Below are 144,179 nucleotides of genomic sequence, written 5' to 3' on the forward strand. Positions count from 1 at the left end.
GCCCCTTTAAAGTTATCAATATAACACTGTTTGGATATTGTTTCTATCAGCACATTTTGAATTTTGATATTCAGTGATGAAAACTTTTGATCCGACATCTTTCTTTAATCTGTGAACTTTGGCATCGCTCAATGTGATGCTTTCTCAGATTGTTTAAAGTAAAGTATATTCGCTAAATCCGTTGGATGTGCCCTGATTGATACGTTAGTCTGGGAGAATATGAATTATATTTCTCGTTTGATTGCCGTTGAAATGGCTTTCAGTAACTGTAAGATATTTAGATGAATGCTTTGCGTCTTTGTTATAATGTTAGTGACATATTTTTTGGAAGCCAAAATAATAAATAAGGCCATTTCCATCTGATTTTTTTTTTACAGTAATATTTTTTAGTACTTCATGATGCTGTTACACCCCATTCAAGGATTATGTGAAGATTGACCGTTCACGAAACATATTTATCCTCGTCAGATTCTGTTTGTCCAAAGTCAGGAGCCCATAGTTCTGGGATTGTCTTTGAAGGCCGTCAGATGAAACTCTTGGTTTAATACATCCCTTGTCAAAAGCAACAATATATCAAGGAAATCATGCAACTGTGGGATTGTCTTTGAAGGCCGTCAGATGAAACTCTTGGTTTAATACATCCCTTGTCAAAAGCAACAATATATCAAGGAAATCATGCAACTGTGGAACAGTTTGCAAGAACCAGCGTTGTCTGAAGATACATATGGGAAAGATGAAATGCAAGCCATTTCAGAGCATAACACAACGCACAGGGCAGCCTGGTGAGACGGAGGAGGAGGTGGTTCAGGATACAAACCACAGCGACAACAGCGTCCATGTGTTATACAATGAGGATGATAGCATAGTAGAGAGGAATCGACAGGAACAGGAGGGTTTAGACAATAACCAGCCATAAGCGCCAAAAAGAACATCAGACACAAGCAACATAAGGAGAAAGAGAGTAAAATGGCCAAACAATAAAAGTAAAAGGGAATTGTAACAGTTTGAAGAAGGGAACGGGAAGAAAGGGTCAGTACAGTTGAAAGCTAGTAAAGAGGAAGTAGAGAAATGCACAGTGTTTCAAAAAGGGAAGAAGACCTACCGGAGATAGAACAACTAATACGCCGGGAAGATCCAGAGCAGGCTTTTGATGAATCACCACCAAAGTTGAGGGAGGAAGTAGATGTTATCAAGGAGGAAGGAAGAGCAGCATCAGCACCAGGTCCAAATGGAGTACCATATAAAGTATACAAGAACTGTTAGAGAATTACAAGACGTTTATGGAAACTGATTAGGATCATATGGAGAAGAGGTCGACTTGCAGAGAGTTGGCACAAGGCAGACGGGTGCTTTATACCAAAGGAGAGAGACATTGAAACAGTTTAGAACAATCTCACTGTTAAATGTGGATTGAAAGATATTTCTTGCTAATCTTGCCAAAAGGATGACAAACTATATGCTGAACAACAACAACATTGACATTGCAGTACAAAAAGGGGGGAGACCAGGTGTATCAAGCTGTATTGAACACACGAGCGTATTATCACAGATAATCCGAGAAGCGAAAGATTTAAAGGGAGAGCTCACAGTCGTCTGGTTGCATTTAGCGAATGCATATGGGACAGTACCATACACGTTAGTTGAGTTGATGCTGGAAAGATACCATGTACCTGACGGAATAAGAGAGCTGATGAAAGAATACTTCAACCATCTACCGCTGATATTCACCGTTGGTGATTATACAACATCATGGTAACGCTTAGAAGCGGGAATAGTGACAGGATGCACGATATCTGGCATCCTGTTCTCAGCAGCAATGCATATGATTGTGAATTCAGTAGATAAGAAGAGCAGTGGGCCATGGACGAAGTCAGGTGTACGGCAACCACCAGGAAGAGCATTCATGGATAATATGGCAATAAGCACAAAGACAGTGATTGAAGCCAGATGAACAATACAAGAGCTTGATAAGATGATCAGTTTGGCAAGAATGAAAGTGAAGGCTAGCAAATTCAGAAGTTTGGTGGTGAAGAATGGTAAAGCTAAGGAGAAAAGGTTTAAAATAGCAGACGAAATAATACCAACAGTCTAAGAGTAGCCAGTTAAGTGCCTCGAAAAATGGTTGAACAGCACCTTGTCAGATAAGTTGAATGTGGAAGATACATATAAACAGTTGGACGACTGATTAAATGCAGTAGATACGAGTGGATTAATAGGGAAATACAAGGCATGGATTAACCAGCATGGGATATTGCCTCGGCTGCTGTCGCTTTTTCTTGTGTATAACGTATCAATGAGCACGGTAGAGAAAATTGAAAGAATATCAAACAGTTACTTACGTAGATGGCTTCGAGTACCACGCAGTGTGGGCATGTACAATATAGGAAGCAAGTTACAGCTACCACTCAAGTCAATCACTGAGGAATTAATGGTGACCAAGGTTAGACAACATCTGATGTTCAAAAACAGCAGGGAAGAGAAAGTACGATCAGCAAAAGTAGAAATAAGAACTGGAAGCAAGTGGTCGACAAAGAAAACAATAGAAAATGCTGAGTCACGCTTAAAACACAGCAAGATAGTTGGTAGATTTGCCGTTGGAAGACAGGGGCTGGATGTAACACCTACAGAAAAATGGAGAACAGCAACAGGGGAAGAAAAATAGACACCTGGTACAGAAAGAGGTACGATCAATGGAAGAAGAAAGTAGAATGGTAAAGGCAGAGAGTATGAAGAAACAAGAAAGCTGGTTGAACTGGGAAGGAGCAAGGCAGCTGAAGTAAGGATGGAATGAGATTTGGAAAATGAGCCACATAGGTTGCAATTCATGCTGATGTCAGTATATGATGTATTGACAAGCCCAACAAATCTAGCAACATAGGGATTGATAGATGACCCAAAGTGTGTTCTTTGCAGTAAGCCAGAAAACTTGGAGCATATATTATCTTCATGCTCGAGTGCTTTGAAAGACGGGAAGTACACATGGCGACACGACAAGGTACACTATCAGACACCCTAGAGAGAAACACCAGGAAGCCAAGAAAGAACAAGGAAGGCCATACCTTTGTCAATTGTGTTACGGAAGGACAGAAAGGATAGAAGAAGAGTGTGAAAGGAAGTGGTTTACTGGGAACAGCAACTGATTGGCAAACGTTGGTGGATCTGAAGCGGAAGTAACAATTCCAACCACAGATTGCAGCAACAAACCAGAGACATGACATTGTCATTTTGTCAGCCTCAACAAAACAGGCAATCCTGCTGGAACTAAGAAAGAATAGAATATGCCAACGAAAGAAAGAGATTGAAGTATCAAGACCTTCTTGCAGAATGTAGAGACAATGGATGGAGGGCTTGGTTATTTCCAGTGGAAGTGGGAAGCAGAGGGTATATTGGAAAGTCTGTGGACGGCATTAAGAACACTTGGTATTGTTGGAGGGGAAAGAAGTAAGCTAATTGGTAACTTGTGCAAAGAGGCAGACACATCATCAATGTGGTTGTGGAGGAAAAGGACTGAGCAGTGGAAGCAGTAAAGTGTAGAGGCAGGGATAGATAGCCATGTGGTTTCGGTGTGGGACTTAAATCACCCCAGTCGGCGCACCTCTGGAGGTTGTAGTAGACAGTGCCGAAACAGCCGAGGCAGGAGGATTCACCTGAAGACGGAACCACGCATCTTTCCAACAGGGTATATTAAGGTAAAAATACTTTAAAATAGACAATGCAAGCACTGGAATATCATATCAGGTATAGGAGATATATCCTATTTGCAGGTGCAGCTGTAATGTTCCTACATAGAATTTGAAAGTTAATAATTGAGAAGCTGAACTAGTTTTTGTGGTTTTGTTCTCAACCAACCCTCATTGTCTGAGTGAAGGCAATTATTCCGGTATTTGCCCTGTTCTGTCATATGTGGTCAAATCAAATTAAATTATCTTCTTTTGATGTAAGTCCAAATATTGGATTGTTACCAAGACAAACATGCCAATATTAACAAACATGCAAAATTCAAAGTTAGCAAAAGTATATCATATACTAGTATTTAGAAATTTTAGAGTATGCATAGTCACCAAACTTTAAATTATTTAGTCAGATGACACCATCTATATATAGCGGAACGTGAAGTTAAAGGATGGTGATATATAGCTAGCTTCTTTTCGTCCCACCTAAGAAGCTCTTGTATGAAGTCAGCCTTATATGCAAATAAAGGAACACGGCGACAAGAAAAGGAGCACCAATGCTACGGTAAGTGGTGTCTCCGTTATAAGCTATGTCTGAAAGGTAACTTTAAATACGACGCCCAATGTAAAGAAATAAAATAAAACTGAGTCTATTCGTTACGACAACTCTTTGAAGGGTCCAAATGTCTATCCATATCATCAAACATTGTTTCCTCTCATTTACCAATGACTGTCAAAATTCCCACCTTTCAACTCCTTGTCCGGTTTTGTATTCACTTTCGGTCCTTCTTTATTATTCAATGTTTATATTTCAAAAGTACTAGACTTTCAAATATTAAAGCTGCAAGCACCAATGAAGAGACATTTATTGTCAAAATGTGCATCTTATGTAGAAAATTTGGTACCGTTAATGTTATTTGCAGAGCATACATTTTGAATAAACTTCAATTGTTCCTGCTTTAAAATGCATGAAACCGGGCGTAAAGCAAACATAACCAATTTATCCTGTGTTTCCCACATGTTAGAGAAACAGCAATATTTACACTTGGAAAAGTGCATGTAATGTAGTGTACGAGTAATTGGTACGATTAATGCTATTTTAAGAATCAATCCCCCGACGAGAAGAATCAGTAAGCGAACAACATAATATAATTGTAGATGTAGATGTGCTAAATAATAAATAAATAGGATGTTTGTCGAGGTGCACAATCAATCAATCAATCAATATATGAATCAATCAATCAATCAATCAATTCAATTCAATTCAATTCCGATTCAAATCAAATCAAATCAAATCAAATCAAATCAATCAATCAATCAATCAATCAATCAATCAAATCAAATCAATGTTCTGTTCTATAATATCTTGCTTGTATTGTTCCAATTATTTAAATTACCATCTGAATGAAAAATACTTTTTATCGATAGAACTTTGGTTTATAATATTCGTATCATCTAAAAGATAAATCCAGTCATGAACCAAATTTAAGCTTTTGTAAGCTGTCTGTATACGAGTTGTTGCAACCTCAAAGTATTTAGTCAAGCTGTAAATTGTAATCACAATGCAAGTCTGGAACTAAGCATAAAAGGCGTAGATGTTCACGTAAACAAAACAGCAACCATACAAATTATAGACCCTTTGATCGATCGATTGTTGGTTGCTTTACGCCCAATGGCAAATATTTCATGCATGAACAGGTTTGAAATAAATGCAATAATTAAGCCCTGTATTAGAGGCCGGTCGGAATGGAAATAGCATAGACGGATTCAGGGGTCCTGGGACCCCCCCTTTTATGGGAAAAATTATGTGATTATATCGGGAATCACTAAAGCATGACGGGATGGGGCCCCCCTTATGAAAAGTTCTGAATCCGCCACTGGATAGGAGAAATTGTGGACCACCACTAGAAAATGAGAATATATTGGACAGGTAATGAAAAAAAGACAATTTGAAAAAAAGGGGAAATTGTTCCTGCCTCGCATATGTTAGTCCAGGGGAGGGGCCAATGTTTTTGTAGATGAAAAATTACCAATTATACATAAATTTAATAGTTGGTAATCAAAGCACGTTTGCACCATACGTCAACGTAGAAAATATTCACGCGAAATTAATCCTGTCCCTCACTTTTTAGTCCACGTGTGTAGCCAACATTTTTTATGTGACAAAAATACCAATTATATGCGTTTAAAATGCATTTAATAGTAAGCAAATATCGCATGTTTACATAACTTCTATATATCGCTGACAAATATATGTCTGAACGTGATTACTAATATCCAACTTTCTCTCATTTCTACGTTCCTAAGTGAAATACAGGTATATTACCAAGTTCGTGTTTGTTTTGATACAAAACAAGATATATCAAAACAGATGCATTTACAAATAGAAAAACTAATCAAGTTAGTAAACCCATAGGATTCACGGCATGGTGTGTTTTTCTTATCTCTTACGTTGTAACATAGTAGAATCTTTATATAAAAGTATTTAACAACATATAGTACTGTAAGTTTATTGACCTGTGAAAAATCACCCTTCAAGGTAGAACGTCATAGTGTAAACATATAGGATAATTGGAGTGAAGTTTAAACCCAGGTAAAGATTAATTTATAAAATATCAATGGTGACGGAAGGGAGTCTTTAATAACAATATGTACACAAAGCTTGGATATGCGTTATTAGTAGTTTCTTTTCTGTTATGGAAATTGGATATAGGTATTCTGTGGTCTGGTTTGTGCTTTATTGGTGCTTGCATTCTATTGCTACCTGAAAAGGGAAGATATGTTTCATCCGCTAACAAGATAGTTATTATTACAGGTGAGTTGTCGATCTAATAGTTATTAAAATGCATTAATGATAGGATTTTTTTATCATTACAAATTGAAATAAAATCATTAGCAATTGTATTAACATCTTATAGAAGACGATTTTGAATGAAGTCATTCATACCAATTGTCATTACCTATACCAACTTTCAGAATGTTTAGAGTTTATAAAACCAACTATTTGCTGCGCACGTCTCAAAATCGACATTGCCAATTTACTTAAAGCAGAAACGATATAGAGATTATATTTTACGAAAAGTGAACAAATAACCCATCCGAACACTAGTCTTTGTCATTCATTAACTCAGTATCCAATCGGCTTTTAATTTTATCTAATAGCTTTCAGAACAGAAAGCGGAAATTTTGTTGCTTCGAGAATCGAGTTCCATTTTCACACCAGCAATACGCGTGTCAAGTTAATTAAAACTGCAAAAAAGTTTGATATATATGTTAAATTAGTTTTACTGTTAAAATTTAATTTGTCTAGACCCCTATAGACATATTATCAAGATGGAAGAGTTACCTATTAATTAACTTAGAAACCAAATTATTCGCCATGTAAACATGGTCAAATATCTCATCCTTCTCCTTTTGTATTGTTAATTTATCCTAAACATGAAACGTATAAAACTATGAAGAAAAATCTTGTAAACTGAAATGGAAAAGATAGGTTATTTTCTAACAGTATCTTATACACAAAACCAGGTTCAACCCACCATTTGTTCTTTAAAAATGCCCTGTACCAAGTCAGGAATATGGCCATTGTTATATTATAGTTCGTTTCTGTGTGTGTTAACATTGTGTTTCCGTTGTGTCGTTTGTTTTCTCTTATTTTTTTTAGTGTGAATTCACATTACTATAAGACGTGTCACGGTACTTATCTATCCCAAATTCCTGTATTTGGTTTTGATGTTATATTTGTTATTGTCAAAGGATTTGGTCTAATGCTTAGTCCGGTTCTGTGTTTGTGTGTGTGTGTGTGTGTTACATTTTAATGTTGTGTCGTTGTTCTCTTATATTTAATGCGTTTCCCTCGGTTTTAGTTTTTTACCCCGATTTTGTTTTTTGTCCATGGATTTATGAGTTTTGAACAGCGGTATACTACTGTTGCCTTTATTTATACTAGTATTGATTCGCCATTGTAAATTCCTTGCATGCACGAATAAGTAAGTTGCAGAAGAATATGGTACAGAAAAACAGTTATCTTCGGGTTCATCGGAAACCTTTGAACGCGTCGCTCGATTAAATAAGTCAACCTCTGCATCGCGTCGATCAGTTAGTCAGGATCCCAGGCTATAATTAATCTTTATTTCTGTACATGTAACAAAGTCGGTTAGTTTACACTTTATCATAATTATAGTCAAAATGTATACAGAGCAAAGTTGTTATGAACATAAAATTATGGTTTATCATACAAAAATAAACATTATTCAAAACTCCTTTAAAAAAAAATGAAAGTATATCTTTGCACCATTCTTCACACACAGAATTATACTAAAAGGTCGAGCTCATGACATAAAGCTCAAAATACTGACAATGAGCTCTGTCTTTATGTTGCTATACAGTTCAATATAGTTGCTTTAAAATACCTTTAAAACATTAATACATATGATGTATATCTAACCGATTTAAACAACACCAAAGTCTGTGACAATCACTTCCAAAAATATATTTAAAAAAAAACTATTTTCAATTCAACTCTATAATGTTTAGTTCAAAATTTTCAAAAAGAATACATTGAATTTGAAAACTCCGTTGGTATTTTTTTTATCTGATCATAGATTATCATATGTTTTTACGTAATTTAGGCCAATCTTAATTAAGTTTTATATGCTGTTGGCTAGCCTAATTTCCCGCTCCAGTATCTAATGCATTCTGGGTAATATTTTGAGAAATGGATGCTAACAAAGTCATAAACACTGGAAATTCAATCAATGAAGACGTTATTTTTGTTTTTTGGGTACGAACAATACATTTACCCATGGTTCGTTAAAGATTCTCAAACGATCAAATCTATCAAATGTATTTATAACATTTTTGGGCGTATTTTTAAACGCAGTGTAATTCATAACAAAAAAGAACTTAACACTTTTATATGACTTTGTGTTGTATCCAAGTTATTTTATTTTTAAACTGTTATTAGCCAGACGGTTTTAAACGCTGGAAGGAATAAACACAATTGTTCGGGTCAGCAGACATTTGGAGGTAAATTAGATTATGAAAACCAATTTCATTTGAGGGATCAAGGCACATTTTGGAGAGTTACATGCACGCATAGCTGCAATTAAAAATTTATACTAGCTGCGCTGTTTTGTTAATCGTGCGGTAAATATGATGGTTAATCAGCCGTTTAATTTATAATGTACTTTAATTAATTAGGTATAAATTTTCCACGAAATTAGTTTAATCATCTTTCGCTGTTCAATTAAAATATAATAACTTCCTGCTGGTTTCTTGTGGCAGACGTCAGAAATAAATGACACTGAAAGACCATTGACAAGTAAAATCCGTTAAAATTTGAAATATTTGTTTGGCGATAATATCTGACGATACACAGCTTCTGTTTATTAATTCGACAAGGATGTTTTTCCGCTATGTTTTAAGATCTTTTGTGGTATAACCAATAATGTGGTTTACTACTTTGTTATTAAAGTATTATATAAGTTCATTCATTAATTGCGTGAGGTAAACTTATAGCACGTAAGACCAATTAACTGCTTGATGCCCAACAGACTGTGAGAAAATGTTAATCATAGGATCGGTTACAGAGAGTAATCATAAGTATAACTAATTGAACCTTACAGATACAAGGATTAACTGATAATTTCTTAGTGTCATGACCAAGATGTAAATACTTGGTTGTGATTCTTTATGTATGCTATAGACTTCCTACAAAACATCTTAGGATATATCAAAAAAGAAGATGTGGTATGATTGCCAATGAGACAACTATCCACAAAAGACCAAAATGACACAGACATTAACAACATAGGTCACCGTACGGCCTTCAACAATGAGCAAAGCCCATACCGCATAGTCAGCTATTAAAGGTCCCGATAAGACAATGTAAAGCAATTCAAACGAGAAAACTAACGGCCTTATTTATGTAATAATAAAAAATAAAAAAAAGAAAATGAACGAAAAACAAATATTAAACACATAAACAAACGACAACCACTGAATTACAGGCTCCTGACTTGGAACAGGCACATACATAAATAATGTGGCGGGGTTAAACATGTTAGCGGGATCCCAACCCTCCCTCTAACCTGGGACAGTGGTATAACAGTACAACATAAGAACGAACTATAAAAATCAGTTGAAAAAGGCTTAACTCATCAGATGGACAAAAATACAAGTGGACGTGGCCCGGTTCTTATACATCCCGACACAAAAAGACATAATGAACAGATCTGAGAAAAATCATGCAACTAAGACTAAACTATCAATCCGTACACATCCAACATCCAATGGATTTAGTGTAAAGACGTCATAAATAGCAAGAGAAAAACATGACCTTGTGCAATGCCAAGTTACAGGTATCGACAGATTGTAGATCCATGAATATGTATATGCATATAACATACTAGTAATATTTAGTTAGCTTTTAATTTACTGATAACAAAATCAATATTTATACAAAAAAAAAAACAATATTCAATGATCTTAATACAGTGTTGAATAGGTAACCTTTTAGAATAAGTTTATTTAAAGGAGCGACAAGTTTACATGGATCATTTCTAAATTTCCGGGCACGGTTAACAACATTTCCGTAAAATTGAGGATGTGCTATCCCGTTTGAAATAAGTTTTCTACAGGTACAACCAAACTTCTAAACCAAATCTTTATATCTATGGAAAAAATTCGTAAAGGTTTTAAGTAATTTATGGTAACGATATTCCTGGTTTAATAATTTACCAGTAATACATAGGTTGCGTTCGTTAAAATCAAAAACGTCACAACACACACGGGCATAGCGAACAAGTTGTGAAATATAAACACCGTAAGATGGTGCCAAAGGAACACCACCATCTAAAAATGGAAAATTAACAATAGGGAATGAAAAATCGTCTCTTTTTTTTTTGTAAATTTTAGTGTCGAGTTTCCCGTTTAAAACCGAAATATCTAAATCCAGGAAAGGACAGTTATTAGGAATCCATATAGGTGACAAGCTACAGACAATTTCAAAACACTTTAACATTATACCTTCTTTTCTTATGACAGTCATTGCCTCAATGTTCTCGTGCTGGCGTGTTCGCCTCGAGTGAAAGAGGTCGTGGATTCGAACGCAGTTCGTCTAATCAAAGACTTTAAAATTTGTATTTGCTGCTTTTTCGTTAAGAACGCGGTATATAAAAGTAGTAATTGCAAAAAAATTGCGACTCAGCAAGGTTGATATGCATTTTACATTAACATGTTCTCGTCCTGAATATGCCTATTAATTTGCCACTGGACGTTGCCACAGCGATCCATCATCATCATCTAATGGCAGTCGTAATTGTCAGTCGACCATTGCTTTACAGATCATATACAGACTTCATTCATTGTTTGCTTTTCTCTCGTCTGAATTGTGTATGTAGTACATTTATTTGCATAGCAATCGGAAACAATCAATCATAACTGTTTATGAAGCTCGTTAATTGAGTAGAATTTTTGTTTTGTGCAATGACCTTCAATTTCATAATTGAATTGGTTTTAGAACTGGTTTTTTTTTCGAACACGACTGATGAGTCCTATGAAGCATTGTACGTACTTAGTAATAATTTTGTACTGGGTTGCAGACACCGTCAATTAATGTCAAAGGACGTCTACATTTTAAAAACACGTAAAAACAATTCTGGTTGGGTAGCTGCCTCACTATAAGGTCACATACGGTAAGGAACCAAGCAAACATGGTGTTGATCAATATCTTAATACCACATGTATTGTTTTCGTCATGCCATGGAATGAACGGCCTTATTCAGACCGGACGTGGTAGCATTGAATGACCCATAAACGACCATGAACAAAAATTCAAAGTAAGATTATTTCTGGAAAAAAACCCGGTATAAACAGTAAAACCCGGTATAAACAGTAAAACTTCATCGTCCTAAACCCGGTATAAACCACAGGCACTTGTTTCTGTCAATGTGGGGTTTACTATCCATACCAGTACAAAAAAAAAAAAAAAACACAAGGTAGCTAACGGAAATTTTCAATGTGTTCGCTTCAACCAATATTTTTTTAATTTCCCTTGATTTTTTCACAAATAAAAGTACACCAGTCTGTCGGTAATTGATTTGTCTTTACAATGAAACAACTTTCACGTACCTTGAGAATACCCCTCAAACAGAATAACACACTTCAGATGAGAATTATTGACCTTTTTCCAGACCATTGAATTTGTAAGGACTTAACTTCCGGTAAACTTAGGAAGTTAATATAACTGTGCAATCCCATTGGTTTAATTCATCTGGTTACCTGTTTATTTATACTAGTTACCAGTAACCAGAAAAATGTGACCAATGGGATTACACAGTTATATTAACTTCCTAAGTTAACCGGAAGTTAAGTCCTTACAAATTCAATGGTCTGGAAAAAGGTCAATAATTCTCATCTGAAGTGTGTTATTCTGTGCGAGGGGTATTCTCAAGGTACGTGAAAGTTGTTTCATTGTAAAGATAAATCAATATTACCGACAGACTGGTGTACTTTTATTTGTGAAAAAATCAAGGGAAATTAAAAAAATATTGGTTGAAGCGAACACATTGAAAATTTCCGTTAGCTACCTTGTGTTTTTTTTTGTACTGGTATGGATAGTAAACCCCACATTGACAGAAACAAGTGCCTGTGGTATAAACAGTAAAACTTCATCGTCCTAAACCCGGTATAAACAGTAAAACTTCATCGTCCTAAACCCGGTATAAACAGTAAAACTTCATCGTCCTAGTTTAAGTAGAAATTGTCCGAACGAACCCGGTATAAACAGTAAAACTTCATCGTCCTTGTTTAAGTAGAAATTGTCCGAACGGAAATAAAAGATTCGTTTTCATTCAAATATTTGAAAAGTATATCCACTTAACATTCTATATTCAGAAGATGACACGTTTCACCTTAAAACTTCAACTAATTGACTGAAATTTAACCGACTTCCTGAAATTTAAACTAGAAGACGATCATTTTAAATAACTATTTACAAGTGCTATCATTTATCAGTAAAATTTACAGGTTTTGGCAAAAAAAGTCATATTATAGATATGATCTAATGAGAAAGTAATCTTCCATGCTGTGAACATAGATCTAATATCAGATTAAATATTATTAAAAACTGTTAAGATTTCTTTTCTGAACAGTTGATCAAAACACGTTGATAGAAATCAAAACTACCTCTCAAAACTTTCTTTTGAGAATCAAAATTATATCACTGGAGACATCAGTCAAACGATTGTTCATTTCTGCTATGGAAATTGAATACATGTAGGTTCCTCATCTATCCTTTGACGACCACATGACTTTAGATATAGACGACCGAACAGTGGCGGATCCAGAACTTTTTACAAAGGGGGGCACTGGCTGTCCTAAAGGGGTGCCTTTCCAGTCATGCTTAATTGATTACCCCAGGCCCCCTTGATCCGGCTATGGAACCGAAGTATTCATTATTAACATTCAGTGAGAAATGCATATTGCACAATGGTTAAAGTAATATGTGCTTTTATTCTTCACATATAGCCACGTATTTTTTTCACTAGCAAACAGAGCTGTGTTGAACCATTGTTGGCATTCGGCTGTTTTCTGCTCTTTGGTCTGGTTGATGTCTCCAACACTTTCCTCATTTCTATTCCTAATTTTATGTACTTGCATTTTATCATTTATCAATTAACTGTTGAAATTTAACTCTCAGTGTCAAATATTTCATTCAAAGAATTTGCAAGAAAATTAAATAATAACATATGCGAGAATTTGCAATGTGTGTCGTTTCGGGTAAAACGGATAAAGAAATGGGTAACATATAGATAACAGAATTTTACTTCAATGTGAATGCTACTGTCACTATATACTGAAACATGAAAGACTTGTTAGATTTCCATTGTAAGGAACTGTTTTCTTTGATAGTCGGGACAGGGGTCGAAGAAAGCTAGACATTTATTTTCATGTTTGAGACGTGTTTGTTTAAAAAAAAACCTTGACATAGATTGTGTCATATCTACTATCCGAGATCTCAACCGTGAGAGAATTTATATATTCACTGTAGATAGAAGTAATAAGTTCTCATTTTAATGTTTGTTTCAGATTATGCAGTTATCAAATTCTTAAAACAGAAACAAACCAGATGTATTAATGCTTTTACCAACTATCTAGAAATGCAATTTTCAATGTTTACATTTTCCCTATCACAACTCATATCATATCACTTTTTACTAGATTTTTGACTTTGCTAAGTTAATATGTAAAAGTTTGTGATTATGCCACTTTATGGGGTAAGAGTATTGGTATTTTTCATGGAGATTATTTGGCCCTGTACCTTCAGTCATGGTACTTTGACTGAATATATAGCACGACTTGCATGTTAAAGTATTGCAACTTTAATATTATCATGTTTCCATCAATAACAAAATTCGACACATAACAATGTGTCAACAGTTTATTTTCATACTATAAAATTGAGAACGGAAATGGGGTATATGTCAAAGAGACAACAATCCGACGAAAGAACAGACAACAGCCAAAAGCCACCAATGAGTCTTTAATATAAATAAACTGATTAATGCTTTAACGTTTTCAGGTTGTGATAGTGGATTTGGAAATAAACTTGCCAGACGTCTAGATGCCAAAGGTTTCATTGTATTTGCTGGATGTCTGGCCCCAGACAGAGAAGGTGCCCGTGAACTGAAAGAGTCCTGCTCTGACAGATTAAACATCGTGCATCTAGATGTGACAGATGATTGGAAAGTTAGAGGAATGATAGCAGAAGTCAAAAAGAAGATGAACGGCAATGGTAAAACATGAAAAGGATAACAAAAATTACCAAGAATATTTGCCAGTTTTACAGACCACACCAACCACCGATCCCTACACCCCTCCATAGAGACCACACCAACCACCGATCCCTACACCCCCTCCATACAGACCACACCAACATCCGATCCCTACACCCCCTCCAAAAATAACGTAAACAAAACCCCAACACATAGCCAAGAAGCCTGACTTGATACAGGCAAAATGTTGAGGGGGGAAACATTTTCTTTGCACACAATTCCAAATCTTTGCTTATATAGAATTTATATCGTAAAACTTAAACAAACATTAAAAAACCTGCACAGGAAAGCTACCAATTCGATGACTACTAATTTGAACAAGGAAATGAGGCAATCTGTTTTAAGATCATGTTTTGAGTTGGCCAAGTTAACACACAAAATTGAACAGATTAATTCCAAAATGTTTTTTTTTCCAGTCTTTACCAAAAAATGACAGGTTCGGATAACTCTAGAAGTAACAGCGTATTTCTACTGCTGTTATTTACTAACAGTAGACGTATATAAACTATAAAGGAAATAGTAGTATAGCGTTGTTCTTAGTCTTAACTGAAACAAATCTTCGTTACAAACCAAAACTGAGTGTAACACATCAACTACACGCGGAAACCAAAGGAACAGCAGTAACGCTGAACTGCTTTAAATATAAACGCCAACATACATAGAAACGTTCTATTTGATAACAAGTGCCTGTTATTTCGATAAATTTTGCAGCGATAAGAAAAAAGATATTTATTTTTAACATACACTAATTGTTAAAAATAATACGACACCGATAAAATTGTAGTTACAATTTCCCCCCCCCCCCCCCCAAAAAAAAATTATAGTTTCTCACTGTTAATCACAATCGATAATTTGAATGCCAATAGGTATCATAATCGCGTATAGTCATGTCGATATAAATCTTAATCGATAGAATCTTAATCGACAATATGCTTGTCGATGTGAATTTAAATCGATAATATACATGTTAATAGAAATCACAATAGATGGTTAGAATGTCACTAGTGATCACAATCGATAATAAGAATGTTAAAAGTAATCACAATTAATAACAAGTATCTCGGTAGAAATCACAATCGATAATAAGCAATCCGATAGGTATCATAATTGATGATAAGAATGTCGATAGGATTCACAATCGTGAAAAAGAATTTCGATATATCTCTGTTTTCTTTACTCGAAAACAATGAAGTTGACATTATTTATGCTTACACACGTTTTATTTATAGACCCATTTATTTAAGTATTAATGCAGCTCTCTTGTATTTTTGCAGTTCTATGGGCAGTAGTAAATAACGCTGGCATTGCAGTTTTTCAAGAAATAGAATGGTGTGCTGTAGAACAGTTTCAACAACTACTTGATGTTAACGTTTTGGGCGTGGTTAGAGTAACTAAAGCAACTTTGCCTTTACTGAGACAGGGAGGGGGAAGAGTAATTAACGTGGCTAGTTTAGCAGGTAAGACTGAGACAGGGAGGGGGAAGAGTAATTAACGTTGCCAGTTTAGCAGGTAAGATATAATGCATACAAGAAAATTATTAAATTGTAAGCAAGGACACATGTTTTTTTTACGATAAATTAATATCAGTCAAGAAATTAAGTATTAGTGTTTTAGCTGTGGGAAATATAATTTATTTTCAAAGAACTTTTTTTTGCATGTATATGACTTTTTAACCGTTTATGTTTCGAAAATTTGTCCCCTGAGGTCCTCAAGAAAAACGATTTTAACATATAAAAAAAAAAGTTTTTAAATTTCATTTAATACCATTTGGTTGACACCACATCCAGTTTTCTCCTCTTCAACACTATTAGATTGACACCAAAGAATGTGCTCTGATATAGTTTTGTCTGCCCTGTATCACTGCTTCTCTGATTACTATTTAAAAAAAACTCATTTGATACTCTACACATATAAACTAAGGTTTTACATTTTTTGGTCACTTTTGAAGGTGAAATAAACGCTTACTCTCCTCGATTGTATTGAATGAAACGACCAATACCAGCGAACCCTTATTGTTTTTGAAAGTTGTTAAATTTCCATCGTTTTTAAAAGCCGAAAAGCCTGGAAGTATAACGAAGAATCGTCTTTTTTGCAATTAATTATTTAGCCAAAACATAATAAGATAAAAATGCCGAATCATTTCAAGCAGTGGTATATCAATAAACACTGAATTCGCTGGTCAATAATAATAAAAAAATAAAACGATATATGTTTTTGAGCGACTGTACTTACCTTTGTCGATTTAGTTAGACGTGACCTTGAATACGTTACTAGGCCTAAGGGTCAATCGAGTGCGATAAATGAGCTTGTCTTCCTATCATAATTCATTTATACCACAGATGAATATCAAGAACACATTCATAATTTGTACTTATTTGATGTTAAAGAAGATTGAATGGTTACCACTGCATATATTTAAACTACACTCTAATTCGTGACATATCAAGGATTTATAGAAATATTTATTGTACTTTATATGTTACAAATTGAAAATTGTCATTAGATAAATATATTTTGCTTAAATCATTTCACCAGCTGTCAAATTTTACAGTATTTAATAAATGATTATAAACATATTTGGTCTAAAGGTTTGTATTGCTTTCCTTTTAACGTGTTATCAGTTTTAACCTTTAGTCACTGACATGCGCAGTAAACTTAATAATACTGTGGATCCATTTATTGTTTTAAGCACCAATTTTCGTGGATTAAGGAACACCTGCATGTTCGTGGATGTTTAATTTCGTGGTTTTGTCGAGGTCATCATACAAGCCTTTAGAAAATTTGTTATTCCTTGAACATTTAATTTCATGGTTTACCTGTATCCACGAAATCAACGAAAATTGGTATCCAACAAATAATAATGAATCTACAGTACAATGTTTGTGCAGATTTAACATCGTTTTTCCTGATTTTTTTAAAAGTGTTTTAAGTGTTAATCCATGAACATCCCAGTCACCGAGATGCACAGTAAATTAAATGCATTATTTGTACATGTTTAGTCAAACATGTAGAAGTTATCAGAATTAAACTAGTTAATGAAAAACAAACAGACATTAGTCTGCTCATGAAGGTGTCATCGTTTTGTAGACATTTTTGAAAAATGAAAAAAATCTTTATGGTTTGGTTTTTGAGATTTTATGAATGTAGATAAATCTGAGAAAGTTTTTCACAATTTGAGGTGTTTTTTTTCTATAATTGTAAATCCAATTTGAAATAATTCATCAAACAATATTTGCAGAAATGTTTTTTTACAAAATCATTATTGTTTTCGATTTTAGACTAAAGTTTAACATGCCGTAGTATATATGCAATAATATATAGACAATCTGTGACATGACCCAAATTACTGTAACTTGACCTTAACCAGTACACTAAGTATCACTTCAAAATCGATAGGCATACAAAACATAGCAGGATATTAGTTCTACTGATAGTAAAATCACAAACATATTGTGACATGAGTGTTCATATCATGACCACGCATTTTTGTTGAATGTGAAAGATATACAGTGCAGTAGCACCCGAATTAGAAGAAAAAAACAAGGCATGACACGAGTCAATTAACAGCGACAAAAAAAAAAAAAAAAAAAAAAAAACCAGCGACAAAAAAACCAACAAAACAACAGCTGCAATTGCAAACAAATGGATTTAGAACCGAATGAGTTGATTTGTTTCTTACATATTAATAATGTCAACAAACTAATGTAAACATACGTTATATCTAGGAAAACTTTTAAAAATATAACATGGCCTTGTCTAAAAAAAAAAAAAAAAAAAAAAAAAATACCCAACGTAACTAAGATCGTGCTTAAAAATAGATTTTATTTAAATACATATGGCCCTAAAGACAATATCATTAGTAGTTAATGCTATATGTAGTAAGGTTTAAGATTTAGACCATTTAGAAGGTTTGTGACACCTCCCATTTGTTTTATATTGCTACAGGGATTTCGCTTAATTGTTTTTTCTCTCTAAAAGTTAACTTGTCTACATACATTCAAAATAAAAAGGTCGTAAGTGAAAGTCGCGTGGTACTTTTATTGCAATGTTTTAATAAATCTTACATGAGACAAACACGTCAACCCCAACGTAAGAAAATATCATTGTACCCGAAAATAAATTCTAAATGAAATAAACAGCAATTTCGGTAGCTGTATAAATACTAAAGTACATGCTATTTAAATACAATTCGCAGTTAAGAGGATTAAAAAAATATACATCTATAGTTAACAACTCATTGATATAGAAACCTTTTTTTCAATTTTCAAACAAATAATGATTTATAAAACACGTATCATCCCCTAAGTTCAAATTTATCTGTGATTTTCAAAGACTTTATGTTATAAACTTGTTGGGCGTCCGTTGGTTTGATAAGGAGGTACAAGTACACAGCCACGTCCAGTCAGAATGGGGACATTAAATCCGATACCTCGTGTTAAGAGAGTATCAGGACGACCTATATCTATTGTATGCATTGTAGATTTGCCCTCATCATAAACATACATGAAATATTTGTCACTGGACGTTTAGCAACCAACCAACAATCAATCATAAAAAACAATCGATAAAATAGACATAACCAAACCCCAATTTTGGCCTCACGTCTTCAGGAATTCATACCGCGAAACAAAGTGTTATAATATAAAAAATAAATTCCTATCCAATGATGTCAGTATATATATAAAAAAGAAGATGTGGTATGATTGCCAATGAAACAAATCTTCATAAGAGACCAAAATGACACAGAAATTAACACCTATTGGCCACCTTATGATCTTAATCAATGAGCAAAGCCTATACTGCATAGGTATGGTACAAAATGATTAAAAGGAGTTGAATTATCCAAAAACTTCGTCCATAGGGACAAAGGGCTTATATAGATTCTCCAAACGCTTCTTCCATCAAGAAACAAACTTTATATTGCAGGCCGATTCACTGTCCCTGCGTTTGCTGCATATTCTATGTCTAAAAAGGCTTGTATCGCATTCTCTGATGGTCTGAGACAGGAAATGGCAAAGTTTGGAGTACGGGTCATTACTGTAGAACCCGGATTATACAAGTGAGTCATTGGTTTTAAAATTTTACATGGTAAAGATGAGATGAAATTTCCAATTGCCGCGTTCAAATTCGCACCATTGGTTTTTATTTATATTGAATTTCCCACAATTTGTCCAAGTTTATCATATGGTATGCAGGTCTTTGTTCGTTATTAAATACTATATATGTCTTCCTTTCTGAAATAATTATAAAACAATGAATATGGATATTAACCCACGACACAAAATCAGTACAATTTCATGCACAACAAATAAAAAAAAAAAAATAAAACGCAAAAAGCAAAGGAATATTTCATTTGTGTTGTAGTGTCGCTGTCTCAGTAATGTTTACATTGCATCTACTTTTATTAAGTGGAAATGACAAGTATAATTATTTAAAACCACAACTTATTGAACCATAAAACTTCAGTGTAATCCTATTTAAAAAATACGGCAATACAATGAAGAAAGATTAGAATCATTTTTTATGACCAAACTGGAACAACAAATCAAACAAGAGAATAGCAGCAAAGAAACAAACAAACAAAAACAGTGACGTTGTAATGTGTACCTATACAATCTGCCTTTTTCAGAATCTAAAGGACTATGGATAATATCATTCTTCGTACACAAAAATTAAAATAACGTTAAATTACTTGTCGAATTTCTGTTGTTTAGAACGTTTTAAACCAATCACAACGTTTTGGTGTACCCTTTTGGAAATATTACTTAGAATGCATTAGATTCTGAAACGGTGAATAAAAAAAATATGTGTCATGTGAATTCTCATAATTGTTAATACTTATAACCTTATTTTAGAACTCCGATAGCATCAGAAGAATATCTTATCACGCAAAATAGGAAATCATGGGCAGAAACACCATCCGAGATAAAAGATGTGTATGGGGAAGAATATTTTGAATCGTTTTTAGATACAATATCTAAGCAGATGAAGCGTGCTAGGAGTAACGTTGAGGAGGTTATCGACCAGATGGTAGAAGCCGTGACTAGAGAGGATCCGAAGTGTAGATATGTACCTCACTGGCTTACATACATTCGAGCGACGATACTGATGTATTTACCGCAGAGCGTCACTGATGCTTTCTTTAGAAAGACTTACAAAGTTGTTGGACCTGTTCACGGAAAGACACAATGATTTGAAACAATTACTATCTAGTGTATATTCAGTATTGGTGAATGTAAACGTATGTAGTTGAGATACGGAATAGAAATGCTAAAAGTGGCATCTTCAACGGATTCGGAAGTCGTTTTGCTTTCTCACGCTGTAGTGAATTCTTTAAGATAACTGATTAGGTAACTAGTGTGTAGTCGTAACCTGTATCACGGTTACAGTACACACACGATGGTTCAGTAAAAATGACTCTTAATGGCCAATGATTTTTCACTTTTGTTGTTATTTAGTAAATTTTTATTTAATTTATCTTTTATTTATAGTCTATTTACCAAGGTTTTTACTGTGCTTTTAGTCTTGAAAACGGCAAGCCATCTTTCAAAATGTTTTGTTCTTGTTTCGGGTCAAGACTATTGAAAGTGATTATCTTTGTCCTTTCATAGTTTTTTATTTTGTCTGTTAAACATTTGACTTACTTGTATATTTTACTGATAAGTTTTCGTCTATGACCAGTTTATTTATAGTTTACTTGTCTTGTCTCAGGGAGATTTTAGACTTGTCACATGATGTTGGCGATTGACCATTGTGGAAGAGATCGTATGTTGATCTATGTTTTTTTACTACATTTATTTTTTATTTTTCTTAATGTATTCTGTTTTTTTTTTTCTCACTTTTATAAACATTTGTAAATGTCCATTACACAACGTTTTGCATAATTCGGTGTTCACTGACAAGTTTGAAAAAAGAAACTATTTTCAAATTTTATAGCTTGCTGTTCGTGGAGAACCAAAGCTCCGTGTGGAAGGTCTTACTTTGATCTATAATGGTTTACTTTTTACTAATTGTAACTTGAATGGAGAGTTGTCTCATTGGCACTACTCATACTACGTATTCTTATACCAATTTAAACATGCAGCGCTTAGAAATACCTTAAATTTGATCGTATTCCTTGTCATTCTGAAAAGTCTTGACTAGTATATTCAGCGACAATAAAGTTCCAAAAAAATACGGTGCATGGTGAACAAAAAACGTTTGTATTTAAAACAATGTCTTTATCTCTCTATAAAAAAGTAAAATCACAATAATACTGAACTTAGGGGAAAATCAATTCGGAAAGTCCATAATCACATGGCAAAATCAAATAACAAAACACATCAAAAACGAATGGACAAGAACTGTCATATTCCTGACTTTTTACAGGCATTTTCAAATGTAGAAAATGGTGGATTAAACCTGGTTTTATAGCGCTATTCAAATCCCGTTATATCATTAAAATGATGCGTGAACCAAACAGACATAATAAATAAAATAGTCAAAATATAGGTACAGCAGTCATCATCGTGTAACAATTTTAAAAGGAACAATTTAACAGAACACAAAACCATCTATCTACAAACACATTCATTGATTCGCGTGTCTGACGTCAGAAAATCCCACAGAAGCTCTTGCCAATGTTAAGTTTCAATAGTGGTTGTTGTTGGCATATAATACTGGTAAAAAACAATGATACAACAGAGAACAATATCCCGCAAAACTATAATTATAACATAAATGTGTTGTGTTTTATGAAATTAACTAGTCCACTCTCCTTAGTGTTATAGACTTTTTGACAAATGGAGCAACATAAAATTATGACAAGTTCATGCGTAGATGAAAAAAAAATGTCGATGTTTTCTTAATTATATAGGTTTACGTATGTTTATAAATATTATTTAAATTCTAAACTTAGATTTTTATTTTTAAAGCTGTGTAAAATATTTTCAACATTAACCCGGTGTACACAGTCTTGTTTTGACTTTTAATTATGAATAAAGAATAAGAATTAAAAAAAAAGTGTTTAAAGTTTTATTTCATGACAATTACAGTTGAGGTGAACTATTTTTTTGGAGATAGATATACATTGTTATTAATTGTCAATATATATAGACCCATTTCACTTTAATTGTTCAAAGATTTAAATAGACCCTTGTCACGGCTTTTCAAAGCATTAAGATAAGTATATTAACAAAGGAAAATTTCAATCCAGTAAGGATTACAATAATATGTCGTTAATAAATTCTTGTTGCTTTTATTCATATTTTATGAAATTATGACAGTATTTTTCATTTTTTTTTAAATATTCAAATGTATTTGGGTGTTTTGCTTAATATTCGAGGTTGCTATAAATATATACGATCGACAAAGAGATACATTCACATTTATTCGTCTTTTGCCATTTCAACAATAATTTTAACCACTTTCTATTTCTCTTAATATCTCGTGATATTCGTTCCCCTGTTTTAACTTTATTGTAGTTTCCCAATTATTTCTATCTCACGCTTATAGTTTAGTGTTTTCTTTCCCAGCACACTTTCTATACCTTTTTTGTGACAGGTGATCTTACGTATATTTTTTGTTATATAATAATTCAAATTTGTATAACAAATTGATTTTCTCTGCCGTTCTATACAATGGCTTGAATATTTAATTACATATAATTGTATTTTGTTATAGAACTCAATCTAGTTTTACATATTATATTATACATTGTAGTATTTATTATGTAAGAAACATTATACCATAGGGCACTGGAAACCAGATAATGCATTTTGAATACAATAAATACGTGTATAAATTTGTTTCGAAGTTATATAACAACTCTATAACTTTTTTGTTATTTATATAATATCAATCTTCAAGTCTGTTTACTATACTGTCAAAGTTAAAAGTTTCCAATGACGTGTGATCATTACATCGTACACGTACTGACGTGTGATCTTTACATCGTACCCGTGCCGTTGTCGTGTATGATTGTTGGTCTTTTTTATGCCCCACTTAAACAGTTAAAGGGCATTATGTTTTTCGGTTTGTGTGTATATTCGTTTGTTCGTCCGTTTTTCCGTCTTTCCAGCTTCAGATTAAAGTTTTGGTTTAAATTTTTGGTCAAGGTAGTTTTCTAGGTTTGACATTTTTTTAAACATTGAATAAAGCTTTTTCTGACGCATACGCTTTAAATAGTGTATAGTAGGTCGATTCCACCACTGGTCGACAATCAGTCTCCAAAGATAGTATCAGCTTAGTAGGCAGTACTATAGAACTAAGGGAATGGTCATTATTTATCAGCTGAGGGGTCGGTTCAAATTTTTTAAATAAAATTTTATGTTGGGGGAACCCCCCCTCCCCCCATTATTTTATAAAACCACATAATGACCCCCCTAAGAACATAATTTCAAAAGTTTGACCCCCCCAAAAAAAAAAGATTCCCAGTTGTGTTGAGATGATGACCAGCTGCATAGTAACCGACTTTGAGAAGCTCTGAGTATAACAAACAGCCTTTCTTCTTGTTTTTTTTCAAAAAGAAATATCTGATACGTGCATGTAGAAAAATAAAAAAAAAATATACAGAAAATTGTATGTTCCAATTTATTAATTAATTTTACTGCAACCTATAATTCTACAAATTTTATCAGTATACTAGTAGATAAACTTTCAATATTGACTGTTATTTTAATCCCAATCACAGGCCCTTGTATCTTATTTTTTTAACCTTTGAACTTTACAATATCTAGTTATGAATGGGGGGGGGGGGGGGGGGGGGGGTGTTCAGGATTCCAACCCCGATTAAATGGTTCTTGTCCTTTCTTGATTAAATAATATGTAAATGATTTATTTGAGATAAAGAAATATACTTCCAAGCCAGGAACCTCTGGCCTTTCTTTGTTTTGTACAGATGTATGTTTTAAGAGTTTAGTGTCTTATCAATTTTCTCTGAACAAGTAAACATTTTTGTTTAGGGGCCCCAGCTGAATATATTTGTTCTTTGTTCAAATCATATAGTGTATTGTTTAGTGTGTGTGAATACCATGGTGCCCATCAAGTATTTTTTTTTATTAAGGTCTGAAATTTGGATATGAAAGAATATCGGAGAATGGATAAATTTACAGAAAAATGGACCAAAAAAAATAATTTAAAAAAAGAACAGAGAACACTGGTGTTCAAATATGAATAAAAGGAGAAAAGGGCAAAAAAATACTAACGAATAGAAAAATATTACCTTAAGAATACAGAAGGGATATACCTATAATATCGAGATCATCTTTTATTCTTATTCGATATCTTTGTAATAACTTCATAAAATAAGTATACCTATTACCACGTGACGGACATATAACTAACATGCATCCTTGCTTTCATCAAAATAATTATACATACACACCCATTTCATCTCAAAAATCACATCAAAATGAATTAAACACTATCATTACTATAGAAAGTTAATTATGCATGTCCAGAAACCTTTCCAACTCACTGTTTCCTGTGGTCAAAATTAGGAAGAAATGTTTCATAGAGTTGTTAAGTTATTGATTGTAAATTTACACAGCTGTGATAAGGAGTGATCAGATTCACTGTCCTTGAGAAATTAGGCATATCCTGATGCATGGTGCTTAACAGTTTACACTATCAAAGATTTAATAAACAGACATTATTTCACAGATCGCACACTCACTCCAATTTTGTCAACAATTTATATACAAGTCAGACATAAAAACCTTTATTGTGTGACCCCCCCTAGTTAAAATATTTTTTGATGGTAACCCCCCTCCCCACCCCCACCCCCCCAGTGGTATGATATTTTTGACAATGACCCCCTAAAATGCACCGACCCCCTCATCTGATAAATAATGACTGTTCCCTAACATGATTTATAACATACTTTTCTGAAACTGTCCGTTCATACATTTACAATTTATTAATAAACTAAGGTTTCAACTCCCTCTCGCAAAGTTGACCTTGGATCATTCAATGGCTTCTTTTTGGTCCTCTTATGGTTATATAGTTCACCATCGCATTCGGTTGTTATACACCCTTGGCTTTCAAGTAGTCGTCTTCGAGTGTTCCTGATCAAGGTTAATCAAGAAAATTGCTGAAAACGCATAGAATTTATTTGTGTTATTTTCATTTTGTGTAGGAGTTCCAAACTGCGCACATCTTTTTCATAGTCAATTACCTTGCGCGCATTTTATAAGTGTACGTAGTTCTTTTTAATTTGTGAATGAATATCCTATGGACTTTCAACATATGAATCTTACCTACGCAGAATAAAATAATTTCAGCAACTCATTAAGGGAAATCTGCTGGGAAAACATAATTACCCTAGTATATTATAGGACGTAGTAATTAGCTATATTATAGACAATTCGTTTTGTTTTTCATTTGAAAATGTCAGATGTTACCCAAAAATATTCTTAATTAATATCTAGTAATTGGTATCTATGTTGAAAAGATGTACCTGCCTCTGAGTATTCACGTTAATTCTCTCCATGGTAGTACTATACCTAACTTTATTCATCTCGTGTAATGCACAATCACTCCACTTTTTTTCTTTTTTCAGCAAAAAAATGAAACACTTTTTAGTTAAATGCGTCTGAAGAGCTTTCATTAAGAACCAGAACCATTTATATGAAAGCATAGGATGTTTAAGAACATGTCTCACTATATGAAAAGAGGGACTATATAGAAATAATAACCAAATCTATCCAAGGTCAACGTAGTGCTAGGAAGTTTGGATTATATTTTCTAACTGCATGCAATTTATAATTTTTTTAAAGATAGGTACATGTCATAAATCATGTCAGTAATGAAACCCTAACTTCTGAGCTGATGATATGACCGGGGACCAATATTCCAATCCCTAACTCCTGAGCTGATGATATGACCGGGGACCAATATTCCAATCCCTAACTTCTGAGCTGATGATATGACCGGGGACCAATATTCCTATCCCTAACTTCTGAGCTGTTGATATGACCGGGGACCAATGTTCCAATCCCTAACTTCTGAGCTGATGATATGACCGGAGACCAATATTCCAATCTGACCGGGGACCAATATTCCAATCCCTAACTTCTGAGCTGATGATATGACCGGAGACCAATATTCCAATCCCTAACTTCTGAGCTGATGATATGACCGGGAACCAATATTCCAATCCCTAACTTCTGAACTGATGATATGACCGGGGACCAATATTCCTATCCCTAACTTCTGAGCTGATGATATGACCGGGGACCAATATTCCAATCCCTAACTTCTGAGCTGATGATATGACCGGGGACCAATATTCCAATCCCTAACTTCTGAGCTGATGATATGACCGGGGACCAATATTCCAAACCCTAACTTCTGAGCTGATGATATGACCGGGGACCAATATTCCAATCCCTAACTTCTGAGCTGATGATATGACCGGGGACAAATATTCCAATCCCTAACTTCTGAGCTGATGATATGACCGGGGACCAATATTCCAATCCCTAACTTCTGAGCTGATGATATGACCGGGGACCAATATTCCAATCCCTAACTTCTGAGCTTATGATATGACCGGGGACCAATATTCCAATCCCTAACTTCTGAGCTGATGATATGACCGGGGACCAATATTCTAATAGCAGCAATATCGACCAGTGCTATAGAAAATGGACATATATCTTGATGTCTGCATGCAGAAGTATCGTTTATTGTTTCTATGGCAAGCCGTTTTGCTATTTATTCTTACTTTAAGATATCTCATAAACTTTATAAAAAAAGTAAGATCATACTACGTATTCTTATACCAATTTAAACATGCAGCGCTTAGAAATACCTTAAATTTGATCGTATTCCTTGTCATTCTGAAAAGTCTTGACTAGTATATTCAGCGTCAATAAAGTTCCAAAAAAACACGGTGCATGGTGAACAAAAAACGTGTGTATTTAAAACAATGTCTTTATCTCTCTATAAAAAAGTAAAATCACAATAATACTGAACTTAGAGGAAAATCAATTCGGAAAGTCCATTAATCACATGGCAAAATCAAATAACAAAACGCATCAAAAACGAATGGACAAGAACTGTCATTTTCCTGACTTGGTACAGGCATTTTCAAATGTAGAAACTGGTGGATTAAACCTGGTTTTATAGCGTTAACCCTCTCACTTTTGATGACAGTCTCGTCAAATTCCGTTATATTTACATTGATGCGTAAACTAAACAGACACAATAAATAAAATAGTCAAACTATAGGTACATCAGTCATCATCGTATAACAATTTTAAAAGGGACAATTTAACAGAACACAAAAACATCTATCTACAAACACATTCCTTGATTTGTGTGTCTGACGTCAGAATTTTTTTCATACGTCACATAAATTTGTCGTTCAATGTGCATGCAAACAATTTTAAAATTTACATAGGCAATGTTAGCATGTAGGGTTAATAAATCAAAAGTATGTAAGAATAAATATCAGAAATAGACCGAGATTGAAACTAGTCCAAAAGTTGTATATAAGATATCTAATTATAATTTCTTTATACGATATCTTCTTAATTATATAAGATATCTTATATATTAAAGGAGATATCTTATATATTATATAAGATATAAGATATATTATAGGAGATATCTTGAAATTCGAATAAATTGTAAAACGGCTTGCCATATGTTTCTATTAGATTTAGTCACTACGTTTACATTTTTGGGACTATAATTTTGAAGACTATATACAAGTATATGCTGTCCTCTATGCATGTATATTTTTCAGTATTTTTGTTGTTTAGTTTCAGTCTCATCGACGTATAACTAACATAATGCTTACGGCCTGTTCGTTTTTATTTTTTGTATATAATTACGAAGACTATTTATTTACAGTGACACATTTGTGCGATACTTGCTAATGTATAAAATTGCACGATTTCGCCGTAATTTCTAAAATTTAAAAGTTTATTCTTAATGATAGGTGTTATTTTGTAAAAAAGCAAGTCATTGTACCCTTAATTGGACTCTTGCTAAGAAAGACAGGTTATTCAGCTATCTATAAATATGCAGTTACTCTTGTCAAAAAGTAAAATCACAAAAATACTCAACTCCGAAGAATGTTCAAAACGGAAAGTCGCTAATGAAAAGACAAAATAAAAAGCTGAAACACATCAAACGAATGGATAGCATCTGTCATATTCCTGACTCGGTACATGCATTTTCTTATGTAGAATATGGAGGATTAAACCTAGTATTATAGCTAGCTAAACCTCTCACTTGTATGACGTCACATGACATTTCATTAAATTGAAAACGATGTGCGAACAAAACAAACAGACATACTAGTTAAAATGTCAAAAATAGGAATACAGCAGTCAACATTGTGTTATAATCTTAATCACTATAAAACAAAAAAAAAAAAGAAGTACAAAAAGGCATATAGACAAAAGCACATTAGCAAAAATGACGAGTTAGGCCCTTTTCAATTTATTTTTATAGTTGTTTTAAATATTGCACGGTTTCATCTCTGTCTCAGTTTAGTTGAGGGTTGGCACTCTATATGTGCCTGTCCCAAGTCAGGAGCCTGTAATTGAGTGGTTTGTTGCTCTTGATCATATTTGTTTATTGTTTTGTATAGGTGTGTACTTGTCAGACTTGGGGTAATTGTAATTGTAATCATTACTCAGCTGTAATTGATTACAATTTTTCAGGTAATCATTGTAATCATTAATCAGCCAAAAATCTGATTACATGTAATTTAATTTAATCAATTACTTTTCAAAACACCTTGTAATCCTGATTACTTTTTGATTACATTCTGATTACAATGCATTTTTTAACTGTGTTTATGGTCAAGAAATGAACCTTTTTGTTATACTTATTTAATAGATATTTAACATGTTAAGATAGTTTGGTTTACTTTATAAAGCATGTTGATAAATGTGTATACTTCAGTAAAAAATAAACTGTTACAGTATTGAAAAGTCATCATTAGCCTAAGAAGAGACATATACATACAATTATGTCTTTGGACTTAGTAAGAAATATCGCACATATATTGGCAATTTAAATATGTACATATATATATATTTGATAATAACTGTTATATTCTAGTAATACTTCTCTTTAACCATGAATTATAATCTTTTGTTAATATTGTGATTTTTGTCAACTTTGAATTGACAGGTAGGAAACCAATTAAGGTTTGTTTTTATTGCAATTACCAATTGGGTTTAACTGTAGGACAACAATTTTTTTAATTAGCACAAACTAAATCATAAGTTGTAAAAATCTGGTTTAAAATAAGTAAAATTGTATATGTATTTGAACTGGACATGTAAAATGCAATGATTTTTAGTACTTGTATTTTGTTTACAATTTGATTAAACAATTTGATTAAAATTTCACATAGATTTTTACTGACCAGTAACTTTATTTCATCCATATTTTAACTTCCATAAACTGCACCTTGAAATACATATAAAGTCTGGAAGAGGTTAGAAGACTAACAGCAAACTCTTTATAAAGCTATATTCAATTGAAGTCAAAATAATTCAGAGATCAATGATGATAAAGTGTAATGGGTTAAAACCAGTGACACAATGTTCATGTATGTAGTGAACTTTTGTGGTTTATTAAATAGATGAAGTTTAAAGTTATCATTTTATAATTTATGAAACATAGTCCTTTCTAAAAATGCTATAGTATATTAAACATTTATTCATTCACATCATTCAAAATGTGTTTTCTTTAAATTCATTGTAATCGGATGTAATCATGATTACTTTGCCAATGTAATCATTAATTTAATCAGACACTTTCAGAAATGATGTAATCATTAATTTAATTTTATCGTACAAATGACAAAGTAATTGTAATTTAATCAATTACATTGAAAGTAATCGAACCCATCTCTGGTACTTGTTTTGTGTTGTACCACTGTTCCATGTTAGGGAGGGTTTGGCGTCATTTATTTTTGTAAACCCCGTCACATTCAGTATGTGCCTGTCCGATGTCATGCCTTTAACTTAGTGATTGATGTTTGTTGCTGTGTTACATACTAGTTTTTGTATTTCGTTATTTATTTGACATAGGTTAGGACGTTAGTTTTCTCGTTTTAATTGTTTTACATTTGTCATATCGGGGCCTTTTATGGCTGACTATGCGGTATAGGTTTTGTTTATTGTTGATGGTCGTACGGTGACCTATTGTTGTTAATTTCTGTGTCATTTTGTATCTTGGGGAGAGTTGTCTCATTGGCCATCATGCGACATCTTCTTTTTTATATAATAAATGTGTTTCCTGTTATATAGAAACAATGATATGTAATACATTTGCCAAAAAGGAAAACTAATTGACAAAGTCCCAATGACGTGGACGAAAGTATATCACATAAAGTTAGTAATATAGGTCACTGTATGGCCTTCAACAATGAGCAAAACCCGTACCGTATAGTCTACTTTAAAAGTATCAAAACATGACAAGAAGCAAAACTGTTCAAATGTGAAAATATATGGACTTATCAATTAAAAGCAGAAAACAAACCTAAGTCACAAACCAACGACAACTGAATGATAGGGTACTGACGTGGAACATACAGGCACACATATGATATGTTATTCACAATACAAATTCCAGCAAATTTCATATTTGCTAATTTTTCACAATTGGCTTGGTGCGTGCTAGTAACACCTTTTAAGACCCCTCTTTTAAGAACATGTCTGAAAAGAATCGGGCAGAGGGTACAGACATATGATACTCGTTGTAATATTATTGAAATATCAGATGTAAAGCATGCACTGGGTACCCATCAGATAAGGGAGAGATATCTAAGTAAATGTAATCCAATTAATGAAATATTATTACCTCTAATTATTAAACCCACAGAAGTAAATCAAAATCCTACTATCGCTAATTCATAAACTGCTGCACGATCATAATCAAAGGATTAATATAACAGTTGTTTTTTTACTTTTATAAAAATTCGGTTTTATGTACTTTTAAAATTATCCTACTTTGCTTCTAATGAAGTTTTACCTTTGCTCTTTTTAACATTCATATCAGCTAAGTAATAAGTTTACAGACTTCAATTCAATCAAGCTCATTAAGCAAGCAAGATACAAATCATATACATTTAATAACACAACAATTTAATTATATCACACTGATTTCAACAATAACAAACGTCAATTGAAAAAATCAAATAACCATAACTGCACATCTGTGCACTTTGTCCGAGATGTCGGTGCTCATCTGTGCACTTCGTCCGAGATGTCGGTGCTTTGCACTGGTTACAATCTTATATTGCATTTGGTTAATTTAACAAAACATGTTTTTTAATACGGTAGATAATCGGAAGTTAGCAGTTTGGCTTTTAATTAAAAGATTACCGCCTTTTGTTTCAATAGAACATTTTGACACGCAGTTCCTGATGAAGGTTATTCAAGGACAGCGCATTGAATACTAATCATCTGCCTTGCCGACTTTGTTTCCATTTTTAACTATAAGAAGAACTAGCTTTTACTTACCGATTGCTGTCTATATGTGCGGTATTAGTTGTCCTTGGTCGGCATTTTAAATATGATGAACAGCTTTATATAGAAAAAAATGGCTGTAAGATGTCTCATACAAAAGGCCAATTAGATTAAAAGATACTGTATTCGGAAAAGCTGTTGTCAATAAATCTATATGGCTTGATTGCACAGTAATGTTTAGACTAGCATTTCTGCACTTATGCGAGTCTTTATCATCGTATAAACTTGGCAATAAAATTAACAATAACAATATTTTGAAAGGATTTAAGAAATATATCATGTTATGTAATTTCGGGGTCGAACTAGACACAGTGCATGATAATTATCATACCATATATATTTACTGTTGAGCTGTAATAGAGCCGACCTTTCATTTACCCAGTCGACATCAGTATCAATAACGACATCGATGTTACTAATTACTTATATCATGTTACTAATTACTTATATCATGTTTCTAATTACTTATATTGACAAACCATGAAATATATACTAACAAAAACCAGTTTAATCAATATTTTTTAAAATGGATTATTTAACAAGATCAAAATATAAGAATTTGCATCTACTCACAAACAAAAGATTTTTCAAGATCTTGCTTAATGTTTTTTATGACTCAAGTATGCTAATTAATTGATTGATAAAATGTCCATTTTCGATATTTGAACAGAAGGAAGACTTATTTATATTAATTTCAAAACAGTAGTTTTGGGGGTATGTTTTAACGCTAGCCTTTTGACAATATTGGATAACAAAATTTGGATGTCCATTTTGAAAATTCAAATGAAAATAAAAGCAAATGAGGGAGGTAATATTATTTTCCCATGACACATAAGGGAGGTAATATTATTTTCACTGACACATAAGGAAGGTAATATTATTTTCCCTGACGACCTTTTCGGTGAGTATTTAATTTCACGATTGGGAACATTCACTTATGGAAGCATAACAAATCATAAATGGTCAAATATTTAAAATTAAAAACGGGATGACTGGGTTTCATCGTTTAAGGTAAGTACACCAGGAACTGTAGGGTTTGGTTCTGACATGTGGTAATGTTTAGTGGATATATCAGAATCCATATTCCCATTTTGAAATCCATATTCCGAAGTAGGTCTGCTTGCTTCCATGCTAATTTTCCTGAGTCCATTTATACTTCTAGATGGTCGACGTCCGGACATTTTCCTGTGGCTCATGATACAACTTGTTTGTCTGAGTTGACTTGCATTCCGCTTGGTGTACATCATGCTATCATATGTAGACAGACTGTAACTCCTCATCATAAGCTCTCTCAAACAAGCACAACACGGTAACCAGTTGTGTAACATTACGATAAGATCTGCCTATAACGATAAAAGGTTATATGTTAACTTTCAAAAGTGCTTGTTAATATATAAACAAATTGTGTAATTTTTGATTTTATAAAAATGGATAATTACCACGTGAATCACTGTTTACATTTACTCGGAGGAAATTGTTCCGAGTATTCCTTATTTTGATTGGTCAATTTGTTACCTGGATACAGGACGCTCTTATATATTTCTTTGTTTCGGTATTCGCGGTACATTTGAAATTTTTCATTGAAATTATTTACATGAGTAGCGCTAAACAGGAATTCCGGGCAGTTTTACCCAGGCGTGTCAAGAAGAGTTTTAATTACAGAGTTTTCGATCAACTGGGGATGCAGTCCGATGCACTTACCGGAGAATCGGAGGTTGGTGACGAGCTTGTGCACGGTGCGACTGGTGGAAATGACAGTATGTCAAAGGTGGATTTTGAAGATCTGAAAGATCGTCTTTAGATTTATATGGATTCCGAGGAGTCGGACACTGATCAGGAAACAAAAGAATTGGTGAGGAAACTCAAGGAAGTTAAGAAGAAGGAGAAAGTAATGAAGAACAAGAAGAGAAAGGTGGAATTACGACAGGAAATAGAGAAGAGAATGAAGGAATTGGAGGAGTTGGAGGAGCTCGAGTTAAAAGGGGCTTCTAAGCCGAAGAAGGAGAAATCCGGCAAGAAGGTGGAACAGTCCAAGAAGGGCAAAGATAAAGGTAAAAGCAAAGATACAGATAAAGGTAAAGGTAAAGGTAAAGATAAAGACACAGTTAAAGACAAAGGGGATGAGAAAAGATACAAAGACTAAGAAAATTGTAGATAAACATATGAAACAAATGCTAGCCACAGAGTCTTACTCAGAGTCTTACTCTTCTATAAGTAGTAGTTCAAGTTCTGATAGTAGTACGGGTAGTGGGTCAGAGCCAAATTTTTTGTCTAGTTCTGATTCTGATAGTGAAACTACACATAAAAAGAAAAATAAGCATAAGAAAAAGAAGGTCAGATCAGGTATCAAAGATAGACCCCATGATAAAGTTAAAATTAAGATGAACTGGCCTCAATCTGAGCTTAAATATGAGTTTACAAATAGAAAGGCTGTGGAGTTTAGACAGCTAACTATGAGTCAGTTTTGTGCTGGAGAACTAGAAATTATAAGGCATTGTAAAATTAGTAAAAAAGAAAGAGAAGGTAGATTATCATTATTGAACAAAATTTGTTATTATGCCAGTGAATTTGAATGGTCTGTACTGTTAAATTTTTATGCAGCATGGGTAAAGCTAATTGAAAAAGGTGAGAATGTATGGTCAGATGATACTTCTCTGTTAGAGGTTAGAATGTTAATAGGAAAGAAAGTGTTGAATAAAACAGCAAGTAAATATTCAGATAAATCGTCTGAAAAGAATTTTGATAGAAAAGTTTGGTATTGTCCTTTGTATCAGAGAAATAAATGTAATATTTCGAAGGATGGACATAATTTGGATATTGCAGGCAAAAGTAGATTTGTCCAGCACATTTGTGCCACATGTTTAAGGGAGGATAAGGCTAAAATGAAACATCCAGAGAGTTCATCGGCTTGTCCTCATATGCCATGACTAGAATTAGAAAAAGCTGTTAATAGCATTGGGAATTTTAATTCAAAAGTGATAGATACTTTTTATCCTGAATGGTTACTGTTAGATTCAAATAAGGACAAAATGCTGATTGATAAAGGTGAATTCTCTAAGTCAATGGAGGTTTCTAAAATTGATACTTGTACAGTTAATAATGACAATTATAGAATTTCTAGTAAATAAATCTTTATCAGTTCAATCAGCTTTGAATTTAAAAATTGATGAATTTTGTCATAAACACAAAAAGTGTTTAATTTGTGATTTGAATGTTAATTCTTTAGATTTGCAGTATTTTGTGGATATTCAGAGAGAAATTAAATTGTCAGGTTGACCGAATTATCAAGGTTGTAGAATACCAGTTTTTTCAAAGTTAAAAATAGAATTTTTTAGATCTATGTTAGTTGATTATAATGATCACATTTTGTGTGACATTAGAATTTGGTTTTCCTATTGGTTATACAGCAGGTGATATAGTAGATATCAGAAAGCCTCGTAATCATAGCGGGGCCAGAGATTTTCCAGATTTCATTTTGAAGTATTTGAAAAAGGAGTTAGAATATAAAGCTGTTATTGGGCCTTTAAAAGTGAACCATTTTATATATTCTTCATTAGTGTTATCTCCTTTAAATTCAGTTCCAAAGAGTACACCAGGTGAAAGAAGGGTAATACTAGATTTAAGTTTTCCTTCTGAAAATTGTATTAATGCAGGTATTGAATATTAGTTATCTTGGTGCAATCAGGGGTGTACAGAATTTTACACCGTTGTTGAAAATTCATACACCCTGAGGCGCAGCTGAATGGGTGTATGAATTTTCAACAACGGTGTATAATTCCGTACACCCCTGATTACACCAAGATAACGAATTTATTTCTTATGAACATTTCCTTAACTTATTTTGAAACCAGGATGTAAAATTGAAAAAATGGTAATGAAAAATTTACAGTGTAACGTTTTTTTCAATGTCTATGTTGCTGCGCATTGTAAAATACTTTTTACTTAATTTTTGGAAAAAATCAGAAAAATTTTGTGTTCTTTGAGTTTTCCGGAAAAAAAAATTTTTAAAATATTTTTTATTTAAAATTTTTTGAATTTTTTTTTTTTTTTTTTTTTTAAATTTTTAACATTTTATCTTGATTATTTTTTTTTTTTTTTTTTATTTTTTAAAATTTTTTTTTCTTGGCAAAAAAAAAATAAAAAATTTTGAAATTTTTGGCAAAATTTTATTTATCCCGGGGTGAACCAGGGTGGGGTGTTATTTACACCGGGGTAATTAACCAATCAGATTGCAGTATTTTTGCTGCATAAGAAATAAAGATATTTATTTGGGTGAGTCAGTTAATTTGACTTATCCATCTGTAGATGATTTTGTTAATCTTATTAAGTTAAAAGGTAGAAATTGTGGTATTTTTAAGAGGGACTTGAAGCGGGCTTATCGCCAAACTCCAATTGATCCTGGAGATATTAATTTTGTTGGATTTCATTGGAAAAATCACATTTTTGTAGATAGAGTTTTAAGTATGGGACTTAGGTCATCAGCTCATATTTGCCAGAGAGTGACTTCAATCATACATGCAGGCTTATAACTATATCTACTCACAAACATTGTCATTTGTTTGGTTTTTTTTCTTTTAAAACTTTGTAAACAAACGGATAATTCAAAGCGTTTGAAAAACGACAATACAGAAATATGCCAATCGGATTGGATAAACATTAAATACAAAATAAGTACACATCATAACTCAAAACCTACCAAAAACAAAATGAAGTCACGTTTTTGCATTATTAGATGCCTGTTCAAGACTTGTAACAGGACTATAAGCGAAGCTCATAGCATGTACGTATCAGCTGGTACGATATTCCAAAGCATGATTTCTTAATCAAGTGATTTCACTAAAAGAAGTTCACCCCCACTACATCACCAATGTTATAAAGACTGGAAGCGACTGGAATTATTCTTTTTCAACAATATATGGTTGTCATCAATAATTTGTGACATTGTCCAAGTTTTCTGATCTTACTATAAATGTTCTAAAATGACAATGCCCCACAAATCAACACCCCCCTCCCCCCTTCTGCCATTATTCGAAAATTTGTTTCTGACTTTCAGAAAGGATATATGATATGACCTTGGAATCGTATGACCTAAGACTCATGTAAGGTTGAAAGAGTTTAAATCAGCAGATATATACTAAGAAAAAATGACAGACAAAAGACTCTTACTACTGCATATTAAATGAACGAGTACTCACAGTGACTAAAATGTCATCAAAGTCAAATTCAAATAAATGCAATGACCTACTCGTAATATTAATAAACATGAGAAAATATTTAAGAAACCAAAGTTTTGTTGTATTTTATATAGATGCTGTTTCCTTTAAAACTGTTATATATCGCGTATAAACACTCCGTTGATATTAAATACAAGTTACTATTAACATTTGATGTGTATCAAAAATAAAAAAAAATAAAAATAAAAAAACAGTGAAATTTGTCTTAGCCTAGTTGTGTTTGCCTTTGTTTTGTTATAAATCAACTGAGAACCAGATTGCATCATCCAAATCTTGCCAGTGCCGGAGGTATTTATACAATTTCACACAGCTCCCGCGCGCCGACCCTGGGAGGGCTGTATAGCCATTCAAGGTTGTTAAAACTTCCATCATCTTCCCGCGCGCCACCTTGTTTTTAGTCAATATGTGAAATATTTGTTACTAATAAGTATATTTCAGAAGCTGCCGAGGAAAACACTTTTTTAATTTTCACTCAGTTTCCACACATCGTTGATAAAATAATAGGAAGATTAAATGTCAACCACCTAAGAACACATTAGCGTCAATAGGCTTAATGTCGGTAAATACATCTTAAAATTAACCTTAAACTAAGTAGGAAAAAACATTCGTTTACAAAAACTTATTAATTTAATGTCACAGATATTAACATGCCGTTTTTCCACATAAAATAGAATAAACTTTTTAAGAATGGAAAGTGTTGAGGACTAAAAAGTAAATTAAACAAATTAGTAAGAACCTCGTCAGAGCTTGTCAATGTTTATTTGACATTTACAGGAGTAGATGCGTCTGGAGTACAACATTTTAATCTATGTATCTATCATGATTAATTCATCTAAAGGAGTCGAATTTAGTACTCTATTCTTTATAATTCAAAACTGGTCTTTACAAGCGCCCATTTCGATCATGATAATGGTATTTTTATTTAAAGACCACCACTAGATGTCTTTAGGGATATCGGGGATCGGTGTGATTTTGTGGATTTACTTTTCATTTTCATCTGTTGGTACGCATACATATCTTTTTTTAAAACCCCGCCTTGTGCAAGATTATTTATTTTCATATCTCATTAGTCCAGGATATTCTTTTATAGAACTTTTCTCCTTAGTAAATCAAATGGTCGTCCATTTACTAATTTTATTTTTATCTCTTTTTTGTACAATCATTACTAATTTAAATGAAGTTCTGTTGTTGAAGGAATTTAAATGTCAGATTCTTCAGATAATTCATTGCGTTATGAAAGAAATGAATCGAAATTGGACTAATTCTGTTTTTCTGTCTTTAAGCTTTGAATGATGAAATATTGTGTACAGGATTAAACTTTAATATTGGAATAGAAATAATTGACCAAGGAAGCAGATATTAGAAAAGGCTTTACACATGGTATAACTCATTTTCACTTTATTTTTATGTCAGTTATCTTGTAATGCATCAATGCATTTGAAATCTCAGCATTCATGATCTGGGAAAATCGTGGAAGATACAGCAATTTCAGAATCTATTGCATCCTGGGTATTTTATGTTCGAAAGTGTGCACCAAAACGGTGTGATTGGTTTACAGCGTTCTGAAAAATGAAGATTCAACCAATGACTAGATTCTCTTTTCAGTTTTGGGTACGATAAATAAAATTACCAATAGTATTTTTAAAAGATTTTAAATGGCTAATTTTCCCTTTTCTAATTTGCTACGACTTGCTATCTGTATAGTTCTATACGACTTGCTATCTGTATAGTTCTATACGACTTGCTATCTGTATAGTTCTATACCATGTCTTAAATACTAATATCTTTTGCATTGGCTTTGTATGCACGGTGAAAATGTACGAATGTGAATTCTTATTTGTCATATCGAATCTCGAACGTTGTATTTAGAAGTTGAAATTCCATCTCAAATTCCAGATTGCAGATATCTATTTTCGAATCTGAACTATCAGTTTTTTTTTAATCATTGCTATTGTTGTACGTTGTGATATTTTGAACAGACCTTACTGCTATAGTCAGTCGCAATTAGAGTCTCAAAAGTGTCTATAATGGGCTTGATAATGTCTCGTCTGACTTTTCATTTAGTTGCTACATCTTGTCGGAAATTTTTGCACAAGACGGTTATTGACTTAAGCAGACATAATCAACATTTATGTAAATAAAAAAAGTCCCATGATAGTTTACATCCAAATAACAACGAAAATCTAATTCAATTATTGAAGCATGTTGTAAAAAGTCTTCCGATTTAAATGAATTATTTGTCAATTTGTCGATATATAGGACGTTGAAACAAAAGAATTGAAATAACAGATTCAAATTACATAAATAGTTTATATTTGACATGTTTCTACAGTGACATTATTAATGTTATTAGCCTTGTAAATACTTATAATTTGATTAATAAAATGTCTTTACACACGGGGTTTCAAATTTATTGATTCTTAATATTTACACATCTTCACGGAGCGCATTAATTTGTAGAACTATAATCGCGTTGCAGACAATAATCTGATCATTAATTCTTAACAGTACTTCATAAACTATATTTAGATATAATTACAAGGAAATACTAGTATCACTAATAAATCAACGTGTATTTCTGTGACAGGAAGGTATCCCTATAGATTTATCAGTTATACTAAACGCAGATGTATCTTGCTTTACCCTGAAATTTTCCTAATTATTGACAAAAAAATGAGGGTATGGCAACCATACAGTCATATTTCATCCCGTGAAAGCTTCAACTATATGTCGGACTTTTATATATTGTTCCCTTTTCCATTCTATTTTTTTGTCATGTTTTGATAAGATTTTGTTTACATGTATTTCATCGTTTTTCGTGTTTTGAAATGGCATTGTTAGTTTGTTTTCGATTTATGAGTTTGAATATCATTTTGGTATAAGTATCCAAATATCAACTTTATATTGCAATCCGTAAAAGAGTAAAAGTTCCCATTATAGGTGCGATGCATTTAGTTATTATTTTGTGTTTTCCCAGTAGGCCTTGGTGATTTTGTATACCGATAGTTCTTCGTCGGTCTCAATGATTTTTGAACATCTTCATTTACATGTTGGCAGCTATGCTGTTTGATATTATTTTTTACTCCGTGTTGAAGGTCTCACTGTGACTTTGAGACGAAGAACAGCAGTAGAAGCGCTTTTACTTTGCTTAAGGGGGCTCGCGGGTCTAAATGAAATTTTTTATTTAATATAGGATTTCGCTATATTTTTCTATAAATGAACTTTATCTTATCCTTAATAGAAAAATGAAATAAAAAAATGGGGTCACCGTTAATTTACGCTCACAATCTGACTTCGAAAGAAGCATACAATTTTGTCAATGTCCTTTTTTTTCTGTTGAACTAATAGGAGAAATAGCGGTAATATCGAAATAAAAAAAGAACTAAATTACAGAAATCGTTTAAAATTTACAATTATTTAGTTTATGTACAGCTTATTCGAAAACAACAATAAAAAATATAGGTCACCGACGAGTTAAAAAAGATATTTCAATTTTAATGCCAAAAAATGGCATTTTTTCACCAAAGGGAGATAATTTAGAGCTTTTTCAATGATATCGACATTTTAAAAGTCACTTGGGGTCAACACGAATTGTTTTTTTGGAATGCTTTTTGTACCATATGATAAAGTAACAACATCTAAAGGTAATTTTTGAAATACGGTTTTTAGTGTACGATGACTTTTGCAATGACTCATTTACAGGGGCTGTTAGAAATTGACCTTGTTTTAATTAAATTTGTAATGTAAAATAAAAGTTTATTTTTTTTCTAAAAATCTTATACCCGCGAGCCTCCTTAATGCTTATTATGTGTTGTTTTTGTTTGCTGTCCACAGCATGTACTGATATATTTATTTTTATGAGTAATTTTACGTTAGAACTTACCCGAAAACTTTCATTAGTAAATCCATATATAATTGGATTGGCAAAACTATTACTCATAGCTAGCCAATGGGCTGTTAAATATAATCCTAGAAACACATAATATTCTTTCTGAGACTGGAATTTCATTATTTCTGGGTTGGTATCTCTGGCCATATTAAGTCCGTGAAGTGGCAGCCAACAAAGTCCAAAAATAGCTACAACTATAACCAACATCTTCACAACCTGTAATAGCAATTAAGAAATAATAGGTAATGTTATACGTAAAAGAAAAAGAAAGAAAGTCAGGAACCTGATGCGGTTGCGTCATTCTTGAATGCCTTACGATAACATAGGCACTTTTCTTCTACGATTCACTGCCTCATAAGCAATCATAATCAAAACGCTATTTTGTGCAGGACTTTTTACAAGTGCGCTTGGGATATTTTGTCATGATTTAACACCATATCCCTAATTTGCGTATTGTTCAGTACAAATGAGTAATTTTAATTCTTTCTGTCTTTCTTTCTTTCGGTATTTCATAAATATACATTTTCATGAACGAACTATCAATTAGATATCTAACATCTTTAAACTAATTTAAAATATGTAGATTACTGCACAAAAAAAAACACCAGCAGACCGTAGGCTATTTTTTAAAATCAAGATTCTGCATTTCAGTTGATCACCCTCGCCAACAACCCGGAGACTGAAGATGTGTTAGATGTGTATCTTTTATTGAAATTTTGATGGGATTCGTGTTGCTAAATATCTAGTTTTTCTACGTTGTGGTTTATGTACTGTTTTTTTGTCTTGTGGTATTTGACTTTCTTTTGTCATGGCGTTCTCAGTTTATTTTTGATTTATGAGTTTGAATCACCCTTTGATATCCTTTGCATCTCTTTTACTTGATATCAAATTTAACCAGGTGCTTCGCAGGACGCATCTTCATACGACCGCAGAAGTCAAACCCTGAACAGTTGGTGCAAGTATGGACACACCATTCAAGCTTGATACAGCTCTGAATTTGGATCGTGATCAAATTTTTGACATAATATGAGTTTCTGACACAAAACAAATGTCAAGATCTTATAAATCTATTGCGCGATATTTTGCAGTTTAAGATTTCTTCTTCAAACTTTTCAAAAATTTGGAATTTGAGAAATTTGCCAAAAAAAATTGAAAACTGCTACCCCTCCTTTTTTTTTGCAATTAGTCCATAACTTGACATTTCTTCACACATAATTTACAAGAAGTGTAAGGGAGGAAAATCGGAACATATCCAACATTGTATGCTAAATGTTTTTGGATTACCTCCCTTACACTGCTTTTAAATTGTCTCAATTATCCATTGACCAGAAAAACCTAGTTTTTCCCCTTTTTTTGACCCTTTTGCCCATAATTATAAAACATGTGGAGCGATAACCCCTAAGGTCAAAACTAACCAACCCTTCATGATATGGAAACTTGTGGTATAATTTCAACGAGACATACACTTAAACACAAGTTATTGTTTGAAAACTACAAAAATGCTTATTTTGGGCCCCCTTTTTGGCCCCTTATTCATAAACTGTTGGGACCATAAGCCCCAAAATCAATCCCAACCTTCCTTTAATAGTATTGAACCTTCTAGAGATCCATTAACTAAAACAAATAATTGTCCGGAAACAAAATGTGTCTTCGGGCGACATGATACCATTATACGACGCAAAACAATTTTTTGCGGTCGTATAAAAACCGAAAAAATAAATAAATTGAAAACTAAATTTAATTTTTTTTTTTGAATCTTTATAAACAACTGTTTTTGATACGAATCTGTTTATTATGAAACATTTACCACACATTGTAATCGTCATGAAACTAATATATTGCTATTAGATAAGAAACCATAAAACAGTAATTTCTCAGTTCATCTGGATCGCCCCGTTGAAATTAAAGCAAGCATATGATACAATCTTTAATTCATAAAATTAACTTTATCTTTCTCTGTTATATAATCAATTACTGCATATTGTGAATCAAGAGATTTGTAATGCCTGTTGCATTTAGATAATGATATGGGATTAATATCAAACATTTTTCGATAAGCATTAAGTTAGTACTTATAGATTCAAGACGAATCGAACATCTATTGATTTAGCATTTAGAAAACAATTCATGATTCAAAAGGCGATTTAAAAATTTACTGGTTAATACAGTATTTTGAATATTTACTATTATACAGAATAACTTTCTTAAACAACTTTTACACTCATAGTTGTATTCCTATCGTAAAATTCAATGACAACTAAACAAAACAGCTCAAGATCGAAAACAAACAAAAACAAAAACCCAAGGGGTGACTTATGTGCTCTGGGATAGAAGCATTCAACACCTAACGAGTTGGTGTAGTTGGATAGAATACTACGCTTTATGAGTTTTATATATGTTTCCTCTAAATTTCGGAATAGTGGTAAAATGTATCGATGAAGTCAAAACTACATGTTTTGTGCTTCATAAACTTATAAAACTAATTTGATCCTGGAAAACTTATTTCATATTCATTTTCGTTCAAGATATCGGTATAACTTTTTTCAAACCTGTACAGCATGCTTGTAGGTAATGATTCGTTTCAATGCCAACTAGCTGTTACATAGTTCTTAGAATATTGAACTCCAGAACACTCTTACAATACCTTCTGTTTACATACAAAATAAGAAATTAGCTATATAAGTTCAAAAGACATTCTAACCTTGCTTTCGTTAGAACATAAATTTTCTTCTTAGTCTAAGAAAGACAAATAACTTTTCTAAAGATAAGTAATAACGGGAGGATGATTTATATTATCTCTTTTAGAGAATAAAGCTTATCTTATCTTTGATATGTTTCGTGTGATCATCTAATTAACCTAGAGCAGCATAACTGACATGCACCTCAAAAATTCATCTACACACAAATGATATGTCATGAATCAATACAGTCCATTACACCAAAAACTTAATTGTATTATTGGTTATGAAGAAAACAGTTCGTTCGGGTTGTTTCTTATGTTCATTAGCCTCCAAAGAGAAACGATACGCCAAACTCCAAATCAAAAGTAATGTTTAGCTCTGGCAGTTAACTGCTAAATCAACGATTTATGAACAAATTTCTGTCTGTAATATTGACAAAAATTGCATTTCAAGTCACTTAACATTTCCTAACATTGATGTTTTGTCAATTTCATAATCAATGATGAAGAAGAATATGAGGTCAAGGATCGGAGAGTTTTATTTACATATTTTACACCATAGATTACACAAGCTCTGTTTGGCATACCCCTTCGGGTTTTTCATTGTAAATAATCTTCAACTTCGTCCTTTATTTGACCTTCCAACTTTTTTTGATTGAGCGTCACTGATCAGACTTTGGTAGACGAAATTCGCGCTTGGCGTTCAAAAATTATAAAGTTTTAAATTTGATGAGATGGTTTTTGGTAATTGAAGGTTAACTTATTTGAATACAGGGAAGGACAATGATTAATATTAACAAGACAAATATTCAAAGGAGAATTTTTTTATTGCTGCTATTTGTCTTGTTAAATGAAATATGGAATAGATAGGTATGATTGGTGTATAACGCCCACTGTCAAATATTTCATATATATCAAAACGAACACATATTGATTTTACACTGAGCCGGATCTTAAGTTTTAGGCATAAGGTATGAAGTCAAATGGAAGACATGTCACCCTACCTATAAACATGTCTTTGGTTTTCATCAAAACATTTCATATGCTAAGCCAAAAAGCAGCACATACTAAATTGGAGATGTAATAACTGTGTTAGTAGGACAACAATCAACGGTTACATCCATCCCTATAAATGAAAAAACAACAATTTAATAATTCCACAGCAACTCTCTGCAAAAACCGGTGAAGTTAACAAAATATTGTGAAAAGAAGAATGTCTGTTTTCCCGGATAGCTTCTAGTCTTCATCTCAGCAAGTAATCAACTATAGGAAGGATTTGTCTCTCTTTGTAACTACCAACGCCTCTAACTTCTGCGATACTTCTTCGTTAGCCAGATCTGTCAATTTCAGTGTGAATCAATCTGATAATTTCTAGACATATCAGACATTATGACGTCGTTAAAATGCTGAAATAAGTGTAAACACTGTCGGTAGTGTAGGTTGGTCTATCCGCTTATCGTCAATTAAGTTTTCCACCTTTCCCCACGATTTGTTTTTTCTTCTTAGATAATTAAATAATTCGATTAAAAGAGACAAATACCATTATTAATACAGTTGCATGTGGTACAGTTATTGTTTCGAATAGAATTTGAAAAAAAACAACTTCAGTATTAGTTGGCCATGTATACTGTATAAAAAGATGTTCATATTCTGTAGTGATTTTTAAGATGTTTAACCCGTCATTGTTTTCGGTCTAGACGATGTCAGGACGATTATGTTTCACTTGTTCTGTTGATTAAAAGAGCTTCTGTCAGTTTTTATGGACCCCTACCTTTTTGAATAAATAAAGGCAACAGTAGTATACCGCTGTTCAAAAGTCATAAATCGATTGAGAAAAAATAAATCCGGATTAAAAACTAAAACTGAGGGAATCACATCAACTTTCAGTTGAAAACAACAAAACAACAGATTTTGGTATTTTTGCTCTTCTTTTTCATCAAATTCCAGATATCGTAAACCTAAAATAAGAATTCCATAATGTTGGTAGTCATTTAACAAGTTTATATAGAGAGCATAGAACTCCATCAAGTTTCAATATTATTCAGTGGTATAACATTAATGATTTTACCGGTACATATTTGCACCATTGGATATGTCTTTAAATAAGACTCTTAGAAACATTTTTTGTTTCTTTTGTCTATATGATACTTGTTTTGTGATTTTACTCGATTTAAAGAGTCAAGGCCTGTCACAATGATTTTTTACCATGTTGTGCCTTACACAACAATTCCTTGTTATTGAACGGGGTTAGATGCTCACACTCATGTTTATATATCTGCATCATTTTATTTATGTATGTTGACAGTTGTTTTCATTGCAGTGCAGTGTTTCTGTTGTCCGGTTGTTTTTCATCATGTAGTTCAGTTGTAAGTTGTTGTCTGTTGTTATGTTTGTTTTTCGTTAATTGTTATAGCATAAATCGGCCATTTGGTTGAAATACTTTAACATTTTGTCATAACGTGGTCTTTTATAATATATAGTATATTTGTTTTATGTATAATCTTGTCTCATTGGTCATTGTTGACATCTCGTCTCATTGGTAATTGTTGACATCTGTCTCATTGGCAATCATACCACATCTACTAATTTCTATATTGAATAACGCGTTAGATTTTGTTTTGAGGAAATGAAAATAAGATGCCAAAATTTATTCGCATTAATGAACTTGAACTATAAAACTATTGATGGTTCTGTGAAAAATCTGATTTACTGTGAAGAATAATTTTCACTATCTGTCTATTGTTTTTATTAACCATATCAATAGTCCCTGTGTGGCCTGTTAGATATTTGATTGAATATTTATCCATTATAGACAGTGTGAAGTAAAACATACTATCTCAGAAAAACAAAACTCGTCAAGGGAAATATTGAATTGTGATATCAGAAACCGACAACGATAATAGCTGGAGGCGATAATTTTCATGTCTGTAAAACTAAGGTTAAAACAGGCTGATCTTTTACGTCACAACAAATTTGTCAGATCTTAGCAATGTCAACTGCTATAATGTAAACCATCATAACAAAACTTGAGCTTGTACATTGGGTTGTAGAATCTTTATTTTGTAACGTTTGTGGTCTCCAGACAAAGAAGATATATGTAATTTTTGTTTTACTTTTTTTGTCTTATTGATGTTTACATTTCATTTTTATTGACACCAAACGAATACTCTTGACACCATTGCTTAGTTCTTAGTTAAGTGAAAATGTACTAAGGGGCCGACAAGATTTCCCTTTGAACCCTTTTTCTATAAAATAAATGTGCTTTGTGTGCAAACATAGCGGTCTAAATTGAAATCTTTTCCAAGGTTAAATGATAAAGGAAAACAATCAAAGAAGGACATCCGATATTAATATGATGTATGCAAAAAAAAAAGAAAGAAACAATAGTCAAATTAAAAACACCTGATAGAGAAACTTTTATAAAGATGATTAACATGATCCCCAAAAATTGAGGGTGATACCAGGTTCTAATGGTTAACCGAAACTGTTTAACTTGAGATCATGATAAAGCACATTCCACATTCTATGATAGATCAGAATGAAAAAAAAAAGATGAACAGTCTTTTGCGGTATAACAAATCATTTTTCGTGAGTTTCGATTAGATACATAGTGTATCGTTGAAAACAATGAAGTGCGTCCAAAGTTAGGTAGTCCGCCAGCTTCCTAGTAAGAATGAAAAGAACACTTTATACATTGTACGCATCCAAAAAGATTCTCTTGAAGTTCATTAGAAACGCCCAAAGCTTTATAATAATAAGAACCGATACTCGAAGATGTATATGATAAACAGGACCATAAAATTACGACGTAAGGAACATATCCGATATCATTTGTGAAACGGTTATTCCATAACGGTCAACCAACTCGTGATGGCGTCCGTAAAATTTACGATGGGATGATTTCAGCTTCACCATTTGGAACTCTTGGCTTAATAGCTTCCTTGTGAGCAGCAACCCTCTTTCAAGAAAACCATGATAGGAAATGCAAGCACGGGAATATCGGAACAATTGGGAGATATATACCCCGTATGCAGGTGCTGCTGGAATGTTGCTACTCAGAAATGGAAAGTTCACAATTGAAAAGCTGAAATCATCTCTTTTGTCGTAAAATTATGTTTTCAACCGACCCTCATTGTCAATTTCTAGATGTAAGTTAAGATATGAGGCGGATTTAACTGTATCTGTAGTATCCTTTATCTCTAGCTCGATGGGATAGATGCGTTCAACATAGTCACCAAATCTTGAATTATTTAGTGAAAGAACATCATCTATATAGCGGAAAGTAGAGTTAAAGGATATTGCTAACTTCTTATCTTTCTTCCTTAGTAGTTCCTGCATGAAGTCAGCCTCATAATAATAAAGAAACAAGTCGGCAAGTAGAGGGGCACAGTTTGTTCCCATTGGAATGCCGACAGTCTGTTGAAAAACACGTCCTCCGAACGTAACAAATATGTTGTCAATCAAGAAATCAAACATCTTGATAATATCAGTTTCAGAGATTTTTTTGTTTGAATCAGAGTGATCCTTTACAAAGTAGGATTTATTCCTCCCTAACACAAGATAATTGTATCTACGCTTGCCATTCTTTTTTTTGAATTGTGTCGTTACTCAAACACTGGAATTGAACCAATGATGTTCAAAATGAACATAAAACTTTTTTTTTTATTAAATTGTATACGTCCGAACAACCTTCTTTTAGGGAAAACCTGATGCGATTTTAAGATCTGTAATATTGCTTCAACTGGGAGATATTTAAGTACGAAGTGAAAGAGCATCGAGGACCCAAAATTCACAAGGAGGTATTTTTTTCATCGGGAGTAAAATTCTTAGTATAATATTTAGAAAAAAATCAAAAGTTTTGAATGCATTTAATTTATAATCATGTCCATATCAATAATAATGCATGTCAACACAGAATTGCTAATACCTGGATGGTGAGACCTTCCCATTGCCAATAAGACCGTTACGTAATTTTAAAATATAATTGAACTAGATTTATCAATAACAATTGCAAATTTACTATTTGCGTGTAATTGAAGTTGTCCTAGATGTAGCAGAGATTTCGAAAATCTATTTGCTACTACATATTTTTTTTAACTATCTTTACAATACCCTTGCGACAAACTACAAGATAACTAAGCAGTCATAATTGCTTGTGATGGCAGTAGCCAATAATAAAACTATTTCATTGCATCACTGGGATCCTAAATCGTCATCTGTAAGGGAGATGACGTAATATGCATATGATGTATTATACAGAGACTTGCATTTACAAATATAAGAAAATGCAGATAATATAGTACAAGAACAAGTCAGTTATACTTTTATTTCTATTTTAACACTTTTGATGCAACAAGTTAAGAATTTATGGTGGGGTTCGTGTTGTTTATTCTTTAGTTTTCTATGTTGTGTGATGTGTGATGTGTGCTGTTGTTTTTTTGTCTTTTTCATTTTTAGCCATGGCGTTGTCAGTTTACTTTTAGATTTATGAGTTTGACTGATGATGTAACAAGTTAAGAAAAGAGAGATAGATATGGAAACAGAATGTTGAATACAGCTAAAATATATGTTTGACCTATTCACATGTTCGTTTTTCACATTTCCATCTACTAATTCTTTTTGTTTGTTCACACATTTTTGTCAATATAATAAAAAAAAATTGAGACCGTCATACAAGTTATAAGTTAAGCTAGATTTAAAACCAGGTTTAATCCACTATTTTCTACATAAGGAAATATTTGTACCAAGTCAGGAATATGACAGGTGCTTTCTATTCGTTTGATGTATTTAAATTTATGACGTTTGCAGTTGATAAGGGACTTTCCGCTTTGAATTTTCGTTACGGTTCAGTATTTTTGTCATTTCACTTTTCACAAATATATGTCAGCAGGTTTTTATTACGTGGTATCTGTCTAGCTAATAAATCGTTTACAGCAAATTACACAAAAGATTCAAAGCAGAAAACAGAATTAGTCAACTTTCCATATGAAATTGATTGAATTATATCGTAGAGAACGAAAAGATGCATCCAATTTAAAAAAAAGAATAAAAATGACCTCATGAAAAAAATTAAAATGAAATCGCCAATACTGTCTTACAATAAACTTTTTTTGAAGTTGAAGAAATCTTAGTTTTACCAATATAACATAAATTAAGAACTTCATAATGCAAATAAATTAAAAAAATGTATTATCCAACATATCAATACCATGTTATACGAAAAAAAAAATGCAACTAATATTAGGGTATCATTAGGACTAATTGTTCAACGGAAACACACTGGCTTAGTTATACAGATATTGAGAGGTCAGAAATAATTCAACATTATTAAAGTATCATAACAAGTGTTGACATCCATTTCTCTTTCGTTATAAAACACAAAAAACATTCTATCATTTCACCGAGTAAGGTAAGATATTTAACCAACCGGCATGGTTATATTAAACTTAAAATGGTAATTCATGGAGTTTATGTGTTGTGAGTTGATTTGCATCTGTTTTTCCATTAAAAAAAATCAAACATATGAAGACGAACTTTCCCTTCCAAAGGGATCTTAAAAAAATTAAACGTTATCTTTCAACGGCATCTTATACAGTAACACCATAGTGTTGTCATTTTACATACTTTACCATATAAGTGGGAGGTTTGTATGGCCATAAAACAAGGTTCAATCCACCTTTTTTCTCTTAAAATGTCATATGCCAAGTTATTAAATAGCCCATTTCTATGTATGTATGTATGTATGTATGTATGTATGTATGTATGTATGTATGTTGTTGTTTTCCTCTTATAGTTAATGTGTTTCCCTCGGTTTCAAACTTTAACCATGTTTTTTTTCTCTCAATCGATTTATGGCTTTTGAAAATGGTACACTACTGTTGCTTTTATCAATTGTAAAAAGTACTGGTGGTGATTAATGGTTGAAAACAAGAGAAAGGGAAAGGTGACCTTAAAATCTAATTTCGTCGAGCTTGTAGGGAAACGCAGATACAAGTGTACTATGAGACTTTGAAAACAAAACATGTTTTGATTGAAATATTCTTTCCGTGACCTTATTACTTTTATATAGCCTAAATTACTATCTATAATTTAAAGAATATTTTCAGGAATGACGCCAACTTGAATAATTCCCTTTTCCTTAATTTTGTAGTTATTGTTATAGTAACACCATGCGGTTAAGATATAATTATTATATATATTTAGTGTTAGAATAAGAAAGAAAAAATTAACCAAGAACCCAATGCATGAAAAATTTGTTATTACAAAATATGGTTTCATTTGTATTTCAAAGCGTAATTAAAAATTCAATTACGATGACGAATGCTTTGTTATCTTTCTTTAGATTGAATAAAATAGAATTATATGTTTGTGTGTTTGAACAAACAGAGTACAGATAAAACTAAGTGAAGCGATTTTGATTCGACTTATTGAAGTAAAGAATTGCCTTTATTACTTAATAAATCATTAAGGGTTAAACGCATTCAAATACAAAAATAGTTATATTTCTATAATTAATTTTAATTGCCAAATCGTCTTCAGATGTTACAAATGTTTATAACAATGACAAACCCGTGATATTATCTAATGGTCTATGCAATCTGCAATTATTTGACACTAGGTTAATGTTATAATGATAGATTTATTGTTTCCGTTCTGTTTTTTCTCCTCAAGGGAAATTAATACACCTGCTAACAACGGCACTTCAAAGTTGAATTGAAACACATTGAAATTTACTAACAGAGCTAAATAACGCTAAGAACAATAAAAAGTTATCGTGGTACATTGATCGCCTTTTAAGATTATTTTTCAATTTAAAAAGATTTTATGAAAGGTTATGACATGTGAAATAAAAGATTCCACATTTGAAAATTAGAAAATTAGAAAATACATTGACTATACTTATTTATCAGAGGGCAATTTATTCCCAAACTCTGAACAAATAATTTTATCTTACCTCCTATACATTTCTAGGAATATGATTGGTTAAAAGCGTCAGCGTGGAGACCGTGTATATTTCATATTAGGTTAGAAGGGAGGCGGGGCTAATTTCATACACAGTTAGTAGTGGTTATACGTGCCTTTATATTCCATATTAGATAAGAAGGGAGACGGGGCTTATTTCATACACGATAAGTAGTGGTGTTACGTCCCTTTATAAAAACAATCCTAATGCTAACAGTATTGAAGACTTGCTCATTTTGATAGGTCACTAGTCTAAATTTCACACGTTAACACATTAAGAGATTATCAAAAGATGACAGCAATCATATATTATCTGTTATTATATTAAAATTATAGAGAAAACAATGGAAAGTTAGAATTAAGCTAATTGTTTTCAAATAAACTAAAATTTTGAAAACTAATATTTCAAAGTTGAAAGTAAATTAAACTAAGGTTGAATTAGTTCTTGTTGTCTTGTACAAGCAATAAGAACAAACTTTGAAAAATAATTGCTTATTTACTGTTGCAAAAATATTACAACACATTTACCTCATACAGTTTTAGTCGGTAAGATAAATTCGTTACATAGTGCGCTTCGCTCTCACCACATATGGAATTTACAGACCCAATATATACCGTATTAGGTCACTATCACACTATGTAACTAATAGTATTCATTTATTGGTATTAAAAAAGATGCGAAAGATACGAAAGTGATATTCAAACCCAAAAGTCGAAAATAAACTGACAACACCATGCCAAAAAAAAAAAAGAACCAACAGCAGTATACAAAACACAACTTGGAAAACTAAAGACTGAGCGACACAAATCCCATCGGTTACTGTTACTTTGATACATTAAGAAAGAAAATGATAATGCTTATATAGTCGTTCCGTTACATCTACAAGTAAATGGCTTTTGAAATTACAATAACTAGTAAATCAAATATAAGTTTAACATGTAAATCAATTGTAAGATGGTTTATCATCATTTTTATTTATATTTGAAGGCCTGAAATACAATAAAATCATAAACAATGTATTAGCAATCAATAAATGTTTAGATGTTCAGTAATGAACATTGTTAGTCTATCATCAGACGATTTTGGCCAAGCAATTTGTATATTAAAATGATTTTATAGATCAAAATTGCAATATTAGTCGCGATGAAAGATACCCCGAACTTAGCGTACAAAGCCCATTGTTGTATTTCTACTATCGTTAAAAGAAAATAACACTTTCATATTTACGTGCGTTCGAAGTGCATTTCTAAATAGCTAATAAGTTAAACGCAATCAAGTGAAAGCTCAGGACGTAACACCATAAACACTTTGAAGAATTTACTAACGGAGAAGTAAACTATGTTATAAGGTAATTAAAATCGCAGATCTTTATAAGTTGGAAAATATAATGATTTAAGTTAATTGATTTTGTTTTTGTATTGTTCTGTATACATTTTCTGGTACCATATATTATAACAAACACAATGAGTTTTTACTGAGTTTTGAAGGAAACACAAAATGCTTTTAACGTGTCACTTTTTTTAATATACCATAGGTATTAGCTTTTACCCCTAATATAGTAAATATGACGGAAGAAAATCAGAGATAGTTCACATTTATGTTGATAGCTGTGTCTTATTATTGGAATATTTTTTTTTCTGTCTATGATGGTAGATTATTTACTGTTACAGGTACAAATTAGTCACAAACAAATGCATTGTGTTCCCTTTTGTGTACCGAATCATGATTAACTGTCTCCTAGTGTATATTTTTGTTTAAAACAGAATGTAATAAATTGTATGCGTCTGGGGCGCTTTTCTGATTAACAACCACCAGGAACGCTCAAAGCCAAATACTTGAAAGCTAAGGATAATATTAAAGAACAGGCAAAGAGATATGACAAAAAAATAATTAAAGGCAATAGCAAGCAAATGTTCAAAAAATGAAAATAAAATTAAACCTTAAAAAAAAAACCTTAACAAAAGTCAATACCAAAACCTCAATCACATCAAATGAATGGAAAGCAATTTTCATATTCCTGATCACATGATACACACATGTCCTTATGTGAAAATTAGTGGATTAAACTAGGTTTTAAAGCTATCTAATCCACTCGCTTGTACGACAGTCGTGTAAAACTCCTATCGAAACAAATTTAGCTAATTGAGTTGAAAACCTAAATAATTTCCAAATTTATAATCGGACAATTTAGAATGATTTATTTTAAATCAAGTTGATACTGAAGGGATAGGACAATGATGTACGAACAATAGCAGTGAAGACTGAATTTGTTGTCTACATATTTGCAGTTATAGTGGGAATTATTTAAATTGACAATGAAACTCAACAAAAGTACACCCACAGCCATTATTTGGTAACAGATGGCGAAGACTTCACAAAACAACTAATTTGGGTCTTCAATGTAGAAAATCTGAAAGTGTTATCAATCAGTTTAGACGGATTTATAAAAGTTTTTCAAATCTTGTTTCCGTATCCTATTTTTAGACTTCCAAGTAGAATTGTACTTCTCTGATGTTAATTATTATCTTTGTTGATATTGAGATAAGATTTTAATGAGCTCATTGTATAAGAACGTAATATCTTGAAATTTGCGTAATACATTCAAAGAATAAATCACATTGCTAGGTTTCATATTTCTTATTTGATCTAAGCGATTTGTTTATGATTACAGAAAGCCCGTTGATTTGCGAGACTATCGCACCAGTGGAAGTCCTCCTACTCGTTAAATATGACGTCTTCTCCATAAACGTTTATTACAACAAGGGGCAATGACGTCATATGGCAATGCAGCAGGTGGAATATATTTTCGAAAAGTAAAAATATACCACCACTGCAAGATAGAAGACCCCTGGGATACACATTTGTACTATAATGTAATGAAATTGAATCAATTTTTGAACATCATTCGTAGGAAGAGATATGATTTATCAAAATATTTATAAGTAACTCATGACCTGGAAAATAATCAAAATCATTACTACCAAATGTCTTTAACAGTTAGGCCACACCAATTTAATTTCTTGTTCTACGGATTTTTGGACTTCAAAATTTGGGGCGAGCGAGCGATTTGAAAATTGAAATAAAAAAATATTTAATTTGCAAATTTTTGAGGCGAAGCTTGAAAAGTAGAGGCGAGCGATTATAATTTTTTTTGTAAACATAAAATAGTAGGTTTTGACAATATTAAAGCTTAATGTTATAAATATCCCTTTTACATGTTTTATGAGGGATCAATATAAGTTATAATATATTTGTTTGTACAAAAGGGCTCATATTTTCTGAAAGAACTATATATCTATCTGGTATTAAATGGTCAAAACATGTCCAAGAATTTTGTAATATTCCTGGACTTTAACCATGTTAACACATTTACTTTAACAGTTTAATATTATTCAAAATAAGTGGACCCCTCTTTTAGAAAAAGTTGTTTAAAATATGATGCAACTCTCCTCTTTTTGAGTACAAAATTCTAAGTTTTCAAAGGTTTTGTATAGAAGAACTATACAAATCCTTGGTATTTCTATTTTCTTTTCTACATCAGTAAAATGACCCCTTGTCCATGTTGTCTGAGGGAGGGTTGTTCTCAACTTGATATAAATAACAAACACAGGTCAAAGTACGGCCTTTTACACAGGGCTTTGATACAGACCAAACAGCAGGCTATAAAGGACCCAAATTTATTAGCGTACACAATTCGAACAGGAAAACCAACGATCTAATTTATATATCATGTATATCCAAACGGGAAAATACCAATGAACAACATTACCAAACGATAACTGCTGAACGACAGGCCCCTCAATCAATCAGGACAGGTGCATAAACATGCAGAGGCTATGGATAGTTTTGTTTCGCCAGCATACAATATAACTGCAGTTGAAGGCAAATCCTTCAGAAGTTCTTTGTACTTTATTCTAACAACGAACATGTTTTGATAGGGAATATAAGTAAGGGGGAAAGTAACCAATTTTTTGTTCTTTACTCCGGTATTTCCGCTGATATAGATTTATATCGGAGATACAAATCCTTGATCGGAGCACTCCCGCTTTGGATAAGTAGGTTTCATGCTGAAACAAATATTCTCACAGATATTTACAAAGTGCGCTGGGGTGCTTTTATGTTTAAAATCGTTATATACAGGTTAGACTGTGATTTTAAAAACAAATGTTGATATCTTTTTATAATGTTTACAAAAAAAAAACGGTGCGGGAAATGGACATGATTACATTTCCGGATGCGGGAAGCGGGAATATAAAAAAAAATAAAAAAATACTGTTTTGAAAAAAATAGGTGCGGGCGGGTCCGTCGAACAAGGAATCAAATTGGTGTGGCCTTAGTATATGTTCATACAATAAATAAAAGACAAAACCACATGGGATTCGCTCTTTTAATAATATAAGACGATATTTCGACCTCAAAAAATCTTTTTGAAAGTACAAGGTCTATCGATGTTTTTCGTTGATTTAAATCCAGAGTATTTTGCCTAGATGAAATAATTCTATTAACAAAAATCCATCCCGATAAAAATATAAACCGAATTCTTGATCTAATATTATTTTCGTTTTATTCATTTCTATCTTCACATTTCTATCAGATCCGATAGATTCCATTAAACAATATCCATTTTTATACAAATGCTTGTATCTGAAAACAAGCAGATCGACCGACATTTTTTGTTTATCATTATATTTGTTTTATTTGTACATTATCTACGGGAAAAAAATTACGTTTTGTTGAATTTCAAGAATCTTTAAGTAATCCTCCACTCGGAATATTGTTTCATTTTTTTCGTTAGTATAACTTCTACTTTTACTGTTTCAGTTATGTATATCAACCTATGTGGTCCTCATGTGGTGACATGGTAGTTGGTACTATGCAATTCTATTCAATAAAAACTATCTACTAAAATAAATTAGTGCTATCGAGTTTGGAAATTCCTCGAGAATGGAAGAAGCTTATATGAGTAAGAATTTCAATTCCGATATAATACCATTTACCCCCATAAATACTAAAAAAAATTGAAAACGGGCTAATGAAAGTTATTGCAAAGAAAAAGGAAACCATCAACTTTCAACAATTCAACAAGAAAACCAAGTAATAGCCGGTCGTTCGGACTATGGACAACTTAATTTATAAATGTTGTCTCTGATTCAAATAGATAAAAGTATGTGATAAATCTAACAGTACTTCTCATTCAAACAAATATGACCATAGACGGGGTCGTCTTTCTCATTTATAATCTTTTAATTTTTATGCTATGAAACGTTTCACATTTATGACTTTTATAAACTTTTGGTAATAGCGCCACCTATTGAGAGTTTCCACAGAAACATGGGTTATGGTCGTTGTCATCAGTTTTTCAGAAACGAATATTGTATAAATGTTTAAGAACGTTTTCCGTAATAACTATCGTATCTAAATAAACGGCGATAAATAGTATTAAGTAATCGAATCATTTCAACAAAAAAACAAACAAAGTAATTCTACTATTTCGTTTATTAACTTTCAAAACTTCGCAACTGATAACCTTTTGACTTTTTGAAATGCATGAGAAAGTAAAGGAGCCTAACTAAGTCATTTTTTTTTATAAACATTCAAAGAATGAATGACATTGCTATGTTTCATTAATATTTCAGCATACGTTTTGATATATAGTGGATACATTTATGATTAAAGAAAGCACGTTGATTTGCGAGACTGTATTTCACAAGAGGAAGTCTTCCTATTTGTTGAATATGACGTCAACTCTATAAACAACATGTTCTATGTATATTACAACAAGACGCAATGACGTCATATGACAAGGCAGCAGGTGGAATATATTTTTGAAAAGTAAAAATATATCATCACTACAATTTAAAAGACCCTTGAGTACAGTACTGTTCTGTAATGTAATAAGGTCAGATATTAAAATATTATTCGTAGGAAGAGAAAGGTTCTTATCCTAATTACTATATATAACTCATGACTTGAAATATTATAAAATAACCAAAATGTCTTTTTAGAAAATCAGTATATGTTCATATAATAAGTAAACACAAAATCACAGGGCACTAGACATTTTTTTAATTAGACAATATTTGACCTAAAAAAAATCGTTTAACAGGACACGGTCTATCGATTAGTTTTTCTATAATTTGAAAAGCACAATAGTTTACCAAGATAAAAAAAAACCTTCAAACTGAAATCCATCCTGGAAATAAATTATTCTGATTTTGTTTTATCTTATATTCTTTTCGTTTACTTTCATTACTACCTATACATTTCAAATGATCCGAAAGACTTGTTTTCCCATAAACACAGTACATTATCTACGGGAAAAAACTACAGTTTTTGTTTAATTTCAGGGTAAATTAAAGTATTTATATCGAAGCAGTGGACTGGTACACTTTTTGCGTATGTATATAATCATTACTGTTTACTGTTGCAGTTTTGAATATCAACATATGTGGTCCCCAAACCAGGCAGAACGGGTGTTGGAAACATACAGTTCACTACAGAATATCTTCTAAAAAAAGTTATTAATATCGTGAGGTGACATTCCTCGAGAATACAAGAAACCCACAAGTCATAATTTCAATGCCAATATGATACCTATTTCATACCAGCCATACTATGAAATTATGAAGGTTATTAAGTTATAAAGATTTGCTAAAATGAAAGCTATAATGATTATATGGAATAAAAACAAATAACTAAAAAAATTCAACAAGCGAACCAAATAGCCGGTCCTTCGGTATTGGTACGTTTTAACTTAAAGATTTTGTCTGTGATTTCTAATTCATTAAGACAACGATGACCACAGACGGGTTTTCGTATCCCATTTACGGCACGTTACGTTTGCGCAGATTCGTCCTACATTTTCGTTAAAAAAAAGCATTACGTTTGCGCAAAATTTACCTATTGAAAAGTAACTACATTTGCACGGATTTATGCAAAAACATATGAAAAAAACTCTCAGATGAATTACAGGCAAATTTGCGTTTCATTTTAAAGTACTCGCAAATGTAGACCGCCCCCATTTATATTCTTTAGGACATTCCAAAGTTTTGATAACCAGAGCATCTATTGAAAGAAACATGTGTTGTTGGCAAGGTTATCATATTTGTTCCTGAATTTTTCAAGAACAAATATTGTACTTTTAAGAACGGTTCCGTAATAACTATCTGATCTTAATTAACTGACCTTAAGTATGTAGTATCTTATCGATTATATCAACAAAACATATTTCACATATTAACTTTCAAAACTTCACATGTTATTTGACTATTTGTAATAAATTTGAAAGTAAGGAGCTTAAAGACACTCAAACATTTTGTCAATATCGTGAAACGATAAATGGCTCACAATTTCCTGTTTTATCCGCAAGATTACACAATAAATCAATATTGGATTTTAAAATTGCAAATTTCATTTTCGTGTGACATCACACAAAAAGAAAAGTTTTGGTATTCATAACGATTTAAAACAACTAGAAAACCACAATTTTAATTTTTTAAGTACAAAGAAATTGTAAGGAAAAACTGTTACGTTAATAAAACAACAAATTTAACAAATGTTTGTAGTACAAAATTGTAAAAGAAATTAAAATTGATTGAAGGAATATGCACTTCCCACACACTCTATCCGATAGTCTCTGTCTATTTATCCGAAAACCATAAACTTTAACATTAACAATATTTCATGAATATCATTATTTCGGGAAAATTAATGATTAAAGAGAATTTAAATGAAGAAACATCGCTATCCTTCATTTTGTCTCTTTCGATATCTAGTGGGTTATAACTTTAATTAAGTTTTAAAGTTAGGCAAGATACCGCTTACAAACCCCTAATGTGTAATGCCTTAACAACGACTCTAACATCGGATTTTAACATAAGTTATAAAATGGTGAGTAGTAAAAGATGAGAAAAAACTTCCTAACCCTTCCGGAGAACCTTAGTTCTTCGCGTGTTCGTATGGTTCTTACTGCTCAATAGGTTCATGGTTGCTAAATTTCATACTATGTTTTTAATTACTTCCACTTATTGTCAGCTTGTCGTCTAAAGGTTTTGGATCGTCCCCCATTAAGTTAATATCTTCCAAATATTTCCAATTTTTTTTTAGCTATATAGCAAACAAACAAAACCACAGAAATACTTTTTATGAATATATTTGATTTCTAACGACTTTGTTTTACAAACTACGTCGATGAAAGTGTAAAAGATACATCAATACTATAAGAAGGCACATTGCGGGAGATATTTCATCCTTTACATTTCCAGAGAATTAAAACGATGCTTGATACCATCATTGAACATTTTAATGCATAAAGTGAAAGATTATAGCCGTGGTTTTATGACGTAATTCGTGGCAAGTGATTCAATACCACAATTTATACATTTATACATTTCGACTATAATAAAATACTTTTACCAGCGAATATATATAGAAAATATGAAACTTACACTTTTTTAGAATTTGCGCGTCTGAAACGTGTTTCTATTTTTACCCTCGCAAGTAACGGTCATACCCCAAAACAAATTAAGCCAACGATGTATCAATTACCCGAACAAGCGAGGAGATAAATGATTAAAGGGGACATATACGTTACAATTCGTGTGATGAAATTATTTTAGGCGAGGTTCTAGTTACATATACCCAAAGAGTAAAAACTTGAGTATATTTCTATTTTTCGGTTTAAACAAAGCTGGTAAAAATTTTGGGGAAATGTTTGCAATAAATTATTTCTTATAAAGCACAAACTAATATAAAAAGATTTAAAATGTGATTCCCTAATTTGGAGAAATTCAAATTTAAAATTCAACCTCAATTTTGGGCTAGCTTTGAAAACTATATTCTTTCAATACTTTGATGATTACCTTTATTTTTGCTCTCAGCTGATGCATGTCTCGTTCAACATGACAGTTTCCTGGTGCTGTTCTTTTCCATAGAATGATGCCGATGACCAAATATGTGATTGAAAGAATCGTTAATGGAATGATATAGGTCAGTAACAAAATGAAAACAGTATAAATTTTACGGGATAAATATGGCGGCCAATGTTCGTCACAAACAGTAATTTCGTTCGAGACTCTTATTGTTTTCCCTACAAATAACTGTATCGATGCCAAGGATATCGCACAAATCCAAACAATGCATATGACGTATTTTCCACGTCGGTAAGTCAATCGGCGGTGTAACGGAAACATAACGGCTATAAATCTATCTACACCAATTGCCATATTTGTAAATACGCTAGCTGCGACCGACAAGGGTTGTAGAAATAAGACAAGGGGACACATAATATCGGGGAACACCCAACGTTGGCAAATAACGTCCGCAAACGTAAAGGGCATGCAAAATATCGCCATAACTAAATCGGATGCTGCTAAATTAATCAGGTAAATCCGTAAGTCTGTCCTTGATCTTCGGCCCCTCGCGAAAACAATAACAACAAATAAATTCCCTGCTATGGATAAAAGAGTAGTCAATGAATATAAAACGATTAATCCTATGAGTCCATCTTCTGGAATTGGCGGATAAACGTAAATACTTGAATTATTCCCAAAACTTGACGAGGTATTACTTCCATTTAATTTCAAATCACAATTTTTACTAACTGTTGAATTATAATCCAGTAGACATGTTGAAATATTGATATAATTTTGATCAAGAAAATTTGTAGAAGAGTTATAATTGTTAATAAATGTCATGATTTATTTCCATATCTATAAAAAAATCGGGATAAAAGTAAATTCCTGATTATTTGTTTTCCTATAAGAATATCGTTCATGCTACAGAGGAATTTCTGTTGGAACTAAACATCGTCTGTACGTGGTATATGTCCGTAAGAATGAAGATGGGTAAAGAAGACATGTATAGTTGTATGTTACTTTGTCTGTAAATATCAATGTGTGTTTGTAATTGATTCTCTGATGTAAGTTACATTGAGGATTTACCGTAATTAATACTGAAGTAAATTTCTGTTAATACGATCAGCTTAATCTATTCCACTAGAGCACAGAATCATCCTAATTAATAAAACCAATATTAAGTATTAAAGATATAACTCGAATGTGATACATACTCCGATCGTATTTAGATTTACAAACGATTTCTGATACACTGATCGTTAGGTGTCTTGTAGTATTAATTTCATGTTGTTTTAAAAGATTGATAAACAATGACTAATAAACAATCAGACGAGCATGCTTTTCTATTACAAACGGTGCGTTGTAATTATTTCAAACAATTTCTCATTATTTACAATAATTTTTGGACTAATTGTTTCTGGAAATATAAACAAAACAAATCGAAGCACAACGTGACCCATCAAACTCTATAAGCATAAAACTTAACAACTCTTTCTGACGAATCGTATAACGAATAACGTCTAAAACAGTGCATAAAAGTGCAACTTTAATTTTCAGAAAACTTTAAAGTACATTAACATGTCAGAATTTGAAATCATCTGCCTCGTTAAGAACGATTAATAAATAAAACAAAAACCTGAAGCAATTAGCGGTTTTAATATACATGAAAGTGAGATCATATGCAATAGAATTACATGCAAAAGCAGGTTTTTATGTGCTTAATATCATTAATATAATGATTTCCATAGAACATGTGCATCTTGATAGTTAAATGTTTCAATGTCAAAAATTCTGCAAGAGAAAATAATTTCAAATCCTGGTTTAAATTCTTTAGGATGTTCGCTACTATTGTTTTTGATTTTTTTCATAATACATTCGGAATCTAGTTTAATCCATGTAGTGCCAAAAATGTGTGGAATTTTTACTTTTTGAAGTTCCGGTTGTTCATATACTATCAATCTTTTTAAAAAGCTTGTTATTTTTGAAACAAAGAAGTGAACATCCTTTATAACACTTGGGCCTATAAAAGATACATTGAGTCTAATGTAACGACAGTACACAGAAGAACCAGTACCCGTTAAAATAAAAACAAAAGCAAAGCAAAGCAAAACATAGTTGGTTTAGACTCGCCTGGGTTCCTAACATATATATATATATATATATATATATATATATAAGTTTATTTCCTCTATCATAGAGATTTAGTGTATATGACATATATAAATCAGAAAATCATATACGGAGGAATGGTACAAAGAACACATAATACTTGCAAAAAAATCAACATATATGAGAGATATCAGCGCGAATCACACAATCCTTATTTCGGGCGCATTACATTTGGGGATTAATATGCGTTAAAAATTGTTTATTTTAAAGGTAACACAGATAAACAGTGATAAGTATGACTATAGTTTTTTGTTATGGGTTTTGAACAAACTTATGAATTCGTTACCAATACCAATTTCACACATTCAGGTAAATAAGCTAGGATCCTTTTTAAAACAGTCTATCGAACTGAGGACAGGGGATTCTTAAAATATTTACTTTTATTGTGTATATTACTGATCTTGTTGTTATTTTTTATTTTCATTTTGTTATGTTGTGTCAAATACTATAAATATGTAGTTTTATTGCAATACAGATTTGAATTGAATTGAATTGAATTGATTTCATATTGAATTCTAAAAGTGATCATAAGAAATCCCGTTATAGCTTAACGCATACATGCACTTAATTTCAAAATATTTCAGAATAAATAGTTTTCTGTTTCCTAATTTTACCTGAAAATTATAGTTTTAGATTTACTGCAGTAAGTTTGTAAAGTTGCGTCAAGGCAAAAGCATCGAGTTTCGTGAGTCACAGTTTGTGTACAGCGGATTTACCTTTCGTATCGACAGAACACTTAAACTAATATTTCACTGCGATACATCGTGAATAATTACAAAGGTATTTCAGCAAATTCTCCATTTCCTCTAAGTTTTTGAGCGCCACAATCATCAGAAACCATGCGTACTACAAACAGCCCGGAATAATTCCACGATCACTACAATGAGGAATTTTATGCAACATATTCATGTACAAATAATTTTTTTTGGGAGGTTTTCTTAAAATATTGGGCTTCAGATATTCAGATTATTAGGACATATAAAATCCGTTTACCTTCGAAAGAAGGCTCGTAAATGTAACCAAAAGAGGAGCAAAAGATAACAGAGTGACATTGAAACTCATAAATTGAAAATAAACTGACGACAAAGTTAACAAAGACAAAGACAACAGACTAACAATAATGCACAAAGCACAACATATAAACTAAAAATAAGCCAGACGAAATCCACCAAAGCAGGAGGGATCTCGCCGGGTGCTCCGGAATCCTGCGCCACATGTGTCACCCGTTGTGTTGGTTGCTCATGTTAGAAACTCGATAACAAGTCTCATTCGGTAGGTCACATTCGTTAATAGGGCACGAGAGGGATTGTAGTTACGACATTAGGAATATGTCCGCTATCATCTGTGAAACGGATATTCCATAATAGTCAACCGATTCGTGATGGCGTCGGTAAAATTTATATAGGGATGATTTCAACTTCACCATTTGGAACTCTTGGTTTAATAGCCTCCGTGTGAGCTGCTCTATCAAAGAAATACAACTTGGGAATATCTTACCAATTGAGAAATACATAATCCGTATGCAGGCGCTGCTTGGATGTTGATACACAGAAATGGAAAGTTCACAATTGAGAAGATGAAAGCATCTCTTTTTGGCGTAAAGTTTGTTTTCAACCAACTCTTATTGTCAATTTTCTAGATGTTAGTCAAGATACGAGGCAGACTTAACTATATCTGTTGTATCCTGTAGCTCAAGTTCAAAAGCTGCGAGCAAACACAGATTGTAGCGCAAATGTAGTACACCCCTTTAATAAAAATTTAGATCAAGCCAAGTCTTGAAAGTATATATTTTCTTTTACAGGTCATACAAATTCCTAGTTTAAGTGATTCGGACGTTTTCATTTTTCAGGAATCTGGCCAAACCTGCTCGTGTCAGGATCACAGGCTATTGTATAGACTTTAAAATTTAAGAACGAAGTGCCTCGATATTTTTTATTTTGTTTGTGTCATATTATATACTGTATTTATTAAGAAATATTTTCTTGCTTATGAGTTTTTGGATGTCGTACTGTGGTTAGATTATTGCAGTTATACCTACATATTTTTTACCCTTTTGACGTTTACTTAAAATGATATTCATTAATCTTTAATAATTCTTTGAAATGTTATAAAGACAAACATATCGATTTGTTTTTTGTTTTCTTAGTTTTTGCCACTCTAACTGAAATTGGACAAAAGTGCATGCAACATTTTGCACAATTATGATGGTTGACTAAAATTTGCTTTTAGTTTTATGATATCTAATTTGGTTTGAATCTAAAAGGATAATTTCATTTTTGTTCGACATATTTTCGTTAATAATAATGCTTTTCTGTATTTTTATGAAAAAATATATAGATAGGTATCTAATTGTCATCTAGGAGCTCGTGGGCTTTATATATTTATAATGTACATGTATTTGAATTTGGGATATAGTTCGTATCTTTGTTCATGCAAATAAAGCGAATAGGCGAAAAGTAAAACTGTTTGTGCTTTCTGGGTATTCAAAAGTTCGCTATACTTAAAGGCAAAATCGCGAATAGAACGTCACATTAAGCCACATTTGTTGGTTCATAGATATAGCCAATTTTGTTTTCTCTTAAAATTTAGGCAAAGACAGACTTTAATCAGTTAAAATATGACTAACTAACATCAGCACCATCACTACTTTTGGAGATTAGAAAATAAAATATTATTAACTTTAGCATATCATATATATAGATATAGGAAGTTATTCCGGGCTGGTACGAGTACCAATGAGACAACTATCCATCAAAGTCACAATTTATAACAATTTATAAAAGTAAACCATTTTGAACAAGAATGTGTCCTCAGTACACGAATGCCCCACTCGCACTATCATTTTCTATGTTCAGTGGACCGTGAAATTGGGGTAAAATCTCTAATTTGGCATAAAAATTAGAAAGATCATATCATAGGGAACATGTGTACCAAGTTTGAAGTCGATTGGACTACCTCGACCAAAAACTTTAACCTGAATCGGGACAGACGGACGAACAGACGGACGGACGAACGGACGAACGAACGGACGCACAGACCAGAAAACATAATGCCCCTCTACTATCGTAGGTGGGGCATAAAAAGTCAAAGAACGGTCTTCAACACGATGCCTTGGCTCACACCGAACAGCAAGCTATAAAGGGCCCCAAAAATTATAAGTGTAATACCATTCAAACGGGAATACCAACGGTCTAATCTATATAAATAACGAGAAATATGCTCTTTTATGTTCAAATGTTTTACTTCCTAAGTTATCTCATTTATATTTGGTATAGCTAAAGGTAATATCTTTGGTTAGCTTGCTTGCTAGCAGAACCGTAGAAGTCAATATTAAGTGAGGTATACTACCCTCCTTTCGAAGTAGTGTTGTCCAACAGACAGATTGGTTGGTTATCTGTCTGACTAGTCTACTCTGAAAGGAGGATAGTGTTTAAATAAGTTAGATTGTGTTAAACGGACAATAATTCAATTTGAATAGAGAATAAAAACGGGAAATGTGACAAGACAACAACCCATTCAAAGGGGTAGAAACATTTATCAAAGGTACCAGGATTATAATTTAATACGCTGGACGCGCGTTTCATATACATAAGACTCATCAGTGACGCTCAGATCAAAATAGTTATAAAGCCAAACAGTCATTGGCCACACATCGCAGCAAGACTATCCCACACTAAGAGACGGGCTCCATATGGCCCTTAACAAAAATGTGTACTAGTTCAGCGAAATGGACTAACAAACACATTAACCGAACTTTATTGTATGAATGAAGCCATAACGAAATGCTGTTCATCTTGTAAAGTTCGCTGGTACCATGCCTGAAAGAATAAAAAGTAAACACATTAGCAATTAAAATGTTAGACAGCTAAAAAGTCTTTTATGCATTTTAATAATATAGCTTGTATAAAATTAATGAGATATGGTATGATTGCTAATATGAATATAGCATATTAGAGATACTTTTTTGTCATCTAAAACAAATACAAGTCTGTTTTACTGTGACTAGAAACATGTTCGTTGTTAATTGCAGTCCATCCTTATTTATTGTGTCGTCTGACAACAAAGCATGGTTATTACTTTGTTTGTCTAGCAACGTCTGCGTCTGTGTCACATTTATTGTAAACCTACAACTCATTGAAACCAACTTGACATACTTCAATCACATGTAAATGAACTGTACGCTGTTAAACAAAGTTTTTAAACGAAAAAAATATTAAACACACGTCAGGATTAATTATTAACCTGTTAAACATATGGTTAAACTGTATGCTGTTAAACATGTGGTTAAACTATACGCTGTTAAACACACACATGTTTTAAAACTTTACGTTGCAAAACACAGAGCAAAACTGTACGCTTCTTAACTTTAACTGTTTAACTGTATGTGGTCACACATAGGGATGAATCTGTTCGATTCGTTTGAAACTACATTTTCATAATTAAATGATCTTTTTTGGTTTTATGTTGTGACGTTGCTGCCTCATTGACATTACTCCAGGTTCACCTTTACTGAAGATACCTAGTTTGCATTTACTTTGTAACATATTGCATCATGTTGTAAATATAAATATGTGCTAAGCACCACATTTTGTATATATAAGTTTGTAATTAATATGAAGTATAGTTCTATATATTTATATATGTTGATACTTTCTATATAAAATAGCGCCACGTGTTGTTATACGTTGGTACTAACTATGAAGCATTGCGCCACATGTTTTTATATTGTAGGTATAACTATGAAGCATTGCTCCACACGTTTTCATATGCTGGTACTTACTATGAAGCATCGTTTTACATGTTTTTTTATAATGGAACTTACATTGAAGCATAGCGCCACATGTTTTTATATGTTTGAACTTACATTGAAGCATTGCCCCACATATCTTTATATGTTGGTACTTACTATGAAGCAATTAGCCACATCTTTTTATATGTTAATACTTACTATATAACATAGTGCCACATGTTTTATATGTTGGCACTTACTATGAAGCATAGCGCCACAATGTTTCATACGCTTGTACTTACAATAGAGCATAGCATCACATGTTTTTATATGTTGGTACTTACTATGAAGCCTAGAGGGTCCGTGTAACACTTACCAATTAAAAATTTCAAAAGTTTTCGACTTTTAGATTTTTGAAATTTTATTCAAAGTTTTACAATATAAAAATTCTAGTTTTTTGAAAATCATGGAAATTTTAAAATACTCACCATATAGTTAAAGTTTCAAAATTCTAAATCACGTTTTTAAAATTTGATAGTTTACATAAACTCATCATAGATACCAGGACTAAATTGTGTATATACGCCAAACGCGCGTTTCGTCTACAAAAGACTCATCAGTGACGCTCGAATCCAAAAAAGTTAAAAAAGGACAAATAAAGTACGAAGTTGAAGAGCATTGAGGACCAAAATTCCTAAAAGAGTTGCCAAATACAGCTAAGGTAATCTATGCCTGAGGTAGAAAAGTCTTAGTATTTCAAAAATTCAAAATTTGGTGAACAGTAAATTTATAAATATAACCATATCAATGATAATTCATGTCAGCACAAAAGTGCTGACTACTGGGCTGGTGATACCCTCGGGGAATAAATCTCCACCAGCAGTGGCATCGACCCAGTGGTAGTAAATAAACTCATCATAGATACCAGGACTAAATTTTGTATATACGCCAGACGCGCGTTTCGTCTACAAAAGACTCATCAGTGACGCTCGAATCCAAAAAAGTTAAAAAAAAAAAAAGAAAAAAAGGCCAAATAAAGAAGTTGAAGAGCATTGAGGACCAAAATTCTTAAAAGTTTTGCCAAACACAATATTTGATCATACTTTAAAAATACTAAACTTAACAGTTTTTTTTTATTATTCGCTTATTGAAAGTTTGATTTTTAAATTTTTGATTAAAATATCAAAAATAGAAAAGGGGCGAAAAAAAAAGGTGTACCTGTAAACTGCAAAAAGGAATAAAAGCGAAACTAAACGAATAGTTTAAAACCATGTTGGTTTCCCACCGCCCATCATTTAGGAGTAACAGTGAAAACTGACCAACTCGTTGTAAGCCAAATTGTATGGTTAGTTTGAGTATGTTTAAACATATCTACTATAGTCAAGTAAATATGTGAACCGAAACTATTAAAGAAGTTGATTGTCGTACGATAACTTAAAAATGCATTGATAACAAATACAGAACTATCCCTTCATATAAAAAAAAGTTTCCTTTTATTTGCTAATTTTAAACAATGGCGGATTAAGGACCCCTAATTGAGCTTCATTTATGATAAATGCATATATACTTTTTACAAGCATCAGTCCAAATGTAGTCTAAGGGAGCAACATTTGAACTTCAAAAAGGGGTAAGGGTTTTTTTCTCGGTCTGGGAATTTTGTTATCGCGCGAAAAAATTTATTTAGTCTTTCAACGCTATCAATCAAATTATTTGGTTCAAAATTTAGATTATAAGGTATGGGGAAAATCCAGATTTTGTTTTGTCATCTGCTTAAACAGAATACTTCTTTCATCAAATTGGGGATCCGCACCTGAATAATGCACCATTATTGAAGCCACTCGTGAAAGTATCCAAGTCAAATTTAGTGTCAGCTTATTGACAATTTTTCAATATTTATATGTCCGATTACCAAATAGATCGTTGATACAAACTTTCAATTTTCAATTTTCAAAATGCCGACAACAGCAGTTGATAGATGGGCGCTTGATTTACTGCGGCAACTATTACATACATATGCAGGCTGAAAAAAATGTGTACGGTATATGTTATATATGATTTGAATGTGCTGAGCTTTTATAAATCCAGAACAATGAGTTGGATGTTAACGTTTACTTTATTTTGCGTTTTGAATCATATTTCACTTTATTTGGCCTTGTTTACTTTATTTGTTTCGAGCGTCACTGATGAGTCTCGCGCAAATACAAAATTTACATCCTGGTATCTATGATGAGTTTATTTGGATAACTTATAACAGTTTCTTAGCTACAAGCTACTTATATATGATCTTATTTTTAAATTCGTCGAATATAGACAGTAGCAGTTTAAAAAATATATCAACAACCTCCCACAGTCGAGGCTAGCGCAACGTTCACTGCTACACTGGTTTACTTTTACAAATTGAGACTTGGATGTAGAGTTGTCACATTGACACTCATACAACTTAGTTCCATCTTCTTATATGTACAATATATGATCGTCATGCAATTGATAAAATTAAAAACAAAACGTTATATAAAAATTGCATGCGTTCGAAGCTCTTTCTGGAACTATCTTCATCAGGAGCGCTCCAAGGTGAATACTAGAAGGCCAACAATTTATAAAGAAATAGTTGATTAAAGCTTAAAGTTCCAAATGTACATTCAATGATTTCATCTGCCGACCTGATTGCAGATAGTTAGTAAATGTCGTAATATATACATACTCAACCCTGTTATACTATTTGACTTACTACAAGTTAGTCAGTTCCCTGTTACTCCTAAATGATGGGCGCTGGGAAAACCAAATAGTTCTGAAGTTTTCGTTTCGCTTTTATTCCGTTTCGTAGCTTACAGGTACTCCTCTATTTGTCCCTTTTCTATTTTTGATATTTTAATCAAAAATTTAAAAAATCAAACTTTCAAAAACCGAAATAATTAAAACTGCACGTTAAGTTTAGTACTTTTAAAGTTTGATCAAATATTTAAACTATCAAATATAAAAACGTCATGTAGAGGTTTGAAATTTTTACTATTTGGTGAAAATTTCCAAATTTCAAAAAATTCAACAATTTGGAATTTTGAAATTTTAAAACTTTGATCAAAATTTCAAAAATCTAAAATCTGAAACTTTTTAAAATATGAATTTATAAGTGTTACACGAACCCTATAGTCACATGTTTTTATATGTTAATACTTACTTTATAGCATAGTGCCACCTGTTTCTATATGTTGATACTTACTGTATAGCATAGCACCACATGTTTTATATGTTGGTACTTATTATGAAGCATTGCTCCACATGTTTATATGATTGGACTTACTATAAAGCATAGCACCACATGTTTTACATGTATATGGTAGGACTTACTATGAAGCATAACACCACATGTTTTCTATGGTAGGACTTTCTATGAAGCATAGCACCACATGTTTTATATGGTAGGACTTACTATGAAGCATCGCGGCACATGTTTTATATGGTAGGACTTACTATAAAGCATAGCTCCGCACGTTTTTATATCTTGGTACTTACTATGAAGCATAGCACCACATGTTGCATACTGGACGTTACATTGATCTCCTCTACAGCAAGCCTGACATAGCTTCATATCGTCAGGTAATTGATCTTTCTTTGTTTGAGTAGGCACGATCACTTCCCCAAAATTAAAACTATCACCCCCTTTCAAGCATAACTACAATAAAATGAAACAATTCATTACTGAAAGTATGATAAATCTTTCCTGTCTTGTTCTTCTTCTCTTTGTAACTTCCTCTTGTTAGGAGCACATCAACTACTTGATTTTAACATACAGTTGGCTTATACATGGACAAAAAAAAAGGCTAAACTCAATTTGGTACTTATACAGTATAAAACGCACTTGCTTACCAAAACGATCGACTTCTATTCTGTATTTATAGTGTCCAATATTTTTTTGTAAATGATTTAGTTATCATACTGGTAATAACGGTATGCTTATTCTGCGATTTTCTGTAGAAATGTATTCAAAATTATGGAAATGTTATATGAAAAGTATCAAGATTCTCCTTTATTTCAAATGACGTACACGATCTGTGACATGTGTATCCCTCGAGGTATCCTTTTGTTTTCTATGTAGTGTTTTGTAGACCTGTTTGTCTTTTTGTCACCGTATTTATGTTTTGCCATGATGTTGCCAATTTCCTTTCGACAAATACGTTCCGAATGTCCCTTTAGTGTCTCCCGCCTATTATACGGAATTTGCACGAACTTTGTCCTAGTTTTTCACAATCCTTTTCAGAGTACACGTCCACAGATTACTAAATATGTACAAGTTTAGCAAACATGTAATCAGATAACTGACTACTGGTATGTACAGGTTTTTTCTCAATTTTGTTTAGAATACATGTACAAACTATTAGATTATATTTAGCTCCAGATACCCAGAATACTAACCACTCGTTTCTCACATCCGAGATCGTACACTATATCTTGATTTCTGATGAACATTTTCAAGCTACACGCCTATCAATGTAAACAAAGTATCATTGGATGACACGCCTATCAATGTAATTAAAAATCATTATATGACACGCCTATCAATGTAAACAAATTATCATATGACAAGTCTGTCAATGTAAACAAAGAATCATATGAAAAACCTATCAATGTAAACAAATTATTATATGACACGCCTATCAATGTAAAGAAATTATCATATGACAAGTCTGTCAATGTAAACAAAGTATCATATGACACGCCTATCAATGTAAACCAAGCATCACACGACGCGCCTATCAATGTAAACAAAGTACAATTTGAAACGACTTTTAATGTAAACAAAGTATCATACGACACGCCTATCAATGTAAACAAAGTACCATGTGAAACGAATATTAATGTAAACAAAGTATCATATGACACGCCTATCAATGCAAACAATTTATCAATGACATATGACAAGTCTGTCAATGTAAACAAAGTACCATATGACACGCATATCAATGTAAACCAAGAATCATATATTAAAACCAATATTGTTTCACTTAAACAAAAATTTAAAGATAAAAAAGATTCAAAAAAACGATTTTTTAACCTCACTTCTGTGAAATTGAACTATTTTATATTAAAAACTCTGGTCAACTACGCATCAGTGGTTACGTAAAGTATGGGGTTATCGTATACATTTCCGTTTACTTAACATCCCTACTCCGTCACTTTGCACGATGCTATATTTGTTTTTGAAAAATTTTAAAACTGAGAATGGAAATGGGGAATATGTCAAAGAGACAACAATCCGACCGAAGATCAGATAAAAGCCGAGGAACTCTTTGTACATCTTTGTATCAAAATTACGAGCCTTTTGCTCCCTCAAATTCTTAGATCTTGTTTCTAATTATTATTTAAAGTATATTTTTCTATTGATAGCAAAAAAAATATGAAAGTTGGTTTGATTGTCAATGAGATTTCAACCCATAACCAAAACAGGTACATACCTCGTCATCCTGACATTGAAGAAAATGCGTGCATTCCGAAAAATGTTTAAGACCATTTTGATCACAACAGTGATCAGCAGGAGCCAAATCTATTAAAACGAATAATGATATTATCTCATAGCTTTTATTTTCGAATCTTGACAATAATAGTATTTTCAAAGAAAACTGATTCACAAAGAGCGCGAGACAATAGGTTGCCATGACAAAGAAAAAACAATATAATGGTTATTTATTATTCAACGATCGACAGTTATGTGATGCAATGAAAACATAAACATGTAGGGTACAAGAAGATGGAAGTATACAGAATGCTAAAGTTTTACTTATATATAAAACAGCAACTACTTATATATAAAACAACAACGCGTATTGCTATTCTTTGTTTCTGCAATTGCTTATATGTCTTTAGCTAAAACCGTACAGCATAAATTTGGCTATTAGCGCGGACTAGATTGGTATTTGTTATATCCTCGACAATCGCTTCAAATGACTTTGAGACAACAATAATATTGCAAGTCTTCGGTTTTCAATTATAGTCTGGTCGATTCTCTAATTGTTCGCTAGCTAGAGTCTGCTTCATTTTTTAGTGTTCTTATGAGCTACACACACGCACACACACACACACACATATATATATATAAACAAGTCTAAATTGAAAACTACGTTCAAACCTATGATTGCGTTGGATAAAAACCGCAATTTTTATACGTGTGCATGTCAAACAAATTTCGATGAAGAAGGGTCTAAATACAGCACAAACAACATTGTCCAAAAGACCAAAAAAGTGAAAAAGTATATTTAAACAAAACGCATTTGACTAACAGGTCGAACAACTGATGTTCTTTAACCCTGCTGACTGCCATTGGCGATTGCCAAATAAAATTGATCCCAAGATGTAACAAAATGGATCTTAATATAACTTTAATACTAAACAGAAAACAATTAACTAGTGGCCAAGATGTTACGCCACAAACATAAGGTGTCTATATGTTTTTTGTATACCAGATCTGGATTTCGACAATAAATGTCTCTTCAATGATGTTAGGGATCGAAACGGTATTTGGAAGGCCATATATGATTTACCCTCATTTTTAGATAGACTCTTGAATTTTAAGAGTCAATAGGATGAACGGATCATATAAACCGGAGGGAAAATATGATACAAGCCCAAACGAAAAAATATAAACAAGTTTAAATTGAAAACTACGTTCAAACCTATGATTGCGTTGGATAAAAACCGCAATTTTTATACGTGTGCATGTCAAACAAATTTCGTTGTAGAAGGGTCTAAATACAGCACAAACAACATTGTCCAAAAGACCAAAAAAGTGAAAAAGTATATTTAAACAAAACGCATTTGACTAACAGGTCGAACAACTGATGTTCTTTAACCCTGCTGACTGCCATTGGCGATTGCCAAATAAAATTGATCACAAGATGTAACAAAATGGATCTTAATATAACTTTAATACTAAACAGAAAACAATTAACTTGTGGCCAAGATGTTAAGCCACAAACATAAGGTGTCAATATGTTTTTTGTACACAAGATCCGGATTTCGACAATAAATGTCTCTTCAGTGATGTTTGGGATCGAAACGGTATTTGGAAGGCCATATATAATTTACCCTCATTTTTAGATAGACTCTTGAATTTTAAGAGTCAATAGGATGAACGGATCATATAAACCGGAGGGAAAATATGATACAAGCCCAAACGAAAAAATATAAACAAGTCTAAATTGAAAACTACGTTCAAACCTATGATTGCGTTGGATAAAAACCGCAATTTTTATACGTGTGCATGTCAAATAAATTTCGTTGTAGAAGGGTCTAAATACAGCACAAACAAAATTGTCCAAAAGACCAAAAAAGTGAAAAAAGTATCACACATATATCCACAAAGAACACGTTTTTTTTAATTCAATAAACCATAAATATAAACACTTTCTTCATGAATTCATGACAACGGTTTTTGTCTCGGTAATTTACACCCCTATATTAACTACTAAACTGTCGTATAAAAAAACATACTTTCCTGACAAAGATTAGCATTACACTGGTCTGCATTACAACACTTGCTGCAACTGGTTGCTCGCTTCTTTCCAAAGCCAAGAGATTGTAATAAGGTACAAACCTATAAGTGTAAATATATCATAATGATAAATGCATTGTATATTTTATTTGAAAATTTGTTGTGTCTTCCTTTAGTTAATTTTGATGTTAAACCGTTGAACAAAATACACTAAGAATAAAGGAAATGTCCAATGCCAAAAGATTGTAAAAGCGTATACGCCTACAGAAGTTCATATAAAAGCAGTGTAAAATTCATATGAAAAATAGTTGCCTTTTTGAAGGTTTTTCTTAAAAAGCGTTGACCAACAAAAACAATAAAAATAAGATAGGAAATCTGGTGTGGTTTCAATGATCTCAATGCTCTTCAACTTTGTACTTTATTTGGCATTTTTTTAAAACTTTTTTGGATTCGAGCGTCATTGATGAGTCTTTTGTAGACGAAACGCGCGTCTGGCGTATATACAAAATTTAGTCCTGGTATCTATGATGAGTTTATTCATATCTGAAAACTATCATTAAAGACTAAATAATTAAGATGTGAATAGTTAAGCTTCTAAGTTACTCCGATACATATATACAAGTTGTTTCTCATGAAATCGTCGGTGATTCGGACAACTGAAAACACCTTAATGATAATAAAGAGTTGTCCAAAGCCACCTCTATTCTATAATTGTTCACAAAGCCCATTTGGTATGCAAAAACAAGCAACTTAGTTTGATTTTAAAGCTAAGATCACGATAAAATTAGTCAAGGAGATACACCTAGATAAAGGGACATTTCTATCGTGATAGACCTATAACCAGCTAACGTTAACTTAAAAAATATAATAAATAAAAGTAACTTCCGAGAACTATAGCCAGCACACATTACGTTCTACACGAATAACTAGAGTACGTTTCCTACAAGATCCAGAATACGTTACGATGAAGACTTTCAACCCGAATGTATTACGGTTTTGACCTATACATATTATATATCGAAATCCAGACCAACATTTAAAATTAGTAGAACCCGAGACTCATAAACAGTAAGTGTTACCTCTTCTGCAGTTTAAATAGCAAATGTTAACCAACAGTTACGTCGAAACGAGACTGAAAACCTGAACACTTCAGCTTATCAGAGGTTCAGCCTGTATCCTCTATCACCTCAGGGTTAAAGCAGCATACGTTACGTCATCAGAAGAATAGCCAGCATACAGTAACAACTCAGAAGTTTAATTAGCATATGTTACCTCCTTAGAAGCACATTAAGACTATGTAACCTCCAAGGAAGTACAATCGGATTACGTCACCTCCTGGGATGCATAACCAGAATACGTTACCTCTTAAAAAAATAACAAGCATACCTTACCCCTCAAAAGTATTACCAATATACATTTCCTCATAAGAAAAATAACTAGAACACGTTACGTTCTCAGAAGTATGTCAATCATACGTTACTCTCTCTGAAGTATAACCAGAAATATAACCAGTTTACGCTACGTCCTCAAAGGTACAAATAATACTTTACCTCCTCAAAATTATAAACAGCAACTTTTTAAGGTAAAGCAGTATACATTAAGTCTTACTATTTATCTTTGAACTATAGTAAGCATATATGATATTATTTGTCAGCAATACTATAAAAATAACTTGTATTATTACAAATGTAACAAAAAAAAATACCTCATAAGACTTGAAACTAGCATCAAGTTACCTAGTAACGACTTCAACTCACAAAACATACCTGTTTAGACCTACAACCACCATTGAATACAAGTTGTAAATTCGCAGTTGTCACTTTCTCTAGATAACATTCCTATCAATGAAAAATATAATTATTATATGAAAAAAATTGTATCGTCAGGATCTTGACATTATAATTGTAAAGCTATGTAAGCTGTTTGGAGTCACACATAAAATTGAATTATGTCTGATAGAGTAAATAAATTATGGTTAGATACATAGTATTTTTTGTTCTGAATCTTATTTATGATTTGTTTTGATAGATGTAATTCAAAACTGATGTTAACCTCCGGCATGGTTTAAATTATTTATTATCATATTAAATTACAATGGTTATTTTCTTTATGGTTTCGAGGTCATGGAATTCTAAACAAAACAACAACAAAGAACAACAACAACTTTCTTTTTAGGCAAAAATAACCGTCTTGGATAAGGAATAACTAACGAAATATTGGTAAATGCGTATCTTGTTGACAAGTAAACCCATCATATGGTATATATAGATAACTCCCCAAGAAGAAAAAAGTGTTATGAATGTATTCTGCTTTACAGTCGTGTAATACGATACACGTTTCATTTTGCAAAACACACAAATCTAACCGACGACAAAATACATCAGAGAAAACTGAAGACTGAACAACAAGAACTCCATGAGAAACAGGGATGATCTCAAGAGCTGGTTAGTTGTGAGGTTGTGTAGCACTTTTTTTTATATTTGTAAGTTTCTTAAGATTTGACAAATGTATAACTATGATCACATAGTCTCTTTGTTAAACATTTGTCATTAACTATAAACAGCCGAGTGTGAGCTTGTTGTGATATAATAGTAATCTAAAGGGTGGGGGTAGGAGATGTTATTATCCCGAAATCCAGAGGTCTCAAATTTAAATAAATTTGAATCCCAACATTTCGAAATTCGTAAAAAAAAAGAATTCCTGGATCCCGAAAGGGTCAATCCCGAAATCCCGAGCTTAAAAAAACCGGATCCCGCAGTCCCGATTAAAGTCCTATCCCCGCTCTCTAATAAATGATTAAAATGCAAGAACTGGACATAAGACACGGACCCTTTTCAGTCGTTGTCTTATGTTACAAAAAAAGTCATCTTTATGTTTGTGTTATTTTTGAAAATCATGACGATATCTAATAAATCAGTTCTTAACATTTTAAAACTTTCTATATATTTAGAGATTTGTTCTTTATTTGTTTTTTTTCTTATTTGAGCGTCACTGATGAGTCTATTGTAGATGAAGCAAGTGTCTGTCTCCTGTTATCTATGATGCGTTAAGTGTATAGACACCATTTTATTTTCGAAGGCAGTATATAGTTGAATTTTGTAGTTTGGTTTGTTGCTTTGTAAATTGATGATGTACATCTTAATATCCCTTTAGTCACATGACTTACCTCAGTGATATCATCACACGTCACAATATCGGTACAAAGGTTAACTGTGCTCTGCTGATTACATTTCAGACATCTTAATGCTGTAAACACAAACCAGATTTTTTTATCATGCAAATAATAAAAGAGGGGCGAAGAATACTAGAAGACATTCCAACTCATAGATAAAATAAACTCATGGAGTGGAGGGCCTCTTTCTTTTGGAATTTTCAACATAGTCTTGCCTGTCGTTTTGAAATTCCCAAATGGTTTACAAGAAAAATCGATTAAGGATGTACACCTCTGAGGAGCCAAAAATTTCTAGAATTAAACTTTTTTCTTAACCTGATTTTTGGGTTTATTAGACTGTAACAAAATAATTGGTGAAGAAAAAATCATATAGTGGTGCACTTCTTTTTTTGCTACGGCCCTTTGAAAATGCCCAATTTTGATGATTTTCACATTTTTTATCGATTTTTACCTATTTTTGGGCTATTATCATGAAAAAAATCACAGTTCCACAATTAAACTTTTTCTCATACTTTCTATAAAGAGGAAGTGGACCAATCTGAATAAATTTTACTTACAAAAACTATAGGTAGGTGTTAATATAAGAAAGTTTTATCATATTTTGACGTTTTTTTGTGTGAAATTTACCATGCTGTCAATTTTGTATTTTTGTGATTTTTCTCAGTTTTAAGAACAAAATGCATATTATTTCAACTTTTTTTTGTTATAAATGAATGACAAAAGACCAAAATGATATGGGATGTACATGATTCTTGTAAAATCATTTTTTGTATCCTTCACCCATTTTCTCAAAATTTTGGCTAAAAATACTGACTTGATTGGTCGTAAAATTTGAAAACTGGATTCCGCAAAAACCATTTATTGTAGATACACAAATTTTTCACAGATTTATGTTTGCTTATAATATTTTTAAAATTCATTGATATTTTTCACTTCTATCACATATTTTGGAAATAATTCAAGAACGAGATTTCAACGAGACTGAACGAGACTGAAAAGTCAGAAGAATACATCCTTAAATTACTGTTCCGTCTAATTAAAAAAAAGCATTATTTGTAACAAAAAATACTTATTCTAGAGAATCTTCCACAATTAAGAAAGAAATTGAAAAAAGGTGTTATTTAATGGGATGTGTTTTGGTGTAATTTAAGATTTTATCACATTGACGTATTTTGTTTCAACCTTTGGTACTGTTACCTATTCCCACAGGAGGACATTGATATTCTAAAATTCAATTAATACGAAGACGTAATGGGGATTCATTTTAAACACATGAATTGGAAAAAAAACATGCATCGTATAGATTATATAAGTTAGAATATATATAAAAGATTAAAAATGGCGGAAATTCATACTATCATAAATACTTGTTGAGTGGTCTATACCAATCAGATGCACTTTAATTTCAAGACAAAATATCGATGCATCATTTTATATTTCATCAACTCTTCCTTTTCGAAATATTTTCAAAAGTCATATTCTCAGAGTTTTGAAGATTGTTTCATGGTACTTGATAATTGAATGTTAACGCATCGGACTACAAACACAAATGTTCCAGTTTCAATTGCCGTTCTGGGGAGAAAAGTTCAGGGACCCAATATTAGTCTTCCTCTTGACAAAAAGAGCAGGCTAATGCCGCTACAAGGCAGCACTCGCACCAGTAAAGTGGAAAGGGATTACTAGTAACATAAGTTGTAATAACTTGATTCCCAATTCACTATAATATTACATATGAATAAACAAATGGAAGGAGAATGGATATGACATTGTATAAATTCATGAAACAATGTCCCTACATGCATTTGAAAATGACCAAAATAATGAGTAATGAGTAATGGTTTGCATATTTTAAACGTATCTTTAAAAACATTACAATAATCTTACTCAGTATAATACAAATATAATCAACGTGAAAATGGTATAAATCTATCCTGTACATTTTCAGCAATTTCCGTCAAGGCAACCTTTAACATAAGAAACATATAATAGTTGGTAGCTTTTATGAAAGTTTTGTAAATATAAAAAAAGAAGATATGGTATGATTGCCAAAGTAGACAACTATCCTCAAGAGACTAAAATGACACAGAAATTAACAACTCTGTAAAGCGACCTACAATTGCGTATATTCTTTGATTTGAACTATGCTTCATTGTTCTGGTACAGTTGATCGTTGAGGCTTACCGCTGACCTTACCAAGACACCCGAGTTAACATGCTCAATTAAATTTATTATAGGATAGAATTGTGTCATAAGTTTACTGTGTCATGTATTATTCATTGTTGTTTGTGTTCTATTTTTTCTAACTGTGGCCTTTTATATTTTTATATCTTACGATACTTTTCTTACATTAGTTAATTGATACACAAGCACTTAATCCTATATTATGCCTCCATAATCTCACAATTTTGCAGACGGTTACGTGTCACTGATAGATGTAATTTTCTTTAATGAGGTGTGTAACCACATTATGTTATTTGGCTACAGTTAACTAATGCAATAAAAGAAGAGGAATGAACAACAAGAAGCAAATAAATAAAGGCAACAGTAATATATCGCTGTTCAAAAATCATAAATCGATTGAGAGAAATCAAATTCGGGTTACAAACTATATAATAAGCGGAAAACAACGGAACATCAGAAACACTGAAGTGCAACAAAAACACAAACGCCAACATAAATAGATAGGAGCTATTTGATAACAACTGCCATATTTCAGATATTCTTAAAAAAGGGTTGGTTGAACCTGGTTGTAAGGGTAGCCATACTTCCCGCTTAAATGGCAATATTAAAAAAGAGTTTTATGAATGAATAAATACCTACCAAAAACCGAGGGTAATAACGCAAGTAGTATTCCTAAAATATAGTAAAAGTGATGTTACCTTGGATATTATAGTTTTGCATTAAGTATGGTAATTACTTTAATATCAATTCTAATATGACGTAACACCGTGTGAAAATTCTCGATATATCTATACTTAGCGCAGACTCAGAGATTGTAATAAAACAAAAGACAAAAGAACTTTTATTCTAATCGGATGCATAATAAAAAACATTAATATACTGCAACTAATTGTGTTTATTTCCTAAATATAGTAATTCAGCAATATTTTGTGTAATGTCAATTTCATCATGGAACACTTTCTCCACAATCAGGGGTTCATTAAGGGATAAAAATAAGCTTGACATTATGTTACGATTTTATGTCACAAAAGTATAAACTATTTTGTAACCATCGAAGTTCGTATAATATTGTATTAAAATGGAATTTTGACGTAGGTTTTGTTTTATTTTCTATTCTATTGCATTATTAGCATATTAACTGATTTCAGCGAGTTTTCATGACAGCTCCTTCGTTACGAAATCTCAATTTTGGATTTGACGGTAGCTTACGAGAAAACATTTAACATGTTAATTAAAAATTGCAAGTATTGGGTTTGAGAATTAAATATATTTTTTTTCTAGCTAACGCTCAGGATAAAATTCGAAAATCACGGCCCTGGCCTGTGTAAATCTCCTACAAAATTATGGCTTCCATGAATTATTTCTTAAATATACATCTCTCTCTCTCCGTTTGTAAAAATCGTGAAAACTTATGTGCAATAATGAAACACAGAATTAATTCATAAAAAACATTTTTCAATTGTAAAAATCGAATCTCACATTCTCCCATGTACGATTTCCCACTTTAAAGTCATATGGCATGAACGTTCTATATCAATTTTCTCATAAATTCGTTCTTTCTGCAGACATTATTCATCATTTCAAAAATAATTAATCATTGTTAAATTTCAGTTTAAACAATATTGAAGATGTTTTTTCTAATATTTTACATCATAGATTAAATCGTTCACATCGCAAAAATGTCGAAAATTTATGTTATATATAATTTTTTTTTTCGACATTTTTAAGTGCTTTTAAAGACCCACTTACTTGAAAAGGGTATAGAAATATTGTGAACTAGATTTCTAAGATCCGATAGTTAAATCTTTGATACAAATGGATGTTTGTCGGTTGTTCGGCATGTATAAATACATCACCACGAGCAATTATATTGATTTAATCGTGTACAAGAGACGTGCGAAGACATTATTATGTTAAAGAACCATTTCAAAGAAATTTGGAGGTGGTAAGTTTAATGGCATTTTGTAAGGGAAATTGTCTTACATATCATCATTTTCCAGAGGTAGGAAATTATCCTGCTTTTCATCCCGGAAGACCCATTAAGTTTTGTGATGAATATGTAAATAAACATCTATGGAATCAATCATCTATTAACACGACTTTGCATGCATTTTGAGCTAGAGTTTCAGTAATTCTCTTCGATTAACCTTGTTTGTGTCCAATAGACTATTTGCTAATTCCCGTCAATTGACCCTGTTATTAGAGATTCCTTTTTAGTTGTCTCCCTTATGAGAGACATTAATTTTTATTTAAAACGGAGAGCTAGCAGAAAGAGCAAATTTCCTGTGCGTAATGTGAGTAATCTTTAAGGTTTTCAAATCTTTTAATTACATTAATTTGTTGTTAAGCTAAATAATTTTGTCATCAGAAATTGTTATTGTGAAAATTAGTTGAACCGCCGATACACCACTTTCAATTTGATATGCTTTGCATTGGCAAAAGCCAATTTTGTCCGGTATGGAACCAGTCTACGATTCACAAAGGGAAGTAATTCGTTTTAAAAGTGTGTAATAACAGAATCAAATCGGTAATTGGCAAATGGACTATTAGAAGAAAATGAGTTTTTAAATATTATATATTTAGAATAGAATTAAATATTATATATGATATCACCAAACCGTTGTTCTTTTGACGTTATCGGATTTAGTTTACAATTATTCTTCGAAAGGACATACTTGTCCGACCTATGTTCTCGGGAAATGTAAATAAAAACTCACCAAAACTAGCAAAGTTCATTTTGTGTTCTGAAAAAGCAAAAGAGAATAACAGTTCTAACATTATTACTGTTAATCTTAGGTCTATCTCGAAATTAAGGAATATTTGTATTGCATTTACTTTTGCCAAAGTTTTATTTGCATATGAATATACACACTCCTTCAATAGAACAGGATGTAATGAAAACAAAAAATATTTCCCGATCTTAATTTGAACATGGTTTGTGTACTTCTTTGACTTCCAAAACGTCTGACGTGTAGCTTATTATTCTGACAGAGGAAAGACATTTTTACGCATTAAAAATTATATGATATCTTAACACTTCAAATGATATATTTTACTTATTTATGAATTTATGCAATCCATTTGCAAATGTTTCCTCTATCTCTTAAGTCATATTTTTCAACAGAAGTCTGTAAAAAATAAGGAAAACAAATATCTCCCTTACTATGGCCAGTTCTTTATCATAGTTAAAATATGTATAAATTTGCACAAAATACAGCTGTTTCAGATCCTTAACATTCATAATGTCATCCAGATAAAAAAAATATAGAAACGACCATAAAAATCTTTTGTTAAAATAGTTTATATGCAGTCGACCTCCTACAATGTTTTCAGTGCTGGGTTTTAATATGTTTAACGCATAGATTTTAAGGTTCCTAGAATTTCTATCGTTTATTTATTTATTTACTTTTGACGTTCCTGGTCTTGGTCTCCCTTGATGATAAAAAGAGAGTTCAAAGATATCAAAAAGACGTTCACAATCATAAATTGAAAAAAAAAACGTGACACCGCCACGGAAAAATAAAAAAGACCAAAATAGACACACCAATATAAAAAAAACCAACACAGAAATTTAATAAACTGAGCAACACGATCATCACCAATAAGGGTGATCAAATTGGTTTGAAACCTGATGTATTAAAATATTTACGAAGTTTCGAGAAAATATGAAAGTCGGTTAGTAATTTGCATGGGAACATTTGAAATGAGATTGTGTTGCATTATATTAGTTAAAACAACAATGAAGAAAAATAACAATTATGAAAATTCAAATTAATTTAATTAAAATTGTCCTAGATAGCAAGACTTACCTTGTCCTTTCATGTCACGAAGTGAACATTAGAAGAAATGTTTCAGTGATAAGACATGAACACTACTATTTACATTTACGTATTGTAGTCATTTGGTACACTAACGTTCTTAATAGAACGTAGCCATTTATACTTTATATGAATAAGGAAAAGGCGTTTGAGCTTCAATGAGACAATTGTCAATTAATACTGGCAACAAATAAAGGGAACCAAAAAAGTTTTTGCCGTCAGAAAAAAAATAGACGTATAAAAAGACCCTGATATTAAACTATTTAACGAGAAACAGTACAAACTATTTATTATATTCGTTCTTGATAAAAAATGCAATATATCACTACAAAACCACAAAATATTTTCAAATGACAAGTGACATTTTAAAATAGAAAGTAAAATCACAAAAATACTGAACTTATAGAGGAAAATCAATTTGGAAAGACCATAATCACATGGCAATTTCAAATAACAAAACGCATCAAAAACGAATGGACAAGAACTGTCATATTCCTGACTTGGTACAGGCATTTTCAAATGTAGAAAATGGTGTATTAAACCTGGTTTTATAGCGCTAACCCTCTCACTTTGATGACAGTCTCATCAAATTCCGTTATATATACATTGAAGCGTTAACTAAACAGACACACTAAATAAATAGTCAAAATATGGGTACATCAGTCATCACCAAATAGGCGCACCAAACAGTTCATGATTTTGAATAACAATCATATCCGTTACTACATGTACAAAGGTAAAATTAGAGTATAATAAAAAAAAATGTAGCATACATTGTGATCTGTTGCAAAGACAATAACAATCAAAACCAAGGAGTAAACAAAGACTCATAAAACCAAAAGAAATTTGCATCAACAGTTACAAATAATTAATAAGAAACAACATGAACTCCACAAAAAAAAAACGGGAGTGAAATCAGGTGCTCCGGAAGGATTAGCATTTCCTGTACCGTATACGGCACCCGTCATGATATTTCTTTGTTCAGTTCGATAATGATGGAAGGTTATTATGACTGCAAAATATAAAGAAATTATAGGTCACTGAGGTTGGTATTAAGCCTTAAGTTGTGAAAAATGACACATATTGTGTGGATAAATTAGAGAAAAGGCATGATAATGTGAAAAGAAGGTAAACTTAATAATAGAATTTTGAAATACAAATGAGATGATAACTCTTATATAGTGTGTTAGAATATCAAAGCAAAAATTTGGTCACCGTACTTTCCACCCTGCTATAACATGGAATAGGAAACTTCATAAAAGAGGGGCGAAAGATACCAGAGGACATTCAAACTCATAGATCGAAAATAAACTGACACAGTCATGGCTAAAAAAGAAAAAGATAAACAGACAATTAATAGTACACTAGACACAACTAAAGACATATCAACATGAACCCCACCAAAAACTGGGGGTGATCTGAGGTGCTCTGGAAGGGTAAGCAAATCCTGAGCCACATGTGGCACCCGTAGTGTTAAGATTCCTTCATTCCATCGTTTCTTTGACAGTTTGCATTATCGACCGTAGTGTTAAGATTCCTTCATTCCATCGTTTCTATGACAGTTTGCATTATCGAAAAGATATGCCATAGCTTTAACAATCCTAATTTTCAACGACTCTTCGTAGACAAAAAGAGGACTACTGGATTAGACAATTGGGAACTGCGACACCTTATGGTTGCAATGACAAAATTGATGGTATAGGTATTCTATCTAGTCCATCGTGTAACTCGGTGAATGTGATGAATATTTTCAACTCGACTTCTCGACGTAGACGCAATCATGGTCATCGTCATTATACATCACCTTCTCTGCATGATGTATCTATTAATGACTTGCTACCATTTATACAAAAGCTGTTAGCTATTCATCACATACGCACGAAACTTTATTCATTACCCCTTTCAAAACTTCATTCTCTGTTCAATTTAAGTTTGGAATCCACTGTTACAAACCCTCATTCAAACTAATACAAAATTACAGCTATAATTTCGGATATTGCAAGTCACAGACTTTTCAAGCCAGTCCGCATTGGCAGAGATGAAAAAGAGAAAAGATCTTTCCTTAATCTTTCCTTTGCCAACAAAGGTATCGATGGCGTCAACTAAGGCAATATCCTCCATCATAAATTGGTTCAATCGAAAATACATCCTTATTTCAAAGACCAGTCTATACTAATCATTTCTTATACCTATACCAAACCTATTGCAACTAAAATTTTCAATTACAAATACGTTTTGCAGGATCTCGATATTGACGACTTCAAGTATAAACCTCCTGATTGTACTTGTGCTAGTTCCCAATTCACATATAATCCTGCTGGTCACGTTATTACCGGTGAACATTGTTAATTAATAACACTTCTCTACGAAATGTGTTATCGAAATGTCCGAAATATCGTGAGCCTAAATCCATCAATTGGAAATACAACTTTAAAATTTTGATGGATTCAATTGAGGATTATGCCAGGCAATGGGCTAAGCGCGTGAAGGAAGACGTAGACATGCTTTCCGAATGGATTAAGGCAGTGGGGTCGTTGATACAAATCAGAATTAAGAAACTGAATGGGTATATCAATGCCCATGCTACGTCAATCTTTAAAGATCCAAATGTCGCAAAACACTTATCCTACCTCCATGACAAATATGTTGTTGTCCCCGCAGATAAAGCCCCAAACAACATCGTTTTTGTGTGTAAAACTAATTACATTAACTGCTTGATAAACGAATAAGGTATTGACAATTCACTTGGAAACTAAACATATACCCTCACGACATTTACCAAACAGGAAATCCTGGATAATCATAGGTCTGTTCTGTGTTCCTTTGGAATTTCAACCAAAGGTGAAGAACTGGATCTATCCATCACTGTATTGGATACCTAAAGTACATAAGTGTCCTTACAAACAACGGTATATTGCTTGGTCTTCCAATTGCTCCATAAAACCTCTATCTAAATTATTGGCATCTATTTTATCAGCAATCAAAGAAGGGCTTCAAAGTTATTGTGAAACTACCTATTCTAGAGGGGGCGTGAATCAGATGTGGATACTTAAAAATTCCATAGATCTTTTAGAGTACATATAATCTAAATCTCTATCATCTTGTAACAGTATTAAAACATTTGATTTTTCTACTCTTTACACAAGTATTCCACATTCCAAACTAAGAGACAAATTGAAAGAGTTGGTATTGCTTTGCTTCATAAAAAAGAATGGCCAACGTAGATACAAGTATCTTGTCTTAGGGATGGATAAATCCTACTTTTTGCAGGACCACTCTGATTCAAACAAAAAATTCTCAGAAACTGATATTATCAAGATGCTTGATTTCTTGATTGACAACATATTTGTTACGTTCGGGGGACATGTTTTTCAACAGACTGTCGGCATTCCAATGGGAACAAACTGTGCCCCTCTACTTGCTGACTTGTTTCTTTATTATTATGAGGCTGACTTCATGCAGAAACTTCTTAGGAAGAAAGATAAGAAGTTAGCAATATCCTTTAACTCTACTTTCCGCTATATAGATAATGTTCTTTCACTAAATAATTCAAAATTTGGTGACTATGTGGAACGCATCTATCCCATCGATCTAGAGAAAAAGGATACTACAGATACAGTTAAGTCGGCCTCATATCTTGACTTACATCTAGAAATTGACAATGAGGGTCGGTTGAAAACATAATTTTACGACAAAAGAGATGATTTCAGCTTTCCAATAGTGAACTTTCCATTTTTAAGTAGCAACATTCCAGCAGCACCTGCATACAGGGTATATATCTCCCAATTGATACGATATTTCCGTGCTTGCATTTCCTATCATGATTTTCTTGATAGAGGGTTGCTGCTAACAAGGAAGCTATTAAACCAAGAGTTCCAAATGGTGAAGTTGAAATCATCCTTTCGTAAATTTTACAGACGCCATCACGAGTTGGTTGATCGTTATGGAATAACCGTTTCACAAATGATATCGGATATGTTCCTTACGTCGTAACTACAATCCCCTTCCCTTTCATGAATGTGACCTACCGAATTAGACTATTTACCGGATTTGTTATCACATAAGCAACATGACAGGTGTCACATGTTGAGCAGGATCTGTTTACCCTTCCGGAGCACCTGAGATCACTAGTTTTTGGGTGGGGTTCGTGTTGTTTATTCTTTAGTTTTCTATGATGTGTCATGTGTGCTGTTGTTTGTTTGTCTTTTTCATTTTTAGTCATGGCGTTGTCAGTTTGTTTTAGATTTATGAGTTTGACTGTCCCTTTGGTGTCTTTCGTCCCTCTTTTATGAATTATAATTTTCTGAATTAACTCCGCTTTATACTAGAGTTGATTTGAAAAAAAAGTTAATAAACGAAAATCGAGCGACATTAGTTGTATGTTGATTATTGTTTTTGAATCCACAACTATCTTATAACTTATCTATCTTAACCAAGGTTTTGGTAAAACGAATGTTGACTTAATTTTTTGACAATGATTCAAGGTAAAACATTAAGATAATTTCGTATTTTGTTTGTTTTATTCTTCAGTAGTTAAAAAAAGAAAAGTCACAATAAAAAAAACAACAACAAAATAATCCGAGGAAAAATCAAAAAGGAAAGGCCTTAGTCAAATGGCAAAATCAAAAACGAAAGGATAACAACTGTTATATTCCTGACGTGGAAGCGACTGCCATATATTGAATTTTAGCTAGCTTTAAAACCATGTTTTACCCACTATACTTTTCTTAAAATGTCCTGTACCAACTCAGGCAAATGACAGTTGTTATCTTATAGTTCGTTTCTATAAGTGTTACATTGTGGTTTATTTTTTTTGTTTTACTTAAGTGTTTCTGTTATTTCTTTGTTTTCCTCTTATAGTTGATGTGTTCCCTCGGTTTTAGTTTGTGACCCGGATTTTTTTTCTCTCAATCGATTTATAACCATCGAACAGCGGTATACTACTGCCGTTTATGCTACATGCATTTTTTGTTAAAGTAGAAAATTGTATATAAAACTTGGTTTTATAGCTAGCTAACCTCTCATTTGTATGACAGTCGTATAAAATTCCATTGTATTGGCGAAATAAACAAACAGACATATGCATTAGAAAATTAGCAGCTTTTGAAAAGAACTTGACTAAAACGAAGTTATATATATGTATATTGATACCATTTATTGATGAAATCTAGTACTGACACTTCCAATGCACCCGAGTTATCATGCACGATTTATTTTACGCTAGGATAGATTTGTTTCATTAGTTAACTTTGTAATGTTAAACTCATTGTTGGCTGTGCTCTTTTTATTTCTAATTGTTGCCTTGTTTATATCTATTTAGTACGGTTCTGCCAGTACATTAATTATTTGAGACACAAGCACTTAATGTTATATTTACGCCGCCATTATCTCCCAATTCTGAAGACAGTCACTTGTCCCTTATAGATGTAGGTTTCTTCAATGAGGTGTGTACCATATTTTATTATTTTGCAACAGCTAAGTAATGTAATGAAACAGAAGCAAATAACAAACAGAACTATGAATATATCAATACATGCCAAATACAGAAGACAAGAATGCTGGCAGTATTCCTAAAATATGATAGAATTTATGTAACAAAGAGCAATATAGTTGAACATTTTTTATTCCTGTTAAAAGTATGGTAATTACCTTTATATCAAACTATAATAAGCCTTCCAATTGACATTTTATCGTGTGTTTTTCTATGTTGTGATGTTATACTGTTGTTTAAAAAAGGGAGAATGTATGGTACCATTGAAACGTTTAATTCCGCTGCAAATGTTTGCACCTGTCCTAAGTCTGATGTACAGTAGTTTGTTTATGTAATTTATACGTGGTTCTCGTTTCTAGATTTGTTATATAGATTATCAATATTAGTTTTCCCGTTTGAATGGTTTTACACTAGTAATTGTGGGGCCTTTTATAGCTTGTTGTTCGTTGTGAGCTAAGGCTGCGTGTTGAAGGCCGTAGTACATTGACCTATAATGGTTTACTTTTATAAATTGTTATATGGATAGAGAGTTGTCTCATACAAAATCTTCCTATATCCACATCTCTCAATTGTTTTTCAGTGTTTTAATTTGACGACTAATAGTGTAGAAAGGCAATAGGGAGATGTTGAGATGTTTGTGTCCACGAAAACTGTTTAACAGCAACACATTTCGTGCTAATACGAAGTTGGGTATCTGTAGTTGTTTAATCTTTGTTGGTATGTCTGTGGTTTTCTAGGAAGTCTGGTTTGAATGATTTATATGATGTGTTGTACTTTGCTATACTTTTTGTTCCCTTATTCATCCATTATTACATGTATTATTAAAATGCCGCTAAATATTTCATATTTACTGCGCTCACTCGGCATAAAGCTTCATATTGTGTCTCGCGTCTCATATTTATCACTATTACAATAATTGGTACATCCACGTCCGACCATAATAGAGCTGTTATACACGAGCGTTGTGTGGAGTCAATAAAGAATCATTGAAACAAAATTTAAAAATGGTGGCAGGTTTTCAGACAAACAGTCAGTTATTTTTGATAAACAAACTTTTAGAAGGTTACAGAGTATATATAATACAACATAAAAGGCCAGATTTTAAGGACAAAGTTTCGGTCATTTTACAACTGATCACAATTTTTCCGGCGGTAGTTAAAATTTTTTTTTATCACGGTCGTCCTTCAAAGTTCTTATCTAGAAAACAAAAGGAAAATACTCCCATCCCCTAAAAAAAAAAAAAAAAAAAAAAAAAAAAAACTCCAGGAAAAGTTTAAAAAGGAAAGTCCCTTAGATCTAATGTTCAATTCAAAAGCTCAAACACATCCAACAGATGAGATACAATGATACAGTTCCGAACTTGGTACTAGCACTTTCGGATGTAGGAAATGGTGGATAAAAGATAGTTTTAAAGCTAGCTAGAAAATACATATGAAGAATGGTCATCTATAAATGCAATCAATCATAATTTATTTTGGTTCAGTTTTTTGGTCTGTTAGAAAATATAAATTTTAAAAATATCATTGTTCAGGATATATTTATTAGATGTATGCATATGAATCACCACCAAACTGTTGTTCTTTGGTCTGAATAGTATTGATTTTAAGAAAGTTTTTCGCAATCACTCATCTGCCCGACCTGTGATATCGTGAAATTTGAATAAAATTTCATAAAAAACTAGCAAAGTTCATTTTGTATTCTGAAAAAGTGAAAAAGGATAATAAGTTCTTATCGTAGTTAAAACCTTATAACTGTGATTTAAATGTCAGTATCTAATCGAGATTTATGAATGTTCATATTGTATTTACTTTTGTTAAAGTTTTATTGATCTATTCATTCACTCAGGCGGTCAACAGCAGTGATCACGATATAAGGAAATAATCCTATATCTTAATTTGAACCTTCTAAATTTGCCGTTTATAAATTTGAAATTATTCAAAAATAAAGTTGCAACTCCCTCAGGCAACGTTGGCCTTAGATGGATTTGGCTTTTATCTAAAGTATTATTTTGATTATATGGTTTTCGGTTTTATACATTCAGGCTTTCAAATGTTATGCTTTGAACGTTCCTGATGAGGGTATATATCTTTTTTAAAATTTCTGAAGATAACTTCGGTGCTTTTTGACCAAAAACTAGGCTAGAAGTGTATCTTTTAGTTGACACAAGAAAGACATTGTCGTCCACATTGAAAATTGTACAATATGGCTTCTCTTTAGATTTTATACTTAAATATGTATTTATACATATAAAAAACCATCAATTACGTCATCTATCCGTTAAGTCATTTTATTCATGTTATTAGCAAGAGTTCTTTAGAGTATCTATAATATAAAAAATAAGTTATCTCCCTTACAACAAGGAATATTCGTTATCGTAGAAAAAGAAGTTAAAATATTTTACAGATCATGTACAATCTGATAATTTTATACAGTGATCTGGGCAAATATAATTTTGCAAAAAGTATTTAAAAGACAAGAAAGAAAAAATAAGCGAATAATCATTTGATAAAATGGGTCAGAGACTTCGGCGATTTTATAGATGTTGGTTTTGGCACATCGATTTTAACGGCTTAAAATATTTTATCAATCTAATTATTTATTCCAAATGAGTTTCATCATTGCATAACAATATTTTCCACGAATAGAATAAATGAGAACCAGATAAGACATGAAACTAACGTACCTAACATTTCTTTTCACGTATTACACTGGTTTTTTTTTTTGGCGGATTTTCACGATTTTATATACGTCTGTTAAAATGTAAACTCCTTTTGCTTATTTGAACTTGTCGTTATCAATTAATAGTAGGTTTTTATTCTTCAAAAGTTTTAAAAGTATCAATTTCTTTCAGAGTTTTATGTATATCAAAGATAAATACTTTGTTTAATGTTAAACAGCCCTGAAATGATGAGTTAGGTGTCTAGTAATGTTGCGTTGATCGTTATGAGAGTGTGTTATAACTTTACGAAGTCTTTCTACGCAGTATAATAATCCTTATGGCGAAGGAAATAAAACTAAGTTAGTAAAAGATAGGAACCGTTACGTAAGAAGCATCCAAACTCAATAGTCAAAATTAAACTGATAACACCAGAAGAAGAAAAAGACCAACAGTCACACCGACACACCACATTAGGGAGCTACCATTTGATTTTTATGGGGGGGGGGGGGGGGGGGGAAGGGGGGGGGCCAGGATGAAAAATTTTGTCCTGCCTTTTTTTTAGCTGTAATCTCTGTCCTGCCTTTTTTTTCACTCTGTGCGGTCCTGCCTTTTTTTTTTTTAGTTTATCCTGACTTTTTTTTACCTAAATTGTCGTCCTGACTTTTTTTTTGCAAGTGTCTCAGCCTGCCTTTTTTATTTACTCAAAACTCCTGTCCTGCCTATTTTTTTTAAAAATTTCATCCTAGCCCCCATTTACTACTTGTTAGTAGCTTTGAACTAGCTGTCAGTAACTGCGATTACAATCAGATCAATACTTAGTGTCTTTTTGTTGTTTGGATATACAAGTACCGGGCCACGTCCACTCTGTGTTTTTGTTAGATGTATTTTTATTTGTATTCATCTGATCAGTAATGCCGTTTTCAACTGATTTTGATAGTTCGATCTTATGTTGTACTGTTACACCACTGTGCCACTGTTAGGGGGAGGGATTCCGCTGACATGTTTAACCTCGCCACATTCTGTATGTATCAGCCTGTCCCAAGTCAGAAGCCTGTTATTCTTTGGTTGTCGTTTGTTGATGCGTTACATATTTGTTTGTCGTTCTTTTTTTATTTTTAAATTAGGCCGTTAGTTTTCTCGTTTAAATTGTTTTACATTGTCATTTCGGTTTTTTTTAAAGCTGAATTTGTGGTATGGGCTTTGCCCATCGTTGAAGACCGTACGGTAACCTAGAGTTGTCTCATTGGTAATCATACCACATCATTTTAATGTTGTGTCGTTGTTCTCTTATATTTAATGCATTTCCCTCAGTTTTAGTTTGTTACCCCGCTTTTGTTTTTTGTCCATGGATTTATGAGTTTTGAACAGCGGTATACTACTGTTGCCTTTATTTTTCATATATATCAACTTCACAAATAATACACAATGGTCTTAAAGTATAGATTCTGGGTATTGAAGTTGTTTATAATCTTTATAAAGTGTTCTAGTAATCTTTTATTTGTCTTTATGAGTTTAGTCTTTTTTTTTTGGTGGTATCCATTTGACGTTGCTCTTTACTTATACATCCCTTCGTTGTGTTTCTATTCTATGATAATTTTTGTATTCTTGTCTAGTTTTTTGCTTAATATATGCTTTTTCTGGATTCCTTTTTATGTTTATTTGTTACAGATGATGTGACTCTGTACTTATACATACCGTTATTTTGTTATTGTGTCATGGTAAATGTTTATTGATACTTATATAGCTAATACATGTTTTCTGTTATAGTGATTAAGATAATAACGTTGACTGCCTTACCCCTATTTTAAACATATTTACATTTTTGTGAAATTTTCTACGACTGTCATACAAGTGGAAGGTTGGGCTAGCTATACACCAAGTTCAATTCCCAATTATCTACATAAGAAAATGCCTGTATGAAAGAGGGACGAAAGATACCAAAGGGACAGTCAAACTCATAAATCTAAAACAAACTGACAACGCCATGGCTAAAAATGAAAACGACAAACAAACAACAGCACACACGAGACAACATAGAAAACTAAAGAATAAACAAAACGAATATGAAGTCAGGAATATGACAGTTGTTGTCCATTCGCTTGATGTATTTGACATTGTTTGAGCTTTTGATTTTGTCGTTTTACTAGGGACTTTCCGTTTAGAATTTTTCCCGGAGTTCAGAATGTTTTGATTTTAGTTTTTATGTACCAAATGACACAAGTCTACATATCAAATGTATTTTTTTTGTTAAAAATTTCATTAGAACTATGTCAATTATCAAGTCGAACTCTTTTGTTATGGAGTCAGCATGATGATTGAAAAAATATAAAATATATCATAAGAAAATTACATTATGTATAAACTATCAATTTTATTATATTGAATGAGTGGAATGTGACCAAGCTACATTTGCATATAAAATTTGAAAACTAAAAACATTTATGGGGCATATCGCTAGCACATGAATTATAACGATGTCGAACTTTAGACTTCTTAGCTGATGTTAACAATATACGTAAATTTTTGACCAAAATATCAAACAATCTAACATTGAGAACAAATATATCAAACGATCTAACATTGAGAACAAATATATCAAACGATCTAACATTGAGAACAAATATATCAAACAACAGCAAAATGATAAATAAGCTAAACAGCTTGCTTTCCCAGACGTAATCTATATCGTTGACCAAAGTAATGCAATACAAACGACTCTAAATCCTTAGTAAGACCATTCATGAAAAGAAGAGCTGCAATAAACCACATAGGGCCATAGACAAAAAAGGAAACAGAACACGGAAAAAATATAAAGAAGGGCATTAAAATGTATCAACAGATATCACGATAGAAATCACAGTTGCATTACAAACGTGATGTATGAACTAGAACTATTACCGTTAGACGTCAGTAGGAAACAACGTATCCTTATATTTTAATACAGAATGGGTTAGAGTAGGGTTTTAGTCATGCCGCATTTCAACTGCAAGATGCCCAATCAATGATGATCACGCTATATTAAAACCCAAAATGTTTCAGGATTGTAGAGCACAATGATAGTGGAGAAACAATTAGGCATCTAGTCAAAGTCAAGCATTAGTCCACCGACCAATATGTGATTTCATTTTTTCATCATACCTTTTGTCGGCTGAAACAACCTGTAAACAATATAATGAACAAAAGTCATTTAAACGGCCCTAATTGTTTTCAACGTCATGCAATGTCTCAACCAACCACTAGCGATTATACAAAGAAACCATACATATAGAGATACAGTTATTCATATCTCCAAATTGGTAGTAACATTTCTCGCTCTTTATAACATCTCATATATCCCAGTGAACTTGAAATTAAGGATACTACTGATACTAGAAGGACTGCTTCATACCTTGATATTCACGCAGATGGACGACTTCACACGAAAATCTATGATAAACGGGACGATTTCAACTTCCCAATTATCAATTTCCCATTTATCAGCAGTAACATACCCTTTGCCCCTTCGTATGGTGTTTACATATCTCAACTGATACGTTATTCTCGTGCTTGTTAACACTATATGGACTTCATATACAGGAGTGTACTCCTTACGCAGAAAACTGCTTCAACAAAGTTATGAGGAGGACAGATTAAAATTGACACTCCGTAAATTTTATGGACACCATCACGAATTGGTTGAGCCAAACTAGCTAAGGACATTTTTACCACATGGTAGATTGTGGTTTGTCATTACATCGTCTAATCTTTTAATTACCGAATGTGACTTATTCCCGATTGTGACTGTTTTGCTGAGTTTATATTCTCATTACTATAAGACGTGTTACGGTACTTTTCTATCCCGAATTCATTTATTTAGTTTGATGTTATATTTGTAATTCTCATCGGATTTTGTAAAATGCTTTGACGTCTTTTCTATTATATTCATGTGTTATGGTAAAGAAAATTAATCACCGCCTTCATTTATTAGATTTGATTTTGTTCAACCTAATTTGTACGATGTTTTACGTTTGCAGTTAGATTCAAAACAAGCCGGACATAGCTATATAATATAGTTAATTGCTACCTCAGTTTGGTATTAATAAGTATTGCAATGTGCATTATTAAATGTAATATCAGTATTTAGTTCAAATATAATCTTAAATCAATCCTAATTCTATCTTATTTTTGAGAAATAGTTTTAGTCATTCAAATGTGGCGTCGTTTTTGTGTGCTGTTCCAGAATTTCAAATGTGACGTCTTTTTGTGCCTTTTCAGCACTTCATATGTGACGTCACTTTTTTCACTTTTTGTGTTGAGACCTTGACTAAGTCGGGTGTGTCTATCTTTTGTGTTGGTTTATGTAATGTATCCGGGTTTTGTTTTCTGTAATTAGTTTATATTTCAGTTTTATCATGTATATCTTTTGTATTCATTTGATAAAATTTACTGTTTGCAATAGCATAAATTGTTCTAAAAAATGGGGATGTTCTTATCCTAAGCAGAAAACCCTAATCGTATTTGGCACAACCTTTTTGAACTTTTGATCCTCAGTGCTGTACAACTTTGTAATTGTTTTGACTTTCGAACTTTTATATCTGGGCGTCACTGGTAAGTTTTGTGTGGACGAGGCGCGCTTCTCACGTATTGAATTTTAAACCTGGTGCCTTTTGTTAGCTATTATTCATGTGTTTCTTTGTTTAATATGTTCTCCTATTAATTTGTATTGTAGTCGTGTAATGTTATGTTGTCATTTTAATGTTAAATTTAACATTGCCATTAAAGCAGGTTTGGCATGCCACAAAACCAGGTTCAACCCACCATTATTTTCTTTAAAAATGTCCTGTACCAAGTCAGGAATATTGCAATTGTTATATTATAGTTCGTTTCTGTGTGTATTACATTTTAACGTAGTGTTTCCGTTGTGTCGTTGGTTTTTTTTTTAGTGTTAATTCACAGTACTATAAGACGTATCACTGTACTTTTCTATCCCAAATTCATGTATTTGGTTTTGATGTTATATTTGTTATTCTCATCGGATGTTGTCTTATGCGTAGTCCGTTTCTGTGTGTATTACATTTTAATGTTGTATCGTTGTTCTATTCTTATATTTAATGCGTTCCCCTCAGTTTTAGTTTGAAACCCCGATTTTGTTTTTTGTCCATCGATTTACGAGTTTTGAACAGCGGTATACTACTGTTGCCTTTATCCATATCGATCAATTTTGAGAACCAATGTGATAGAAACGTTGTTGTGTTTGTGAAAAGACATACAATATCTTCACCTTGTCTTTAAGTCAGCAAACTCAAACAATCAAATACATGATATACTGATGTACTATATACTTTAAGATTAACATGCATTTAACCAACAAGCGTATCATTCTTATTTTTACATTTGAAGATAATCCCTGTTTACAGAACGAGATAATACTGACCGAATGAACTTAAAATATATGTTTGACAGATTCAATAGTATGCCAACTCTGCATTTAAACCAAATTGAAAGTTCATTATCTGAATACAAGTTGTTATACATTCGTTTGATGTGTTTGAGCTTTTAATTTTACTATTTGATTAGGGACTTTCAATTTTGAATTTTCCTCGGAGTGCAGTATTTTGGTGATTTTACTTTTTGCTACAAAGTATTTATATTCACTGATTCTCGCGGTAAGATTGACGGTTTCAATCAATTACAACAGTTCCAAATCAAAACTCACCAAAGATACCAGGCATATTGCTTTGTAAGCCAGTCGCTCATTTATCTACAAAAGACTCACTAGTGACGCTCGGTTAAAAAACAACAACGTTTTTGCTAGAAACAGATGACGTTATCTTTACTTGATATTGTATTCTTTTTTTATGTCACAATTAACAAAGGCAAAATTTTCTTGGTTGAATAAAATTATTCTCACACGTCCGACATTCTACCATAGTTTAAGCCTTTCCCGAACCTGTTCACAATTCAATATTCGTCATCCACCAACTTTGATGATTCCCATAATAAAATGGACTAAGAAAGAAAATAATCAATAAAAGAAAAGGTTAAGGTGTATCAAGCATTTGAACAGCGATGTTCAACTTTAGATTAAATAATCTTACATGAATTATAAACAAAAAATAAGACACTTACTCGAAAAATCCAAGCCTGTTCATATCTAAATGTTTCTTCCTTAAATGAGAATCAGATTATAACAGAGGGACATTAAAACTCATAAATAAAAAAAATCTGACAACGCCATGGCTTAATGAAGAAAAGAAATACCAACAGACAAACAATATTACACAAATTTAAAACTGAGCCACACAAACCCTATCAAATACTTGGGGAGATCTCAGGTGGTCCGAAAGGATAAGAAGATCCTGCTTCACATGTAGGTCCCATCGTGTTGCTCACGTAATTTTAAATCCGGAGTGATCATTGTGAGCGGAATATTATAACAGGATAAATCGGGTGTCCCACTATCCGACAGTAATTATAAGTTCAACTATATGCAATAATATATCATTAGAAAATGAACCTCAACCTATATTGTTGATATTGTAGACGCTGAAAGTTAATTTTCAATTTGAAATTAAACCAATTGGTAATTGTCCAAATGATATTGAAAAAGGGTGAGGTGAAAATAAGATATCAACACTTCGCTGGTTATTTAAATCACAATTATGTAATCAGTCCGGAATGCGGTTCGATAAAATTGCTCCCCTTGTTTATTTCGCTCTCCTGTCAAATCATGTAATTTCGCTACCTCCAATGGTAGACGCTACAACGATGGGTGTCGTCAAGAAAGGTACGATTAAAGGAATCAGCTAGGAATTAGACGATCACCATTGGTATAGGTGAGTTGTTTAATAGTTGTTGCATTGGGATAAATGCATGTTTTGGATTAATTCATAATCAGGAATAGCTAGGAAGAAAAGAAACGTGTTGCTACGTGAAGCCGGAAAGGCCGGGACGAATTTAAAAAAAAAATCCAGATACGATCGTTCTGAGTGTGCCACCTACACATTCAAACGTGTACACAAGCACAGTATTCCCTATCTTTGTAATGTGTTTTCATAATTATGTGATATAGAGCAAAAAAAGGTAGCAGTTTTTTGTGTCTTGTTGTTAAGCATTTCCAGGGGAGATAATGTTATTTTTCACGGTGTGTTTGATAGGTTTGTTACATTGTAACATTATATAATGCACTCATAAAGTGGATTAAAATAGCCTCCCACACTCAATTAACTGAATTTCAATTATTCTATTTGCCGTAGTACTATTACATAAGACTTCGGAGGTTCATATCACTTATATTCAACGTTTTTATATCGGATTTTTTTTTACTATTGATGTTAAACGGTTCATGTAAAAAAAAAATCCGATAAAACCGTTGAATGTAAATGATATGAACCTCAGAAGTCTTATATATTGTCCTTTAATATAAGACCGGAGGTTCATATCATTTACATTCAACATTGTTTATCTAATTTTTGTTTACTTTCAATGTTGAACGGTTCAACATTGGTAGTTAAAAAAAAATCCGATAAAAATTAATGGTTCAACATTGATAGTAAAAATAAATTTGATAAACATGTTGAATGTAAATGAAATGAAACTCTCAAGCCTGACATTATTGGACTATTGATTATTAGTTCTTTATCCTAACTAAATGTTTTTTGTGGTGTATATTACAAAAAAGGTTTGGGGGTAAAAACACCAAAATACCTTAACAATCCTACAATATAAAAAAAAGAAGATTTGGTATGCCAATGAGACAACTGTCAACAAGATACCAAAATGACACAGACATTAACAACTCTAGGTCACCCTACGGCCTTCAACAATGAGCAAAGCCCATACCGCATAGTCAGCTATAAAAGGCCACGATAAGACAATGTAAAACAATTAAAACGAGAAAACTAATATCTGTTTACAGAATGAGAAATATTTCGTATTCTAAAACTAAAGTTTCTCACATGTTTGTTACACATGTTGAAAATACAGACAAATGTTAAGTACGTATACCCATCCCATGCCTCTTTTTCAATTCATCATTAGTTCAAGATATAGCTCTGAAGAATATGCAATAACCTAACATTGATAATTTAGCTAACAATAACTTCAGTACATTTTTCTAACAAGTGAAGACCAATGAAAACATTTGATATGATTTGAAAACATGGCCAATTAAGTAGGATCTTGTGGTTTCGTAGACATAAATGATAATTCAACATTTTCTATTTCTATTTTTCTTTATTTCATATTCTAGTATATTTAATAACATGTTTATATTTTGTGACGCATCTGATGTATAAATCCAGTGCCAGATCCGGGAAAGAGCTCTTAGTTCCGATCCGTTTGTACGGGGAACATGTGGTTGCAACCCCCTCTTTAATTGCCTGTTCGATTTTTTGTTTGCAGTGTTGAAAAGGGAGTAAGACAGCAGTTTTATCAAGAAGTTATGTGAAAGTTCTGCTATACATCTGACAGCCAGGAATTATTCTGAAGTACACATGTCGACCAGAGACATGGAACAGAGAGGAGAGGTTTTAAAGTACCAGATGCTTATCTGAGATTCCAATTTGAACTAAAGAAAGCAATATATAAAGATATGTAGGAGAAATAATCTATATGAATAAAGTTATGCCACAAAAGGAACTTGTTTTTGTATATACAGAATTTGTCAAACGTATCCATAACAGAAGAGATGTAAATGCATCCTTTATATAGCCTTGCAATACTGATGGTAATACTAATAATTTATATAATTTCTGAGTTGATATATCAGTGCCATTGGTTTCCCTTTCTTCTTCTTCAAAGAACTTTTTTTTTTAAATTGGAGCCCTGTCCAAGAACAGTTAAAAGAGCATATATATGCTTAATTTTCGTTATTTTTTAGAATCATCATTTTTTTTTAAATGAACCAGGTTGTACATTCTACATAAAATATGCCAGTCAACCGTAAATGTTAACATCCCAAAAAGGTCTTTAGTATATTCATTTTTCAACTTACAGAATATGTCAAAGGTTTAAGCATCCCAAACATTACCATGTGACTTGAGTTTTTGATTTGTCAATATCAAGCAAACTCGATATTTTCCATAACATCATAATAGTTCTGTGTTATTATTAAAAAAAAACAAAAGACTAACTCTTGCACAAAACTGTAACAGATTATCAAAGACTGTCTAGTAAGTACAATTTTAACCCAAGCCCCTGCTCTTTTAAGCACCGTCTTATCAAAGGCTTGGCCGATTGTAAGTGTTCGGTGCAGAGACTGTAGACTTGAGACAATGACATGGAGGTAAGTATGTATAAGAACAACGTTTTCAAGCATATAGGCAGATTCGAGCTGGGGCTTTAGTCGGAAAAAATTGTTAGCTTAAACAAACGGGATTCACTGAAGCAGGACTGGAGCGAACTCTCCTAAGCTCAGTCAGCGCCCACCCCCTCCTAATGTAAAATTCTGGATCGATCACTGAATATTGGTTTTAACAGTGCGATGTAAGTCTTCAAATGAATAAAAAAAATAAAAAATAATGAAAGTCTTTGTGCTAGTTATTTACATACGGGAACGAAAATTTAACTTCAAATTGTGAAAAAGAGTGAGGGGTAAGATTCATTAAAAAAATATCGTCTAAATATTATGAATTCTGATCTTCTAAAACTTTATAGTGTTAAGTTTTGAAAGAAAAAAAATTGATTGATGGAGGCGGACAATAAATGTTCGCGCTCAAACAAGAAAACCATAACCCCTTTGAAGTTCAAGGATTAACTTACTTCCTTGTTGATGGATTGTTTCCTGGCTTGCTTTGGTAGAGTATTGTTGCATGTTTCACACTCAAGTAATATATATACGCATGTGTTGTACATGAAATATGAAGACACCGGTGTATACTATAGTACTTGACTCAGTGGCGGATCAAATAAAATTTTCATAAGAGGGGGCCCACTGACTGCCTAAGGGAGGGGGGGGGGGGCGATTCCGTCACGCTTCAGTGATTCCCTATATAACCAACCAAATTTTTTCTTAAAAAGGGCCCCTAAATCCGACTCTGTGACTTGTAATAGTGAGCATGAATGAGACAAATAGAGTGAGCTACCATATACGGTAAAAAAATCATATAAGGGAACTTTGATATCCTTGAATCTGTTTCTCAGTTGTGAAGAACTAACATACAACTAACAGTGGGACTGTTATTCAAGAAAATTACTACAATAAAATTGAGTCTAATGTTAAACTGTTAAATAAGTTAAGACTCTTAATGTCTAGCAAATTTTCGACTGTAGATAAACTATTACTAAGAAAAAAATAAGATATAAATAGTAAATTCAAAACGTATGAAACGTATGAATAATATTGGCGAACAAAAAAAGTATCACATTATGTCGTCGGACAATTGTAAGATGCTATAAGATAGACTAAAAATGTATCGAAAATAAAGCACAAAAGAAATCATGAAATAACTCAGTGCAATCCCAATTTAAGATGCAAACATATCAAAAGAAAAACAAAATAACACCATATCTCCACATGACACAAAACAAAAAACCAACTGCAATCAGCAAATAAGACGCAAAGAGTCACGGTGACAAGAAATTAAAAAAAAATCCATTTGCGGGCAACTACCGACTTATTATACTGTATGATCGAACACGAACATAGCCAAAATATGACACTCAAGAAATAAGACGCAAACTACATTACAAGAATTGTAAGATCAATAAATGATGTATAAAAAATAATTCCGAACGACAATTGGTTAACACAAACAAAAGGAATACAACGATATAAATCTATGCTACCCAAAAAACTCAACTTCACAATGGTCAACCAATCCGGGTTACTGTATAACTAAGGTGTAACAAAATGTGCAACAAAACTTTTTTAAATAATACAAAAATTATGACTGTCGGTGTAATTGTAATTGTTTAAGAAAAAAACATGTCAAGCATGCAAATATTATTTTTTAAAAATAGTTTTAATCGCTTAAAAGTCATGTAATGTTACATATAGAGGACGGGTGTGTTCGATGCGTAAATTAATTAACAAAACCCCGTCATATAACATCCAACTTTGAAGTTGCGTCCAAATGTCAAATTTAGGCGTGCCACTTTGGGAATGGTCTTAAACGATTGACAATTCATTTTTCAATTTTTTTAATTTTCCCCAGATTTTTTCTATGTCGAGCAAAAAAAAGTAGCAGTTTATAAGGAGACCCCCTAAATGACGTAACAGCTTGACTTATGGTCGTTTTAAAAACGATTGCTTGCAAGTTGCATTATGAACAATTGTACAATATGAAAATTAAACAACGTGAATGCAAATGTTTATAATGACTTTACGGAAAGTGACATCTTGACAACCGTATACAAAGTTCGTTACACTTTTCTACCTTCTAAACACAACAGGTCGAATTCTTTTGTTCTATTTAAACCGCATATCGGACTGTAATAACATGTTATGACCTTAACTTTTACACGACCTTGAGCCAAAACTAATCACTTTTCGTATCTACATATTGATCTTAAGGGTACTTATTAACTTTATTAATCCCTTTTAAAAAATTGTCACGACAAGTTAATGATAAGTTTATTTGTCTATATCCATTAATAACTTTAAATTGACTGATTATTGGTTGTTTAATGTCTAGTGGCAAATATTTTATACATGTTCAGGACGAAATATTCTACAAATATTTTTATTTATTCAGTACTCAGAATAGATCAAAGATGCATCAAGATCTTTTAACTTTTCCTAAAACCTTAATAATTATTCAGATTTATTATTACAAGAAAAGTGATACAACTGTACGAATATATCACCAAAAATAAAGGGGAGAAAAAGCAGTCTACAATTATCTTTACTGATTAAATTGCAATTCATTGTAAGTGTAAGCGTATATTTACAAAACCAGGCTGAAGTATAGGTAGTAGACAAATGTTAAGGAGGGAATGTCAGATCTTAAAAAGACAACGAGGAGAGAGAAGTGGGTGAGGAACTTGCACCAAGCTACGGCCAAACACGAAAAGACGAAGAAGTCAACAAAACACTACACCGAAAATTAATATTTATTATTTTCATTCTAGGTGGGTTTGTCTTATCTGGTTCCAACTCCCTCAAGCAAAGATGATCTAAGGATGATTTGTCTTATTTGGGTTCAAACTCCATTAGGCATCGATGACTTAAGGTGGATTTTTCTTATCTTAGTTTCAACTCAATCGGACAAATTTGATCTTAGGTGGATTTGTCTTATTTTGGTTCCAAATCACTTAGGCAAGGTTGACCTTATGTGTATTTGTCTTATCTGAGTTCCTACCCCCAACCCCCAACCCTAACCCCAGGTAATTTTTATCTAAAGTGGATTTGTCTTATCGTGGTTTGAACTACCTCAGGCAAAGTTGATTTTTTTTGAATTTGTCTTATCTTGTATGTCACTTTCAATTCAGACACGCAGCTCCTATATAATTCGTGTTTAAAACATTCTTGGCTTTCACATTGATGAGTTTCAGATCTCTTGAAAAATATTATTAAAAAAAATCCAAAACATAAGGACATAATGTTTCCTATCTGTTTTTGAGATCTGTTCTACATTTTGAACCTTGTAAAGGTCAAAATCGTTGTATAATATCTAACATTATTTAGAATTTTCGTTCAACTTTAAATATAGAACACGAAAACAAAAGAAATGAAGGTGTTCTCTGTTATTTCAGAGGTTAAATGGTTAGCAGTTTTAATTATGGAATGGTACTTATGTATCTTCGACAGTGGTTATTTAGATATTAAAAGTTTTGATTTAATATTATAACCGTTACTTCGTATTTAGAATTTCTTTGAGTTTTAGGACTTTTTAGTAAAGTTTTATTCCATCATTTATTGATAGTTTTAGATTTAACTGTCAAGAAATGAATTTAACAATGAATAATTAAACATTCTTTGATTTGCTAAGTTCCATTTGTACTGTAGTACACTAATGGAGAACATTTGCAACAGGAGTCCCATTTGTTTCTTTTTGTTGTGAACCTCTCAATGATTGTATGTTGTTTAGAAGTGTGTATGTGGCCTCTGAGTAGGTACACTTTAAAAATAAGTCAATCGTGATTGAACGTTGACTTCTACTAAATTATCAACATTATCGTTAGATTCTTTTAAATATCCTGCACACCACAATTTTTTTATTTGGAATTAATTTGTTTTTGAATTAATTTATGCATGTTTACTCACGATTTAAAACACAAAATTTCTTCTCTCATAAGATATCAAATATAAACAACCTGCAAACGATAAACGGCAACATATAAGTCATTAATAAGTAATGCCTTTCATTTGAAAATTTAAAGCATACTGTTATCTTTATTGTTAAATCTTAAAGAATTGCCCTTAATATGTCTTTGTCATCAAGATACTATGTGAGGACTATGACAGTTGTTATCCATTCGTTTACTGTGTTTAAGCTTTTCATTTTACCATTTGATTAGGGTACATATTCAACCTATTTATTCTACATTATGATGCGCTTGATATTTCATGAAACACTGAAGTGCAGTACATTGTGTGTACAATCAAACCTGCTAAAATGGTCACATCTATCAATCAAAACAGTCGCATTTTGTTACATTTATGTCTGTTTCACGAATTACTTTTTTTAATTTCATCAGATCGAGCGTGCTGTTAATGGCAAAGAATGTTTAACTATTCATGAATAAAAATGGATTTGCTTTTGAAATAAATTGGTACTATTTTTAGGATCACAATATGAATAGGATATAAAACTATTGAGATACCATGCAGGTTAATAATTTGATGTATTTATGTAACAGTTGTTTACCGATGTTCAATTTCTTGAATCGATAATAAAGATGGGAGCGTGACATGTAATGTCGACAGCGTAAGGGTCTCTTGCCAAACATGCTTCACCTGACAAAAGAATTCACACCTTGTTAACATTTCTGGCGATCTGCCACTTATTTGTTGGATCAGGTTTTGAGTGAGCCAGATGCGTATTTTGTCGACAAAAGATCCATTAGTGGTGCTCGAATTTGAAAAAAAGTATTATCAGTCAAATAGAATGCATTGAGATAAAAATAATTTCGATATATTGTCCGAAAACAAGTGACAAAGCGATTCTTATATAGTCCTTTTTAATACGTAGAAATAGTCTTTATTAACAAATTCTTTTAGTCAAATATTTTGGGGTAACACTTTTCCAGATCTTGTCTTATTGTATATAGAAATAAGAAGGTGTGATATGAGTGCCAATTTCACAACTTTCTAAAGAAAACAATTGTAGGGCAAAGCACGGCCTTCAAAACGGTGCCTTGGATCATACCGAACGGCAAGCTATAATGATTCCTAATAGGATTACTGTGAAACAATTCGAACCGGAAAATCAACGATCTTATGTATATAAAAAACGAGAAACGAGAATCGAAAACTCGACCGACAATGTTTTAAAAACAAGATGTACATTGTTTAAATTTTAAAGAAAATAATAATAGTAACGCAATAAGTAAATATCTTCTTTGTTTGTTTTAAATAATCAATATAAATCGAACATGCCTACATTTATAATTTTATTTAACTTATTTCTCTATAAAAAAAGGCTTAAATGTTAATGTAAGAGTTTAAGTATTGCCATGCTTCCGGACACCTATTGTCCGTTATCTCTTTGATTCAAAGAATGACCCTGGAAATGCTTTAACTAAAGATTGACATTGTTAATGTCATAAAAATAACACATGTAATAAAACATTTCTCTTGGGCATCTAGTAGTTAAGTATTAATCGCTATAATGCAAAACAACCATATCAAATTTATTTAAAGTAAATTAGAATAAAACGAATGCCAAACAAGGGAAAAATAAGTGGTTTTATTGACCCAAATGTCGAAGATCACCCAAAGGTCTAAAGCACTGGGTTGTTACAAAAGCAGGATCAAAACGACTTTTTTTCATAAAAAACCACGATTGTTTTAGACTCACCATGAAACAATCATAAAAAAATAGATCAAACATTCATAAATGTCTTTTGATATGGCAATACTACGTTTATATCTTTTTATTATAGATATCAATTTAGTATACTGCTAGGTTACATCGTAACAGAGATCCTATAATTTAATAGGTGATCATTGTTATGTTGTCAGTTGAATTGATGAAGATGAGATCTCCGATGAAGTTTTTTCATATTATGGTTAAATAAATTGGTTTGTAGTCATATCAGTGTATTAACTAGTGGAAAGTGTAATGACATAAGTCACATAGTCAATGATTGTTATCAAAATTACACTCAAAGTTTAAAATAATAATTATATAAACATCATACAAAATGCCATGAAGAAAAATGCAAGCGAGTCAATCGGAAATACAATTGAAAATGAACATGGGGAATGAGTCAAAGAAACAACAACCCGACCAAAGAGAAGAAACCAGCACAAGGTCACAAATGGATCTTCACAACAGCGAGAAAATTCCGCGCTGGAGGCGGGCTTCAGCTGGCCACTAAACACAAGTGTGTACTAACATCTATTCCGTGAATATTGACACAAACGAAAAACGTAAATATAAAGAAACAACAGACTTTCTGTACGTCAATTAAGTCAAAGTTATGATATTATGTATTGTAGAAGTATGTGTTTGCGGACTTTCGACCAAATTCATGGTATTGAATTCAGTCTATTTAAAGTAATGTAATCATAAATGGTTGTATGGTCTCTGAATAGGTACACTTTGAAAATTAGCCAATCGTGATTAAATGTTGACGTCTACTAAATTATTAACATCATCGTTAGATATTTTTAAATATCCTGCACACCACAAATCATTTATTTTGAATTTGTTTATTTTTAAATGTATTTATGCATGTTTACTCACGATTTAAACATACAAAATTCCTTCTCATACCTCAACAAACACAAAACAACCTGCAAACGGTAAACGTCAACACGTAATACACTAAGTCACAAAAAAGTAATACCTTTCATTTGGAAATTTATGGCACAGCATACTGTATTGTTTAAATTTAAAGGAATATTTCTTCTGTCATCAAGGTTTTATTTTTGATTCAAAACTGTGACAGTTGTTATCCATTCGTTTACTGTCTTTATCTTTTGATTTTACCATTTGATTGTGTACTTTCCGTTTTGAATTTTCCTCGGAGTTCGGTATTTTTTTTAATTTAATTTGTTTTTTTAAATCTTTTTACCATATTTAACCTTTTTATTTAATATAATAAAACGCTTCATAGTTCATGAAACACTAACTTTTGTTATCAAAAGTGCAGTATAATCAAACTTGCTAAAAAGGTAACCTTTATCAATAAAAATAGTCCCATTTTCCTAGATTTATTTCTAATTCACGACACGTTTTACTTTTTTGAGTTCGTCGTATCGAGCGTGTCGTTAATGACAAAGTGTGCGTATTTTGTCGACAAAAGATACATTAGTGGTCTTCAAATTTAAAAAAAAATAATACCAGCCAAATTGAATACATTGAGAGAAAACAATTTCGATATATTGTCCGAAAACAAGTGACCAAGTAATTCTTGTATAGTCCTTTTTAATACGTAGAAATATTCTTTATTAACAAATTCTTTTAGTCAAATATTTTGAGGTTACACTTTTCCAGACCTTGTCTTATTGTATATAGAAATAAGAAGGTGTGGTATGAGTGCCATTGTCACAACGTTCTAAAGAAAACAATTGTAGGGCAAAGCAGGCCATTAACACGGTGTCTTGGATCATACCGAACGGCAAGCTATAATGATTCCTAAAAGGATTGCTGTGAAACAATTCAAACCGGAAAATCAACGACTTTATGTATAAACAAAACAATGTTTAAAAAACAAGATGTACATTGTTTAAATTTTTAAGAAAATAATGGTAGTAATGCAATAAGTTAATATATTTTTTTTGTTTTAATGAATCAATTTGAATCGAATATGCCTACATTGATGTTTTTATTTATTTAACTTATTTCTCTATAAAGAAAGGCTTAAATGTTTATGTAAGAGTTTAAGTATTGCAATGCTTCCGGACACCTATTGTCTGTTATCTCTTTGATTCAAACAATGACCCTGGAAATGCTTTAACTACAGATTAACATTATAAATGTCATAAAAATAACACATGTAATAAAACAGTTCTCTTGGGTATTTAGTGGTTAAATATTAATCGCTATAATGCCAAACAACGATATTAAATTTATTTAAAGTAAATTGGACAAAGGCGAATGGCATAAAAGCTAAATATATAAGTGGTCTTATTGATCTGTATATTGAAGATCAACCAAAGGTCTTAAGCACTGGGTTGTTACAACAGCAGGATCAAAACGACTCTTTTGATTTCACCAAAAATGTATCGATTTTTTTATACTTACTATGAAACTTTCATGGAAAAGAACAAACAGTCATTAATCTATTTTCATATGACAATACTACGTTTTATCTTTATATTATAGATATCAATTTAGTATATTGCTAGGTTACATCGTAACAAAAATCCTATTATTTAATTGTTGATCATTGTTAGGTTGTCAAATCAATTGGTGAAGATGAGATCTCCTATCAAGTTCTATATCATATTATGGATAAATTGGTTTGTAGTCATATCAATATATTAACTCATGGAAAGTGTAATGAAATAAGACACATAGTCAATGAGTGTTATCAAAATAACCTTAACAGTTAAAAATATTAATTATATAAACATCATACAATATACCATGAAGTGAAATGCAAGCAGGTCAATCGGCAATTTAATTGAAAATGAACATTAGGAATGAGGCAAATAAACAACAACCCGACCAAAGAGCAGAAACCAGCAGAAGACCACAAATGAATCTTCAAAGCAGCGAGAAAATCCCGTGCTGGAGGTGGGCTTCAGTTGGCGCTTACTTTATAAATATTTAACAGTTTAAAGTCAACAAAGACCTTCTTTATTAAACTAAAATATGAAATACTGGCTTCGTCTGAGAGATCTTAAGGGGACACAAAATATATATCATCGTAGCATATTAATCTATTGCAATAAAAAATCATAATATTTAATAAAATTTGTAGATTTAGCTAACAAAGTCCTTATATTTGTATAAAGTAACATTCGTTTATAGTGGCAAAGTGTTTTAACGTTGAATCAGCTACAATTACAATTTGCTTGTTATTCCCTCTCTGTGATTACCACTAGATAACTCTGGTTCATTTCCCAATCTAGTCTATCATCAAGGAAAGATAAATAATTCGATTTTCATTCATAGTCTTTTTTAAAAAAGATGAACGGTTCTTTACATTGGTATGTGATCATTTTAAACGTTTCAAATTTATGAAATTATATTCCTACATCAATGTTTTTGATACACCAATAACAAAAAATGAAACATTTTGTAATTATTCAAATTTATATCAGAAACCTAAACTTAATTATAAAAAAATGAACCTGTTAAGGGGAGACAATACTCGCATAACTTTTTCGAATTGGCACATAATACAACTGAATGTCACTCTTGCATACAAATGGCACATCAATATAATTAATTAACTGTGCAATCGTGTTCCACCTTCAATGATGATTCTAATTATAAATATAACCAAAAGTTGTTAATCTATAGATAGTGAAGACTAATGAAAGGTAACCCACTGTAAAAATATTTCTTTGCAATTTTTTAAAATTTCCTCAGAAAAATGCTCGAGCCACTTGACTATATAGCTCAAAATTAACGTTTTTACACAATATTTGAATAAAGTAGTAAAAGATTATTCGCTTCTCAAAGTGTAAGACGCAATAAGAATCGTATCCTTGCACCATCTGACCGAAATACGGATTTAATTGAGTCCTGAATTAACATTTCGACATTTCTTCGCTTATTTTTTTATCAAAACCGGTTTTAAACAAATCACAAGTACGTATTAAGATCCGACTAAATACCTATTTTCCGATATGTTCAGGTAAATTTGCCAATTTATGGACCAGGATCGTTCAGTTCCCAAGAAGAGGAAAGGATACCGAATAACAACGCATGTATTTACATAAAGCGGTATCAACTGTTGTGTGAATTTTTCGAAGCTTATTGACTTGAATATTCAAACACTAAATTGACTTTAAAAAACTCAATCAAACGATGAATGAGATATGTTTGAAGACATGAACCAAAAGCCTAAAACTAGAACCAATTAAACATCTATTTAAAAGAAACCGATTCTTATCTTTCAAATGAAATATATTTTTCAATCTTATCAATGCAATTTTTATCAATATTTCGACATTCTATCATGAAGGTACAGTGTTACTGGTCTAAAATCAAAGTTACTACCATTTGAATTATACGCTGTCAGACAAAAAAGAAAGAGATTATAATTTACAAATTCCATTTGTGTTCATTCGTTTAACTTTTCTTAACTATTTATGATTTACTACATGTTATATATGAAGGTGAATAAAAAAAGAATAATTTTTAATCAATAAATTCTGCGACTTTATATATTTTGTTGCGCTTGTCCTTTCTCTTCTAAACTGTATCCTTTAATTTCATATTCTATCTGATATTTCAAATCCTATTTTTATTACCATTAATTTTAGTGAAAAGAAAAATGATTCCGAATGGACAAATAAAAAAAGCAAGACAAATGATGTTGAAATTTCTGTCGAATGTAGGTTTTAAAAAAAATCAAAAACTGTTATACCTTGTTTATATCATCGACTAATTTCCCATCCCTTTAACTAACCAATCTGCCATTAAACATAAATGATTCATTAACTGAATTCAATTTTACGTAACAACCTTTGTACGTTTTCACAGAGCATAATTGATTATACTCTCTTGAGGTTGTTGTTAAATTATTCTAATATATAAAAAAAATCAATAGCCTTGAACATATTGAGTTCAACTACTTAAACATATCATAACTACTTCATGTTGAAGCTTTTATTTTGTCTATTTTTGTGACTATATTTAAGGAATGACTGTAATATTTTTTTCTGTCTATGAAGAAATAACATAAAAAATTTGGTGCACACTGAATAACGCGCGTAGCGGGTTATTAACAGTGTGCACCACATTTTTTATGTTATTTCGAATAGACAGAACAAATATTACAGTCATTTCTTATGATTTAATTCTAAATTCCAATTTAAACCGTAGAAAACGATGAAAAAACGTTGATGACGTCACGGTCACATGACTTAATTATGTCTATGGGCTCATAACAAAATAACGTCAGCCAATCAGAAGACGCGTGACATGCAAAATTAAATTATATTTATATATATTTATATTCATGGTTTATTATGGTTAAAAGCACCAAGGTCACCAAAGAATAATTGATTGTCGTTGTTTAACATACAGTTAGCAATATTAAAGCAAAGCACTGAAGTAGACGATAAAAAAAGATTGAATAATAATGCATTCTTATTTTTTTAAAGAGGGATGTAACCTTACCAAAGGGTTGAAAAAACGTACAAAACGGTTTGAAAATAAAATAACAAAAATATCTAACTCCGTGGAAATTTCAAACGTTAAGTCCGTTATAAAATGGCAGAATCGAAAGGGTAACACATTAATGAATTGTAACACAGCTGTCATTGTTTTGTGTAGAAAACAGTGGATTAAACCTGGTTTTATAGCTAGCTAAACATCTCATTTGTATTACAGTCGCATAAAATGGAATTATATTTACAACGATGTGTGCACACCATGTTTTGTTTCTTTTTAGATTTTAAACAACACAACTTATTCGTATATTCCATTGATATTATTGCCTATATTTAGTCGACGCATTGTCTTGGGAATAATATAGACACATATATTTTCCATATCACACATTTTGTTAACGGTTTGTTAGAAGAATCAGATTATTTCAAACATAAATCAAGTGATTCAAGGATAAAGACATGGAAAATACAAGAGAATAAAAATTGTTGTGAAAAATTAATCATTAATAAAATCCCACCGAGTAACGAATCTTTGTTGGCGTTAGAACAAAACTTCTTCACATTTTCTTGTAACGAGATGCGTAGTTCGTTTCTGTGTAACTGTGTGTAACGAGATGCATAGATCGTTTCTATGTGTGCTACATTTTAATGTTGTGTCGTTGTTCTCTTATATTTAACGAGTTTCCCTCAGTTTTAGTTTGTAACCTGGATTGGTTTTTCTTTCGGTTAGGAGTTTTAAACAGCGGTATACTACTATTTCCTTTATTTATATAAAGCTTATAACTTCTTTCTTAAAATATAAAAACATCTTTAAATAAAGGAAACTCACTCGTTAAATTTTGTTCATTTCGTATCTAACCCTCCCCTCCCCCCACCCCGCAAATGTAAAATGTCTGAAATGAAATCATGATAAGTACAATGCATAATAGAGCAGCTTTATCTATCAACATTTATATTTGTCAATCAAGGTATTAAAAAACTTAATTCATAAAAATTCGATCAAAAACGCATTGTCAATTTCTTAAATAAGGCGATTACTGTCAGAAATAGTTTGATGACCAAAGCAATTTGACTTCGTAAATAGCACAGCTGCAATATACACAAAAAATGTACAGTTAAGCAGAAACTCATTTTGATACCTGATTACAACACAATTTTTTTAGGTCAAGATGGATAAAAAAAAAAAAAACTCGGTGGAATTAGTCAATTATTTGTCAAAATAAAAATTACCCTTCTAATCTTGTTATATTTGTTTAGAATATACTATGATAGTATTCAGAAAGATAGTGTGTTTAATAATAAAGGGTTTGGACTGTTTATATATGAAAGCTGACCCAGTTTAGGTTAACCAATCCAGAAAATTGGATTTCAAATTACCTAACAAGCAATTTATAATGTGCTTTCTCAAAAAGTATATTTCTGGTTTGTTTTAGACATAAGTACATTTACATTCTGGAAAATGATCTTTCGTTGATGTGTTGCATATTTGTTTTTCGTTCAATTCAGTACATACATTAGGCCGTTAGTTTTCTCGTTTGAATGTTTTTTTTTACAGTTGTCGTTTCGTAGACTATGCGGTCTGGGCTTTGCTAATTGTAGAGGGCCATACGGTTACCTATATAAAAAATAAGAAGTGGTATAGTTTAAATGAGACAACTCTACACAAGAGACCAAAATGACGCGGCAATTAACAACTATAGGTCACAACAATGAGCAAAGCCCATACCGCATAGTCAGCCAAAAAGCGGCCCCGAAATGACTGTGTAAAAATATTCAAACGAGAAACAGCCTTATTTATATACTAGTATAGTTGTTAATTTCTGTGTCATTTGGTTTCTTGTGGAGAGTTGTCTCATTGGCAATTATACCACATCTTCCTTTTCATATGCACATTATTGAACTCTTACAACCGTTCTCAATATATCGTTAAAAATCTCATCAAAGACACAAGACTTGAAATATTGTAAGCTAAACTCGCATTTCGTCTACACAAGACTCATTAGTGACGCTCGCATAAAACAGGATGACTATGTTGTTTAATCTACAGTTTGGTGCAAAAATCATAATAAATTCTTGATTTAGATACAAGAAGATGTTTTATGAATGTCCATGAGACAAATCGCCATACAAGTCACAATTATAGGTCAAAGTACGGTTTTCAACATGGAACCTTGGCTCACACCTTGGCTTTATTAAGCTATAAAGGGCCCAACAATTATTAGTGTAAAAACATTCAAACAGGAACACCAATGATTTAATCAATATAAAACCGAAACACGAGAAACACTTATAAACCATATCAACAAACGACAACCAATAAACATCTGGTTCCTGACTTAGGATAGATGTGAACAAATGCACTGGGTTTACAAATTTACGTACAAAAGTTTGGATAGCTGTAGTATATGGAGGGTTAGTTTCAGGTCATCAGACAGACCATCTAGAGATGTCCGAAGCACTACCCAGAAACCATCCTCTTCCGGTTGAATACAATGGCTAATGCAGACGTCTATTATCACTAGAAGAGCAATCGGCCGTTCCTGACTGCAGGAACGACCATCTAAGGTATATATTGGTCTTAAGATATACTCGGGATCACAACATAGCGAAACAGACTACAGATAAGAGCAAATAATCAGCAAGTGATTCTTTGATAGACTTTGAAGTGGTAATAATAATCAGTTGGTTTTGCATTATGCGACTATGGTATAATTTACATAATAATCTTATAGGCCCATTGTATCATCTTTTCATGCTGGCAATATTATGAGAGCAGTTCGGACTGATTTCACACTTGTACTTTTATGATTTGTTGTTGGGAGCTACGATTTCAAACGAAATTTTGGAAGGATAAGAAACTAACAAGATATGCTCAGATCTAAACGATTGTGAATTAACCCATATTGTTTTAATACTAGTTTAGTTAGTTGATTCTCGCTTAAACTCCAATGGACAATATTACATTTGTTATTTGGCAAGATGGTATGTTAATCATGTTAATGTGAAATTATAATTCACTCTTTAGGAATATTGCATAACAATGTTTTAAAACGTTGTCCTTCCTATTCTGTTTCATTTCAGAAATAAAGCCATTCATATACATGTATTTACACATCCAATTTTGATATCTCTGTTTCTCACACGACTAAACAAATTTTCCACTTGTAGTAATCAGAATCCCATCCTCTTCTCGCCAATTGGTTAAATTATCGAACACAACTTACTGCCGTCTTTAGTGTTCTATCTAACAGTTTTTTTGTTGTTGTTTTGCCTTTCGTCGCTTTAATAAATGGACGAGAACCGTGGTGTAGTGGTTAGTGGGTTGGACTTCTAACACAAAGGGTCCTGGTTCGATTCCCGTTCCGGGATAAAAATTTCAGGGATTGAATTTTCGGCTCTTTCTTGGCACTATTTGGGAGTATGGCCTTGAGGAAACGATGATAGTCCGTCGGAAGGGACGATAAATGGCTGACCCGTGTTAAGAGAGAGCAACATCTCTTGCACGTTAAAGACACCCTCGTAGATTTCGAAAAAGAGAAGGCTAATGCCACTACAAGGCAGCACTCGCACGGGCAAAGTGGAAAGGGATAAACATAGGTTGCAAAACTTGTTTCCCAATCCACTATAAATACATATGTTTAAACTAATAAATGGACGATATAGGTGTTAAATCTGTTATTTTAACAATTGTGTCCTGTATCCTGATGGAGCGGACTTTCGCACTGTGTTGATGCATCTATATCAAGAGACTCTCGTCCCGTCGACGCATCCAGTTTCAATCCTTTCGGAGTTTATGAGAATTCTTCAGTTTTTGTTTGCTTCCCCGGTTTTTCTCTTCCTAATCAAGCAATTTTGTAAAATTTTACAATAATTTTCTTAATTAATGAAAATTGTTGAAAATTGACTATAAAGGGCAATAACTCATTAAGGGGTCAACTGACCATTTTGGTCATGTTGACTTATTTGTAGATCTTACTTTGCTGAACATTATGATGTTTACAGTTTATCTCTATCTATAATAATATTCAAAATAATAACCAAACACTGCAAAATTTTCTTAAAACTACCAATTTAGTGGCGGCAACCCAACAACAGGTTCTCCGATTCATTTGAATATTTCAGGGTAGATAGGTCTTGACTTGATAAACCATTTTCCCCCATGTCAGATTGCTCTAAATGCTTTGGTTTCAGACATTTAAGCCAAAATCTACATTTTACCCATGCTTTGGTTTCAGACATATAAGCCAAAATCTACATTTTACCCTTTATGTTCTCTTTTTAGCCATGGCGGCCATCTTGGTTGGTTGGCCAGATCACCGGACACATTTTAAAACTAGATACCCCAATGATGATTGTGGCTAAGTTTGGTTAAATTTGGTCCAGTAGTTTCAGAGGAGAAGATTTTTGTAAAAGTTAACAGACGATGACGTCGACGACGACGGACGACAGACGCACAGTGATGAGAAAAGCTCAGATGGCCCTTCGGACCAGGTGAGCTAAAAATGACATATCAATATTGGACATTTATCATCATATAAAAATGAAGATGTGGTATAAAAATATTGTCAAAACTGTGATGAGTAAGTGGTGAATTTTAGTCCTGGTATCTATGATGAGATTATTTATATACATAAGTTTCTTCTTTGAAGTATAATTGTTAATACCCTGCTAGATAACGTTGTAACAGAAATCGTAATATTCAATAGCTGATGATTGTTATGTTGTCATATAAATTGATGAAGATGAGTTTTCCTTTCAATTCACTGTCAATTGACACTTAAATAAACGGGTTTACATTTATATCAATAATACAGAGAGTTATAAACTAAGATACAATGTCATTACATTGTTAACATGATGAGAATAACTGCAGATATCCAACATGTTCACTTGTTTTAAATATTTTAATTGTTGGTTACTGGTGTTATTATATGAATATTCCTATTGTTGAACATATTATAACTTATAGTTCTAGGGCTTCTTTTCCGTATGTTTTCCAACATCTGGCTCGGTTTAACAAAAGTCATGCAATTCAGAATTTTTTATGTACTTTCATAGACTGGTTATACCATGTTAACTATACCATTTTGCTCAAAATCGTAAAAATTAAAATCGCATTTAAGTCTTAAATGACAAAATCGCAATAATAAATGCACGCAATAATTTCTGAATTTACAGTACATGGGTACTTATTCATCACCTTAAAATAAAAATGTAAATGGTAAAATACCGGTGTTCTTTTTCAGACATGAGTTAAATTTCTAAGTTTTCTGCAACGCATTTCTATACAGATTTTGTATTTTCCCTACCTTCTGAGTTTGATCACCAATTTTGACATTCCATCTGAGTTCACAACGGTTGTTGGTCGGGCTAGTGTGTAGTAACTATGTTGTGTATCTGTTGGTCGTTTTTCGTTTTGTGCCATGACATTGTCTTTCGAGTTTAGAATCTTCCGCCACAGTTTTGTACAACTAAAGTGCAATATATAAACTTTAAAAACTATCAATTTCAATGGGTAACCTAAGTTTGAAAATGACATGGTACGAAAAGCGAAGGATAAAAAAAGATTCCATCAAACATTACAAAGAAAACTTAAAAGTTAGCAATACAAACCCTACATAACATTACAACTTATCGTAATATGTTTTACATATTTATGTAAAAATATAAATCAATCACATTTTAAATTAGTACAAAAATTCTTCACATCATTCGGATAGTTTGACAACTGTACTTAATGTTTAACATTGGAAATATATCAAGTATGTAATATGAGCAAAGATTTGTTTTCAAACAAACTTGGAAGATACTAAAGAAATGTTACTTTTTGTTTTATCAACGTTTTGATGACAGCAGGATATTTTTCGTGACCTTGAAATCAAAAGAACAACCTTCAGATTTGAAGATGATAACTATAATGAATACCTATCAATCCGGTTGGTTTTATGGTGATTCTAAAATTTCGTCAATATTTCATAAAAACTAATTACTTGTACAGTTGAATGTATGCTTCCTCCGGATTATCTAACTATAATCAGAATTTATAAGAATCCAAGGTCAATGACCATTAATTGATTTACCAGAGGTGAACATACAGTCAACACGAACATAACAAATTGCAGAATATGAACTTTGAGAATAATGCTATTCGGGTTGCTCGTTATGAAAGGAATTTAGCTTACGAGAAAGGAATCAAACGCTTAGATAAGCAAAATTCTCCATGCCCATTATTTAGTGACAACTAACAAAACAGTAAAACGAGACAAAAGATACAATAGGAATGATAAAAAATAGAAATATGGATTCCACAACTGCAACGAGTAAATTACGATATTTCTCCACTCGACACAGTTAAATTTTAATCTTTTTAAATAAATTTAACTATTGAGAGTGGTGAAATATCGTAATACACGAGTAACAGTGGTGAAATCTGTTATTCTAATGATTTTTATCTCTCCTTTTCAAAGATTTGAGGAAAATTGTGTACTTTTGATGTGACGTCATCAGGCACGGTCGCCTTTTTTCATGACGTCACAATCAGAAAATTCAGAAGAAAAGAAGAAAAATTGACGTCACAATAAAATTTCAACCAATGATTTGCTGAGAACAAATTTTTCACTAGAGATTAGAATTTTTTTTTTCACATCGATCAGGAAATAGCATGGAAATTAGAGAAACATACAAACCCCATATGATAAAAGAAAAATGTCAAAATGACAACCAACAATAAAAAACAAAAAACGAATTTTATACAGAAATCTAAGGATTGAACAATACGACTCCTAACAAACAGTAGGCATGACAGTCCCACGGGCTAGCAGTTTTTGCTTCGATAACAACATCTGTCGTGTTATTTTAATTGCAAGAAATTATACAGAAACCACATGCAAATTTTGCTACAGGAACCTTAATTGTGACCTATAATGACCAAATCCATAGAATAAGACCAGTTCATCAGCAGAACTATATATGGCAAAATCGAATGATAAAACACATCAAACGAATGGACAACAACTGTCATATTTCTGACTTGGTACAGGCAAAATTGTAATGTACGTGATTATATAAAGCGATAACAATATGCTGTTATTTCTTTGACCCTGAAAAAAATGCAATTTGTAAGGTGGAAAAACTTTGAAGAACTAATAAACCAGATGTATGAGACATAAAACAACCAAAAACATAAAACTACTGAATCAGATTTAATAATAAGGAGAATAATATATTTTCCAAGCTATCTAAACTAATTTCGTTCCAACAGTATCCTTATTTAAAAATGATATTATCAATGTAGTGTGTTACTAGTTTATAAACAAAATCCCTTCAATTGATGAATACTCTGTCAAGAAATTTGATGAATATGAGACTTCATATCAAAGTTAAATCGATTGTATCGCTTGATTAATGCATTTATGATGGATTGCATGTTGCATTGCTTTACTATAAATAGGTAAAAATCATAACAAATTGATTCGACCACATCATTTTGTTTTTTTTTATGTCTTTTCTTTCTAATATTGGCAGGTCAATTTCATATCCAAGCTTAAAAAAAATATTTGATTTTTAATAACAATAGATTTCAGTCTGGGATAAGATACAAGAACAAAAAGATATATCCATGAAATTTCTCAAGCGGAAACCCAGTTGAAACTAAACAAAAGAGATTGAACTATTTGTAAGCGAAGGTAAAAAAAAATCAAAATTGGTATATTTGAATTGTTTACATCTGTTTCAATGTGTTTTAAAAGTTTAATGAAATGATAATAATTTAGAATCTTATTCATCTTATGTTTATACTTGAATTAGAGTATGGATCAACGAGATATTTTTAAACTTTTAAATTATAGACAAATTTCATAAATCAGTCGAGTCTGGCAGGTTTAAATGCAATAAGACCTATTTTGTGCATAAACATATATCCCGCTGGAACAAAGTTAACGGAAAGATAATATACCGATCTTTCCAAAGCATTTATTCACATCACTTCCCCCGGCGACATTTGTTTAGGGGGATATGGGCAATAACTGCCTTAAAAAGAAAAAGTCAAATGCACCTTTTTGTGTTCGGGCGTTGAGTTGACTAATCTGTCTTGAAAACTCATGAGACTTTTGTTTAAAATGTTTTTGAAAAATCCACCTAACAACACAGATAATGATTTTAAATTGACTGAATTCAGAAAAAAATATTAAATGATGCTAAATAGCTGGTAGATACATGTGTCTTCTAAAATACAACTGGCATGATCGCAAAGGTGCTATGTGGATAAATAAATTTATTCTCAAGAGCTAAATTACCAGCGCGTCATCCATACAAAGGCTTCTACTTTTACGAGACTGAAAATTAACTGGCGTAATAAGGTGATAATTTTGACGCGGTATGATGCTGTGAAAAATGTTTTAATAAATGTCATTAAAAGCATTTGAAAATACATAAACACATTTTTGATTTCTTGTCGACTTACCAAAGACACTCTGACATTAAACATGTATGATTAAAAATCAATAATAATTGAAAACAAGAAAATGTATGAATACAATGCTACTTAACAACCTTTATATATTTTCTCAGAACATAATTGATTATCTATTTTCAGATTTTTGTGAAACCCATGTCATAATTAAAAACTGATATATGACCTTCAGCAGACAATTTTCAGATTCTTTCCACCACTGATTGGACTGAGCGCTAATCAGATCATCAGTTCTATTAACATTTGTAAAACATAAACATGATTAAGTAATTTCTCTTTGAAACTTACTTCTGAAAATGTTAAACTTTTAGATAATGCATATGAAATAGATTCCAAAATGCTTTTGTCTTCAGTAAATGTTTGGAGCATTTTTCTATCTAATGTTCGATATTTAATGTAACTGCAAACGATTATCCAAGAAATACACGCACCACACAGAACATGCTGAACCGTAAAGGGTTATATTACAAAAATACTAAACTCCGAGGTTTCAAAACGGAAAGTCCCTTACCAAATGGCAAGATCAATAGCTCAAACAATCAAACGAATGGACAACAACTGTCATATTCCTGACTTGGGTACATACATTTTTTAAAGTATAAAATGGTGGATTAACGCATGCAATGTTCAGAAACACCAAAACAAAGTATTACACAGCACTTGAATTCGTTTGCCTGTAGATAACAGTAAAAAACTAAAAAATCAAAAGTCGATGAAAATGGGTCGATGCCACTGCTGGTGGAGATTTATTTCCCCGAGGGTATCATAAGCCCAGAAATCATCATTTTGTGTTGACTTGAGTTATTATTGACATGTTCATTTTTATAAATTAACTGTTAACAAAACATTGAATTTTTGAAATACTAAGGCTTTTCTACGTCAGGAATAGGTTACCTTAGCTGTATTTGGCAAAATATTTAGGAAATTTCGGTCACTAATGCTCTTCAACTTCGTACTTTATTTGGCCTTTTTAACATTTTTTGATTCGAGCGTCACTAATGAGTCTTTCGTTGACGAAACGCGCGTCTGACGTATATATAAAATTTTAATCCTGGTATCTATGGTGAGTTTATTTGCAACCATTTGGTCGATGCTACTGCTGGTGGAGATTTATTTCCCCGAGGGTATCACCAGCCCAGTAGTCAGCACTTCTGTGTTGACTTGAGTTATCACTGATATGTTAATTTTTATAAATTAACTGTTTACAAAACTTTGAATTTTTGAAATACAAAGGCTTTTCTACCTCAGAAATAAATTACCTTATCTGTATTTTGCAAAACTTTTAGGAATTTTCGGTCATCAATGCTCTTCAACTTCGTACTTTTTTTTGGCCTTTTTAACATTTTTTGATTCGAGCGTCACTGATGAGTCTTTTGTAGACGAAACGCGCGTCTGGCGTATATATAAAATTTTAATCCTCGTAACTAAGATGAGTTTATTGGTCATGTTGATATCTTTGTGCTCTTTTATTATTAATTTCTTATTATAATTTCAATATTTTTCAAACCGAAGCATACATGACCTTTATCAAATTCAGTTCTAAGAGACTCCTTATATGATGAATTGCCCTTAAATGACACTTTTTTGTTATTTCTGTGTTTTGTGCAAAAACGAAAGTAGATAGAGAACAACTGTAAAGAGGAAAAAAGACCAGCTAGACAAGTTCAACAGATTCTAGTTCACAACGTTCAGGGTGTCCATTGTTGAATACGTACATAAACCAAGTTTGAGCGTCAAATGAACTTAAGATGCTGTAGTTTTAATATGTCCTGTCTTCTTTAATTTACTAGATGAGAAATTTGTTCATGACTTTTCTTATATATTACATGTAAACTGATTGATGATAACGATAGGAAATTTTTTTCCTCGATGGGAATGTTCATGATCACTATATGCTCTTTTTTTATTTAAAATATAAATGTCCCTTGCTTAGAAGTTTATAGAAATTTGTTTGAAATATGATTTATAGAATCACATAAAAAAGTGCGTTTGATAGAATGGTACGTTTTGGGATGTAATATCACCAAATAATCAAGTGAAAACATACATTTATATTTAAAGTACTGGTACATCCCAGGCTTTCAAATGGTTTAAGAGTTGTTGATAACAGTAAATGAATTTTATAAGTGAAATAGCATTAACTTAAGATATGTGGTCCAAATTAATTGCTTGATATGTTTATTATCATCAAAGTTGATACGTCAAGTTTTAAAATTTTCACTGCAAGTAAAAAAAAAATTTTGGATTTTAATATAAAGCAAACAATGATTCTCGAGACTACTTCTTGTAATTATCTTAACGGAAATATTTATTCTTTGTAAACTTGAATACCTTTAACATAATTGTGAAATGGTTCTCTTGGTTGTATAACAATCTCGTTATTTAAATTCTGAGGTATTTAATTTCTTTTTTTCCATTCCGAATATTATGATCTCCTTATCTTAATGTAAAACATAATTTTTACAGTCATTACATGTTTTAACAAAAAGAAAAAAAACAACATTTGAGACGATAATAAACACATGTATGACCAACATACATTTAATAAATGCAATTCCTTAAGGCCTACATATAGATTCAATCGAACAAGATATATCAATTCATAAGTCCTAAAAACTTATGACGGGGAAAATGAGACTCAAATTTCTATAAGTGTATATGGGACAAAGAATGAATATTTGTCATGTTAGATCACATAATTTGTCTTGTGACGGTTTTCGTGTGTGGAAAATAGCGAACAATTAACGATTTAATATTTGTTTTTCATTCAAATATGTAGCATTCATAAAATGACAATACTAAAGTAGTTATATAATAATCATGTCAGTTAATAACTATTGCTTCATACAAGTATATTGTTATTCGAAATATAAGTAGGGTTTACTTCTTTAGGTTAAATAACTGCAAACAAACATGGACACTATCATATTAACTATATATATCATTTTATTCTGGTATCACCTAAGATGAACAAAGGTATACAGAAAAACATATTAATTTACATTACATTGCATATATGTACATTTGTTAAGGAAGCATTAAATGTGAGTTATTTTACAGCAGTATATGATCAGTATGGCCGACAGGTCAACATCAGAGAGAATCCAGTTTGTCACTTATAATTCTATTTTTGGTTCATAATGGCATTAAATTTTAAAACAAAGAAACGTTGCACTGTTTTTAATTTTTTTTCATAAAACATCAAAGATGACTTTCCAGCAGTATTGATTTAAACTTCCTCAGGTTTGTATCTTTGCACTTAATCGTTTACAATATATTGTAGCGAGTGGTCATATTACTGGTATACAGACCAACATGATTGTAAATTCAATTATTTAAGGACATATCTTAATATAATTATATCGTATATTTTAAAAAAATGATTAGTTCAGTGATAGACACATGTTAAACTAGAGAGCCGTGGTGTAGTGGTTAGTGCATCGGACTACTAACACAACGGTTCCAGGTTCGATTCCCGTTTGGGATGAAAATTTCAGGAACTCAATTTTCGGCTCTCCCTTGACACCATCTGCGAGTATGGTCTTGGGTAAACGATGATAGTCCGTCGGAAGGGGACGATAAATGGCTGACACGTGTCAAGAGAGAGCCATATCAAGACATCTCAAGAAACCCTTGTAGGTTTAAAAAAGAGTAGGCTAATGCCGCTACAAGGCAGCACTCGCACCCGCAAAGTGGAAAGGGATTAATATAAGTTGCAAAACTTGTTTCCCAATCCACTATAAATAAATATATTTAAACTAAACTATATCTCGAAGGTAGAAAGAAAACGGCGGATACCAAAAGGCATATTGCATTGTTGTTTTTTTTATAGAATTTTAGCCATTTACTTTGTGATTTAACTTAATGAATTTCATTATAATGTTTTTAAAAAGTGTATATTGAAGTGATTATTTGAAAAAATTCTACAGATACACAAAGGAGGGATGAAAGATACCAAAGGGACAGTCAAACTCATTAATCGTAAATAAACTGACAACACCATGGCTAATAATGAAAAAGAAAAACAGACAAACAATTGTACACGTGACACAACATAGAAATCTAAAGAATAAACAACACGAACCCCACCAAAAACTAGGGGTGTAATGTATACAAAAAAGCATACAAAATTATTGAAATAACATCTTATATCTTGTTCATGTACAATTGACAATATAATATCTTTAAAATTTCATCAAAATTAAATTATCGAAAAAAGCGAACAAATGCAAATTATTTTGACACAAAGAAGATCGGAAATCGATAATACAAAACTTATAGCCTTTGTTTGAGGCTATACAGAATATATCGTCCTAATAAAGTATATCGATCTCGGAAATCGTCCTCAGTCAATATACTTCTTTAGGTCAATATACTCTTGTATCGACCTAATACAAAGGCTATAATTGAATTATATTGTTCAGGAGGTATCTTATTATTTTTAACGATTCGCTGTTAGCAAATGTACTAATTTTGCTAAAAAAACACATGAACATAACGACCTTTTGATCGTGTGTCTTTAAAAGGTTTGCACACTAAAAAGAGGCTAGATTTAAGTGATTCATTGATATGATTTAAAGATGTTTATAAACAATATTAAGTTGTGTAAACTTTGTATCCTGTAAGTTAGGTGTTATCACATAAGCACATTTAGGTTTGATTTCTGTAGATTGATTCATAGTTTGTCTTACTTAATCTGTTGATGACCTATTAATAGTATTAGTTTGTACATTGTTAAAGTGCGTAGTGTTAGCTTTAGTTGTTAACTTTGTGCTTTGGATTTATCGGATATTCTCATTGGTTTTTTTTTTTTTTTTAAATTTCTATTCTTATGTTATTCCAGCAAACCATTATACCAATAGCATTATAACAATTTGAAACTTATTACACATTTCGTTGGTCATGATGTGTTGACGAATAATTAGACCTGATTTTGGGAGCCACGTTTTTAAACGAGACTTGTATTATAATGCATGAATTGACAAACAGCCTTGAACTTAATTCAGATTGATTGATGGCACATGTGTTGTTTGATATCTATTTTGACCCAGACTGCCACCCTGAATCGTACATTCCTTACAAAGTATGCATAATGATTATTTTTAAAACTTAACAAAACTTAGCACTTGTCTTTGCTCAAGTTATAGTAACAAATGAATTTATCGTAAAACTAAGGATTTTCTCATCCCAGGAATAGGTTACCTTAGCCGTATTTGGCACAACTTTTTGGAATTTTGGATCCTCAATGCTCTTCAACTTTGTACTTGTTTGGCTTTATAACTATTTTGATATGAGCGTCACTGATGAGTCCTGTAGACAAAACGCGCGTCTGGCGTACTAAATTATAATTCTGGTACCTTTGATAACTATAATACATGCAATTCTATAACATGGATATGAAAATATCCTTCATGAAATAAGTAATGTTTGTTCAATAATCAAACAATGAATCGAAAAGGTTGGAAATTGTACGAAAGAAGCATGAGAGTTTCACAATTTGCCACTATTGAACTCTTGCAATTGTACCAAAAAACAATAGAGTCAGACTAGTTAGTTTTGGTACTTTGACAACACCTTTACACCAAATCTTACAATTTTTTTTGGTGTTATTAAAATTTACGGTTACAAAATGATAGAAATTATTATAAATTAAGGAATGTATCTCCCTCATGCAAAGCTCTGATTCCTTTCACGGATTTGGCTATAATTTTGAACCTTTTGGATTATTGCTCTTCATCTTTTATATAAGCTTTGGATTTCAAATATTTTGGCCACTAGCATCACTGAAGAGACATGTATTGTCGAAATGCGCATCTGGTGCAAGGAAATTGGTACCGTTAATTTTATTACAACCGAACAACTAAATTTGTAAGTAAATGTAAATATCAAAATTTCTAATACTAGTATCTTCTCTTTTATGGACATAATTATTTTAAGTCATAATATTTTTTATCTAACAACTGAACATTGTTAGTGTCTCAGTGGTATTTTTGTTCGCCCAAACTAAATCAATTGTGATCCCAAATATGTGTATCCCATAATACCTAAGTTTTTTTTTGAAATTTGTAACAGGAAAATATGCGTGCCATTGATTGCAACCTACCACTGTTGCTGACATTTTAAGAACGCTTTTAAATATCGGAAAAAATACGTTAAGAAAAAGCAAACGCTCTACCATATTAATAGTTATCAAAGGTAACAGGATTATAATTTAGTACGCCAGACGCGCATTTCGTCTACATAAGACACTCATATTAAAATAGTCATAAAGCCAAACAAGTACAAAGTTGAAGAGCATTGAGGATCAACAATTCAAAAAGTTATGCCAAATACGGCTTAGGTAATATATGCCTGGTATAAGAAAATCCTTAGTTTTTCGAAAATTTCAAAGTTTTGTAAACAGGAAATTCATAAAAATGGCCACATTATTGATGATTAACACATACAATGTTGCAAAAAAACAGAATGAACGATTATCTGAAACAGTGCAAAGTATTTTCGACAGCTAACACAATAAACCACTGAAAAGGACGATATATATGTAAGGATCACGTAACAGTCTCTTAAAATGAGCGAATACTGTTGTTGTATGTATTCAAAGATATTAGGCCAAGATCAGTTAAAAAGCGTATAACAATAACTTTCCTTTCTTTGATCGATTTCATGACATATGTCAATGTTGTGCAATTCATCATAGATTGCTTGACTATTATCTTTGAATAAACTTTTTTTAACTGTATAGAATGCATAGTTTTTTTTAACATTCCGTATTTAATGTATAGCAAACCCTTAAATTATTTGCTGAGTTAAAAGACCAAAGTTTGTTAAACATTTAGAAAAGTAAATTTATTGATTTGATTTGAAGTGGATTAAAGGTGAAGATGTGTTAAGTTCGTGCACAGAAAGTTGTCTATCATGTAACGTGCTCAGGAGTGTCAAGTTAAAGACAGTGACCTTATCATGATGATACTATTATGATTTGTTATATGTAGATACTACTAATTGAAATATAGATATAGAGTTTTCCGACTTCATTAAAGGACCTACAGAATAGATTTGAGAAATTATAAGAATATTCTTTCTTAACATTGAATTTATCTTTACATTAATATGTACACATGACATTTTAAACAATACAACACAGAGACATATAATATTTCACATTCTTCGATGTATATGCATTTTCAGCAAGAAATCTTATTTGGTGAACTATTTCTTATTTATTTCACTAAACGTGCGAATGTCGTGTCATTTCCTAAACCCGATACTTTGATGAGATTTATTTAAATAGTTGATTAATAACGTCACTAGCTATATAGATAGAAAATAGATTTTAAATATCACAGTGAATGGCTACTATATAAAAATAAATGCATTAAACGTGTAGAGTTAAATTAGGATCCTAGAAATATTTGTTTGATCAAAATAAGATTAACGGTACAAATTTTGTTGCACCAGATGCGCATTTCGACAATACATGTCTCTTCAGTGATGCTCGTGGCCAAAATATTTGAAATCCAAAGCTTATATAAAAGATGAAGAGCTATAATCCAAAAGGTCCAAAATATACAAGGGATAATCGACAAAATATGTCGACTGAAAGCATACACATTTTTGTACCTTTATTTATGAGAAATTACAAAAAAAAACTTACTTTATCTTAACGTATAGCAATATTTGTACAATATTAATGTAGTGTTTATTGTTGTCATACTGTAAATCATTTTTTTAACTGACAGAAGCTTGTGATTCTATTAAGGTTTACACTCACCTCAATACCTCGGTAGACCGAACTTGCTTTACTTACATCATTATAAATCAAATGTGTTCAAATAAATTTGGGAAGCATGGACATGAAAATGAAGTTTACCCTTGATAAACATACCACATCAATGTTTACACTTGATAAACATACCAAATCGATGTTTACCCTTGATAAACATACCACATCGATGTTAACCCTTGATAAACATACCACATCGATGTTAACCCTTGATAAACATACCACATCGATGTTTACCCTTGATAAACATACCACATCGATGTTAAGCTGAAAACCTTGATAAACATACCACATCGATGATAAGCTGAAAACCTTGATAAACATACCACATCGATGTTTACCCTTGATAAACATACCACATCGGTTTTTAGCTGAAAACCTTGATAAACATACCACATCGATATTAAGCTGAAAACCTTGATAAACATACCACATCGATTTTAAGCTAAAATTAGTTATCAATAGTACCAGAATTATAATTTTATACGCCAGACGCGCGTTTCGTCTACATAAGACTCATCAGTGACGCTCAGATCAAAATAGTTAAAAAGCCAAACAAAGATAAACATACCACATCGATTTTAAGCTGAAAACCTTGATAAACATACCATATCGATGTTAAGCTTAAAACATTGATAAACATACCACATCGATTTTAAGCTGAAAACCTTGATAAACATACCATATCGATGTTAATCTTAAAACCTTGATAAACATACCACATCGATGTTAAGCTGAAAACCTTGATAAACATACCACATCAATATTAAGCTTAAAACCTTGATAAACATACCACATCGATGTTAAGCTTAAAACCTTGATAAACATACCACATCAATGTTAGGCTGAAAAGGGCAAAAGCGTTTCATTTAATAAAAGGTTTCATTGTAGTGCTATAAAGTATTTCATTAAATAAAAAAAGTTCATTGTTTTGCAAACAAAAACAAACCCAATTTAATCTTACAAAGGGTTTCACTGTAGTTCTGAAAGAGATACAGAAGATACCATACAAATAACCAAACTCATTAGTCCGGAAAATACAAAACGACATAAACAACAGTTAACAAAACCAAAGACCAAATACTAGGTTACTTTGTAAGAATACTCCCGCCATATTTGCTTGTATGAGATGTCTGTCATATTCCTAAAGTTTGAAATAGTGCAAATGCACTAACATAATTGAATCAATGATAAAATCATTAAAAATTACTAGGTGAATTAAAGATGTAAAAATTCATAATATTTTACTATTCCCAATATTTTAATTGTCTTAAAATAAACATTACCAACACGATGGTAAACATAAATCAATAAGTGATTGCTTCAATATCAAATACAATGTAGAACTTACATTCTACATTACAACCCTATGAACCGCCATGACTGTCTTACGTAGTAGTTTTCTGAGATATTTTGTAGATTTTCTCTCGAATAAAACCTATAGTTTATAGTTCCTTATTGCTGTCTTCTCTTACCCTGGATTGTACTGAAATAGTCGACAAACCTTTAATTGTACAAGTACACACCCGTGATATCGCGGGTCCGTGACTGAATTAAAGTATATAACTATGCCTAAGCCTTATTTTAGTAATTAGTATTGTCATCTGATAAAGTCATGTCGATTATAAGATACAAAGTTTTCTCTGCTTTCAAATCTTTCTGTTTGAACCCGTCGACCTGGAACTTATCAATTATTGGTAATATTAATTATTTGGAAAACAAAAGGTCCTGGCTATCCAGGAATGGAGTATTTTTTAATCAACAGCATTGTCCTATATTAGTTATCTTGGAAAGTCTTGCTGATTGCTGAATAAAACTACAATAGGGAACAATTTGACAAAGATTGAATTTAGTAGTGTCAGCCCTTTGATTATGACCCGTGTATATAGCAAAATCCTAAATACACCGTTTGGTGGTGCGCCTGTCAAATGCGGAACGTACAGATAAGGTAATAGCTAACAGGTGAATATACTATTGGTATCGGTATCGGATTCGACCCGGAACTTGTTAATTATTGGCAATATTAATTATGAGGAAAACAAAAGGGTCTGGAGTGGTGTAATTTTTAATCTACACCATTGTCCTATATTAGTTATATATAGAGTTGAATTCTTTGATTTGTCGTTTTTATCCGATGACGGCTGACAAATTGGACCTCGTAATTTTAGTATTATAGATATAAGTAAACGAAGGTTCTCGGAAGTTTGATTGTACAAAATCAATACTTCTGATATGATAGTTCACCAAATATGATTTATAATTTTCACATATGTCTTATCAAAATTATCATTAAACACGAGTTCAACATTTAAATGAAGTCCAAAAGCTTTCATTTGACACAAAAAATGTCGCTCATTGTTTACTTTTTCAAGACGTAACAACTATGAGGAGGAACTCCGTCGATAATATATGTATTATGTATTTCTTTTGAGTATCTCTTTTTGACCGGCCCAGAATGTGCTGTTCCTTTTTTATGTCAATCAAATTAGGTGATGTTCACATTCTGAAAAGTTTATTACATGGTAATTATACTTAAATTTGAAATATATCATAACTAACAAGGAAGGAGTTTTTCTTATCTTTGAAAATTGTGCACTTGTACACTTTACATAAAGCTGTCTAGATAAAAAGAAATGTATAACAAGGAAAGCAGTGGAAGTCGTTTTATAAAGGTTGTACGTGTGAATTTTGAAAATACTAGAAATAGTTTCTTATATCGATTTCCTTTTTTCTTACTGTTAAAGCTAACAATTCTAACATTTCTCTCGTTTAATATCAAACTTATTATGTCAGTTTTAGATTTTGCCACTGTTGGTTTAGTAACCAAACAATCATGAACACTTTTAAATTTACAAACAAAATATCGCATAGAATAAAACGGAGAGAATATCAATTGAAAATATATGGAGAGTAATTGCAATTATTCATCTTATTTTTATACTGCTTCGGTATATTATACTTGTATTTGAATGAAAATAATTTAGACCAAATTACACAATGTGTCTATCATATAAATAAGAAGATGTTGTATGAGTGTCAATGAGACAACTCCCAATCAAAGTAACCATAGATAAAAAGTTAACAAATATAGGTCAAAGTACGGCCTAAAAGGGAAGAGATTGTAGTTATGACAATAAAAACATATCCGTTATCATCTGTGAAACGAATATTCAATCACAGTCAACCAACTTGTTCATGATGACGTCCGTAAAACTTAAAAAGAGATGATTTCAGATTCACCTTTTGGAACTCTTGGCTTAATAACCTCCTTGTTAACAGCAACCCTTAATCTAGGAAATCATAATACGAAATAACAGCACTAGTATCAACTGGGAGATGATGTTCGAGGTTGAAGAGCGCTGAGAACTCAAACATTTTCGAAATTGTTTCTCAAGTACTGCTTAGAGTATCTATTTCTAGGTTAGATATCTTAAGTATTATTCAAGATCTGGACTACCACTGGAAAATAGAAATATATATACTTAGTATTATAGTTATCATGTATATTAATGCTCTTAATATTGATATTCAGGTAACAAAAATAAGTGGACAGCAAAACATATATCTTCAACGTATTGGTTATCCATCGAAGACTGATTACGTCTAGTGGTATATATAACATGCATAATCAGCTCTAAAACATATTATTAAGATGATAATAGACTAGACCGAAACGCTGAGTCTGATACCTTTACCCGATTTATCACAGCACTTTTTTGTATTCGGCCAAAATTATAATATCAGATATGTTGCCCTTGAATTATGATTTTTATATAAATTTTAACATTTTTATAAAAAAAAAGATGTGATACGTTTTTCACCAAAACAACTATTCACCAGCGACAAAAAGTGAAAAAGTTATAAGCAACTGTTTGTCATCGTCCGGATTTTAACGATCAGTCAACCCAGTACCTTATAATAGCTTATAATACGCTCAGCATGACAGAATGTAAAACATTCAAACGAGAAAATCAATAGCGCGATGTATGCGAAGACAAAAAATGGTAAAGAAATATGATATACATCAGACATGCCTATCCTGCTCCACGTGTGGTATCAGTCGTGTATATGAATAACGGCCCAAATAATATCTAATCACTTTTTAAAAGGCGAGATCAATAAGTAGGCGTCAAAATAAAACATTCCCTCCCTTTCAACGTCAAATGACATACTTCAGTTTTGTGATATTTTAAAAAAAAGTTTACTTTTCCTTTTAAATACCTACAAAATCGATTATTTTACATCTGCATTGAATTAAAGTGTTAAACATCAGAGAACATATTATATTATATCATTATAGTTGAATACATCAACCAGAAAATGTTTGTATAATTTAAAGGCCAAAGTGTAGCAAATATTTGACAAGTTTGAAGTTGTGACATGCTTACGTTGCACAATGGTCATGCACAGTGAGTTGTTTGTTAAGTTATAAGCTGCGGCTAGTCAGAATTATTATCTGTTTATTCTATTAGTCAGATGGTTAACATTGGAACCAAGAAGATTTGTGGATAAGTATGAACTGTCATGGTCCTGTAATATAATCCTTTTTTTACCGTACAACTGACAGTGTACTTTCTCGGAACCGATTTTTTTTCTTTGCGTTGAACTTTACATGACATATAACTCTTAATGATGTTTCAAATAAATAATCTACAAAAATGTATAATAAATTGATCTTTATACGTTGTGCAAGATATATTTAAACCATCTGACTATCATAAAATTATGATTTTTGAGTGTCCTATGGTATATTCCTGCTATTAATGATTTTTTTCATTGTATATATTAACTTACTGTTTCTCAAATATTGTTAAATGGAAGGCATAGATGGCCTTAGTCAGATTTGAAACAACTTTGTTTTTTTTTTTGAAAGCAATGCGCCTGAACTTCATACTAGTTATTGAGTTGGTCTTCCAAGTGTTTTAAGTCGATAACTACTGGTGAGTATAAAAAGGAAAATCACAAAAATACTGAACTTAGAGGAATATCCAATCGGAAAGTCCATACTCACATGGCAAAATCAAATAACAAAACACATAAAAAAAAATGAACAAGAACTTTCAAATGTAGAAAATGGTGGATTAAACCTTGTTTTATAGCGCTAACCCTCTCACTTTGATGACAGTCTCATCAAATTCTGTTATATTTATAATGATGCATAACGAACACAAACTGCGAGTATATGTATATTTTCTTCTTCGGAATAATTATACATCACAAGTTATTATCATCAAATATTTACAGTATCTAATGTTAACATTAATAGTATATTACAAGTTATTGAACTATTGTTTAGGAATAGATCATATTGCACTGTGGTACTGAAAATAGATTTTATATTATATAGTACATGACTACTAACCACGCTACTAACAATATATATAAACAAATCAATGACATAATTTGTAGCATTGACTGTCATCCATATTATACATTCTATATAAGTTAATTGACCACCGACGTCGACTTGGGAGATAATATTGTTCCTCAAAATTAAGGATGGAAATAGGGAATATGTCACAAAGACAGCAATCTGATCAAAAAGCAGAAAAAACAACCGAAGGTCACACATGTGTCTTCAACGTAGCGAGAAAATTTCGCGCCTGGCGGTTGCCTTGCTCATGTGTTATATATCAACTTTCAAAAGAAAAAAGGACATGTAGTTTGATTGCAAATACCATATATTTATCAAAAGCCTAATTTGGAGCAAATAAGAAACGAGACAATATGGCCGCATTTATTGATAAGGTGGATCTCATATCGCCACACGGCTTTCTTGCAAACTAGAATATATTTTCTTTGTACATTGATAGTCATTGAAATCATACAAATTCCTATGAAAAAATAAGGAGATGCCGAATGATTGACAATGGTGGGACAGCACCATAGAAGTAAAAACTGCAAAATTCAGTTGCAAATGGTTTCACTTCATAGGTCGGTAAGAAGGACGATAAAAAGGCAAGGAAAATACGAAGACAACACACCTAACTAAGAAGAGACAAAAACACATTGACTACGCCAGACATAAAACGAAAATACAAAAAGACACAACCAGCTGTATACAAAACACAACACAGAAAACCTAAAAATGGTCAATACGAGCCCTACCAAATCTGGGAGTTATCACAAGGAGGTCAAGCAAACCTGGTCCACATGTGGCACTCGTCGTGTTATTCCTATAAAATATGCAAGTAAGTTTTATCAACGTACTCGCAGTTATTGACAGCTAGTTCATAGCCAAATACACCTTTCAAATATATCATAAATACTTTAGCATCAATGAAAAGTATGCACTTAATTCAAAGACAAAGTTAAAAAACTATTTATGCAAAAAGATGCAATCAAACTATGATTTCATATGGAAAACTGAGCTTAATAATGATTTCAGAGGCAATAAACTGTAAAGCTTAGAACTAATAGACTTTTTAATAGCAGATTTTGCTTAGAAAATTACATTTTGCAAGAAAATTTTAGACATAGAAATTACTTAACGAAATTCCGTATCAGTGCTCACGATTTAGTGATTGAGAGGGGAAAGTACAAAAATCTGACAGTGTCAGAACATATCTGTAAATTGTGTGGTACTGAGGTTGAAGATGAATTTCATTTTCTTCTTCAGTGCCACAAACTTTCAAATATTCGTTTCAACTTTTTAAATAAAAAAGTTCATTGTTTTGCAACAAAAACAAACACCATTTAATCTTACAAAGGATTTCATTGAAGTTCTGAAAGAGAAGCAGACGATACCTTACAAATAACCAAACTCATTAGTCCGAAAAATACAAAAAGACTAAAAGATATACAACTGTTAACAAAAAACAACGTAGAAGACCAAATACTAGGTTACTTTGTAAGAATACTCCCGCCATATTTGCTTGTATGAGATGTCTGTCATATTCCTAAAGTTTGATATAGTGCAAATGCACTAACATAATTGAATCAATGATAACAACATCAAAATAACTAGGTGAATTAACTCTGTAAAAGTTCATAATATTTTACTATTCCCTATAGTTCTTCAAGTGAAAATAGACAATCACCTTGTTTTAATTGTCTTAAAATAAACATTACCAACACGATGGTAAATATACATCAATAAGTAATTGCTTCAATATCAAATACAATGTAGAACTTACATTCTACATTACAACCCTTTGAACCGCCATGGCTGTCTTACGTAGTAGTTTTCTATATTTTTTCTCTTGAATATATAGCCAATTATTTATAGTTCTTTATTACTGTCTTGTGCTGAAATAAGTCAACATACCTTTGATTGTATATAAGTGTACGCAGGTTCTCGGAAGTTTGCTTGTACAATCAGGTATTTCTTATATGAAAGTAGACCAATTATTTGAGATGATGATGAGGGTGATGATGATGACAAAAAAGAGCTATACGAGCAAAAATTTTCATTTGAAAGAATAATAAATGTTCAGAGGAAATATATATATATATTAATTTAATTTTCCAGAATATTGGTAACTTTTCGGCTTTCAAACGTTTTTGAGAGCATGAAACGCACATACATGTAAATATGTTAATGACGAAAATATCTAAACTTTTCATTGCAAACTGAAAAATCTGTAGTGACCAATTCTTGAAATTATTGATAAGTTATCACTAGCCCAGTAGTCAGTACTATGGTGTTGACATGAATATCAATTATATGGTAATTTTTCTAAATTTTCTGTTTACAAAACTCAATTTTTTTCCCCGAAAAGCTAACGATTTTCTTATCCCAAGCATAGATTACCTTAGCCGTAGTTGGCACAACTTGTTGGAATTTAGGGTCCTCAATGCTCTTCAACTTTGTACTTAATAACTATTTTGATCTGAACGTCACTGATGAGTCTTATGTCGACAAAAAAACGCGCCTTATGTATTCAATTATAACCCTGGTGCCTTTGTCTATATCATTAGGAATTTTATCCCTTAAATATAAACTATATTGTTTGGTGATAATGTAATGTTATGCCCTGAATATGATTTTTCCCTTAATTAATTCTGAATTGCAATATTTAATTTTTCAATGTAAAATAAGATAATATTATATCACAATCATACTCTTGCAGATAAAAATTGCATAGATTTGAAACAAATTCGGGTTCAATAAAGATTGAATTAATGTATTTTATGAAAAAATATTAACATGCACAATCCAAAAATATATATCAATTCTTAGATTTTAAGGACGTTTGCTCCTCTCCTTTTTGAATATTTGCCAGATTTTCGGAATCCTCTGGTTTTATCCATGTATTAACATGAAAAAAAAATTTGCCCACTAACCCCAACTTTTCTTTTCATATTTTTATTCTATATTGTTTAAAAGGCCATATTTCAAAATCTTGTGAAATCCTTGTTATTTTTTCATAGTTTTTTAAACAAAAAATGTGTCAATGTTAAGTGAAAGAAAAATCTAGAGAGAACTATTTCCCGCCAAATTTTAAATGGCTTATATCTCAAAAACAAGCACTTAGACCCTCCATTTTTTTCTGATGTTTTAGTTTCTTTATTTATATACTCTCAATTTATAACAGTCTTTTTTAAAGCTTGTTATTTTTAAAGAGAGTAGCGAACATCCTTAAAATTTCATGATTGACTTATCTTTGAAAATAAAGCACTTGTACACACAACAAAAATCTGTTTAGATAACAAAAAAAGTTTATAACAGGATAGGCAGTAAAATTCGTCTTATAAAGGTTATACGTGTGATGTTTGAAAATAATAAAAATAGTTTCCTATATTGACTTTCTTGTTTCGAATCTCAAAACAAACATTTGTTACATTTCTCTCACTTAAATAACTTTGTTGTATACCAACTTATTATGTCAGTATTAGTTTTTGGCCACTGTTGGTTTAGTAACCGCAAAAAATCACGAACCCTTTTATATTTACAAACAAAATTTGGCATAGAATAAAACGGAGAAATTATCAATTAAAAATATATGAAGAGTCTTAATTGCATTTAGTGTACTTATTTTTATACTGCTCTGGTATATCATACTTGTATTTCAATGGCAATAAGTTAGACTTAATAACACAATTGTATAAAAAAAAAATAAGAAGATATTGTAAGAGTGTCAATAAGACAACTCTCCATTAAAGTCACAATACATTAAAAGTTAACAGTTATAGGTTAAAGAACGACATAAAAGGGAATGGATTATAGTTATGACAATACAAACATATCTGTTATCATCTGTGAAACGGATAATCAATAACGGTCGACAAACTCGTGATGGTGTCCGTATAACTAAAGAAGGAATGGTATCAGCTTCACCTCTTAGAACTCTTGGCTTAACAGTATTATTTTTAACAGCAACCCACCATAAATGAAATCATGATAAGAAATAACAGCCCTAGTATTAACTTAGAAATAATGTTCGAGGTTGGAGCGCGCTGAAAACCTTAAAAAAATTCCGAAAAATTTTGCCAAATACTGCTTAGATTATAAATGTCTGTGGTATTATTCAAGATCCAGACTAACACTAGAAAAAAAGAACACATGTACATATTATGATAATTATTGTGTATATTAATGTTCCTAATTTTGATATTTAGGTAACACAACAAATTTTAAAGGGATTGGTTGTGGATTGAAGACTTATTACGTCTAGAGGAAATATAACATGCATACTTAGTATTCAGATCTAAAACATATTACTAAGATGTAAATAGTCTAGATCGAAACGCAGATTCTGATACTTCTAACGGATTTTTATATTTATTATAGAACATAGATTTTAAAGTTTTCAAAGATTTTGTTTACATACTAGAAGCCAGTATTACAGAAACAATTCCCTTATGAGGAGAACGGAATAATATCATTAGTATGTTCCAAATTGGTAGAAACCATACTTTTGGGGAGGGAGCTTGTTAAGCTGGGATCAAGCATAATGACATAGGTGATAAATTTGGTTCATTTTACGCATTTTTGGCGTAATAAAGGCGTGATATGTATTTTAATAAAGAGGTGAGCTGAACAAATGGCTGCATTCGGTGTACATTGCAATGTTGCATAGCGTACATAAGTTTATGTCCTGCCGACAGCTATTACAAAATGATTATAGATGCCCTTAAAAAAATACAAATATGCAAATTCCTGACTCGAATTAAAATTTATTCGCGTATTGTTTAATCTAATATGTGTTTTGCCTTTACATTTTATTGCTGCACAAAGAACATCATCGATTCGAAAACTTTTCAGATTAAAATTCGAAAGGTTGACCGCTGTATAATTGCTGTATAAAATAACGACAAATCGAAAAAAGTAAAGAATCTAAATAGAAATAGACATACACGAAGAGATTCTTCATGATTTGTTTGCATATAGGGAAATGATTTGCAGGTTAAATCTTTAGGTTGCATAACTTTAATCTTATCTGCTTTCCTAAGTATTCGGCCAAAATTATAATATCAGATATGTTGCCCTTGAATTATGATTTTTATATCAATTTTATCATTTTTATGAAAAATAAAAAGAAGTGATACTTATTTCACTTAAAACAACTATTCACCAGAGATCAAAAGTGAAAAGATATAATCAACTGTTTGTCATCGTACGAATTTCAACAGTGAGTCAACCCAGTACCTTATAAAAGCATATTATACGCCCAGCATGACAGAATGTTAAACATTCAAACGAGAAATGCAAAGACAAAAATTGGTTAAGAAATATGATAAACATCAGCCTATTTTCGGGATAAAACTCATAAGTTGGAAGTAAACAGACAACTCCATGACAAAATAAGATAAAGACAAAAGACAAACAACGGTATACAAAAACAACACAGAAAACTTAGACTGCGCAACACGAGACCAACATAAAACTGTGGGAGATCTTAGGTGCTTCAAAAGGATATTTAGATCCTGCTCCACATGTTGTATCAGTCGTGTATATGAATAACGGCCCAAATAGTATGTAATCAATTTTTAAAAGGCGAGATCACCTTTCACCGTCAAATGACATACTTCAGTTTTGTGATACTTAAAAAAAAGCTTACTTTTCCTTTTAAATACTTAAAAATCGATTATTTTGCACCTGCATTGAATTAAAGTGTTAAACATCAGAGAATATCTTATATCATATTATTATAATTGTATACATCAACCAGACATAGTTTGTATAAATTAAAGGCCAAAGTGTAGCAAATATTTGACAAGTTTGAAGTTATGACATGCTTAAGTTGCACAATGTTCATGCACAGTACGTTATTTGTTATTTTATAAACTGCGGCTAGTCAGAATTATTATCTGTTTATTTTAATAGTCCGATGGTAAATAATGGAACCAAAAAAGATATTTGTGGATAAGTATGATCTGTCATGGTCCTGCCATGTAATGCTTTTTTTACCAAACAACATACAGTGTACTTTCTCGGAACCGATTTTTTTCTTTGCAATGAACTTTACATGACATAACTGTTAATGATGTTTCTAATAAAAAAAAGTACTTATGCACGAACGTTGATCTATTTATGTTCTGCAAGATATATTTGAACCATCCAATTATCATAAAATTAAGATTTTTGAGTGTCCTATGGTATATTCTTACTATGTATTAATGTTTTTTTTTTCATTTTATCTATTAACTTACTGTTTCTCAAATATTGTTAAATGGAAGGCATAGATGGTCTTAGTCAGGTTTGAAACAACTTTCTTTTCCTTTTTTGAAAGCAATGCTCCTTAACTTCATACTAGTAACTGAATTGGTCTTCCAGGTGTTTTAAGTCGATAACCACTGCACACAAACTGCGAGTATAGGTATATTTTTTTCTTCGGAATGATAATACATCACAAGTTGTTATCATCAAACATTTACAGTATTCAATGTTAACATTAATAGTATATTACAAGTTATTGAACTATTGTTGTGGAATAGATCATATTGCACTGTAGTACTGAAAATAGATTTTAAATTATATAGTACATGACTACTGATAATATATATAAACAAATCAATATCATTAATTGTAGCATTGACCTTCATCCATATAATACATTCTATATAAGTTAATTGACCACCGACGTCGACTTAGGAGATAATACTTTTCCTCAAGATTGAGAATAGAAATGGGGAATATGTCAAAGAGACAACAACTTGACCAAAGAGCAGAAAACAGACGAAGGCCAACAATTGGTCTTCAACGCAGCGGGAAAATCCCACACCCGGAAGTTGCCTTGTTCATATCATATCAACTTACAAAAGAAAAAAAAGGACATAAAGTTTGATTGCAAATATCATATAATTATCAAGAGCCTAATTGGACGCAAATGAGGCACGACACAACATGGCCGCATTTAACATTGCCATTAAAGTGCGAGGTTTGGCATGCCACAAAACCAGGTTCAACCCACCATTTTTTCCTTTAAAAATGTCCTGTACCAAGTCAGGAATATGGCCATTGTTATATTATTGTTCGTTTCTTTGGGTGTTACTTTTTAACGTTGCGTCGTTTGTTTTCTCTTATTTTTGAGTGTAAATTCACATTGCGATAAGACGTTTCACGGTACTTGTCTATCCCAAATTCATGTATTTGGTTTTGATGTTATATTTGTTATTCTCGTGGGATTTTGTCTGATACTTGGTCCGTTTCTGTGTGTGTTACATTTTAGTGTTGTGTCGTTGTTCTCCTCTTATATTTATTGCGTTTCCCTCGGTTTTAGTTTGTCACCCCGATTTTGTTTTTTTTGTCCATAGATTTATGAGTTTTGAACAGCGGTATACTACTGTTGACTTTATTTATTGATAAGATGGATCTCATAGCGCCCTACGGCATTCTTATAAACTAGAATATTTTTTCTTTGTACATTGAAAGCCGTATACTTGTGACAAAAACTCGTAAGCTTGTAAAGCATTGGTTTACCTTCTTTACTGGTATCATGGATCATATATATCGGTATGTAAAAATAAGGAGATGAGGAATGATTGACAATGGTGTGACAGCATCATAGAAGGAGATGATGAATGATTGACAATGGTGTGGCAGCATCATAGAAGGACAAACTGTAAAAATCAGTTGCAAATGGTTTCAATTCATAGGTCGGAAAAACGATTTAAAAACATGGAAAATATGAAATCAACACACCCAAATAAGAATAGGTAAAAACACATTGATAACGCCAGACATAAAACGAAAATACAAAAAGACACAACCAGCTGTATATAAAACACAACACAGGAAACCTAAAAATGGTCAATACGAGCCCTACCAAATCTGGGAGTGATCACAAGGAGGTCAAGCAAACCTAGTCCACATGTGACACTCATCACGTTATTCCTATAAAATATGCAAGTAAGTTGTATCAACAGCTAGTTCGTGGCCAAATACACCTTTCAAATATATCATGTTCTCCCAGAATAATGTAACAATCAGTACACATCTAACGGATTCGGTGTAAAAATATCATAAAAAGTATGAAAACTTATGAATTTATGCAAGCCAAAATATAAATAATCGACTAAATATAGGATAAAAAGGACTAGTAACTGTACATATGTAACATATCAATATACGTTTAGTGATATCTTTATAATGCAATATTAGTACCTATACAACAATAATGATATTTTACAACAATGTTGAATTCATAAACGTTAACATAATTTGATATAAGGATATAAACTGAATAATTAAGGATGTGATATCTCGTTTCCAAATAAGGATATGCAGGTGTAAAGTTGTTGATAATATAAAACTCTTTTATTTAAACTCTGTGATATTTAAATTCCACTAGGTTTCATCGACTTTACTATGTTGATCAAATGTCCAGCTTATTATTAAAACAAATACAAGGGGAAATAGGATAATTCATTTTTCCTGTCATTTGAGGATTGTGGTTCGAATAAAGTTAATAATATTAAAACTTGAAGGTTAGGTCAATGTTAACTTAAAGTAAGATGAAAAATCAATTAACTTCTACATTCATGTTTAAAAAAAAAAAACCAAATCTGTTCAATAAATTATGTCAATTCTTAAATGTGTTTAATTTCTCGAATACGTTTTATAATAGTCAAAGGCTTTTTTGTACAACGCAACTTATCTCTTATTTAGTTTGCTATAATACTACTAATAACCAATTAACGTACATGAATTGATACTAATAGAACTACAATTTTAAATTGTAACCTTCCTACCCTTTAATGGTTCTAAAAAACGATCAAAATTAACGTAACATTTTCTTCTTAACTGTTGATGTAAATGTCCTTTGGTTTTTAGTCTTTGTTTAGTCCTTGGTTTTGCTTGTTATTGTCTTTCTGCCATATTTTAATGTCTGAAAAATTAATACAATAAAAAACACAATTTTCAGATTTGAATAAATCACTATTTAAACTAAAACTTAAGGAATAAATATACAGATAAGATGTGAATATACCTTTCGTGATTGGATCAACAGGATGAGTTTGATATTTCCTACAGATTGTTCATAATACAGAGGAATATCATCGGTATGTTCTGCATGGTAGACACTTTTTTGTGTTTTATCATGCAGAACCTGGACCAAAAGTTTGAGTTAAAGATTCAATCATCGGTGATATAAATGGTTCAAAGTTATTAGAACCGGGTCATATTAAGTGTATATGATGGGGTATAACTTTCATTAAAAAACAACGCACCAGATACCAAAATGGCCTAGATGTGATCAACTATTTCTCATTGTACGGCTTCCAATAATGAGCAGATACAATATTGTAACGTATGTCTCAAAAGGCAAAAGACACGACTCACCAACATTTTAAAAGATAACATCAACGGCCTGATTAGTGTTCAAACGATAAACGAAAAATAGGTATTATAGACCGTAATCATTCCTATTTCAGGAAGGACCTAAATTAAAATACATACGTTTAAAATGGAATAGTCATTGAGAAGTAATATATACGATGAGCAGCGGCCTTAATAGTATGTATTCATTTTTAAAAGTTATGATCAGTAAGTAGGCGTCAAAATTAGAAATCCTCTATCATCCATCAAGTTTACGTTTGCATTTAAAATACTTTGAATCGACTTTTTATTCAACTGTATTGAATAAATGTGTTTAACATCAAAACAATATTCTGTATAATAGTACGGTAATTGCATACCTAACCCCAAAAATGTGTGCATAGTTAAAAGACCAAAGTATAGAAAATATTTAACAAGTATTTCATGTTTAAATTTGAAGTTGTGAATGTTTAAGTTACGTCATGCACAGTGAGCTGTGTGTTATATTGTAAGCTAAGGCTAGTCAA

General features: G+C 32.0%; 3 protein-coding genes and 1 long non-coding RNA gene across 4 annotated transcripts; 2 read left to right on the forward strand and 2 right to left on the reverse strand.

The window, feature by feature from the left end:
- Positions 1-6,276: 6,276 nt before the first annotated feature.
- Positions 6,277-23,295, forward strand: LOC143044487 (17-beta-hydroxysteroid dehydrogenase type 6-like). The gene is made up of 5 exons (XM_076216533.1): positions 6,277-6,486; positions 14,257-14,469; positions 15,784-15,966; positions 19,436-19,568; positions 20,365-23,295. The coding sequence occupies exons 1-5, from the start codon at positions 6,321-6,323 to the stop codon at positions 20,699-20,701; spliced, it is 1,032 nt and encodes a 343-aa protein (XP_076072648.1). The 5' UTR covers positions 6,277-6,320; the 3' UTR covers positions 20,702-23,295.
- Positions 23,296-31,573: 8,278 nt separating this feature from the next.
- LOC143044488 (prolactin-releasing peptide receptor-like) lies at positions 31,574-61,831 on the reverse strand. The gene is made up of 3 exons (XM_076216534.1): positions 60,617-61,831; positions 41,107-41,328; positions 31,574-33,332 (listed from the first exon to the last, which is right to left on the reverse strand). The coding sequence occupies exons 1-3, from the start codon at positions 61,448-61,450 to the stop codon at positions 32,967-32,969; spliced, it is 1,422 nt and encodes a 473-aa protein (XP_076072649.1). The 5' UTR covers positions 61,451-61,831; the 3' UTR covers positions 31,574-32,966.
- A 4,688-nt stretch (positions 61,832-66,519) lies between these two features.
- Positions 66,520-84,253, reverse strand: LOC143044489 (uncharacterized). The gene is made up of 10 exons (XM_076216535.1): positions 84,154-84,253; positions 83,062-83,088; positions 80,984-81,016; positions 78,158-78,237; positions 76,758-76,829; positions 74,991-75,093; positions 72,959-73,047; positions 71,919-71,987; positions 71,019-71,178; positions 66,520-66,597 (listed from the first exon to the last, which is right to left on the reverse strand). Exons 1-10 carry the CDS (start codon positions 84,164-84,166, stop codon positions 66,569-66,571), a joined length of 675 nt encoding a protein of 224 aa, XP_076072650.1. The 5' UTR covers positions 84,167-84,253; the 3' UTR covers positions 66,520-66,568.
- Positions 84,254-98,962: 14,709 nt separating this feature from the next.
- LOC143044492 (uncharacterized) lies at positions 98,963-100,931 on the forward strand. The gene is made up of 2 exons (XR_012968689.1): positions 98,963-99,127; positions 100,695-100,931. It is a non-coding gene; the product is annotated as an uncharacterized LOC143044492 (long non-coding RNA).
- Positions 100,932-144,179: the final 43,248 nt, after the last annotated feature.

This window comes from Mytilus galloprovincialis, chromosome 9 (genome assembly GCF_965363235.1).
Source record: "Mytilus galloprovincialis chromosome 9, xbMytGall1.hap1.1, whole genome shotgun sequence".
Lineage (NCBI taxonomy): Eukaryota > Metazoa > Mollusca > Bivalvia > Mytilida > Mytilidae > Mytilus > Mytilus galloprovincialis.

Excerpts from the sequence above, each read along its gene's own strand:
- LOC143044487 (XM_076216533.1), top strand. The coding sequence starts at position 6,321 with ATGTACACAAAGCTTGGATATGCGTTATTAGTAGTTTCTTTTCTGTTA. Across the intron at positions 6,487-14,256 it reads CAAGATAGTTATTATTACAG|GTTGTGATAGTGGATTTGGA; the intron begins GTGAGTTGTCGA and ends TAACGTTTTCAG. Across the intron at positions 14,470-15,783 it reads AAAGAAGATGAACGGCAATG|TTCTATGGGCAGTAGTAAAT; the intron begins GTAAAACATGAA and ends GTATTTTTGCAG.
- LOC143044488 (XM_076216534.1), bottom strand. The coding sequence starts at position 61,450 with ATGACATTTATTAACAATTATAACTCTTCTACAAATTTTCTTGATCAA. Across the intron at positions 41,329-60,616 it reads AGCTGAGAGCAAAAATAAAG|GTTGTGAAGATGTTGGTTAT; the intron begins GTAATCATCAAA and ends TTGCTATTACAG. Across the intron at positions 33,333-41,106 it reads TTACTAATGAAAGTTTTCGG|GCAGATCTTATCGTAATGTT; the intron begins GTAAGTTCTAAC and ends TTATCGTTATAG.
- LOC143044489 (XM_076216535.1), bottom strand. Across the intron at positions 78,238-80,983 it reads GTTATTACCCTCGGTTTTTG|CATTAAGATGTCTGAAATGT; the intron begins GTAGGTATTTAT and ends TTGTGTTTACAG. Across the intron at positions 71,988-72,958 it reads TTCAATGTCAGGATGACGAG|GCGTGTAGCTTGAAAATGTT; the intron begins GTATGTACCTGT and ends TTACATTGATAG.